We start from the raw sequence: 144,179 nt of genomic DNA, 5'->3' as shown, positions 1-144,179 counted from the left end.
CCCAGGCTGACCCAACACCCCAACAACAACAGGGACCTGGGGGCAGTGGTAGTGGGCACACCGTCCAGGGGACAGAGGCCCGGGGAAACAGGGCAACTGGGAGGGCTGCTGTGCGACAGGGGGGGGAGGAGAGGCCCAGGGAACCCACTCTACAAGAGGCCCTCACCACCATCATGGGAGCATACCATCACTCCCAGGAGACGATGGCGACGGTACTGGCCAGGTTCACCGAGATCCAGGCACAGCAGGAGGAACGCTACATGGGGTTCAGGAATGAACTCAGGGACATCGCTATCGCCATGGGGACCATAGTCCAGGCCCTCAACCGGATAGAAACCACATTGCGGGATCATGTGGCACCCCAAAGGGCCCCTGTCACTAGCCAGGACCAGGAAAAGCCTACCACCTCCGCCGGCGCTAGTGGACAGGAGGCCCCACCACAACGTCAGGCCACCAGAACCCCACCTCCTGCTGAAGAACAACCACCCCGCAAGCGGAACCTGAGATCTCACAGGAAGACAGAGTAGGATGCCAAGACCCCGCCAGCACAACATACCCCCTGATGTCATCCCACTGTCCCACATTGTCACCCTGTCCAATCTTAAACTGCCCCTGCTCCATCCTTCCACAGGCATATGGACAATGCACCTGTGAAACTGAGAACTGGACTCTGCCATGGACATTACTCCACCCCCACCCATCACCGTTTCAATATCATGTACCAAGATCTAGCACTAAAAATAAATCACTTATTGCACTGAAATCATTCAGGAGTCAGCCTGTATTATTTACAAATGTATTACACATTAATGTTCAATAATGGTCCTTCAATTCATGATGACAACATACCGACGTCAATGAGCATTAGTCCATGGGCTAACCAAGCAGAAGTCACACAGTGGGTCATACAGCACTGAAAAGGGAAGGGAAAATCCCAAATCAATTAAAAAGAACTGGGGGGAAATACACAAAGTAGAGATGCAGGAGGCTTTAAGTAAACGTTAAATGGCGTGGGTGATTCTTACCTATGTGCTACTGAAAATACTGTTGGATGACTGTGTCCCTGTTGTCTGTGTCGTCCCCGTCGTCTTCCTCCTCTTCACTCTCCACAGGCTCCACAGCTGCTACAACACCACCATCTGGACCATCCTCCTGCAGGAAAGGCACCTGGCGTCGCAAAGCCAGGTTGTGAAGCATGCAGCAGGCCACGATGATCTGGCACACCTTCTTTGGTGAGTACATCAGGGATCCACCTGTCATATGCAGGCACCTAAACCTGGCCTTCAGGAGGCCGAAGGTCCTTTCTATGATCCTCCTCGTTCGCCCATGGGCCTCATTGTACCGTTCCTCTGCCCTGGTCCGGGGATTCCTCACTGGGGTCAATAGCCAAGGCAGGTTGGGGTAACCAGAGTCACCTATTAGCCACACACGTTGTCTCTGTAGCTGTTCCATCACATAGGGGATGCTGCTATTACGCATAACATACGCGTCATGCACTGACCCTGGGAACTTGGCATTTACATGGGAGATATACTGGTCAGCCAAACAGACCACCTGAACATTCATCGAATGGTAACTTTTCCTGTTTCTGTACACCTGCTCATCGTCTTTTGGGGGTACTAAAGCCACATGGGTCCCATCAATGGCACCAATGATGTTGGGGATATGTCCAAGGGCATAGAAATCACCCTTCACAGTGGGCAAATCAACCTCCTCAGGGAAAACAATGTAGCTCTGCATGTATTTCAGAAGGGCAGACAACACTCTGGACAAAATCCTTGAAAACATAGGCTGAGACATTCCAGATGACATGGCCACTGTTGTCTGGAATGAGCCACTTGCCAAAAAATGGAGGACTGACAGAACCTGCACAAGAGGGGGAATTCCTGTGGGTTGGCGGATGGGGGACATCAGGGCTGGCTCCAGCTGGGCACACAGTTCATAGATAGTGGCACGGTCAAGTCTGTATCGTAGTATAATATGGCGTTCTTCCATTGTCGACAGGTCCACCAGCGGTCGGTACACGCGAGGATTCATCCTTCTCCTCGCAAGTCCCAGCGGACGGTGCCTAGGAAGGACAACATGGAGTATAGAGTCAAGCAACACACAGGTACGTTCACACACCTTGCACAGTAATTGAATCGAAATGCAGTGAAAGGCATGTATGAGTGGCAATGCAAGGCCTAGGCCTGTGTGACGCAGTAGAAATTATGCCATGTGGGCCCTTGAAATGGCGGCTGCCTGACCTGTGAAGTGGGACAATGGGATGTGAGGTCAATGTGCTGGCGTGGCGCACCGTGGCGGTAGGTGGTCGAAGACCGCTGTACGAAGGCGCATTGGTTAACATTGAAGCCTATGGGTTTCATGAGCCAATGACGATGTGCGCTGGCGGTCGCGGTACGCACCGCCGCGGTACGCACCGCCGCGGGCGTGACCGCCATTTTCTATCTGCTTAATCACTCGAGACCTGATCATCCACAGGAGAGGACCTATACTGCAAGTGCTGCTGTGACCTCGGTCTGGAAGTGACAATGGCTGCTGCGACTGGGGAAAGGGCCCCTGCCTTCACGTCTGAGGAGTTGGAGAAACTTGTGGATGGGGTCCTCCCCCAGTATGCGTTACTCTACGGTCCTCCAGACCAACAGGTAAGTACACTGGGTGCACATTGAATGGGCTATGCCTGTGTGGAGTGGGGTGGATGTAAGTTGGTGGGGCGGGGACGAATGAGGAGTGCAACGCACGACAGATGAGAGCATGTGCCATATGGCAAGGTTGGGGAGGGGGGGCCAATCACATCTAACATGCAGAAAATTGATGACATTTTCCTTCCCACCCTGTACATGTCAAATAGGTCAGCGCCCATCAGAAAGTGGACATTTGGCGTGCCATCGCCAAGGAAGTCCGGGCCCTGGGGGTCCACATCAGACGGGGCACCCACTGCCGCAAGAGGTGGGAGGACATCCGCCGCGGAACCAGGAAGACCGCCGAGTCACTGCTGGGGATGGTCTCCCAACCTAGGAGGGGTGCCAGTCGTACCCTGACCCCCCTGATGTCCCGGATCCTGGCGGTGGCCTACCCTGATTTGGATGGGCACTTGAGGACATCACAGCAGACACAAGGGGGTGAGTATCAGCACATTCTGCTATCTTTACGCACAGTGGAGGCGTCTGGGTGGGGGAGGAGGGCTGTGGGTGACAATAGGCCAGGGCGCTTTCTGTAGTGTAGTCCTCTCCTTTAGGCATGGCCCTGTGCTCCCGGCCCCCACCTCTGTAGGGTGACAAGTACAGCTATTGATGGTCCAGCATCACACATGTGCGCGTTTGTTGTCTCTAGACCTGTTGTCCTAGTCAGAAGTACTGAGTAGTGTACCCCGAATGCGCGGCTTAGTGCATGAGGCTCCTGTGTCTGTCCTCTCCGCCAACGGTGTTGACATTGCATGCACTCAACCTGGTCTTCGTTTTTCTCCCCCCACCCTTCTTCTTCATCTTCTTGTGCATGTGTGCATTAGCATCATCAGGCGGAGGAGAATTGGCATCGGAGCACGAGGGAGCTGCAACAGGAACAGACACCGAGGGCACCAGTGATCCGGAGGGCGAGGCGAGCACCACAAGGGGGACCGGTGGTGACACCAGCGACACCGACACGTCCTCGGATGGGAGCTCCCTAGCGGTGGCGGCAACATCCGGGCCCCCCGCCTCTACAGGTACAGCCGCCACCCAGCGCACCAGCCCCGCCCTCCCAGCAGCCCCTCAGCCTACGCTCCGTGCCCGCTCGCCCAGGAAGGCGGGCGTCTCCTTCGCCCCAGGCACCTCAGCCCCTGCCCCTGTCACCCCTGCTGCCCTCAGTGAGGAGGTCATTGACCTCCTTCAGACCATCATTGTTTGGCAGACTACCCTTTTGAATGCTATCCAGGGGGTAGAAAGGGAGGTGCATCAGAGCAATGCCTACCTGGAGGGCATTCATTCGGGTCAGGCTGCCCATCAACGATCGTTCAATGCTCTGGCCTCAGCACTGACGGCAGCCATTGTCCCTGTTTCCAGCCTCCCTCTTCTGACTGCCTCCACCCTGTCTCTGTCTCCTGTTCCTCAGCCTATCCCATCCACACCATCAGACCAGCCTGCACACACCTCAACACCCAAGGGCAGCTCATCCAGACACAAGCACCACAGAACCCACAAGCATTCACCCAAGCAACACCCAGATGCAGACATTCCAACAGTCACTACCACCTCTGCGTCCCCCTCCTCCTCGTCTCCCTCCTCCCTCCCTGTGACGTCTACACTCACACCTGCATGCACACCACCATCAGCCAGTGCTTCCATCACCAGCACACCCTCCAGTACAGTCCGCACACGTGCAGTCACCACCCCCACTACCATTTACACGTCCCCTGTGTCCTCTCCCACTGTGTCTGTCACCCCCTCTTCCAAGACACACAAACGCAGGCAGACACCCACCCAACAGCCATCCACCTCACGACAGCCTCCAGCACAAGCTCCTGCACCCAAAGACAGCACACCTGACTCTCCTACAACCACATCCTCTTCCTCCACTCCCATCACCTCTACTCCTACACTTTACCTTGGTCCTAAAAAAGTTTTCCTCGCTAATCTTAACCTCTTTCCCTCCCCTGACCCACCCCCTCCATCTGCAAAGAGTCCCAAGAGCACCTCAGCCACCACCAGCCCAGCTTCGAGTGTCACTGTGGTGCATGGGTTCTGGAGTCCACCCTTTGCCAGCAGTGACACTTCAATCAGCAGCAAGGGGACAGCCAGCCCCACCCCAGGCAAGAGGACCAGGAAACTAAAGGGCCGCCGTGAGAGGACTGACACGGCTGCCCCCAAGGAGCAAAGTTCACCCACTTCACCAACCACAACATCTAGGGGAGGCAAGGGCCCAAGAGCCCCATCTAAGGAGCGAAAGGGCAGCAGGGCGGAGAAGTCAGCCAGCAGGAGCGCGGAGCAGGAGGGCCCCACAAGCCCCATCCCGGGTGTTAGGGAGGACACCAAAGGGCCCAGGACTCCGTCACCGAAGGGTCCAGCAACAGCACGGTCGGAGGGCGACTGAGCAGGGAGTCCAGGCCAGGTCTGGCTCCCTTGACTTACTGGACGAGCACCGCTGAAGAGGGCCCCGCCATGCAGAAGAGCACCGCTGAAGAGGGCCCCGCCCTGCAGAAGAGCACCGCTGAACAGGGCCCTGCCGTGCAGAAGAGCACCGCTGAACAGGGCCCCGCCGTGCAGAAGAGCACCGCTGAAGAGGGCCCCGCCGTGCAGAAGAGCACCGCTGAAGAGGGCCCCGTCGTGCAGAAGAGCACCGCTGAAGAGGGCCCCGCCGTGCAGAAGAGCACCGCTGAAGAGGGCCCCGCCGTGCAGAAGAGCACCACTGAAGAGGGCCCCGCCGTGCAGAAGAGCACCGCTGAAGAGGGCCCCGCCGTGCATAAGAGCACCGCTGAAGAGGTACCCGCCGTGCAGAAGAGCACCGCTGAAGAGGGCCCCGCCGTGCATAAGAGCACCGCTGAAGAGGTACCCGCCGTGCAGAAGAGCACCGCTGAACAGGGCCCCGCCGTGCATAAGAGCACCGCTGAAGAGGGCCCCGCCGTGCAGAAGAGCACCGCTGAAGAGGGCCCCGCCGTGCATAAGAGCACCGCTGAAGAGGGCCCCGCCGTGCAGAAGAGCACCGCTGAAGAGTGCCCCGCCGTGCAGAAGAGCACCGCTGAACAGGGCCCCGCCGTGCAGAAGAGCACCGCTGAAGAGTGCCCCGCCGTGCAAAAGAGCACCGCTGAACAGGGCCCCGCCGTGCAGAAGAGCACCGCTGAAGAGGGCCCCGCCGTGCAAAAGAGCACCGCTGAACAGGGCCCCGCCGTGCAGAAGAGCACCGCTGAAGAGGGCCCCGCCCTGCAGAAGAGCACCGCTGAACAGGGCCCCGCCGTGCAGAAGAGCACCGCTGAACAGGGCCCCGCCGTGCAGAAGAGCACCGCTGAACAGGGCCCCGCCGTGCAGAAGAGCACCGCTGAAGAGGGCCCCGCCGTGCAGAAGAGCACCGCTGAAGAGGGCCCCGCCGTGCAGAAGAGCACCGCTGAAGAGGGCCCCGCCGTGCAGAAGAGCACCGCTGAAGAGGGCCCCGCCGTGCATAAGAGCACCGCTGAAGAGGGCCCCGCCGTGCATAAGAGCACCGCTGAAGAGGGCCCCGCCGTGCATAAGAGCACCGCTGAAGAGGTACCCGCCGTGCAGAAGAGCACCGCTGAACAGGGCCCCGCCGTGCAGAAGAGCACCGCTGAAGAGGGCCCCGCCGTGCAGAAGAGCACCGCTGAAGAGGGCCCCGCCGTGCAGAAGAGCACCGCTGAAGAGGGCCCCGCCGTGCAGAAGAGCCCCGCTGAAGAGTGCCACGCTGTGCAGAAGAGCACCGCTGAACAGGGCCCCGCCGTGCAGAAGAGCACCGCTGAAGAGGGCCCCGCCGTGCAAAAGAGCACCGCTGAACAGGGCCCCTCCGTGCAGAAGAGCACCGCTGAAGAGGGCCCCGCCGTGCAGAAGAGCACCGCTGAACAGGGCCCCGCCGTGCAGAAGAGCACCGCTGAGCTGGGCCCCGCCGTCTCAAGCACCGCTCCGCTGGGCCCCGCCGTCTCAAGCACCGCTCCGCTGGGCCCTTCCTGTCAAGCACCGCTCCGCTGGGCCCCGTCGTCTCAAGCACCGCTCCACTGGGCCCTTCCTGTCAAGCACTGCTCCGCTGGGCCCTGCCGTCTCAAGCACCGCTCCGCTGGGCCCCGCCGTCTCTAGCACCGCTCTGCTGGGCCCTTCCTGTCAAGCACCGCTCTGCTGGGCACCGCCGTCTCTAGCACCGCTCCGCTGGGCCCTTCCTGTCAAGCACCGCTCCGCTGGGCCCCGCCGTCTCAAGCACCGCTCCGCTGGGCCCTTCCTGTCAAGCACCGCTCCGCTGGGCCCCGCAGTCTCAAGCACCGCTCCGCTGGGCCCTTCCTGTCAAGCACCGCTCCGCTGGGCCCCGCCATCTCAAGCACCGCTCCACTGGGCCCCGCCGTCTCAAGCACCGCTCCGCTGGGCCCTTCCTGTCAAGCACCGCTCCGCTGGGCCCCGCCGTCTCAAGCACCGCTCCGCTGGGCCCTTCCTGTCAAGCACCGCTCCGCTGGGCCCTGCCGTCTCTAGCACCGCTCCGCTGGGCCCTTCCTGCATGCACTGTTAACGGTTCACTGTGCCCACCATGCCTCCTCCTTGACCAGTGGAGACTGTAATCCACCTGATGGACTGTGGCTTTGCACTCCCCAGGATGGAACAGTGGGCAACCCACCAACTGTAGAGACTTGAGAGACTGTGGCTTTGCACTCCCCAGGATGGAACAGTGGGCAACCCACCTACTGTAGAGACTTGAGAGACTGTGGCTTTGCACTCCCCAGGATGGAACAGTGGGCAACCCACCTACTGTAGAGACTTGAGAGACTGTGGCTTTGCACTCCCCAGGATGGCACAGTGGGCAACCCACCTACTGTAGAGACTTGAGAGACTGTGGCTTTGCACTCCCCAGGATGGAACAGTGGGCAACCCACCTACTGTAGAGACTTGAGAGACTGTGGCTTTGCACTCCCCAGGATGGCACAGTAGGCATGGTGGCCCCTTCGTGGATCTGGCGTCGTGGACTCATGTGGCTGTGGTGCCCCCCCCTTCCCTTCCCCCTGAGGTGCCTGTAGTTTTTTCATCAGATGCCCCTGCAGTGTTCTCTCCAAAGGACTCAGGTCTCCAGTGTGGGCTTTGCCCTTGTGTTGTTACACTTTGGCCCACGGACACTTCGATTTTGTTTTGATGTGCAGGACTAATTGCCTCGGTTATCCATTGCAATGTATATAGAATTATTTTGATATTGATTTTTTGGCTAATTGACCAATACTTTTCAGAGCCTATTTTGTACATAAATTTTTATTCACAATTTAATGATGTCTTTGCATTTTTCAGGGGGGTTTGGGTGGTGTCACTGTGACTTGTTGCTCTGCATTGGTGTGTACATATTTGGGGGGGTGGGGGTCGCATATGTGTGTGCCGTAACCTTTCCTCCTCCCCCCTCCCCTGTGTCGTAGGTGCGGTACTCACCGTTGTCGTCTGCGCCGGCGTTCGTACTCGTGGTAGATGAGCAGGTAGACGAGAGCAGGTAGGATGTTTAATTCGGGTTCCATGCTGTCCTCCTTCCTCGTGGAGTGCGTAGAGGTGAGCGTTTTCCCGTTCGTAGTCTGTTTCCGCCGTGTTTTTATCGGCGGGGCTCCCGCCCCGGAAAAGGTGGCGGATTGGTGAGTTATGATACTGTGGGCGGTACATTGTCTGCCGCCTGTCTGTTGGCGGTAACCGCCGCGCTGTTTGTCTGTACCGCCGTGGCGGTCGGAGTGTTAAAGTGGCGGTCTCTGTTGGCGGTTCCCGCCAGGGTCAGAATTCCATTTTTTGGACCGCCAGCCTGTTGGCGGGTTGGCCGCCGCTTTATCACCGACCGCCAGGGTTAGAATCACCCCCTGAGTATTGTCTTTATTTTTTTGTATAAGTACTGTGTAACTATAAATGGTATTGCATGAGCTTTGGATGTCTCCTAGTTCAGCCTAAGCTGCTCTGCTATAGCTACCTCTATCAGCCTAAGCTGCTAGAACACTACTACATTTCACTAATAAGGGATAACTGGACCTGGTATAAGGTGTAAGTATCCAAGGTACCCACTACAAACCAGGCCAGCCTCCTAAAGGATCCACTTGAAAATATTCCATAGTAGGCACAGGGTGTGGAAGCATGACAATGAGAAAGCAATGACTTGGCGGGTCATGGAGAGCGTGGAGTCCAGGATGATTCTCAGATTGCGTGAATGGTCAGTGGGGGTGGGGCATTTCCTAGGGTAGGTGGCCACCAGGAGTCGTCCCAGGCAGAGGGGGTGGAGACGATTATGTCCGAGTTGAGTTTGAGGCAGCTGGTTCCCATTGAGGCGGCGACTGCTCTCATTCCGCCGTGGAAATTTCTCTTGGCTGTTGATAGATCGTCGGTCAAGGAGAGGATCAGTTGGGTATTGTTGGCATAGGATACAATGTTTAGGCTGTGCTGTCTGACGATTTTGGCAAGCGGGGCCAAGTAGATGTTGAATAGGATCGGGCTTAATGAGGATCCCTTGGGGACTCCGCAGCATGTTTCTTTGGGTGCCGAGGTAAACTGCCACTCTCGGTTCTTACGGTGAGGAAGCACCTTTCATCACTTTAGAATGTTGGCAGTCAACACTCTAAAATACAAAATTTAGTTAGGAGACTTTACTTTGTCAAAACTCCTCCGTTATGTTGATGAAAAATGAATAGAGCGCTATTGTATGGTACACTATTAGAGGTAGAAAAATTTGTGAAGAAGTTCATTCACGTTTCTTTGGTCCTGAAGAGGAGTGTAGGAACATGAGGAGGTGGTATGTGCTGGTGTATAAGAACAGAACACAGGTATTAGTATTGATAACTTTACACAACAGATTGCGAAGTTCAACATAGTTTCTTCAGAGAAACCAAATTGAGTTTGTATTTGTTGTCAACGCACGCACTACAAAAGCCAAACTTGCAGTGTTGTTTTGTTCTCAAGAACTAAACAAGAGAACAGAGATAAGTGTCAAGAATTTGCTCAATATTTATTTGTGGAGGAAAACTTTGATTTGATGACACAGCAAATTATATGCAAGCATTGCTATGATAAGTTAGAGGATAATAAAATGCCTGCCAGAGCAATAAACAGCTGCGGATCCTCCACTAAAGCGGGGAAGCGTCGCCCCACTGATTTGAGCAGTGCAAAAAAAGGAAAAATAAAATGAAAATAATGAAATGTTATTATAATTTTATTTTTCATCTGGAACCAAGTTAGGGCGGTGTGGAGCGGGGCTAAGGGTGTGTTTTGCTTCACTAATGACCAAGCTGAAACACTCATGCACTGACAAAAATCTTTGGAATGCACTTCTTAGTCCAAAGAAGATATTTATTATTTCACTACGCAAGGTTCCTAAAAGGAGATTAGCATGCTGAAAGCACACTTTTAAAAATGGTCACGGCAATGAAATGAAAACATACACAAATGATTCTCCACTGCAAAGTACGCAGCAAAGATATGTATCTATATTATAATGCAAAGCTAATAATGAATTAAAAAAATATGCATCACCATGAGAAAATGGCATCACTGCTTCATCCCCCTCCTATTCAGCATCAGATCGCCAGATCCCAAAATTGATCGAAGAGCGCATGATCAATTATCCTCACGGGAAGGATGACGCTCTCCAGTGTCCTGGATATGCCTGAGATCTGCAAACTCACTCTGTCCCCAGTCTATCTGGTCTCGGCCTCTTATACTTCAAACAAACAAGAGAGGAAACTTTTAGAACCTCCCTCTCCCTGCAGAAGTTTATTTATTCAAAAATGCTGATTGCTTTAGGCCAGCTTTGAAAATAACATTTCCGGACTTGGCCACAGTCCGAAGGTGCCAACTGAAAACAAGACCGTCCCGTCTGAGAACATTCTTATCAGCCTAAGCCCTCGGTGGGAAAAGAACACATAAAATAAAACGTGTGCACATTGTACAATGTGGAAAACTACTTGCAGCTTTTAACGAGGCAGTGGCTAATGCTAAAATAAAGTCAATAGGCAAAATGGAGCTGGTGGTCACTAATGTGACGGTGTGCTGCTACGCTAAGTGTAACATGGAGTCAGTACTCACACATCATTACATTCCACCCTTTTGACCAATGGGTCATACCCTATAGTCCTAAAATCAACTTCTCTTTTTCTTTCTTTAAAAAAAACATTACAAGCAAATTAGGTATGCATTGTACACAGCAACATAATGAAATGAGCAATCACTGTAAAGCAATGGAAGTGGGATTAATTTATTGATATTGTAAACAGTTAAACCAGGCACACCTACAATAAAAAAGACTGAAGCTTATATATTCTGATTGGGATAATAACTGATTGAATAGTGTTTCTAGGATAACAAGTTGGTATAGAGTTAGATGGAAACATCATGAGTCCTAATCATGTAAAAGTACACGGTCAACCTCTATTGTTTGCTGGATTGTAAGTAAAAGTAAGGTTCCCATACGAGAATAGTCAGCCAATTGGCAACTTAAACATGCTTAATGTGACTGGCAGCAGTCATCAGGTGGTAACAAGCCATGTTGTTTGTTCCATTAGATTTGCAATCAAACAGGTTAATAGAACATCCATGGTACTCTGCATTATTCCCATACAGAACTTTGATCCGTGAAGCACAATTAGCGCCAAATGGATCCATAGGTATGCCCTTCAAAAGCAGCAGGGGTGCAGCGCAACGTAATTGATCAATCAGGTTCAGGTTGGGGTGCTGTCTCACCCAACAGCGCACGCCCGAAGGGAGACCACACGGCACACTCATGGTCAGAGGCAAGTCGTAGTATGATCTGCAAAAGAAACAAGTATGATCTTTCTTGAAAATAACATTTGTCAGCTGAAATGTGCTCCTCTTTTCCTTTCCTTGTTTTATGATCAGCAGAACATTATTAAGGCACTTGGCTATACTTTTCTGCAGGTTCTAGGGGGCCATTTGGGGATTCCACCCACACCTTAGCATTGGGGTTTTTGTCAGTTGAACCAAAACCTTCCTTTCCTTGCACTGTCAGAAGGGCTGGGGCAGTCCCCTTCCTCACCAATCTTCCAAAAACTGGACTTATGACAAGTTGGGCAATTTTGTAAGCATGTAGGTCAAGAACTGCAGATTCTGGTGTGGCTCTGTAAGGAGCTGAAGCTCCAGGTTTTATTTCCCAGTACACTATGGTGTTGGTGACCACATGTAGTTGTATCTGAGTTACCATTTATATCAGGGCAGTTTCAGCATTTTGGAATGGTCTGTTATTCAAAATCTGGAGGGCTTCAGTTAAATGCTCTCTCCAGTTTTTCAAAGTCCCATCAGATAATATTTTAGTCCAGAACCCCAGGGACACCCCTCTTCTTCTCTGCTTTAGCCACGTGCTCCAATCTACATAGTGTCCCTGGATAGTTACATGCAACACAATGTCTCCTTCCTGCACCGTCCACAAGTCTAAAGCTTGTTGAATTATTTATTTTGCCAAATCAAAAGCACACTGCTGCACTTCCCCCCATTCAAACTCATGTTTTTTTCTTGTCACTTGGTACTTAAGGGTTAAGAATTTACTCAGAGGAGGGTCATGCTGTTTCCAAAAATCAAACAATCCAATTAATCGCTGTGTCTCTTGCTTAGTGTGAGAAGTAGCAAACTCCAAAATCTTTTGTTTTACCTGTAGCAACATCTCTCTATTGCCTGGCCACATTTTACTCTGCAAACGTTCTGTGAATGTATTGTCAACATCCTTAACTTCTTGCTGAGTGTAATCTTTTAAAGAATGCATTTCACCTCCTGCCAAGAACTCTGGGCTACTCTTTATTTTTCATCTACTTATTGGGTGTGCATGAACTACGTTCTGCTCATGTAGCTCACACTGGCCCCCACCTTTTTTAACCTCCTCATTACTGGAATGTGAAAAACCAAATTTCCCTGTGACTGCTTGGTAGGGATCAGTCTTATCTTGTAATAACTTATTCTGACAAGACAGTATAGGTACAGTATTTTTTGTGTCAATCTGTGTCTTTAACTTCTGATTTTCATATTCTACCTATTTACATCTGTTTTGCTTTCACTAATGACTGAGCTGAAAACAATCATTGGAAGACACTTCTTAGTTTAAAGAAGACATTTATTATTACTTCACCGCGAGGTTCCTGAGAGAGATTAGTAGGTTGGAGGCACACGTTTAAAAGTAGTCACAGCAATGAAAGGAAAATATATCAAAGTGATTCTCAATTGCAATGTACAAAGCAAATATATGTGATTATATTATAGCATAACTTCAAAGAATAAAAGTCAAAATTAATCACCATAGTAGGACCCACCAAATGATTCATCTTTCTTATGCCAGCAAGAAGAACGACCCTTGTTCAACTGCGAGAAAGAGATTTTCCACCCCCACGGGACAGGCCAGGCAGCTGGCGCCCGTTCCTGACTGAAGTCTCGGAATTCCACACTACTGAACAGAGTCATATTTTTTATATCTTTGAATAATTACGAGAGAACTTTCTAGAAAGCTCTCCCCCTTAAAGGAGAATTATAAAAAAATGCTGGCTACTGTAGGTCAGAGATGGAAAAAAACAAGCGTCGAAGGTTGGCCAAGTCTTCAAGGCCCGTTCTTTCCCAAGGCTGACTAGAGAAAAACAGAAAATATGTGCTTCCTTATCATGCTAGGGTTCGGTGAGAGCAAAATACGATAAATACAGCTTGGTTTTCCATGTGGAAAAACACAGCTCATCTGCAATCTCAACTGCAATGTCTAACGCCATGATAAAGCCAATAGGCAGCTAAACTGAATGTCTAATGCCAAGTTAAAGCAAATAGGCAGCTAAACTGAATACAGAATGTAATGTCTAATGCCACGTTAAAGCCAATAGGCAGCCAACCTGAATACAAAATGTAATGTGCTACTGGTGAACATTGAGCAACTAATATGCACAGTGGAGAAACACAAAGTCAGTGATCAAACATAATTATTTTCACTACATCTCCACTCTCTGACCAATAACTTTTGTTTACTTTTCTCTTATTTCAAATAAAAAAAAGAAAAAAAGCATTATAAGCAAATCATGTTTGAATGATAAAAGCAATCACTGTAAAGCAATGGAAGTGGATTAACGTACTGATCTCATAACCTTTCAAATCAGATACACCTACAATGAAAAGACTGAAGCTTATATACTCTGATTGGGTTAATAACTGATTGAATAATGTCTCTAAAATAGAAAGATGATGTAGCATTAGATGGAAACATCATGAGTTCTAATCATGAAAAGGTACACAGTCCACCTGAAAGGTTTGCTGGGATGTAAGTGAAAGTTAAGTTACCACACGAAAACAGCCAGCCAAGTTGACATGTTTAATGTGACCGGCAGCAGTCACTAGATGACGAAAAACCATTTGATTTGACATATTTTTGCAATGTCTGTCAGTTCGGTAAAAGCACAACACTCTGTTCCCACTGTAAATTTTGAGAAGTTGATATTTTCTTTTCTAAGCACAATTGAATGCATTTTCCTATGTCATGAGAATTACAAGACATGTAGTAACACACGTCACCGGGAGTAATGTTGTAGGTGATTATATGAGTGAGATTATCCCAATTTTTATTGGTTGTTTCCTGGCAGTCCCTGCAATACTCATATGGACTGAAGTGGGTTTCAACATCATGTTCTTGCACATCTTTGTCACGATTAGTAGCATTGAAAATTTCAAATAAGATGTTTGTTGGATTGGTATGGCAATTAAACATGTTGACAAAACATCCACAGTGCTTTGCACGGCGCCCATGCAAAAATCAGATCTGTTGAGCACGGTCTGCGCCAAATGAATTCAAATGTTGTCATTCAGATACAGTAAAGGTGTTGCACGACGTGGTCGATCAATCAATTTGAGATTGGGGGTTTTGGGTCCCTCCCGACCCCACACGCACACACCCAAAAGGAGACCACATGGAACACTCGCGGCACAAACAAGCTGTAGTATGACCTGTAAAAGAAACAAGTATGATCATTCTCACAAATAACATTTATCAGCTGGAATATGTTCCCTTTTTTCCTGTCCTGGTCTCATGATCACCGGAACATTGTTGGGGCCCTTTGCTATAACTTCTGCAGGGTCTGGACGGCCATTTGGGGATTCAACTCACACCTTAGCACTGAGGTTTTGATCTGCTGCACCACAGCTTCCCTTTCCTTGCACTGCCAGAAGGGCTTTGGCAGACTCCTTCCTTACAAAACCTCCATTCACTGCATTTATGACAAATTGGGCAATTCTGTCTACAATCTGTATGAATAAATCAGATTCTCATCTAGTTATCAGAATAACTTTGATTTCTGCATCAGTCACTCCCCCTAAAACCTGAATACCTTTGAGGGCCAATCCGGATTTGGGAGCAATCAACCCAAAATGCTCTGGGGGAATTTGTACTCCAACACCTGTTTCACACAAAACTATGTCTCGGGCTTTAGTCTGTAAGCTTGTAAAGCATGTAAGTCAAGACCTGCAGCTTCGGGTGTGGCTCTCTAAGGGGTAATGCTCTGGGTTTTATTTCCCAGTATGAGATGGTATTGGTGGCTACATGTGGTTGTATTTGCAAAGCTGGAGTTAACATTCGCATCAAAGGTGTTTCAGCATTTGTTAATGGTCTATTGTTCAGAATCTGGAGGGCTTCATTTAAATGCTCTCTCCAATTTTTCAAAGTTCCAGCAGATAATGTTCGCAATTGAGTTTTCAGCAAACCATTCATTCTCTCAATTAGCCCTGAGGCCTGTGGATAATAAGGAATATGGTATATCCACTCAATATTGTGCTGAGAACAGTAATCTTGTACCAATTTGCCTTTGAAATGTGATCCATTGTCACTCTGGCTCTGAAGTGGTACTCCATAGTACAACATTAACAAATCCAGAGTTCTGATATTATTGTGCTGAGTAGCACGTTTGCAAGGGACAGCAATCAAGTATCCAGAACAAGTGTCAACTACAGTGCAGGCGTATTGACACCCGTGGCTAATCGGTAGTGGTCCAATGTAATACATTTTGCCATATCTGTCCTGGTAACTTTCCTCTCCCCAACTGACCTTTAACTGTTTGTGGGACAGATCTCTGTTGTGTGTGCTGACAAATAGGACATTGCAAAATTACAGTTTTTATCAAGTCTAGGGGAATGTGCATCCCTTTAATCTTTGCCCCCCTGTAAGTGGCTTTTTCTCTCAGGTGTCCACATTTCTAGTGTGACTCTTAGTTATCCAGACAAAGTCAGAATTCTGGTTTGACACTTCTGTCTCTGAGATTTTCTCTTTAACATCTGCAAGGGATTTGAACCAGTGTTCTAATGAGTCAATGGGACAATGAGCATCTATGACTATGCTCTGTTTTAACATTTCCCAAATTTCCTGCCACAACTCTTTGCTCCACATCTCCTTTGAATTAATGAACCAGTTATGTGCGAGCTATGTGGAAAGCCAAACAGCTTATCCATTGGCAGTGAACCAAAAATCAGTGTAAAAATGACACGTCTCAAGCAGCTCTTGCTTTAATGTCTGACACACATTTTACAACTCTTGGTTACCTTTTCCTTCTCCTGTGGCAGACAACAACTTTTCAGCAACTGGATTGTATAACACTGCTTTTCATTGTGTTTTAGTACTCCTGCATTTCAATGAATCATTAGTCAAACAAACATGCTTTCTATCCTCAGGGAACAAGAATTCAAATGGTGCACTCAATTCCACTGGTAAGTCTTTTACCTGTGGTACTCCCTGTACCCTCTCCTCATCCTGTAAAGGGGCTTGTGACACCTGTTCATGTAGGGCTGCAGTGCCTGTAGGTCCTACTTGAGCTCTGTTTTGTATGTACCAGATCCAAAGCATGATACTAGCCTCTTGTACCTGTCCTATACTGTGAGATTTAGGTGAACTCATCACCCACTGCATAATTGATATTTCAGGTTTCAGAATTACATTATCATTTAATGTCATTTGCTCAGTATTCACTAGAGCCCAGTAACAAGTCAAAAACTGTTTTTCAAAAGGAGTACAGCGCTCCACAAGGTCATGTAGGTTTCTGATCCATAGCCCCAGGGGCACCCTAGTCCTCCCCTGTTTCTGCCACATACTCAAGTTTACATCAGTGTTTCCCTCTTGCACTGCGCACAAATCTAAAGTCTGTTGAATTATTTAATTTGCCAAATCAAAAGCACGCAGCTGCTTCTCACTCCATTCAAACTCATGTTTTTTCTTAGTTACTTTGTACCAAAGTGTTAAGATTTTACTCAGATGAGGGCTATACTGTTTCCAAAAATCAAACAATCTCATGAAACTCTGTGTCTCTTGCTTAGTGCAAAGAGTAAGAAACTCTAAAATCTTTTGTTTTACCTGTGACAACCTCTGTCTGTTTTCTGGATTCCACTGAATTCCCAGAAACTGCACATTTTGTGACAGTACCTCTGCCTTGTCTGAATTCATTTTACACATCGTACTTTGCAAAAGTGGTCTGAGTATAACATCGTCAACTTCGTGCTCAGTGTAATCTTTTAAAGAATGCACTTTAACTCCTGCCAAAAACTGTGGGCTGCTCTGTGCACGGAGATCTGCGCTCTGCTCATGAGACTCACACGGGCCCCCACCTTTTTTAACCTCCTCATTACTGGAATGTGAAAAGCCAGATTCTCCTGCAACAACTTTGTAGATTTCAGTTTTATCTTGGAATAATTTGTTCTGGCTAATTTGCTCACAAAAATTCTTATTTTCATGTTCTAACTGCCTACATCTCTCATGCATTTTTCTGTAAGCAGACAAAAGTATCCAAACCCTTCTGTCAAGAAAAAAAGGGACATTATTTTCTTTCAAAAAGCACATTTTCTAAATATGAAAACACTTTTGTTTTATCCGAGCACTCATCCCAAAACTCAGAAAGTCCTGATAGGCCCAAATGGTGCCTATGTGTACTGTGACACAGTTAGGTGCCATGGCCTGCACCCCCCCTCCGAAATGGCATCCACCTGTCCTGTGGGGATGGACAGGTGGAAATGAGGTAATGCCTCTGACGTTGTGTGCCATTGCGGGAGGCAGTTGAGTACCGCCGTGCACCTCCTCATTGGTTGTCTATGGGCCCTATGGGTTACAGTGGCCAATGGTGATGTACGCCGGCGGGGACAGTACGCACCGCCGTGGTTGTGACCACCATTTTCTATCTGTTCTCTCACTTGCTACCTGACCTTCGACAGGAGAGGACCTACACTGCAAGTGCTGCTGTGACCTGTCTCTGGAACCAACCATGGCTTGAGTCACTGTGGAAAGGGCCCCTGCCTTCATCACTGTGGAGTTGGAGAGACTGTTGGATGGGGTCCTACCCCAGTACTGAATGCTGTATGGCCATCCAGATCAACAGGTGAGTACACTGGGTGCACGATGCACGCAGCATGAATGCATGGAGGGCAGTGTGTGAGGGGCTCGTGTAAGGGGTGGTGGAAGGGTGCTGGGCAGCATCCTGCATATATGGTGGGCAATGTCTGTGCGTAAGGGGATGTGAGGGATGTGGTGGGCCATGAGTGTAAGAGGTCGGACGGTATGGCTGATACCTTTTTCAATGTTTATTCCTCTGCAGGTCAGCACCCATCAGAAAAAGGGTATATGGTGTGCCATCGCCAAGGAGGTGCTGACCATGGGGGTCTACGGCATGTGCAGCAGCCACTGTCGCAAATGGTGGGAGGATCTGAAACGCTGAGTTCGGGAGACGGCGGAGGCCCAGTTGGAGATGGCCTCCCAACGAGGAAGGGTGTCCGTCGAACCCTGACTCCCCTGATGTTCCGCATACTGGTGGTGGCCTACCCAGAGCTGGATGGGCGCTTGAGGGCATCACAGCAGCCACAAAGGGGTAAGTACAGTTTCCCAATATACTACTTGCACGTGGTGGTGTGGTCTCCGGGTGGGGGATGTGGGCCTGTGGGTGCCCCTAGGCCAGGCAGGACATTGCATGGTAGGTCCCATATTGGGCAGGGTTCTGATGTGAAATTCCTCCAACCAAGCTAGTAGGCCTCCACTACTGGTCAGGGGTCTGTGGGTCTCAGGTATGCTGCTATTGGCCTTAGGTATGCCTGTCCTAGGGCTGGTGACTAGCATTGTGACTTGTAGTGCATTGCATAGTGCGTAGGCCTGTTCCCTGTGTGAGTGTGCTGTGTACACCAACGGTGGTGCTGGTGCAGCCATTGACCAATTGTATCCATTCCTTTTGTTTTGTCACCCTGTCCTTATGTGCATTAGCATCATCTGGCAGAGGAGAAGAGGCACCGGCGACGGAGGGAGCTTCATCCCACAGGGCCCAGGAGGCAGAATCAACCGACTGTGAGGGCACCAGTGGGACAGAGGGGAGCACCACGGCGGAGACTGGAGGGGACAGTTCTGACAGTGATACCTCCTCCGATGGAATGCCCACCCCAACTACAGGTATAGCCGCCACCACCTGTACCAGCACCACCCTCCAGCAGCCCCTCAGCGAGTTTCCTGTGCCCGCTCACCCAGGAGGGTGGGCTTCTCCTTCATCCCAGGCATCTCAGGCACTGCCCCAGTTAGCCCTGCTGCCCTGAGTGAGGAGGCTATTGACCTCCTGCGATCCATCTCTGTTGGGCAGTCAACCATAGTGAATGGCATCCAGGGGCTGGCAGGCCATTTGCAACAAACAAATGCCTTCCTGGAGGGCATTCACTCTGGCATGGCGGCCCAACCGAGATCAATTCAGGCTCTGGCCTCCTCCCTGATGGCAGGCATTGTCCCTGTTTCTAGCCTCCCACCTACATCTTCCTCTACCCAGTCCCATTTCCCTGACCCCCAACCTATCCCAAGCACACATTCAGACCAGCATGCACCCAAGACAACACACAGGAGTGGCTCAGGCAAGCACAAGCACCACACATCATCCCACAGGCACTCACACAAACACCATCCAGATTGAGACACACCAACATCCACTGCCTCCGCTGTGTCCCCCTTCTCCTCCTCATCGACCACCCTCCCAGTTCCGTCTCCATTCACACCTGCATACACTACATCCTCATCCACTACCCCCATCACACCTATCACAACACACACCTCACTGGCAGTCACCACCCCCACATCCATGCACACATCCCCTGTGTCCTCTCCCATTGTGTCTGTGCCCCCTTCTCCCAAAGTAGACAAACGCAAGCACTCAGACACCCAACAGCCATCTACCTCACAACAGCATCCAGCCCATGCACGTGCACCCAAACACAGCAGACTGTCACCTCCTACAACCACTCCCTCTTCCTCCACTCCCAGACCTTCACCCTCTTCCCGCCCCAGTGTCCCTAAGAAGCTTTTCCTCTCCGCCATGGACCTCTTCCCTATACCTCCCCCCAGTCCTTCATGTCGGGCCAGGGTAATCAGAACCCAGGCTAACACCTCAGCCGCCCAGTCCACGGCCACAGTAGTGTCGGCAGCTACTGCAGGTGGGAGAGGCTCCAGGGAACCAGCCATACCCACTGACAGTGTGCCAGCACCAGCTGCCAAAGGGAAGGACAAGGAGGCACCAACAGCTGTGAAGGGCAAGGACAAGGAGGCACCACCAGCAGTGAAGGGCAAGGGCAAGGAGGCACCACCAGCTTTGAAGGGCAAGGAGACAACACCAGCAGTGAAGGGCAAGGAGGCAACACCAGCTGTGAAGGGCAAGGGCAAGGAGGCACCACCAGCCGCCGAGGTGAAGGACAAAGAGGCACCACAAGCTGGGAAGGGCAAAGGACCTGCAGGCAGAAAGGTCAGGGGGCCTGGTGCAGGTACAGAATCTGAGCCCCCACCACCAACCATTGCGGTTCAGCTGTCCGAGGCTGCAGGGGAAGGGCTGGAGCCTCCCCCTACCACTGCCAGCACCGCCACCAGCATCACTGCCTGCAGCAGTGCCAGCAGCAGCAGCCACAGTGGGCAGGCGTCCAAGGCTGCAGGGGAAGGGCTGGAGCCTCCCCCCACCACTGCCAGCATGGCCACCAGCATCACTGCCTGCAGCAGTGCCAAAAGCAGCAGCCCCAGTGGGCAACCGTCCGTGGCAGCAGGGGGGGGGAGGGCTGGAGCCTCCACCCACCACTGCCAGCCCCACCACCAGCACTGCCACCAGCACCGCCACCAGCATCACTGCCCAGCAGCAGCAGTCCCAGTGGGCAGGTGTCTGAGGCTGCAGGGGAAGGGCTGGAGCCTCCTCCCACCACTGCCCGCCCTGACACCAGCAACGCCACCTACACCACCGCCACCAGCATCACTGCCTGCAGCAGTGCCAGCAGCAGCATCCCCAGTGGACAGCTGTCCGAGGCTGCAGGGGAAGGGCTTGAGCCTCTCCCCACCACGGGCATTCCCGACATCAGCACCACCACCAGCATCACTGCCTGCAGCAGTGCCAGCAGCAGCAGCCCCAGTGGGCAGCCGTCAGAGGCTGCAGGGGAAGGGCTGGAGCCTCCACCCACCACTGCCAGCACCGCCACCAGCAGCGCCACTAGCATCACTGCCTGCAGCAGTGCCACCAGCAGCAGCCAAAGTGGGCAGCTGTCCGAGGCTGCAGGGGAAGGGCTGGAGCCTCCCCCTACCACTACCAGCCCCGCCACCAGCACTGCCACCAGCACCACCACCAGTGTCACTGCCTGCAGCAGTGCCAGCAGCAGCAGCCCCAGTGGCCAGGCGTCCGAGGCTGCAGGGGAAGGGCTGGAGCCTACCTTCACCATAGGCATTCCTGACACTAGCACCGCCTCCAGCATCACTGCCTGCAGCAGTGCCAGCAGCAGCAGCCCCAGTGGGCAGACGTCTGAGACTGCGGGATGGGCAGGAGCCTACCCCACCACTGGCATCCCCGACACCAGCCCCGCCACTGCCACCACTGAACAGCCGTCACCGCCGGCGGGCAGTGTGTAGTCCTGCCTCCATGGACTGTAGTGCGTCCTGCCCCCTGCAAATCCTGTAGGTGTGACCCCCAGGTGAGAGACTGTGAACCCTGCACTCCCCATGTGCAGCATCACAGTGCACAAAGCCCACTCCAGAACCAGTGGAAGAAGGCATCCACTCACCCCATCCTCCACAGGATGAAGCACACTGGGCACAAAGCCCCCTCCAGAACCAGTGGAAGAATGCATCCACTCACCCCCTCCTTGCCAGGATGAAGCACACTGGGCACAAAGCCCCCTCCAGAACCAGTGGAAGAAGGCATCCACTCACCCCATCCTCCACAGGATGAAGCACACTGGGTACAAAGCCCCCTCCAGAACCAGTGGAAGAAGGCTTCCACTCACCCCACCCCCCACAGGATGAAGCACGCTGGGCACAAAGCTCCCTATAGAACCAGTGGGCAAACCACCCACTAGAGAGACTGTGGCCTTGCACTCCCCAGGACCAAGCAGTGGTCAGACCACCCACTTGAGAGACTGTGGCTTTGCACTCCCCAGGATCAAGCAGTGGGCAGATCACCCACTTGAGAGACTGAAGCTTTGCACTCCCCAGGACAGTGTGATGGGCATGTAGCCCCCTCCAGGACCAGTGCTGTTGTTCCATCTTCCAGCTGAGGCGCACCCCCATTCCCCGTCCCCCTGAGGTGCCTGTGTATTTTCAACCTGATGCCCCTGCAGTGTTCTCTCCATGTTGATGCAGGAGTCAAGTGTGTCCTTGGCCTATGTGATGTGGCCCTGTGGCCGACGGACATTGTGGACTGGTCAGTGTCAGTCCATTTGTATATATGTATATACTGTTTTGATTTTGAAGGACGTATTTCTAACATTTTTCCTTATTACACTCACTCTTAATCAATTCCTTTTCTCCTTGCATTATTCCTGAGGGCTATGGGGTGGATATGTAATGTTTGTGCATCTGTTTGTGTGTATGGTGTTGGGGGTGGGGGTGTTGCGTGTTGCGTGTATGTGTCACTCTTTTTTTCCTCCCCCCTCCCTTGTGTGCTAGGCGGCAGTACTCACCATGGTCATCTTCTCCGGCGTTGGTATTCATGATGAAGAAGGAGCTAGATGAGCATGGGGAACACCTGCCACTCGGTCTTCATGGCAGCGTAGTTCTTCCTTGAGTCTCCAGAGGTGAGTCGTTTCCCTTCTGTGCACTGTTTCGGCTGTGCTTTTGATGTCATGGGTACTGCCCCGGAAAAGGTGGCGGATAGGCCAGTTGTAATAGTGTGGGCGGTACATTGTCTTCCGCCTGGCTGTTGGTGGTTACTGACGTTTTGCTTGTTGCTACCGCCGTGGCAGTCGGTGTGTTAAAGTGGCTGTCTGTGTGAGCGGTTAATGCTGTCTTAATTCAATTTTTTTACCGCCGGCCTGTTGCTGGTGTTACCGCCGCTTTATCACCGCTTGCCAGGGTTGTAATGAAGGCCATCGTGATGACTATGAACTCTCTTTCTTTCATAGAAGAGTATGTTGCATATGCCATCCCAAAAAACAGTGATGAAAAAGGTCTGAAACAGCAAGTTCTGGGATTTCAAGTACATAGATGAGGGAAGTACTGTCTGCAACAATACAGTACTAAAGGAATATTTTACACAAAGTGTCATTTTGGATTTCCAAGACCTATAATTTCCAAAGGAAGAGGAAATCGTTTTTGTATTTGCTGTGAGACATACACACTCAAAATCACCAAAAAACACGTATAAGAAGAACAGAGGCCTCCAAATATATTAATGATTGTGAGCCTTTGATTCTCAAAATGTGCAATCCCAATATGGATATTCAGTTTGTAGCAGACAATTCTAGAGTTGTTGCTCATTATGTGACTTCCTACATAACAAAATCAGAGAAGAAGCAGATGAAGGAGAGATGGGAGGATATTCCTGAGGAATAATCTCTAACTAAAAAATTGTATAGCTTCAGATGAAAGATGTTTTCATGCAGAGAAATTGGTTCCTCTGAAAGCTATGACAGACTGATCTCAGTTAGTTTGTACTCAAAGTCAAGAGGAATTGTTTGGGTAAGTCTAAGCCTTGCAGGCTCGCAAAATAGAGTGTTGAAGTCTTTTTCAAAAATTCAGTATCCCGCAGGGTTTGACCTGAAAAGTACAGACATTGTCAAAATAAATATGTTGGACACTTGCTATCCAAGAAGGAATCCACATTTTGAAAACATGTGTCTTTATCACATACTTCAACACAACAGATACAGCACCAATGTAACAGAAAATGTAGATGAAGGAAGACATGCAGTAGTTGGTTGTGACATTTGTCTGGGTCGACATACAAAAAGCAATCTAACTAACCACAGAAAACTTATTTGCCAAACTCCTGATAAAAGAGAGTTTTTCTATTTGGTACTTTTAGTACCATTCAAGCCTTGGCGTTCGGAATCAGAAGTGCTCGGAGACTTTGACTGCTACAAAGATTCATTCAACACTGCAAATGACAGCATTCAGTGTTCAGTGTGTCCTAACTATTTGAAAATATTAAATAATGAGCTTGGACAGGAACAAACAATTGCTGTGGAAATAGCTAAGGAGAGTTCAGAAAGCAGCCAACCTTCAGGAGCTCTAAGGCAAGATCCACTTAGAAAAACAAAACAAGCAAGATAGGAAAGTGTTGATTTGGAACAGTTATTTGCACAACTAAATGATGAGTAAAAAGAAATATATATGGAGGTAAGAGAGTTGAGCTTGGATTCCTTCATGAGAAGAAACAGTGGACATGCACAACATTTAAGCCAAGGCTATTGTATGCCAGTCGTCAGGCTGGCACCACGAAGTTCTCACTGCTTTCCTATAGAGGACTACAGACTCTAATTTGCTGTGTGCAGTAACAGAATCCACTGGATTAGCTGCACACAACATTAAAGGAATTACTTTACATCGACTACTCATGCTGCCTGTGGAACATGACAACAAACTGGAGTACCAAAATGTATCCAATGAATTTTGTTCTGAAGTCTCAGGAGTACTGAAGAAATTGTATGTTTTAATAATTAATGAGGTGAACATGGTCTCAAACTCCATGTTTGCCTTTGTATTATTGAGAATGCAATATATTCTAAAGACTGACTATGATGTGCTATTTGGAGGTAAGCTCTTGATTGTGCTCAACGATCTACTACAACCTACCCCCGTTCAAGGACATCCTGTGTTCAAGACACTTCTCTGTGATGAAACATAGAATTTTTTGGGAAGTATTGAAAATTTACATATTTGGTTAAACTTCTAATTCAAAGGACTACTTACAAATATGCATCAAGCATCTGACGTTGAATACAGAAATATTTTCAAGGATATAAGAGGAGGTGTTCTCACAATAGAGGGGAAACATTGCTTGGAAAGTCAACTTGTTCAGAAACTGTTTCCTACAAACAAGACAGCAGCTAATGTTCAATTATTCAAGAAGGAAAATGCCTACACTTCAGGAGTGCTCCAGTTTTAATGAAAAATTACTAACAGTGGATAAAGAAGAAATATCACAATGTGCAGCAACAGACAAAATGGATCACCAAGGTGTGACAGTAGTCCTAAATGAAAACCTACAAGCAAACTTGGATTATTTGGAAAAATCTGTTTCCAGAACTGCAGGATTAGAGAAGGTTTTAAGTGTTTGTAAGAACTGCAGAGTAATTTTGTGGCAAAAGTTAAATGTTGAGGAAGGATTAGTTAATGTTGCAAGGGGTAAAGTGATTGATTTAATTTCCTTTCCTAATAACAGTGAGGTTGAATACCTAGCGATAAAATGTGATCATTTTCACAGCATAAATCAGATTGGCAGGTCTATTGCATGTTTTTTGCTTATGAAAAACTTGTATGTTCATCAGAAGCAGTTTCCAGTTTCTCTAGCAAATACTGTGACTATTCATAAATCTCTAGGTTCAAGTGTAGATGCAGCATGTATTAATGTTGTTAGTACTGTGTTTAAGGGAGGTATGTCATTTGTAGCATTATCATGAGTAAGAACATTATCCAATTTGTATCTTGTTGAGTTCGGTGAGTTTGATGACAGTAAAGTAAATGCCAGTCCAGGTTGTGTTAAATAGTACAACTGATTGAGAAGTGTTTATGCTCCTCATTTATGACAGTATCCGATTTATGAAAAACCTACCATCTGCCCAAAGTGAAAACTTTCAAAGGATTGTATTGATATTGTTGAGAAGGGAAATATAAGAAACATGTAAAGAATAAAAAAAACTGGCAAAGCCTGATATATTGTTGGTTACCAGTTGTCAAACCCCACTTCTGTTAACTGCTACACCAATGTAGTTATCAACACACTGTTTACATTACCTGGTGTTGTTAATGCAATTGAACAGAGAAAAGGAAAGAGGTTGTGCTTTGCACGGTTTGCTTTGTTGCAATATCTCTGCAGTGAAAGAAGTAAAACACATTGTGTGTCACACATTCAAGACATTGTAGATGTATGCACTGGGGCTGTACAGTTTCCCCAAAACACTCAAGAAGATACACAAAGATTTCTGTGGGAATGTGTGCTATTTTAGAAGAAGAGAAAGTTCCTATTGATGACTAATTTGGACTTAGTTACTCATGAAACCATGAGTGAGAGGATTGTTCTTTGACATCAAGTACAGAAATAGATTCAGAGTGATTTATTTACTTAACACTACTGGTTTACAAAACTGTCAATTTTGAGAGATTGCTTAAAGAAGCTAAACAAAAGCTAAACAAAACAATACCTGAAGAAATTCTCGATCAGATCTTATGTCAACTTTACATATGCACATTTACCCGTACCGAAAAGTAACTTTGGACAACGAGTTATAGTTTCTTAACATAAGAGGCAACATAAGTATAACTATAGCTGCTGAATTTCTATGGTGTTGCATGGGTAGAAAATCAACATAACTATAAGGTCCCTGTAAATTTTGTTTTTTTCCAGTGAAATTATATAATTATATATATATATATATATATATATATATATGTATATATATATATATATATATATATACACATCCCTATATATACACACACATACACACATACGTATTTGGGTCTAGAAACAACACCTATTTACTTGGAAAGTAAGGTACTTCCAATGTAAAGTACTGCACTGTAATGGTACTCCTGATGTAATCACCACAGTTAAATGACTTACAATGTAATCACCCGGTAAGTAACAATTCACATTCATTGAACGTGTGCTTTTTGTGATACTGGACTAGAATATCAACCAGAAAATTTCGGTTCCTCATCTAGGAAAAGCCATAACATAAAACGTAGGTTTTAATTGATCAGATATGTGCTAAAACACAGTAGTTCAAGTAACCCTCAAACAATGCACAGTGCTGAACATTACCCTCCTGTAACGCAGCAGGATAGCATCACTTTTTTTCAGGTCCAACTATTATTTTCATTTCATAGACAGGAAGTGCTTACGTTTTCTAAAGGCACGATGCAGCCACATCCTCCAGACAGCGGCGAGTTGGCAAATAGAAGAAATGTTATACCTAAATTGTATCGTCGAAGAATATGCCTACATCTGTTTGCTTTTTAGATGTTGTTGTAGGCGGTGCTGGGCACGGCAGCTCCCTCTGATGGACAGGAATATGCAACAGCATAGAATGCACGTATCCTGCACCACGCAAAAATCAATAATTAGGTTTCCCTAAAGACACGTGACTACAGATCAGCACTCACTCCAATGTTACCATGAATAAAACGTGTTTGGATGAGCGGCGAAAAACTGTGCAAATATGTTCTCTGCTAAAACTTGCAGAAATATGCATTTAGTGACAGGACCAGATGTCGAACGCTGAGAAGGGCAACAGTGAACACAATCTGGCACCACAGATAATAAATACCGGTAAAGCCAATAGGATTAGTATTGGCAAATGTGCAATGTTTTTTGTATTTATTTCATTTCCAAAACAATGAAATAAGCAAAAAATGCAAACTTAGATCAAACTTAAAAATGTAAAAGGAACAACGTAGCACAGGTACACCAGACCTGGAACTCATGTGCGCATGTGATCAGGTAATATGCTGCCACTCACAGTGCAAGAACCCCAATGGATGAAGAGGACTGAACTTTTGCTCCATGATTCATGGTATTGTGGGTGTAAGCAAAATCTGAATGTCACTTGAACAGAGCAATTGATGGATGGGGCTGACTGAAAGCACAGGTATGCATGTATGCATTTATATGTTTGTATTAGACCTATTGTAGAAAACCTAAGGCTGTAGCTGCAGGTGTTTCTAGGCAAGTCCAAAACAGAGCAGCTCGCCTATTTCAGGTTGAAAAACACAGCTTCTTAGCTGATGTGGGTACTCTGAATACGCACTTGAACAAGGGAGAAATAATAATTGAGAAAAGTAAGATCTATATCAATCTAAGTGACGCCTTTCATATGCTGAATATTATTGCTTGTTTAGACCATTTCTTGACAAAAGCAGATGGAGTAAAAGACATATCACAAATATTCACAATGACTTTATTAGGAGAATATAATACAGAGTTCATTGAAACTGACTTTTGATGACATTAACTTGATAGCAAATAAAATGCCCATTTGAAGGTCTCTCTGGTTTCCATGATCAGTAAAGTTGGCATTGTGGTTGAGACCCATAAACAGACATATCTGGGTGCTGAGGGCAGCACACATGTTGAAAAAGATGCCAAACCAACTAATATTAACGAAAAATTACAGAAAGAGTTAGACAACGGACACAGCGACGATCAGAAAGAAAAAGTGAACAGTTTCTTTTTAACTATGTACGTTTTAAAAAATATATATATGTAAATGTTGAATTTTTAACTCCATGGCTCAACAAATTTGACATGGCGTTGAACAAAAATGTTCCCTGCATCACAACAGTCACCCATTTAAGACCAACCAAGGTTGGCAGCGACCCGTCATCTTAACTATCCAGTGGATGCTCAGTGGGCCATGAGTAGAATAGTCTCATCCTTGTCCTGGTTGGTTAATGGGTAAAAATCACTATAGCTATTCTAGACTAATTATTTCATTGTTCTTGGCAATAGCACCAAAGAGGCAAAAGTGCAAAGTTTTTGGCTTGTCTAGGTCCAGTTCTGGGTCGGAGACACAGGAGAGCAGTCCAGGTGTAGTCCCTTGAAGTTGCTCCAGTGCCAAGAATGCATGCATCAATACTTAACCCCATGCTAAGGTCCTCCGCAAAGTTATTTTGCTCATTTCGTCAACAAAGGGTTGACTATTCATTTGCTCAAGGGTGCATTCAAAATATGAAACAAATGACCATGGGTATCAGAATCTAACAACACTACCACAAAATATAAGCCAGAGATTTTTTTCGGAAATATTCTCTTTTTCTCAAATGTAAATTATTATTTTTGTTGAATATTGGTTAACAAAGTTATTGTTTTAAGCAAAAATGTCAATATAAAGATTTTATTTAAAAAAAAACTCGTCCAGAAATGCAAAATTATTAAATCTCATATCACAACAAACCAACACATGGTTTATGTCACTTTTACGGAATAATATAAAGCTGCAGAAGTCTGCAGTCATCAAAGCTCGCACTGCCTAGTCAACAATTCTACAAATATGCCAGTTTTTCAGTATGGAGTTAGAACTGTGCGCAGGTTATGTTTTATTCAGGGACTATTTCTGCTACCAAACATATTGCAAAGCAAGTCTGACTCAGCAGGTGGATCAGTGATCCTGTCTAACTTAGTTCAAAAGTGCATCTGTCAACTCAGTAAATGAACAGTGCACTAGTGGGCACCAGGTCGATAAAAAGCGTGTTTCTACAAATCCCTTTTAAGCCAGGAATTCTGATGAATTATTTATCTGAAGATGATGCTGTGGAGCTGACAGAGGAACAGCAGGGATGTTCCCCGCCGCCCATGGTCCCAATGGCAGACATTCGTGATTTCTGGTTCATTGTTGAGAGGAAAAATAATAATTGGTACAACATAATTGTCCAAAAACCACTGATACAATGAAGTCGTAAAAGAAGGTGATGCATTTAATTATGCTTTGAGTATTTCTCTACGGTACACAGAGCACTGTATAAAGCAAAAAGCAACAGAGACAATGCAGGGAGAAGATGCAGACCTTGAAACATGGAAACCCGTACTATCATTGTGCCTAAAAAACATGAAGTGTAACTTTGTCGCTGTGATGCTACAAGCGCTGGTGGCACACGAGACGACGGGAGCCTCCCAGGGACGCTAAAGCATACAGTTCGCATGCCATGACAACCTTAGGGGTGGTATAGGCCCTAGACGCCAAATACAGGTGATCCATGTTCAACAAGAGAGACATCCGTGCTAGTACTGAATTCTGAACAGAGGAGGTACCACGAGGTAGTTCTAAGTGGTCTTTCTTTTTCATTGTAAAGCGGCCTGTGAGGTAGGGGAAGCGGGTGAAGTGAAGGATTGCCGATAGGATCCCAGCACTTGGCAGATGTGAAAATGAACATAAAGTGCCTACATACTGTACAATAGTACTATAAGATCCCCGCCAAGGAAGACTGTCGTGATACACGTGCCTATTTCTTTGGCCCAGCTCATCATTGTAATTGTCTGTGATAAAATGAAAAATAAAGATTCAAAAAAACAAAAATATCTGTCTGCCTTTGTTGAGAAGCGCTCTAATGCCGCTGGGCCAGTTTCGAACTCTAAAAAATGCATAAACCCTATAGAAGTCTAAATACAAAATATCTACATCACTAATCCAAAACTATGTAATTAAATACGGATTAGTAAAGAACGGGATAAAAATGGTGCATAAGACATATTCAACACAATAAACAATACAGAGGTAGAAGTGTGTGCCTACTCAAAAAGAGACTCCTATGTGCTGCAGAGAAAAACCAAGCTCCAAGCTCTGAATAAAAGGGCAAGAAACAGAAGGCATTGACATTGAACTGAAGTAAGAGCCTAAGATAACTTACATTTTCAAACCAAAAGACGGAAAAATGCAGCACCAGTTATAAAAAATATTGGCAAGATGGACACACCCAGATCAATTAAATCATAGAACAACCGGGGTAACATCCAGGGCTGGACTGGCCATGCTGACCAATGAAAACCTTTGGCAGAACGGACAATAATGGGCGCCATTTAGGTGTCATCGTGGGTAATTGGAGCTACCCTTTGCTTGCTTTTTGGTACCACAGTCCTCAAGGCCATGAAGGCAGAGACAGAAAGAGATGGTAAACAGGGCTCGATACGAGCTTTACTTACTTCCTATAGTTTCCACTCTGTGCCTTCGCTTAGCCTGGCAGAAACAAATAGGAAGATACTGAGGGTCAAGATAACGATAGGGAAGTAACCCTGTGATGTCATTGTGGTGTCGAAGGGCGGTGTGATGTCACCGAAACCCTAGAGTGCTTTGAGGCTGGATGACTACAGGAATGTTCACCCTATTCGCTCATGTGAGTGCCAAAGAGGTAGCAGCGAACGATTCGCTTGTGGGCATGTACATGATTTGCACTCCGGGAAAATAACGCTCCTCTGAACTGTGCCAGACCCTCAAGAATTGGAACTTTCCACGAGTTTCTTTTCAGAGCAGCCTGTAAAACTGGTGATTCTTAAATCAACATATTCAGAACATGTTGTTCTCAAATGAATATTTGTTACTGCTTGATAAATATTGCTCAATCAGAACACCTCAGCGGCATCTAGGGATTCCTATTCTGAGAATGGGATAGGTATTAACATTTTTGGTTGTAGCTTTCAGTCCATCTAGGCTAAAATCCCTTATTTACCCAGTAGGGATCCCAGCAGAGCTGGTGTTTGCTCAAGGTTGCATTCTGCAGTTGGATTTTCTTTACTCTGTGGTATTTGAACTGGTGTTTGCTCAAGGTTGCATTCTGCACTCCGATTGGCTATACTCTGGTATTTGCGGATCCTGCTGTTGCTCGGAGTAGTGATTCAGCCTTAGCAAACACTGCAATGTTATTTGAAACACATGCGATCAATGTTTTCTAGCTGGTCCTTCCTCTCCTCATCTGCTAAAAATATAAAATTGCTATTTGACAAGTGTACTGTAGTTCACTTCAAAGTGCTTCATACAGTCAAACTCTCTATACATGAGCATACGTAACCATGCTTGTATAGCACTGCTGACAAGCACAGGCTTTTGCTGGACTGGAATCAGTAGCAACCATGGAAAACTGTGTAAGATCAGCACTGTGGATGGAATTCTTGGCAATGGGTTGGTCTGACATCTGCAGCTGAAAACCCTTTCTTACAGTGTAGCAATCCACAAGGAAAGCAGCCTTCTCTTACCTTCCCTTTTAAGGTAGTTGAAGAAAGGCTGTCTGTTACTGAACATTCCTTAGACTCAATAGTTAGCCATCCCACCACTACTTTAGTTTCTTAATCAGGTAATTCTAATGTTGTTGCTCCTAATTACTCTCATGCCAGTAGTTCTTTGCTAAACTATCATGGGCCAGATGTACGATGTGATTTTGCGGTCGCAAACTGCAAAAATCGCCTTTTGCGACCATAAAATGGCCTTGCTGGATGTACCATCTCTATTTTTGTGAGTCGGTATCCTGTTACCGACTCGCAATTAGGAAGGGGAGTCCCAAGGGCGTCCCTTCCTAATTGTGACTGACAGGCCCATGTATGATTGTTTTGTGACTGTGAATGCAATCTCAAAAAAATCGCAGTTTCCTTCAATTTCAAATTGGTGGTAACCCAACTGCAAACTGGAAGAGGTCCCCATACGCCAAGGACTTCCTCCCCTTTTTCAATGTGGGCACCAACAGTTTTTTCAGAGCAGGCAGTGCTCCCACGTACCACTGACTGCTCTGAAAAAATGAAAAAGGTAACTTTTCATTTTTGTTTTTTAAATGCGGAAAACGGGGTCTCAATGAAAAAAAAATTGCGTTATTGACAAAGCAATCACAGGCATGGTGGTCTGCTGACCCCGGCAGACCACCATCCCTGTGATTGTTGCCATTCACAAATGGGTTGCAATTTGCAACCTGCCTTATGAATACGGACTAGGCAGGTCCCTTGCGACCCATTCGCGAATCGCTAACAGTGTGGTTGACACTGCTGTACATTTTGTTTTGCGCTTGCAATTTGCGATTCTAAAAAAATTGCAAATTGCGAGTCGCAAAACAAAATGGCCGTACATCTGGCCCCAGGTGCCTAACACTGGTGTTTTTTTGGTCTGCGTTGGCAACTATTACTGGCAAATGTTCCACCTTCCTCAAAATCCAGTCCGTTGACTGCTTCCAACGTTATCACTACTACTAGCCATGAAACAGGTTTGTTCCATGTAATATATCTATTTCTCCACCTGCAACTCTGAATCTCTGCCTCAAAGCTCGTCCTTAAACAACGATCCTATTTTGCCCCCTAATTCTAACCAGACCATCTCTCAACTTAACAATAAGGTAATGCACAAGTTGTCCTCAACAATCAGTTTAAACTATGCTGTCTTTGATAGGGTTTTGCTTGTGAGGAACATTTCCTATGTCTGTATATCATCTAAAAGCTATCAATGGGATTGTCTGGCTGTTAAATTTAAATACCTTGCTAACATAAGAGATGTTCTCCTTAAATTTAGCTTTTGTTACACTCTTAATGATTTAGTTAAGGTTTGCCCCCCTGGGCTTCTTTTATAAACCATCCTCGTCATCTAATGTGCCTGACTCTTGGGCTGTATGTAACAATGGTTATCAGCCTATCACTTCCTCATTATATTCCATAGTACTTACTCACAACCCATTTGAGGTTCTTGATTACTTAGATAACAGTGACTGACTTTCCAGCATATGCAATAAAAAACTGATCTGCTTCCAGTATGGATGGCTGCATCATCCCCATCACAAGTAATGTCCTCACACATGGTATTCTTCCTTGTTCTGATTCTTCTGTCTGGTCCACTGGCCTGTTGCATCTTCTTAGTTTTAACATACCTGGATTAGCCTCTAAATTGATTTTGGTATATTGATTTTCCTATGTGACAGACTTTGTTGGTCATTGCGAGTTGGGCAGTTCCATGACCGCCATGTTGGTCATGGCGGTTCTACCGCCAACAGGCTGGCGGAGAAGAACACCAAATTATGACCATGGCGGTCTACCCAACAGAATACAGCCAATTCACCACCGGCATCGCTAGTGTGGTCAGGCCGCCACAGACGGCGGGAAGGACCTTCAGATCGACTGAGACCATGTTTCCACCGGACAGATTATGAAGTTGCACACCGCCAAGGTTTCTGCCAAAGGTTGGTCACCATGGAAACACTGGCAGAAGTCAACAGTATAAATGGAGAGATTCACGTTCAGGAGGCCATACTCATTTGGAGCCACCATGGATCCTGGATTAGCCGTCTTCTCGCTGCTCCTGCTCGCCCGACTACGGAACGAGCGATGACGACGATGGAAGCAACCGTGAGTACACACACACTTACCTGTCACTGTTCCATAATGCCAAGGTCGCGACGCACACACAACATACACATATGGCACGGGTGGTGATGGCGACACATACACATACTCCAACACTGTCACGCACATTCACACACAGCCACATACACACACACACACACAGATGCAGTACACACACCATGGCCAACACACACAACCAAAACACACACCGAGCCACAGACACACCGCACCAGCACTGTCAAACACAACAACACACAACACTAGCAAGTACATACTTACACAACAACCGTAACACCTCATACGCACCGTCAACACTCCACAACGTACATCCCCACTTGATAATACATACAAACAACACAACGTAACAACACCATTGTACTAATACACACAATCACCCATCCATACAACGAGGCAAATGTCACACCACGCAAACACATCACACAGTGGTTCTGACATACCAATCACCACACACATGCACAAACACAGTACAACTACACAAGGGCACACCACACTCCAAATAACAAATGCTAACACTATCAATACACACAATATCAACATAAATTAATGTCCCAAACACATGCATGCCCAACACACCAAACCCAGCCATCACAGTGGGACAAATGCAAAGCACACACCCACACAAGCAGCCCAGACACAACTGGTAGCACAACCACCACACACACAAAACACACTCTCACACAAACAAAAGCAGGCAAGACTATAACAGGCATGGGGAATGAAAGGCAGGACACATATGTAATGTTGAGACCAAAACCTGGTCTGCCCAGATGTATGTATATAAATGTATAAACTATGCACAATGCAAAATAGCCCTTAGGCCAGTCCAAACAAGATAGTACACAGTGCACAGATTGCATATCAGACTGCCCCTACTCGACTCCTGACTGCTAAATTACCTCCACGGGTAGGGGCATGAAGGGGGCAGGTAGGCCCTCAAGGATTAGGGGGCTTGGGAGTTTTGGGCTTAGGTTTAGGAGGGAGGTCCTTGTGCTTGGACTTGGGAGGGGGGGCTTTGGGTGTGGCTTAGGGGAGGGCTGGTAACACTTTGGAGGGGTCGACTTCTTGGCAAGGGGAGGGGCATGGGTAGTAGCAGGGGGCAGGAGAGAACTTGGAGATGGTAGGGCAGGACTTGGGGAGGGAAACTGATCTATTGGGGGTTACACAGGGTGGGCGAGGAGTAGGTAAAAGGGACAACTGCAAGAGGAAAAAACTTCTTAGACACATGGGTACAGTCATGGCAAAAGGGTTTGGGAGTGGAGAGAGAGGGAGTATTTGTAGGAGGTGTCTTGGTGGATGCTTTAGGGGCATTTGTGAGTGAGGAATGTTTGTGTGTGCTGGGTGTCTGTTGGGTTGGTGAGTGTGGGCGTTTATGTGTCTTGGGAAGAGGGAGGGTGGAGAAGCTGGGAGTTGGATTGCTGGATGGGTGACTGTTGGGGTGGTGACTGCAGGTATGTGGATGTGCTGCATGTGAGTGTGTCTGTGGTTGTGGTATCTGCAATTTGATGGCTGGGGTGGATGTCTGTGGGTCTTCTATTGTGCTGACTCTGGGTAGGATAGGAGTTGTGGCTGTATCGGTGAATGTAGGTGTGGTGTCTGCAGGTGTGTCCTGTGTAGCATCTGTGAAGGTGGGGGTGGTTGGGGAGTCTGTGCAGGTAGTGGGTGTTGGTGTGTCTGCAGGTGGGTGTTGTTTGTGTGCATGCCAGTGGTGGATCTTGTGGTGCTTGCGTTTGTCTGCGGAACCCTAGGCTGTTGAGGTGGATGCATGATTGTCCGTCTGTCTGTGTGCTCTGGCTGGGACGGGAAGAGGGGAGTGGGATTGGGAAGAGAAAGATGGAGGGGGGGCTGGAAGACAAAGGGTGACTGGTTGCCGTCACCGTGGAGGCCAGAGGCTGAAAAGATCTCTGTAGGCCAGCGGTGCACCGTGAATACCCTCCAAGAAGACATTGCTCTGTTGGACTTGAGTTGCAAGTCCCTGGATGCCATTCACGATAGTCGACTGACCCACAGAGATGGATCTCAGGAGGTCAATATCCTTCTCACTGAGGGAAGCAGAGCTGACTGGGGCAAGAGCAGAGGTGCCTGCGGTGAAGGAGACGACTGGGTGGGGAGCTACAGGGAGGGTGGTGGTAATAAAGAGGGTGGTGGACTAAGATGGTGCTGGGGTAGTCCCAGATGGGTCCGCCACCACCACGGAGTGTCCACTGGAGGAGGATTCCAAAAATGATGATACGGAAGATCCATTCTCCCCCGTGGTACTCCCATCACCCTCCTGGCCACTGGGACACTCGTTGTCGCAGCACTCCAGGTCATGTGGCCAGCAGCATCCCCACTCGCCAGTGACCCATCTCCTTCACCTGCCGATGCTCATGTACACAAATAGAGAGAGAGGGAGGGAGAGACAGAGAGGGAGAGAAAGGGTTATCATATTCTTTACACACATGTAAACATGCACAACTGTAAGTAAGCATCTCCAGGCTAGGCTATCTCTGTTGGCATTACACATATCCTACATCATGTTACAACTATCCACCCCTTTATGTCATCTCTCACACTCACATCATATTCCAAGTTAGCGTGACTGGAATAATCCAATGGAACACCTGTAAAGCCATGTCAGCATGCTACACATGCCCTGGCAGAAGGAGGCATATCAAGCAGATTCCAGATCATATCTCTCTATACTCCTGTCACCTATTGGAAGAGCAGGTGACTGATCACCACACATCATGCATGTCCTCAAATAACACCTGGCCAGTCCATGTCAATTAGTAGTGTCCCTTGATAGTGTTGACTACCCTATTCACAGACCACTCAGCATCTGCCATACATGTCACATGACTGTCTGACCCCCTAAACATATATGGCAACATGGGTACCTGAACTGATGAAGCCAGAACAAATGGGAGTCCCATACAGGTGACAAATTATGTGTAGAATGCATGTCTGGGGTACAGGCATGGCATGCTATTCACACATTCAGAGAGGAATATCTACTGACACAAAACACAGATAGTGCATAAATACATGTGCAGCTACAATTGCCTACATCGCACACATGATATGGCAATCAGATTGGCAATCACTGTTTGCAGTGTCACAACAACTACACTTCAGGCAGCCACAATTGACATCAAAGGCCACCTACCATTCCACTTGATATGCGGTTACAGTTCAAGGACTTGACAACATGAGTAAACAAACATCACTAACACCATACCTGACATGTGATTACCTGTACCTAACTCCGGACTACACAATTTTCACACAGAAATGACATGTACACAAGGACCTACATGACTGCCAGTCCATACACAACAATTGCCATTACAGCAAATACCTGCTTGAGAATTAGTGGAACAACAAAACCATTACTTGATGATCACATAAATGATGGAATAACTAATCCTCACCAGACTGAACACACGAGCTAGGCCAAGGATATCAAAGATTGTCCCACTTCATATGTTGTGCCCCAAAGTAACCATTGAGACATGATGTAGGCAGCGTATAACCAAATGTGCTAAAGAACTGGTAGGGCATTGCCACACATGGCATTGACATAGCATATTGGAAAAGGCTAGCTCTGCCAAGGTACTTACCTCCTCTTGAACCAACCCATTGGGACTGAGATGAAATGCCCACATGTTAATCACATGGAAAAGCATGATGAATCTAAATACACAAATCAGACACCCAAAGTAGTATGTCCTTTCGTTACAACCTTCACATACCCCATAGAATGGAGATGAATGGACAATGGGGATACAACAACAAACACAGATATGTACTGTCCCACATAGGCCATATCTGTGTTGTAAATGAGATGGCAGCCTAACATGGAGACCATACCTCTACCAGTACTGTTAAAGCTCGGACCCTGTGCCAAAGAAGTGAGTCGCCCAGTTGATACAACAGGTGATCAGCACAGATGGGAGTGGTCAGACACCTTAGAATCACTTACTCTCATATGCAGAAGGATGGACCAGGTTTGAGTCCATGGATACAGTGAAACACCAGCTCACATCCATAGGAATGGCAGGATGAGGCAACACATGTGGAATTGACATTTGAGCATCCCCACATGCAATCAGAATTATGTCTTGATACAGGAGTCCAAAACTTACACATAGCTAACCATGATGCCAGAACCACATCTCAGACACTGGCAAGATGATACCAACTGATTCCCAAAGTCTACAAACATTTATCACCTACTACATTGTCACAGAAGCTACAGTGAGACAGCAACCACCATAAAACCTGAGCCAAGTACCAGGAAACAGTCAGTACCTACCCCTTTGTGGCTGCTGTGCTGCCCTCAAATGTCCATCTACCTCAGGCGAGGCCACCACCAAAATGCGGGCCATTAGGGGAGTCAGGGTCCAATGGGCACCCCTCCTGGCACCCCTTCTTCGTTGCAAGGACATCCCCAGTTGGGCCTCCGCTGTCTTCCGGGTCCAGCATCTTAGATCCTCCCACCACTTCCGACAATGGGTGCTCTGCCGGCTGTGGACCCCCAGGGTCAGCACTTGCTTGGTGATGGCATGCCAGATCCCCTTCTTCTGAAGGGCGTTAACCTGCATGGATGACACAGAAAAAAGGAGAAAGTCATGTACACATGCAGCATACAAACAAGAGTTGACACTACACTACTGTGTCAACAAGTAAGCACACATACCCATCCTCTCACCACACACGTCTGTACGGTATGCCACATGCATGCATCAACTCCAAATACAGTCACATGGCCGACTCACCTTCACACAACACACCAAGCACACATGTCTTGCCCATTAGACTCACCTGTTCCTCTGGTGCCCCATATAGCTGTCCATACAAGGGTAGGACCTCCTCCACCAGATTCTCCAGCTCTTCTTCTGTGAAGGCAGGGACCCTATCACCTCCAGGATGTGGCATGATGGCTCCCAGAGGCAGTACACAGCAGCTCACAAAGTGAAGGTCTTGCTAGCAACAGTGTCAGGAGTCAAGTGAGCAAGACTGCAGAAATTGGAGGTCACGGCCGCCACATACAGGATCATAGCCATTGGCCCCAGTCCACCATAGGCAGCAATGTTAACCTATGACAAGTTGCACGAGGGTTGCGGCCGCCTACTGCCATGACAACTTCCGCCGGTGGACTTAGGTCACTTCCTACTGTCCAGAAGAGTAGGTCAGGTGCCTGCCATTTTGGGCACATGTACTCAATGCATGTGCTTAAATGAGTGCGTCAGTCACCTAATCATCCAGATATCTGTGTCACCCAATATTGTGACTTCATGGTTGTGCTACATAATGGGCTAATCAATGAGAATATGATGTGTTGAGCCTGTATATATGTGGATAGTTATGTGTAGCTACTCTGAGGTACATAGGCGTCGGTTACCTATAAGTTGATTTAAGTACATATGTGTGATCAGAGCAGGACTGCACAGTCACCCACACATTTTCTCATACATATGTGTCACATGTCATATCTGACTTACATTTCAGCCAATGTGCTGCACTGACGATGTATGATGTGTATTTCTATGGTCTGTAATGGTTATGTCAGCACTGCTACGCATCCCCTACACATGTTAGGTGTTTGCTACTATTCCATGCTGACATGTGCCTACTGCATGACTTATTGTACATTCTCTCCTCTCAACATAGATATCCTGCAATGAGGTAAATGAGACAACCACTAGTGTACCATCCACTGGTAAACCTGGCAACCATGGTTCTATCGTCTAACTCGCCAGACCATCATGGATTTATGTAGACAGTTGGAGCCAGATCTAATGCCAGGCAGTTGCAATCCCTATTGCATACCTCCCATTGTTCAAGTATTGTCAGTGCTACACTTCCTGACCAAGGGTCATTCATGAAGACTGTCGGCTTAACAGCAGGGATGTTTCAGCCCATGTTCAGTCTGGTGCTGAGGGATATACCGTGTGCTTTCTAGAAACACCTGGACAGCTACATCAGGTTTCCCCAAAGAGCGGATATGGACTATGTGAAGGCTGACTTTTATCAAATGGGACAGATTCCTCATGTCATATGAGCCATCGATGGCACCAATGCATCCTTGGTCCCTCCCAGTGTCAAGGAACAGCTGTATAGAAACAGGGAGATCTACCACTCTGCCAACATGCAGGTGGTATGTCTGGCAGACCAGTACATCTTCCAAGTGACAGCCAAGTTTCCTGGATCAGCGCATGACTCCTACATGATGCGGAACAGCAATGTCCTACATATGATGGCACAACTACACATAGAGAGGGCCTGCCTGGTTAGTAAGTATGCATTGTACTGTGTTTGTAATGTAATGTGACCTGTCAGCACATTCTGCCCACTTGCTGAACTCTCAATTTGTGTTCACAGGTGACTCTGACTATCCAAACCTTCATTGGCTGTTGACACCTGTGAGGTACCCAGCCACCATGGGAACTCCATTTCAATGAGACCCACGGAAGGAGAAGGCTTGTAATAGAACAAATATTTGGCCTCCTCGAGGCAAGATTCAAGGTTTGCCAAATCAGTGTTGCCTGCTGCATGCTCCACAATCTAGCACCGAAGCGTTGGATACCATTGCTGGTTGATGACAGTGAGACAGCTGTACCTGTGGCTGCACATGGTGATATGGAAAGTGATGAAGAGCAAGAGGAAGAAGAAGCAGCTGACTGTAGGACTGAGCTCATTAATCAGTATTTCCAGTGACATACAGGTATGTGAGATGGGCCTTTTCATGTCTTGTCTGTGCACAGTCAGAAATAGATAGCTGACATTACACCTCCTGGCCTTTAGCATATGTGATGGAGTAATGATGGCCAATGCCTATGTGTATGTGTAAGTTGTGGAAGCAGGCAGTTAGAATGTAAGGTGTACAGTATTAGTTATTGACTTCTAACATATGTTGTAGCAACTGATTCCAACATTCACTGACCAGTATTGAGCTGGATTACCTGCTTTCTCCTATTCCCATCTTCTCCCAGCCACTGGATGTGGATTTCATCAGTGGGTCTGCTACCTAAAGCCTGAGATATACATTGTCAGTAGTCAGTGATGACTGAGTACAGTTCTGAGAGGTGTACATGACAGATATCCTGTTAAATGGATCTTGTGAAGGGCCTGAGCCTGGTGCTATATCGGTACAATCTGAGTGCCCATGATTAGGAGTTATACTATAATAGGCGCACAGTCGATTACCTGTATATGTGCTTACTGTGCCATCATGCCTTCCATCCTGATGGTACTCTCTGTCTTGCCCTAATTACAGATGGCTCATCGGACTAGACGATGGTGTTACTGTGAATTACAAACTCACTCTCAGACATCTGCCCATTGACATTACTGTTGTCATGTGTGTCCTGCTGAGGGAACCTCCATCTGATGGCCATTACACTGCCAATTCGAATGAGGGGGACATTACCAGAACACAGTTGGGTAGAAGGACAAATATTGTTGAATCATTAAGCACATATATACAGTAGCTGTGTCCATAAGTGATTTATTGTGCATTCTACTTCAGCTGGATGTCTGGATGGATGTCCACATTTGCTGGTGGGGAGGTTCTTCTGCCTCAGAGGGAAGGGTGTCTGAGGCTTGGGGTTCCCCTTGCAGGGCCTCCATTCCACTAGCTGGCACTGATGTAGAGGGGGCAGATGTCACATTGCTAGTGAAAGAGGCCTGATGGTGGGTTGCTAAACCATGCCGGGTGCTAGTCATGTCCCTCAGCACCCCTCTATAGAGGCCATGGTGGCACTGTGTGACTGGCACTGCTGCATGACCTCCTGGTGGTATTCCCTCTGCAGTCTTTGATTTTCTACCAACATGGTGATGATCTGGCGCACCCTGTCCTGGGAAGTTTGGTATGCTCAGAGGACTTGGGAGATGGTATCCTGGTCAGTGGAGTCCCTTGGGTGCCCCATCCTCTGGCCTACAGCATCCCTTCCACGCCCCCTGCCCCCAGATGTCTGTGCCCCTGGCATGGTGTGCCCCCTTCTAGTGTTAGCAGGACCATCATTGTCTGGGGTGTGAAGGTCCGACTCAGGTCCCTGTATGGGGCACACAATAGATTGAACAGTTCTTGGGAGACAGGTTTGGGGGCACTAGCTTAGCTATGATGTCAGAGCAAAAGGGTTGGGTGGATTCATGTGGCAGGGTGAGGCTGGGGGTCGTTGTCTGGCCAGCTGTCCGAGGAGATGAGGAGCTGAGGAGAGCTGGTAGTGTCTGCTATCCTCTCCATGGAGGCAATGGCAGGGTTACCTGTGGATGATGTGAGACACATATTACAATTAAGAACGTGTGTTTGTTTCTCTCTTTGTGAGATGCAGACAGTGGCTTACCATGCTTTCCTGCAATGACAATGACAGATAATACACAGCATAGCTTGGTAGTACATACGAGTCAGTGACTCCATGTTGGGTGCTGTCATCAGTGATTTGTACATATGGCACTGCTGATGGGTTCTGTTACTATCTGATACTTGACTTGACTATTCGACTCTGCTACCTGGTGAATGGTGAGGCTTGGCAGTTGTCACACAATATTGCTGCACATTGAACCATGATGTCCCATTGGAAACACAGTATGTGGGTATGAAAGGCTAATATTCCTGTCTCATGGATGTTGTGCATTTGCATGGAGTCTGGCATCTTACTTTCAAACCCATGGTCAGTCTATTACAGGCTTGGGGATGTGGATCAGTGTCCATTTGGAATAGTCACTGAGCTGTAGCTGTGTTTTGCCTTGCTTGCCATTGTGGTGTGCCATTGTAGTGCTGTCATTGCCATGTACTGGTCGTCAGTCGTACATTCTAGTTGGTGTAGGCAGTACAATAGTCATACATGCATGTAATGTGACGTGATGTGCACATTGCAGGTTTTCTCATTTAGGGATTGGTGCATTGTGGGAGCTGTAGTGATAGGATTAGACCGTGCTATCTATGCCCTTGCCAAGGGCTCTGTGGACAGTAGGGCTGTGTGTGGTGGTGGCATACGGGAGAGGGGCATTGGTTGATTGGCAGGTAGGTGTAGTGGGACATTCAGTGAACAAGGGGGTATTTGGGTGGCGAGGAAGCAAACAGGACACGACAACTGTGTGACATTGATGTTGTGGGTACTTACCAGACTCCAGTCCCTCGGGTATTCCAGTCAGGCCCTCGGGATGCAGTATATCCAAGACATTTTCCTCCCAAGATGCGAGCTGTGGGGGAGGAGGTGGGGTCCCACCCCAGTCTTCTGCACACCTATCTGGTATCTCGATGCCATGGAACACACCTCTTCATTGATGTCGTCACTTATGCATGGATGGCTGCCCACTGAGTTGACCCTGTCGACTATTCTGTGCCATAACTCCATTTTCCTGGCAATTGAGGTTTGCTGGACCTGTGCGCCAAACTGTTGTGGCTCTACCCTGACAACTTCATCCACCATGACCCTCAACTCATCATCACTGAATCGTGTCTGCTTTTGTGGGGACATGGTTGTGATTGTGTTGACAGTGTGGGGAGATGGTGTGTTTGAAAGGGTGCAGTGTTGGGTGATTGATGGGGTATGGGCGGTGCAGTGTGAGAGATGGATGGTTTTTGTTGAATGTTTGTACTCATTATGTGTGTATTGTGTTCGTTTAGCTGGTGTGTGATGCACGTGATGTGTGTGTGCCTATAGTGTAAGGGTGCTTTCTCTGTGTATCTGCCTGCTCTTGGGTTCTCAGTATTGCGGTTTTGTTGCAAAGGCTTGTGGGTTGTGTAGGGGTGTATTATATAGTGCAGTGTGTAGAGTGTTGGATGTGTGTCAGGTGTGGGGTATTCAAACTGTCCATTGTGATGTTGTGTTCTGTCCGTAGCGACTCGCACACCAATGTTTTATCGCCATGGAAGAATCGCTGTGGTTATTTGTGGGTCATAATCTGGTGGGCGGATTTGTGTCAGGCTGACGGTGCTGGTGGTGGAACCACCTCTTTTCCACCCTCCAGTGTTCTGGCGGTTTCAGAATTTTTACTGTTTTTTGGCATCTTCACTGTGTGGGTCGTAATACGGCAGTCGGATGACCAACAAAAGACACCCAAACTCTTAATCAGGCCCTTTGACTTTATGTTGCCACATCATATGTAGTATATGAGAGGTTTGTCTCACAGTGTCCTTTACACTTGCCATTCAGGTATTCAATATTTTTTTTGTTTCTTGGGAAAATGGTTTTCAGTTAAACTTGTTTAAGTTGTACAATGATTTATTTTCACTACACAACTTTAATAACTTTTCTATACATTTTAAATTTGGTGGACAACTTCCCTGTCTCTGCCAGTCATTTGAAATTACAGTGTTCCTGGACCAATTCAATTATCATCCTATATTCAAAAAGGGTAATAAAAGTGATCCAAAATGCTTTCCAATTAATTAAATCTGGGGGGTGATTTTGAAAACGAAATAGCTTGGTCTTCTGATAACACCATTCTTGCTGACATCATTTATGGTTTTATAAAGGGCGTGTAGAGTATTTAATCAACAGCAAGTATACTGTGTTAAAACTGGTTTCTTTCTATTAAGCCATTATGGATATGTTATTTCGATCGTCTTAATAGATCTAAGTTATGGCAGATTTTATTCTCTAAAGATCATGATGCATCACTTATCAACTTTCTTCACTACTTACTTTCCTGCTACTATTAGACTTGGAGATTGTGGTGAATGCTTCAAATTTTTAGGATTAAACAGGTGGGTTTAGCAGGGTTGTGTTTTGGCCCAATACTAATCATTTTGTATAGTAATAGTCTCAGTCCTTATTTTACCTCCAAGGGATGTGGTATGCCTCACATTGGTCATAAGGATAACCCAGCTCTTCTTTATACAGACAATGTTGTTTCACTTTTGCATATTACTAACGGTCTAAAAAACTTATAGATGCTTTAGACTCCTTAATGGATAAGCTAAAATTGCTAGTAATCTTTATAAAACTGATGTGATGATTTGTGGGCCAAAAACAACTAAGACCTGATTTGCATGGCCCTGAGCGGCTGCATTTCCTTACATTTCTTAATGGTAGGCATTCCGTAGGTGGAGCATGGGCATTCCCATGCATCCACCCATGGATTTCATGCAATTCCAGAGTTATTAAAGTTTGTAAAGCTGGAATTGCGTAAAATTAGTACTCCTACCTTGTTATTTCCTGCATTGCGCATAAAAAAAGGAAAATGATTCTGGACTCATTGCGGACCAACTGTCACACTGCAACCACGATGCCCCAAGGCTAGCTGGATCCCCGTCCCCATTTTAATGTTCGCCGATGATACTTTACTAATCTCAAGAACACCCATGGGCTTACAAAATGAATTGGATGCTTTTTATAACTTTTGTTTTAAAACAGGACTTGAAATAAATCCAACAAAATCGAAGTTCATGGCTTTTAACCCGCATAAACTGTTTAGGGGGAAAATGACGATAGCAGGCCAACCAGTGGAGAGAGTCAGCAAATTTGATTATTTGTGGATCAGGCTAAGTGATGACCAACATTGGTCGTCACAGATCGGGAAGAGTCTGACAGCACTTAGGCAGAGGGCAACAGTGATAGGGAGGAAAATTGGCAATACTTTGGCAGGGGAGATATCACCTGCCATTACTGTTTATAAAGCAGCGGCAGTTGCAGCTTCAACTTATGGTGCTGAGCTTTGGGGACACACTAACTCTAGGTGCCTGACCACGGTAGAAAACCGTTTTATACAAAAAAAATTGAGGCTGCCGATGAGCACCCCTCTCACCCCCCTTAGATTTGACCTAGCCCTAAACGAGATCCATAAAGAAATTGCATTAAGACCACTCATGTATTGGATTTGTCTTTGGTCATCGGAGAATTTGTCCACCCCCCACGTAGCAATAGATGAGCTTCTTGTAAGTGATAGTGCACTAAAGATCCCTTGGTTTAGACATATTCGAGATACGTGTAAATTTCTCAAGCTGGAGGAGGTGTGGAGTGCTCCTCATAATTTGACCAAGGAAGTAAAGGAGCGTGTAAAAAGGTGCTATTGGGAGAACATCTTGGCTCAAACTTGGTCTAAAAATCATGGCAGTCGGACCTTACAGTTCCTAGACCATAAATGTAGCCCCAAATTTGAGGCCTACATGGATAATGTAAATTCTCCCTATACTAAAACCTTATTCATTAAGTTCAGATTAGGGACCCTCCCGCTCAAGACATTTACAGCGCAATGGAGGATGGAGGACCGTAGCTTAATATACTGTCATCATTGTCAAAAGACAAAAGAGTCACTCGCGCACTTTATGTTTTTCTGTCCTAGATATTTGGTACCTAGGAAGAAGTGGATTGCTCCGTTATGTAGGTCAGTTGGGATAAGGGAATGGAATACAGTATTACGTCTTTTGATAACTGACACAAATTACAAAATAGTTTTTCCAGTTGCGAGGTACTTGCAAAGTGCATGGGTCATAAGAACCAGAGAATTGTTTAAATAGTGTGCTTTTAACACATTAGTCTTAGATTTGTTTTATTTAACATAGCAATTTTTAACTGGTTGGAGTTAAGACAAAATGGCCTAATATTTGATATTTTTATTCTGGATCCTAAGATTTTAAGAAAAATTATTGCTTGCTCAGTTTCTTACAACTTTGTGATTCTATAACTTATCTAGGGCTCTTAAAGTAAATTGTGGTATGCTTTGCCCAAATTCCTCTTTCTTATACTCAACAACTGATACAAATGACAAAATAGTTCCCCCAGTTGCGAGATACTTGCAGAATATATGGGCTATAAGAACTAGAGAATTGCTATAATCGTGTGTTTTTTAACATATTGGTCTCAGATTATATTTATCCAACATAACAAGTTTTAATTGATTGGAGTCAAGACATAATGATCTAATATTTTATATCTAATATTTTGGGTTTTTAAGATTTTAATAATAATGCATGTTTTGCACTGTTTTCTTTTTACAACTATGCGATTTTATAACTTATTTAGGGATCTTAAAGCAAATTGTGTTACCTCTTTGCTATTTTCTCTTTCTTATTTGCACAATTATGTTATGGTGTTCTACTGTTCACTTTTATGGCTTTTAGCCGAAATAAAGTTACTGATAAAGATTCTGGACTCAGGTCGATTCAGGCGATTCAGGTGATTTAGGTAGTTAACCCTTCCAAGAACAAATAAAATCCTATCCATAAAGCAGGCACCCTTGTACCATAGTCCTAAGGTGCCTGCATTGGCCCCAGGCACCCTCAAGTTCTCTTGCGCAGAGAGATAAAGAGCACCATGGCTTAGTACATATGGTCCATTTCAGCTCTCTCACAGTCACTCAACGCAGCGCAGCAACTTTCCTTGCTACACTGCGTTGCATGGATTCCTAATAAATCTGCTGGTGTGAAAAGTATAATCACTGAGAGAGTTTATCACCTCTCTTATTTGGCGGTTATGTTTGATTCCACTAGTACATGATCTCCTCCCAGTAACCTCAGAAACATGAAATGTGCAGAGTTTGTAGGAGCGATTTTTAATTTTGCCTCTACACTGGGACAGAAACCTTGTGATCAGATGTTAGTGATGTAGCTGAAATGTTATTGGTACTTTAACATCACAATAATCATCTATTTGTAACAGAGTTTACACTGTATTTTTTGAAGCTTTAACAAGTGAACTGTAAAGTGGTGCGCAGAAAGCCTATATTACAGTACATTCAATGTAGAATAGTGATCTAAAGTGATGTTGTGTAGCTTTAAAACTTCAAGTGTAATCAATTAATTTGATTCCATGTGTTTCCTCATGATGTTAATTAATAGTTTTTACTAAAACGATAAAGAATTTCTAGGATGAAATGTTTTAAATCTTACATGTTAATATAAAAAATGTTAGTTTCCCATTATAGTCGTTGAGATGTATTGACAAAGTTATTTTGTTTTAAATCTATTATAACATGAACACTGATTAGAGTTATTAATGATGACTTTATCATTTTAAATGTTATATGTGCATTGCTCAACATAAACTTCACTTCAGTTAGTCTATGTGAGGCTTGCAAGGCTCTGTTTCCTAAATGGAGAAAACTTTTAGTCATTCTTGCCAATGTGTCATTTCTTTTAGACTTCGTTCCCATAGAATATTAGCTTGAAAATAGATGTCTTATAGTTTTATGCATAGTGAGCCTAAGAAAGTAACCTTGAATCCAGTACATTGAGGAACTGTGGACATGGACACTATACAATTTGTTTCAAATCGTGCAGGAGAGGAAGATGGATGCCTTTCCCATGTTGGTAATGGGAATTTTTCCTAATGTTTCAAATGACTGTCGTGTGATGGATTCTGATTGGACAGTTCACTCTTCTGATTAATGTGGTGTGATGTACTGACAAATCATTGTGCATTTTAGACTTTAATAACTCGTTCCCCAACTGGATTAGCAGGAGATTCCCTTGGGCTTTGAGAGCACAGACCTCTTGCCCCACATCTTCCCTAATGCTCAGATGAGAAGGTTTCTATTTTTCTTTTGACCCATGAGAAGACTCTTCGCCAAGCTTCTGACATGTTGGCACCTTCCCTTTTTACTTATTTTTTGCTGGCTCTCGTTAGCTTTATCCTGCCCCAAAGGTCATTTTTCCAAATTATTTTTGTCCTTTATTTCCTTTTTATTTTTGTCCCCAATGTTTTGAACCCCAGCACAATTGTCTATATTAAAATGAGTCTTAGGGCCTGATTTAGATCTTGGTGGTTGCAACACCAAAGCGCATCGGTGGCGGACCCGAGAAGACCATCAAGTGCACGGTGTTCCGCCCACCGTATTTAAAAGTTAAAACTCTGCAAGGGGTGGACTGGCGATGGTTCGCTAACGGAGGGAGGACATTGCAGGACCTAATCAACAGCAGACAATGGCAGTGGCTGTGAAATAGAGGTAAGTTACACACACTCACTCTACCTTTTCTATATGTGTACCCCTGCACTACACACAACATAACACCCCACATAAACACCATTATCCATTGCCATTCCACCGCAACACAACACATACTTGCCACAAACACACATTGCCATACATCCAGGCCACAACGTACACACACTAGTGACGCTGCACTCACACATGGCACAACCACAACAACAAACACAACTACATACTCATTCACACAAACACACTCACAGACAAGCACAACTACACACATTACGAAACAAACAACCATACACTACTCACCTGAATGTTGCATGCAGCCTCACAGCACACAACATACACAACACCATCACAGCCATATGCAGGCGGCACACATACTGACACAACCACAGCACCCACTCTAGCTCTATCCACCTCACCCAGCCAATCACATTGCATACAAACATACATGCACTGACTCACACACACAACTCACAGCACAACATGACAGGTAAGGTCCCCTAGCAATGTGTACACATGGACACAGTTGACAGGTGTAAATGTACCAACATTGTGGTGTCAGCATTTATTTGTCAATGAATTCTGGCACCATAATGACAGATGTGTATGTGTGCAATACGTGTTGTGTATCAGTGTGTGCCCACTGACCCACTTGTGTCCCCGACATCTTCATGTCACAGTAACTTTAAAAAATTACTGTGATATGTTTAGGCCTGCAGTGGTCTCGATCTCGTGTGCACTGCCCACCCAACGTACCCTGGTAATGTGGTGTCCCTACCTCCGAATCTGGCGACGAGGGGGTCATGTTTCTCCGTGGGTCAGTGGCAGCAGGGGCAGCAGGCGTTGTCTAGTCATGTCCAGTCAAAAACTAGGGTGGAATGGGGAGAAAGGTGAGTTTTAACCCCTTTCCCCTTCCAAATAGCAAACTCAGACATGGAGGTCAGATCGCCAATTTTTTCTAGGCGGTAAGGCACACCCAAATCTGCATAGCAGGAAGGGTGACTGGAGTCCCAACGGCATCCCCTTTTGCCTCTCCCGCCATCGACACGGGCAGTATTTCTTCACGGAGATGGTGGTTCAAATGCGGGCTTTCGTCTCTGGGACCACGAACATCTAAATATGGAAGGCAGATCATCACGGCGGCGGAAGGGTTTACAGTCGAAACATCCACTATGGGACCATTACCATCAAGTTCTAAATCAGGCCCTTAGTCTGTAATAAAACCCTTTAACTTTATTCCCGACTTGGGTTTTCCTTCTGTGGTCATATTGGTCATACTGTAAATTTAAATGTTTGATTTGGTTGTGTATGTTGAATTTGACTCCCAACCCCCCCCTTCTCTAAGGTGGTAAGGCCCATTGATCTCATTAAGAGCACACCTGAGATGCTCCAACAAATCTGGTAGCAGATCAGTGGTTCCTCCCGAGAGGAAAGTCAAAGATTAGGCAAAGTGTTAGGAAACTCTAGTCCTTGTACGATTATGAGATTGTCCAAACCCAGTCCAAATTCTGATCAGTTGGTTAGTTCAGAAGATTAAAGGAGTTCTAGTGTTGTTTCTTTGCAGCGGATGTGAGAGTATTGATAGGGTTTGTGCTTGCGTTACTCTAACTAAAAATTGCAGTTAAGTGTGATGTTGTGAAGTGTTTTCAAGTGTAAAGGAGGGTGAGCTGCTGCGAGGAGTGACACTGACGTCACACTGTGTCACTCTGGTATTGGTTGGTTGGTGTGAAGCCGCACTGGTATTGGTGTCCGTCATAGAGTGTTGTGCTGCTAATGGTTGTTAACATTGAAAAGAGGATTGTGGGAACAGAGTTACTTCCTCATTTGAACGAAAAGTTTCTTGTGAATTATTGGAATTTGTTTGACAATAAAGTTCTTTAAAGTATTGAAAAGTCTGATGAAAGGCAATGTAGTTGTCCTGGTTAGAGAGGGAATAGAGATTTCACCCAAAGGTACTCCTTGTCATGATGTGTTGTCTGAAGAAGGGCTTCATGCATGTTTGTGGCTTGAACAATGGCATAAGCTTACTGAGAAAGAAGGTTCATTATCATTTTCCCGCTATGGAATGTTCAATCTGAGAATTATTGAGAATTTGATGCTAATGTTATATGAGATAAGACCGCGTCCGAGACCTACACTATTTGAAGCGCTTAGTACTCGGGAACATATAGCTCATCACAAACAGAAAGAGAAGTATGAGGGAAGAATGAAGAAAGCAGTAAGAACAGTTGCAGAGGCAAGATGAAATAATCAGCAAAAAGCTTGGAGAGCAGACATAATAGAGGGAACTAGATTGCTTCCTGCTATAACAAAAGAGGAAGGGGAAAGCCAGTATGAGCAAACCGTACTGGCTGCGCTGAACATTTCTCTTAAATGCTGTACTACTTTGACCCCAATGAATCTACTTCCTGTTAGTGAGAAAAATGTAAATGATAATACTGATGAAACTGAGCATTACTGCCTAGTTGTCACTGAACTATGCACCTAGCCAAGGCCAGATATTCAAGATGTTCCACTTCCTGAGTATGATTATGTGATGTTTGTTGATGGCTCCTGTTTAAGAGGCAATGATGGTACCCTGAGAGCTGCATATACAGTCTGTGCAGCCTCAGGCAAAGTCAAAGCCTCCTGGCTTCAAGGAGTCTTTTCTGCCTATGAAGTTGAATTAGTTGCTCTTATAAGAGCATACTGTGTTTCTGAACAGTGCAAGGTGACACTTTTCACTGACAGTCAATATGGCTTTGGTGTCATTCATGATTTTGGACAGTTATGGTCCCAGAGAGGGTTTATGACCCCTTCTGGATCACCAAATAGGAATGAAGAAAAGGTTTTTAATCTTTTGAATGCATTACAGTTGCCTTCCCAAATTGCGCTTGCGAAGTGTTCTGCATGCGCAAAGCCACTGATTATGTTACTCTTAGAAACAATTATGATGATGAGGTGGTGAGACACTGTCCATTGAATTGTACTGACTTCAGTGGTGAATACACCAATGAAGGAAATGATGAGACGAGTCACAATCTTCTGTGCAGTGCTACAGACACATGGGAAAAAGTTAAAAGATTTCAGGAAAAAGTTTCAGAAGGAGAATAGCAGAGTTGGATTAGAGCAGGTTGTGTCAAAAGAGATGAAGATGAAGTTTAGGTTTCAAATGATGGAAGAGTTGTGATGCCTAATAGGTTGTTGACACCTATGGCTAGGCATTCCCATGGTCGAGCTCATGTTGGTCTTGATGCCATAGTCTGGATGTTTAGGCAAACTTGGCGTAACCCCATATTTACATTGATGGCAGAAGCCCTATGTCACAGGTGTGTCGCATGTCAACATTTGAATGTAGGCGCCGTAGTTGTAGGTAAATGTACAGCAGATATACTGAGTCACATAGATAGGTCAGGAGGACCTTTCAACAGAATACAGCTCCATTTTATTGAGCTTCCCGTTGCAATTGACTCAGACACATCTTGATTATTGTATGCATTTTCTCTTGTTGGGTTCAGGCTTACCCAACCAGGAGAAATGGCAGTCTCACAGTAACAAAGCTGTTTATTAGGGAGTTAGTTCCCAGGCTTGGATTCACGACCTCTCTAGAGTCAGAGCGAGGGATCCACTTTAATAGTGAATTCCTGAAATTACTGTGTGCAGCATTACAAGAGGAGCAAAGGCTCCATTGCAGTTACAGGCCAGAAGCTTCTGTATTAGTGGTGCAATGTAATAGAACCTTGAAGTCCCAGCTGCCAAATGTTTGTGCTTCCACCTCATTGAAGTGGCCTGATGCATTGCCTCTTGTTTTGATGAGTTTATGCAGCACTCCAGACAGAAAAACAGGATTATCTCTGCATAAGATTATCATTCGCCATGCCATGAGACTACCAGTTTCACCTGCAAATGTGCTAGTGAACATTACAAATGACAGTATTCGCCTATAGCAAAGGACTGGCTGAAGTGGTTTGTTCTGTGTCTCATTAGGTTGGAAAAGCTAAAGTCCAGCCAGAACAGGATTTGTGTCATGGGTTGTGTTCAGGTGACTATGTTATGGTGTAAAAAACATGTCCGGAAGTCCTGCTTAGAACCCCGTTGGAAGGAACCACCCCAAGTCATGCTGGTGACTGCGACAGATGTGAAGTATCCTGGACTCACTAACTGGAGCCATGCAGCACACTTGCAAAGTTCCAGGTCCTCTTGATGATATACCACCTGGCCCTTTTGGACCAGTTACAGTGAAATGAAGGAAGCAGGTTAGTCAATCTGTTGGGGATGTGCAAGTAACTGAAACAGCACATTTACAGTGTGATAGGGTCCAAGTGAGTAAACAGCAGCAGTTGGTACAGAAGGGTAGAGACAGAAACAGTTGTCTCTGCAAAGCTGAGATGCTGACAAAGGGCCTAGTGCTGTAGCAAAAGGTGTTGTTCCTGGAGACCATTGACCAAGTAAGGAAAGTGTTAGTAGTACAAGTGCCCCCAGCTATTCCAGAAGAAGCTGAAGAGTCTGATCACAGTGAGAGTGATATCGACAGACCAATAGCTCGAAGATCAAAGAGAAAAAGAGTTCCTTGTCAAAAGTACATAGCACTGAATGTACATATTTTGCTGTAAATAACTGGGAGAAGGAATTTGCAGCATTTTGTTTTAAGAATACGCATCCAGTTAAGCATTTTTGAATTTTGTTCAGAGCTGAACTTTGAAATTTCATTGCCACTTGGCAGACTGAGAATTGATTATTAGTAAATTTGAAATACGCATTTGTAAGAAACATTTGAGCATTTACAAGAGGCGTTTGATGGACCTTGTAGTAAACAAAAGAAGATTTTTGAAGTTAACCTTTGTACTTTGCTGAAGAAACATTTGCTTGCTTTTTGCATTGCTCACAACGAAAAGACTTAAAAAGAACTAAAATAGCCAGTTGCTATTTTTGTTGCTGCCATTTGCATTTTTACCTTTTTTGCATTTGTATTTTTGATTTTTGGTCTGACATTAGAGAACTCATGGAGTCCACTAGAAACAAGAGTAGTAAACTTAGATACATATGCATATGAGTTTTAATTGTGAGAGTTTAATTATTACATTGCTTATTGCATTAAGCTTACCTACACTGTCTAGAAGAGGATACATTAGATCATCTAGTGCCCCAAGTTCCACAAAGCCCGCAGTTTATAGATTGCATACATTTGATGAGAAAATATTACATGCAAATGGTTCTAGAGGAGATATTTCCTCAAATGTTTATTATTAACTGCTATATGAATATGTTCATACCATGAATGTTAAGAATTGTCATGTATACACACAGTTGTCTTCATCCGTTACTGAGGAAATCATATATCATAGTATCCCCTTGACTTTTGGAATTTCTTGTAGCTTGTTGCTGACTCTTTTGTATCAGCAAGAGTATTTCCAATATCATTATTCAAACTATGATCTAGTTTTCTCCATTGTCAAAATCATGAAACATTTGAGCAGCAGTACCAAAGCTTACATTGACATTTGGTACAGTTTATGCCCATAGAAATACTTTAACTTGTATTCTTACCTCAGTAGAAAATGAGTTTTTAGAACAAATTGGAGACATAAGCGAAATGAAAGCAAAGGCAGAAGTAGGAGTAGTAGTCTGTGGTTGGGGAAAAAAAGAAGAAGCCCATTCAGCAGCAGGGAGTCAAGCTGCCCTAACTTTAGATTGGCAACATGTAGGGAAATTATATGTATATAGACCCAGATTGAAAGCTGACACAAAGTTTGTAGGGACAAGTGGGTGCACACATGTGGTTTTGTTTAAGAGTGCTTGGACTTTTATGTTGAATGGAGTTTATTTTATGTGTTGAAAGAATGCTTATTTTAAGATTCCCAAAATTATGGTGTGATACATGTTGTTTAGGAGTAGTTTTTCCAAAGATCTATCACTGGAACAATGTAATGACTCCGTGTGGAATGAGAAGTCAAACACAGGAGTTAAGAGAGGTTCCAGTGCTTCAGAGTTTGTAGGCTATGTTTTTGGTGCATGGATTCCATCTGTTGGAGTGATCCTAAATGATCTGCAGATAAGAACGTTATAAACCATTGTAGATGAGTTGTATACAGATACAGCAGGTGCCTTCTTGTTAGTTGACACACAAATGGTTTCTGTAAGATCAATGGTTTTCTAAAATCGTCTTGCTTTTAGACATCCTTCTTGCAAAAGAGGGTGGAGTTTGTAAGATGCTGAAATAATGTTGCACTTTCACACCGGACAATAGTAAGGAGCTGAGAAAGTATGTTAAGAACATGACTGACCTGAAAGAGGATTTGAATGAGTTAGCGGCAACAGGTATATGGGAAGCTACAGTGAGTGGCTTTTCAGAAGTTGAAAAGTGGTTTAGAAACATGGGTAGTGGAAATTGGTGGCAGTATTTTGAGACCCTTGCTGATAATAGCCAAGTGCAGCGCCACTTTTCTTGCAGCCCTTAGTGCCCCCTAATTCCACCATTTGTGCATCGTATTTAATATACTGCGCACCATGGCAGTAGTTAGGGAACTAGCATGAGAGTTTTCTACGCTAGTTTGGTGCTTTGCAATATTAGCATCAACGATTCTGATACTAATCCTGCAAAGCACCCAGAGGCCCATTGAAAACAATAGAAGCCTTCTTTTAACGCCTGCTCTGAGTAGTCGTTAAAAGTGAGGGGAAAAATGACGCAAAGAAATCGCCTAGATTTCTTTGCATACTTTTTTCGGCCTCTCGATTGGGGGAATGCAACCTTTGCAGGTACAATGTAGTGCAAAGGGTTACAAAGTTGCACAATGTTTAGGTAGTGCATGCTTTACACTACTTTGTAAATATGGCACAGCAATTTCTGCCTCGTTGATCCAAATTAGCGCAAACAAATTTTTCTTTTGACCTATGAGAAGACTTTTGGCCGAAGGTTCTGACATGCTGACACCTTCCCCTTTTTCGTATTTTTGCCAACTTTCATTAGCTTTATCCTGACCCAAATGTTGTTTTCCTAAATTATTTTTGTCCTTGCTTTTCTTTTTGCTTTTTGTCCACAATGTTTTATAGCCCAGTACTAGGAGAAATTGGACTTTGTACCTTTAAGGGATCCCAAATTGTATTAGAGAAATAATTGGATAATTGAGATTCATTGAAAAAACTTAAAAGAACTGGTCAACGTTAATTCTCAGAACACCAGGTTCTGGTACTTATGTTTTGTATCGCCTTAATAGGATTCTTAGTTTGTTGGATGCTAGTCAAGCTTTGTTTGTTCCCTAGACTTGGACTTCCAGTGGTAATCCTGTACCTTTATAGCTTTGTCTTAAGAATTGTCTAAATTAACCTGAGTCTAAGTCTATAATAAAACCTTTTAGCTTAATTCCCGACTTGGGTTTTCCTTATGTGGCCACATTGGTCATTCTGTAAATTTAAATGTTTGATTTCATTGTGTATGTTGACTTCGACTCAACCTCTTCTCTAGGGTGAAAAGACCCTGTCAAAACAAAATTTGTCTGAAAGTGAAATAACAGTCAATACACAATCATGGTGATGAAGAGAAGTAAACATTTAGGGCCAGATGTAGGAAATGTTTAGCGACTCGCAAACAGCAAAAATTGCCGTTTGCGAGTCGCTAAAAGCGTTTCCCAATGCAGAAATGCATATTGTGAGTCAGTACCGACTCGCAATATGCATTTCTGAATCGCAAATAGGAAGGGGTGTTCCCTTCCTATTTGCGATTCTGAGTGGTATGCAATACCATTTGCGACCGCATATGCGGTCGCAAATGATGTCGCAGTTACCATCCACTTCAAGTGGATGGTAACCCACTCGCAAATTGGAAGGGGTCCCCATGGGACCCCTTCCAGTTTGTGAATGGACCCAAAAATATTTTTTCAGGGTAGGTAGTGGTCCAAGGGACCACTACCTGCCCTGAAAAAAACCGAAACTAAAGGTTTCGTTTTTTTTTTAAGTGCAGCTCGTTTTCCTTTAAGGAAAACGGGCTACACTTAAAAAAAAAAATGCTTTATTGAAAGCAGTCACGAACATGGAGGTCTGCTGATGACAGCAGGCCTCCATGTTTGCGAGTGCCTATACTCGCTATGGGGCCGCAATTTGCGACCCACCTCATGAATATTTATGAGGTGGGTCATTGCGACCCCATAGCGAGTCGCAGTCGGTGTCTGAGACACCATACTGCATACCAATTTGCGACTTGCAAATTGCGAGTCGCAGGGACTCGCAATTTGCAAGTCGCAAATTGGTTCTTTGCTACATCTGGCCCTTATTTGCTTACGCCCAAGGGGGAAGACGCACACAGTGGCGCACTGTAGGGTACTTAAAGCTTATCAAGTTGGGAGGAACCTTTTATAGGTTTCAATACTCATTGGTTTGCATTACAAGCACTATTTCATCATTTACCAGCAGCTGCCATGCCTATAATTGACAGAAAAATAATTACATTTTAAAGAAAAACATGCTTATCAGTAGCGTAAATTAGGACAGTGACATTTTATCTCAATTTCAAGGCCCCTGTTTGGGGCAAATTGCATTTCATATGTAAGAACCTAGCCTCCCTAAAGGTCACATTCCAGTTACATGGTGTAAAAAGCTATAATTTTGGAACACATGTCACTTTTATCTTAACTAAAAAATACTATTCTCACAAGTGAGTGGTCTGGCAAGATGTTAATTGCAAATTAGCCAATTATTTTCTCTGGTTTCTCAGAGTTCAGGGTTACAAAGCATACACAGATTTGAGATAAGACAGCCTAGTGTGCCTACACTCTTGCACCTGCATTTTATAATTAATTCAGCAAGACTAAAGCTCTGCATCTTATCTTAAGTGGCCATTTTTACAGGAATGCAAGCATGCCTTTAAAAACTATTCTAAAAGCACAATTCAAAATGGAGAATCTATTGCTAATGTTTGAACAATAACTCAAATCTATAGGTCTATATTTTTTCTTCTTTCACAACCCATTGACCCTGTTAAGAGCGCACCTGAGATGTTCCAATATTAGTGATTTACAAAATGAAGTCTATTCCCAGTCTGTTCCATTGAGCTGGTATTTGGAGTTACTCTTCCAGTGCTAAATTACAACAAAAAGAAAATTGCTTCTGCTGCAGGTTATTGAGCCTTCCTCCTAACACTTCCCACATTTTTTGCCATAATGGGTTTGGTCTGCCGTGGGTTGAGGGCCCGTGTCTCCTAGCTCAAGCTGAAGTAGGCACAGTGTCGACTTTTTAATAACTGCAATTATTTCTATTGTAAAACGTAATTACCTGATCGTATTGACTCAGTTGCTTAAGTATATATAAAGATACCTGTTATTTTTATAAATTGGTGTGGATGTCCTTTTTGAGTTGTGCGTGTCATTTATTGACTGTGTGCCTATAGCAAATGTCTAATACTCCTCTCTGATAAGCATCGACCACACTACCCCCTAAGAGGGCATCTTGGGATAGCTAGAGCAAGCCCCTGTCCACTTATAAGGTAACCCCTGAACTTTTTGAAGGGTATATCCCATTTGGTCTACCATATAAACAGCCAGCTTTCTACACTGATGAGTGCTAACCTTTTCTCATACATTATTTTCAGTGATCAGTCTTTGACTCTGGCTTTCAGCAGCTGTCAGTATTTCCATCTTCTCCAAGAAAAATACACAACCGCAGCATGCCATCAGGAACCATCTGTTTTGACAGAGAAAAAAAACACTTCAGATCGGTAGTGACCATCTGAACACGTCTGTTCCTGAACTCGGATCATGATGCATGGAGGCGCACAGGTGGGATGACGCTGCTCTCGGGGTCATGCGTCACACAGGCCTGAAAGAGGCTGAACCTTTCCCACACAATGAGCCAGATTTAGCACAAACAAATGAACAGGGGCGGCTCCTCTGCTAAGGGGGAGGAGCATTGCCCCCCCGCCAGCAGCAGGACCTGCAAATCCTTAAAAAATAAAACAATAATAAACTATGGGGCATATTCACTTTAATTTAGCCCATTAGCACCCCCCTACCACCACCATATGTGCGCTGTATCTAAGATACAGCGCACCATGGCATAGGGTAGGGTAGCAATAGCATAATTTTTATTGATGCTACTGATGGACTCTGCTGGAGTAGCGACAAAATATTGGCGCTACTCCTGCAGAGGTCATAGGGGCCCATTATAAATAATGGAAGTCCCCTTTTAATGCCTTTTCTGAGCAAGCGTTAAAAGTGCTGTAAAGAATGATGCAAGGACATCTGTTAGATAACGGGGGAACGCCCCCTTTGCATACATTATGCCTGGCACAGGTATACACAATGGTTATAAAGTGGCGCAATGCGTACTTTGCGCCACTTTGTAAATATGGCGCAAAGATTTTTGCCTCGTTGGGCCACATTAGCGTCACAAAATAAATGATGCTAATGTGGCACAAGGTGGCACTAGGGGCTTTTAAATATGCCCCTATGTTTAGTATTGCTTTATTTTGAAAGGGGCGGGGTAATGGGGGTGATGAGCATGGACGGGGTGCACAGAGCACTCCCCTCAGTGCACATGTATGTTTGGCAGGCCGCCTTGGGCCGGCCAAACACACATGCGCACAAGGGCTCTCTCCAACCTGTCACTGTGTTCTTTCACAGCTGCAGCTCCTTTAAAGTTGTAACCAGGAAGCACGCAGCTAGCGTTTTAACCGCAGAAGTGATCAAAAGGTTCAGCTTCTATTCCAACGGGGCTCCAGGTAGAATAGCACTGGTGGGGTCAATAACACAATTTGTAACCACCACCAAATTTTTCACCAGCAATATCAGTGCTTAAATTGAGCTGGTGATCGTCGGTGGAGACCACAGGCACTCATTTTTGGGGGGACTGGCACTTATTTTTCTAATTAGACATTTACAGAGAGCAAGAGAGGAAAACCCTACAAAGGGGAATGTGTCATATCACTCAGATGAGTGGAGGGCCAAGTAGACTCTTGGAGGTTAGACAAGCTGTGCACCTCTTAGGACGAGGCAAACATTTACTGCACAGCTGAGGATGTCTTTTATGAGGATTCGAAGGATCCAAGGGACCCCCACTCAGACAGATGACTCACATACAGGTGCAGTCACACACTGCACCCACCTACAGGGAGGGGGTTCGCTGCCAAAGGACGTGAAAAACTGAGCACCAGTTTCATAATTCAGCTGCATCCTTTATTACAGCCCCCTAGTGCAGGATCTAACAAAGGGGTTCGTACTTCTGTTTTTTGTAATCTATTGTGTGATTTTGATGGGTCACCTGGTGAGAGACCGTGCACCAATTACCTGTGGTGCGATGAGAGTGGTTACTTTTTTATGAATTCTACTTGCTGTTTCTCATATTAAAGTGTGCGCATAAAAGTCCCAGCAAGCAAAGTGTGGTTGGCTCAGAAGCCAGGACTGGTTGAGGGAGTCACCCAAGACATAGGTCTCTTTGACAATTGCCATTTAATTATTACCTCGAGGAAGAAGGGTGGTCCGTTGCCTAGTATAAAATATTGGTGTTGGTGAACAGTATTGTTTTCAGTAATCTACAGAGGTAAGTGGCAAGTTGTTGGTGTGGAATGGTTTATGTAGCCTTGTCTGATTGTTGTTTCAGGGTATTTTGTGATGGGTTGGGTATTCTAATGACAATGCTTAGACAAATAGGAAGACTAGGAGCAGTGCTGTGTGTGTGATGTAGTTATATGATACAATATATTGGATTGGCTCTAAGAGCGAAATTTGTGTCAGTACGGAAGGTGGAACTGGGGCTCCAAGAAAGACAATATTGAAAAGTAGTAAAGCAATGTTACACTGAAATATTCTAAATGATGGATTTTTTAAAGAGTTTGTCCTATTTAGTAGTCAATGAAAAAGTACATTCATACCAATTCATCATTTGATTTACTTTATGGTAATTGCCATTGCAATTACTGTGACCCTTGAAAAAGATACATTTACTTTGGAGGAAAACAAATAGAATTAAAAAAAATCACACTTTGCTTGCAGGAAAGGGGTCCACTTGTGAAATGTAGGTATAATAGGCGCTCCCTCCATGTAGCCGGTTAGTTTACGTTTCAGCCTAGTCTCGCTTTGTCGAGAAATATTTAAGAACGTTTTTAGCAATTGCTATTTTTCTTACTGATTGCATGTCCCAGTTATCAAATTCAGTTTATGAACGTACTGCAGCATCGAGTTCTCAAGTCTGTTTTATAATTCCTTTAAACTGTAATGGAAATCTTTATGTGAGGCCTATTCCTTGAAATACATTGTAAGAGAGGAGAGACTAGTTGCACTAGAGGTCACTTTTGCTTCCAAAATTCATTTTGCTAAAATGAACTAGAGTAATGCCTATACTTCTGCAATGGATATGCAGAAAAATATATATTTAAACAATTTAATTGTATCACAACGGCATTTTTTATAGGATCACTTGCTACCTAGGGTGCATGTGAAGATCTTTAGCGTCGATTCACCTAAATGCCAGTGGTAACAGAAGTGACATTACATACCTTTTGACCTTCATGACATCACTGCATGTGACATCATATGACCATTGACTGTGATTTTTTCCAGGAAGGCATGTCACGTGATCCTAACCACAACAATTGACATCACTAAAATTTCATAATAACTGCTGGATTAACATAATAACATAAGAAAATAGCTGTTTAAGATACAACCTATATTATGGCGCAGACAAGGGCCCTCATTATCACTTCAGCGGTCAAAACAGTTGACCGCCGAAGTCACGCCTGCCAGGAGAATGCCAGTGATGGAGGTCTTGAGACTGCCATGTTATGACTGGTGGCAGCTCTCCGCCATGAATTGGGCAGAGAGCCACCAGCAGCCATACTGGTGATTGGCAGTCTAGTGGAGGTTGCTCCACTAGCACCGCCACGTCATCACAACACCGCCCGCCGTATTACAAGTTTGTAATCGACGTGGCGGTGTTGTGGTGATGGGCGGTGCCGGGGGAGCAGGCCCCATGGACCCCGTTCCCTCCCAGACGATCACCATGAGCGGGTAAGGTGATCGTCTGACAGGGGAAACAGCCTTAACAACGAGGCTCGAGTCACGTTGTGCTTTTACAACACGGCCTGAACCATGAATGCGTCTTTACAACACATTCCTTTACCACTCAAGTCATTACAACGACTTGCCTTAGGGAAAGTAGTGTTGTTGGACTGATGCTGGACTTTAAGTCCAACACTTTCCCTACTGTGGCGCTGACTGGAGTTGGAATAGTAAACTATACTATTCCAAAGTCCAGCGCTTTCCCCAAGGCAAATTGTTGTAATGACTTGCGTGGTAAAAGAATGCGTTGCAGAGACGCATTCGTGGTTTGGCCCGCGTTCTTAAGGCTTGTGTGCTAAAGACCTGTGTTGTTCCGACACACAACCATCTGACAGGGGAGGGGGAGTGGCGAGGGGGGTGTTGAGTGTTATTGGCGTGAATGCGGGTGTGAGTGTGTGTGAATGGAGGGGAGAGTGTGTGTGTGCGCGTGTGTGTGCATGTATCTGTGTGAATGCGTGTCAGCGCATGTATGTGTGTGGATGAGTGAGTGTGTGTGTGGTATGTGCATGCATTGATGGGGGTGTGGGGTATGTACGGGGTTCGGGAGAGGGTGGTGTCTATGGGGTTTGGGGGTGGGAGGGTGCCGTGGCTGTTTCCCGGGGGTGGGAGAGTCGCATACTGGCAACAGGAATGTTAATTCCTGTTGCCAGTATCCTTTCTGCCAGGGATATCCTCATAATACCATCTGCGGTATAAGGTGGACCACCGGGCCAAAGGTGGGTACACCTTCGGCCCGGTGGTCCCACCACCTGGCGGTACAGGCAGTGAACTGTCTGCTTTGTAGCCAATTCACCACCGTGGTCATAATTTGGCGGTCCTGCTCTACCACGCTGTCGGCGGTGTTACAGCCACCGCCGGTGTGGTGGTGCCGGGCCACCAAACTCATAATGACCACCAAGATCTTTGAAAGTTCTCGGGCACAACATTTGCCCTGAATTATACGGAGAAAATGAAATGAGTAAGTAATATCTCTACTAGAGGGTTTCTCCCACCTAGAAAAATTTGAAAAGATTGGGGTAAAATAGTGCATTATAAAGAGAAATTTGAATAAGTGCCAAAAAGCTGAAAGGGCACTCATCAAATATTCAAATCTTTTCATGGTGTGCCAACCCAGTGAAATTTGATGTTCCCCAGGCATTGACGCCATTTTTTCTGAATGTGCAATGGGTGCCCCACATGTAAACAATTACCTCCATGGTGCTAGGGCTAGCATTTTGTCATGGGTGCCTGTATGTGCCATAGATGCCCCTGATATCACCAATAACAGAAAACAGAAATAATAGAATAACAGAAAATATGCCACTGACAGCACTGTGCCATTTATTGTGTCCGTATACAATAGGTGACCCTTATGTCAAAAGTTATCACAGTTTAGCAAGGCCAGAATTTTGTCATGGCTGCCACCCTCCCATATCTCAAGTTGTCCATTTTTATGGCAATAATTAACTCCAATTTGCTAGTACCAGCATTTTGCCACTCACATCCATATGCCTAGAATTCCCTAAAGTATGCGTGTATTTTCCATGGTGTACAGGCCAAGAATTACCTTCAGTATGCTAGTATCAGTATTTTACTACGGATGCCCATTATACCAAGAATTATCCCCAGTGTGCAAGTGCCAGTGTTTTGTCACAGGTAACTGTCATGCCAAGAGCTGCCTCACATGTACAACTGCCAGTATTTTGCCCTGGCAATAATTATTTTAAGTATGCCAGGGCTAACAAAAAAACTCACAAAGATAACATCACATTCTCATTCACACGCCTATTCATTCACAAGCACTCTCTTTCTTGCAGAATGATTAATTCTCACTTAACTCAAACACACCCTCTTATTCTTCAAAACATTCATGCTTATTCATTCTCACTCACACTCACATAGTCTCACTCACATCCTGTCGCTGACTCTCACTCACCTTCACTCACACTCATATGGTTACATCTACAGAGACACATGCTCACACATACACACTCATTCTCACATAAACACACTCTCTTCCACAACCATGCACACAACATACATTTAAAAGCATTTTTCTAACCTCAGCTGCCACCAAAGGATCCTTTCAAACTATGTGCTCCATTTTTATTTATGCAAGGCTGAGGCTGTCTGTTTAAAAACTGATTGAATTGGATCATGTTCAGAAAAGCTGAGAATAGAAAAGAATAGAATGTTTATTTAAAAAGGTGATGATTCCTCTGATTGCCCGGAGTAGTGAAAGTGACATCATACACCTCTTGGCCTCGATGACATTTGAGAGTTGGCCACTTTGCCATTACTAGGACCTCAATAGCATCATCTGTGCTACTTAGAAAGGACAGGGAAGCCCTGGCCACTTTAAGTTCCAGGAACTGCTTCGATGGATCCCTTCCCCCACTGTGGTTGGAGGTAGTATGTAGACAAGAGTAGCAGCACGGTTACCAAAGGGCAAAGCAAGTGTAGCAGCTACCTCCTCTGACTACCCCTACTTGAGGTCCATGTTTATTTCCTCAGTAATTTTCATCCGTTGCTACCAACATACTTAGTATGCATTCAATACTTACTGAAGTATTTGTATATTATATTTAACTGTCTTCTCTTTTACTTTTCCTAAATGATTGTCTTCTTTGTGGTGCTCACATAACAAGAGTTAATGAAGTGCCAGCCAGCACCAAGCAGCTATTTTAGCAATAATGTTCATGAGGATTGTTCTCGAGCCGATTCATTCACTTTGCATATGCATGCACGTTTTTGGATGCAAATGATGTAAAGACACATTTCTTTATCACGCCTTTTTCACGAGTCACTTGCATATTTATTTGCTCAATGTGTATACAAGTTTATGTTAATGGTAATTGCTAGCAGAGCCCAAACAAGCATTTGCACAGTCCACAAGACAGTCCATGTCTTAATGGAAGTGCCAGGCTTCTGGTGGGTGGCTTTGTGTGTGTTGCCATCTAGAAAGAAAATCCCACAAGGAAGCGGCATCTTTGGCTACAACAGTGTGGAGATTGCACTAGGAGAGTTAAGTGGTACTCTGAGAGAAAAGTGTTATGAAAAGTAGACAAAAGATGAGGTTTGCATTGTAAATGGTGATCTTAAAAGGCATATATGGTAAAATAATGCAATATGATACTTTTGAGAAAGGGTCAGTATTATATTTCTATGTTTTATTTTTAAACGCATCTCTCCTATGTCAACAAAATCATTATGGCCCTGAGTCACAAAGGTAAACTTATATTTTTGCGTAGGTGTACTTTTTTTAGTATTCGCAGACTATGAGTTAAAAGGGAGTATACAACTGAGAAGACTCCGCAGTCAGGGCAGAGAATTCCGCATATAAAAAGATAGGCCATGTCTATCTTTTTATGTGCAGAGTTCTCCGCCCTGACTGTGGATCTCCGCTGTCCAAACAAATATTATGAACTTGTAATTGGTGATTACCAAAAAAAAGGTCTAAATTTACCCTCGGGATTCAGGTCTTCTTTCTCATCGCCTATTCCCCTTTCCCGTTCCACACCCCCTTTTCTGTCCTGCGTTTATAGTCTGCAGAATGTTCTCTCTCCAATGTTCCATGGGAGGTTGGTGCTAATTCCCTAGAGGTTGGTTAAGTTGGTTATGAATAGACTAGTGAGCCCTTCCTTCGACTCTGTTCTGCTTCATTTTAACTTTGACGACAACCTATCCAAAGAAGGGTAAAGCATAAAAACACATGAAAGCCAATGGCTGACTGGGCCTGACACAAAGCCCACACTTTAGAACTGGTAACATGAAGCCTTCCAGACAGATAAAGGCTTCGTGTAGGTAAACCTAAAAAAGACAGATTACTAAAGGAATCGGACACATAAAGGTGTTGACCTTGTGCACAATTGTCTTCAAACATCCAGTTGGACCTGATATGTAACTGTGCCCTAATCATAGGCGGTCATTTGATAACTCCGAAGTGCTTTAGCCTCTTTGGGGCAGCCAAAGCTGCAGTGCTAACAAATGTGCACGTAACTCACCTCATCAGCACTGCTGCTGCAAAGACGCTGAACGCCAATTGTGTAACTCGAGTTTTTCCCACTTATTTGCCACCACATTTTAGCCAGTGGTAACACCAAATGCCAAATGTTAAAAATACACTTAGCGTACGTGCACTACAAGTGCCCAAGCCCTGTACATACGTTAGCCCCACTGTCCACACAGATATGTAATGATACACCTGAGACCCAGCGCAAAAGTTATTTTTCCGGGAGTATTCGTTCATTTGCAATTTACACCAGGATTTAAATGACTCGTTCGGGGGTACTTCAATCAACTTTAATGTAAGTTATTTTAGAAAATGTCATTTTTAAACACCCGGAACATGAATTGGCGGTGTTACAGGCTTGTCTACAAAAAAGGCTGCAGGCACATAAATAATAGCATAAAAGCATCTTAGTATAATGATATTCTGTTGAAAAACTAGGAACAAGTGCATCATTTTTTTGACAGCATTGTCTACTTTCTCAGATATTAGTAGGTTGTGAAAGCCTTGCGAATCTTTGAGGCTGCAGACCCAATTTTGGCAATTAACAAATACAATGAAGTCATAACAAAAATAATTACAAAAGAGGATATAACAAAATCCAGTTTTCTCAGACGGGCCTTTGGCTTCACAACAAAACATTCGATGTACAAATATGCTAAGTATTTGTGGAGGGCAGGTTCGCTGAGAAGTCTTGGTGATGAATGCTTGAATTAATTGAATCTACCAAAATGTTATTTATTTGGAATAAAACAACCTTATTCTGGGGACATTTTCCTAACTTATTACATATTTGTCTCTCCTCATGAGAAAGGTGTGTGTTGCAGGTCTTAAAAAGCTTTTCCACCTTTTGTCTCGGGCACACGTGTTAACAACTGAGATGAAGATATTAAAGGGAGCACACAGTGAAACGTAAAACGTTTTTCCTGCACACCAATATTACTTCACCAATAACAATCGACATTAAGAGACTCATTGCGATCGTTAAGAGTGTGGCATTCTTACGCCCGCCACACTCACGATGGTGGTCTAGACCGCCGCCTATGCAGTGGTCCGACTGCCACATAACAACCATGGCAGTCCGACTGTCAGGGAACCACCAGCTCTGCCAGGATCTTGGATCATGGCAGTGGTGGAGATTCTAACCCGCTACAGCAGCACTGCCCTGGGGATTGCAAACTCGTTCTCCGCCAACCTTTTCATGGCAGTAACACTGCCATGAAAAGGCTGGCGGAGAACAGGTTCAAGGGGCCACAGGGGGGCCCCTGCACTGCCCATGCACTTGACATGGGCAGTGCAGGCCCCCCCGCCCGTCACCCTCGCAAAGTTTACTGTCTGCTTTGCGGGCACAGAACATTGCGAGGGTGCTGGTGCACCCTGCTGGCTACAGCATTGCCACCTGCTTGATTATGAGCTGGAGACAATGCTGTAGCCTGTTTCCCACTAGGCCAGCGGGTGGAAACTTTGGTTTCTGCCTGCCGACCTAGCAAGAAACCCTTAAAAACTCCATCGGGAAGTCACTGTGTAAGCGGCAGCCACCCTGTCGGGTGTTTGGCGGATGGAGTTTTCCGTCCATTAAACTCCAAATGACCCCCTAAGTGTCCTGGAACGTCTCTTTGCTTGATGATGTCTGGTTGAGTTTTAAAACCTACTGTGACATCATTCACCAGGGGGACCCTTTAATGGTCGACTTGAATATAGCCTGGCTGGACAGAGAAGTTGCTGTCAGACAATTATGTGACTAGCATCAGGAAGAGGGCTTTGGCTCCGCTCACATTTTGGGAACCAGGAGAAAATGTTTTCATTGGGCAGAAGTTGTGTGCTGTCCTCCACACAGCAGTGATCATTTTGTTTATTTATCCAGCTGTCTGAGCTTGAACTTTCAGGGTTACACTCCCCTATACATGACTTACATACACACATGCTACTGTGATGCTATTAAAGTGTCTTAGATAACAAGATAATTCATTAGTGTTTTTCTCTGGCAGCAACCCAGATGGGAGGCGGGAGTCATTGACGTACATGGAGTTTTATTATTGGGGAAACAGTTGTTTTTTTTAGTTATGAGCTCTCACATGCCTTGCACCTATCTCACCCTGAAGATCCTTCCACAGAGAATGTATAACAGGGGTCTCCAACTTGGCAATTGCTAGCTACCGGTAGTTTGCCGACCCTCCCCCCAAATTAGCTTGCGCCCAGCATCTAATATTTTTCGCTTCATTCTGAGCACTGGCATCTATTTATTATCCCTTTGTTCTCTTTTTAGTCCTGTTAAGAGCGCTTGCCCACCCCCGCCCTAACTAGCTGCTCAGACGGGCGAAGAACATGACATTCTTCTTGAACTCCGGCAAAAGCAGGAACTGCGCTCTCCTGCCTTTTCCAGGCTGGCACCACACTAGATCCTGCACAAAGTGTGCGTGGAGCAGCAGGACAGAAAGCCTGATAGCTGTGGTGCAGGGGGCTCAAGCACTGTTGATCTACCTACCCTACCAGGAACTGCACCACCTGGCTTTTGATCCTGCGTGGAGTGGAGCGGAGTAGCAGATCTGTAAGCGAGCCCCTACTCCAGTAGCTGCACAGTCAGCGAAAGCGGATAAGTGCATGTAAAGGCCCATTGATTTGAAAATGCGTGCTCGCACGTGAAATGCCCCCCTCCCCTCCCCAAAAAAAAGAAAACGGTATGAAACCTGCCTAATTTGAGTGATTCTACAAAAGCTAACCGGCATATTAATAATAGCAAGACTAAACATGGGCCTCTTCATTTAAAAAAAGCGCGCAACTGAAAAACTTACTATTGATCTTAATGATCATATTTCAGTAAATGTGCTCTTTTATGTTCAATAACGCTGCCGCCTATTTCAGCAAAGGCCTAGTTGCAAGTGCAGCGGAGTATTGAATTCAAAGACCTATTTTTGTATTTCAAGAAACAAGCCCACGGGAAAAAAGCACTATGAATGCAAGTCAAAACGCACTTGCGGATAGCTATCCCCCTTCCTTTCCACTAGCTGAAATACAATTGCTGAGTGCTCAGGTGACTCTTCTTTTTTGGAATTTATTAGGCATAAATCAGATAATAAATAAAGTCATGCATTTCATTTTCCCTTCCCTGGTTACCAAGTGCTTCAGTCAGACGACAGAGCCCCAGCCGCTGACGTGCCAGCCCCAGCGACCAGCAGTCTTTGGGCCCCTGCGAGTGAAGATAATGCGTTCTCAGAGTTGGCATTTAACCTGCTTTCTCTGTCAGCAAAGAGATTAATGAAAAGATGATCAGCCCATACACAGAGAGGTAGGCATAGAGAAGGCAGGAACTGGGTGCTGTCACTAAACAGATAGAAAATTAATTAGCGAGCTTACAGAAGAAGACGGTCATAGCATGTGTGCCCAGGCGCGCAGCCACTGTTTGTAATTTTGAAATGCGTCATCCGATGACGCAGATTTGAACAACTGGAAAAAGAGCAGGGCACTGTTCCTGGCTGTCGCGGCAGGTGCTCTACCCCATGAACTACCTTAGTAAGACTGAAAGATGTGACCTGCCGGGCACCCTACAGAAATCCTGAAACAGTCCTTTATTCACCTGAGCTGACTTCTCGAGACTGACACCTTTGTCCTGCAGGTTGCCCCACAGAGCTCTATTGCATGTGAATTCACCCCATAAACTGTATCACAGAGACTGTAAACTGTGACCTGCAGTGCTTCCCAACAGGTGCTTTAATCCCCCGATCTATCCTACTTACATTGTAACCAATGAGAAATAGGTTAACACGGGTTCGCGGAGGAGGTGCATTTACTTCTGATGTATATTATAGAACAGGCAAATGTAAGCTGCAGGTAGGCAGATGCCCTGCATTAACCTATTCAATAATTGTACTGGGGCAAGAACTGGTAACATGCGGGTAACATCTGGAGCTCTGCAGCAAGTGCACTTACCTCCTGAGCTTTCGTACTGGGTTTGAACCCGCATCTTTCAGGTTGCATGCCGATCTCTGCAGCAGGCAGGATAACTTACACACATGTCTGCAGCAGGTACATTAATCCTCTGAGTTTGCTGCTGTGGGACCATAACATGACCAGCAACACGCAGCTCTCATTAAAAAAGATACCAGTCTGCATTTCTTCGCTTGACAGAAGCTGAGAGGGATACTTAGCTAAGTAACCAGATGACCATCTAATAGTTTTTGAAACCTCTCTCATTCATCGTCAGACACCGTTTAAGAATCTCTGAACCAGGTGCCAAAATCAAGGGTGGGGAAGTGTGAACATTACTCAGTTATTTTTTATTTTTTAATGTAAAGCTAGAGGGACAAAAACAATGTTTATAAAGGAACACACACGGGGGCTGAGAGTATTCAAGGGGCATGCAAGTGTTTTAACTGGCTGTTGGCTACTATTGTCAATTTTAAAACTTTTATTTGCAAACCAGCATTTCTGCTTTGTGAACGTTTATATGGGGTTACCCGATTTTCCACATGCTGCTTAAAAGGAATACAATGTAAAGTAGAGCAACCCTTTTTTGTCCTACCTTCTAAAGAAGTGGGTAGGCAGATCTGGGGCAGATGTACAAATCTGAGCTCCTCTAAAAACAGGTAGTATGTAAATGTTCAAACTGAAAAGAATGTGGTGTGATAATCAATACTGTTTTGTTTAGTGGATAGCTGTCTGTTATGAAGTTCAGATAAAAACAAGGCACAGAAAAATACACTGTTACACCTGGAATGTTTTGGCCTGTTTCCCCTGTCTTTTTGCCTTCTGACCTCCTGTTTTACTGTATGCTGGACTTTGTTTTTGTTGGGTTATTGTCACTACTGCAGATCAGGGCTAAAGTGTAAGTGCTCCCTATGTAAATTGTATTGATGACTGGTTTATCCATGATTGGCATATTTGATTTACTAGTAAGTCTCTAGTAAAGAGCACTATGTGTGCCCATGGCCTGTAAATCAAATGCTAATAGTGGGCCTGTAGCACTGACTGTGCCACCCACATGAGTAGCCCTGTAAACATGTCTCAGACCTGCCACTGCAGTGCCTGTGTTTACAGTTTTAAACTGCCATTTAGACCTCGCATGTGTACCCACTTGTCAGACCCAAACCTTTCCTTTTACTACATGTAAGTCACCCCTAAGGTAGGCCCTACGTAGCTCCATGAGCAGGGTGCAGTGTATTTAAAAGGTAGGACATGTGGTAGTGTGTTTTACATGTCCTGATCATGAAATAATACCAAATGTAGTTTTCACTAGTGCAAGGCCTATTTCTCCCATAGGTTAACATGGGGGTTGCATTTAAATTACTCTTAAGTGTAATTTCCCATTGAGAGCAGGTGGAGATTTGTCGTTTGGCGTCTCAGAGCTTACAATTTAAAAATACATCTTTTAGTGAAGTTTGTTTTTAAATTGTAGGTTTGAAAATGCTGCTTTTAGAAAGTGTAAAGCACACAATGTTCATGGAGGAATCATTTGCATCCAAATATTTCAGCGATATTAAATACTATTAATGTTGGAATGAACCATAGATCAAATTCCATAAATGAATACATCTTTAAACAGAGTGTAATTAGTTTCTGGACAAATGGAGATTTTTTATATATTCACTAAAAAATATATTTTTCAATATAGCAAAGCAACAAATATTTTTTTTTAGTGTTTTTAAACAAATGCACTTGTGACCCCTCTAGTACACAATCCCATGAAGCAATTCTTCACATGAGCTGCTGGAGTCCATTAAGAGTAATTTCGGATTGTTTGAAAGAATGCAGATAGGACTCAAACGTTTTGTGGTTGGAGAGTCAGGAGGGCTGGCGCTCTCCTTCTGTCCCTTGGATGTAAAGGGATTGTGAACTAGAGGGGTCATCAGTGCATTTATTTAGAAACACTAAAAATTCTCTTTGTTGCTTTGCTATATTGATGAATATATTATAAGTGAATATATAAAACTTCTTCATTTTTCCAGAAACAAATTACACACTGTTTGAAGATTTATTCATTTATGAAATTTGATCTATGGTTAATTACAACATTATTAGTATTTAATATTGCTGAAATATGTGGATGCAAATGATTTCTCCATGAACATTGTGTGCTTTACAGTTTAGATTACCCAGTTCTGTAGGGAATATTGGGTTACCCTTTTTATGTGTAACTTTTAGTAAGTGGGAATATTCTTGCGTAACCTTTCTGTGCTTGCCTGTGGAATCCACATTTGTGTAGCTGACAGCTGGGGCCTCTTGCAAACATTCTAACAGTCACAAAGTGGGAGCTTAGGTGTGCATTTCATATCCTGATTGGTCTTTCGGGGCTAAGAGTGGTGGGAAGAGCTGACACCTGCACCTAAAGAGGGCTGGACCTGCCTGTACAAAGAAGTCTCCCCCTCCTGGAGAGTATCTGGGGCAGAGCATGACAGAACTGGATCTTGTGAGGAGGAAGCATTTGCCTTTGAAGTTTGCCTACTTCAAAGGCCTGAATTTTGGACGCCAAACACCAGACTTTTAGAACACTTCTGGATCAAGTGGAACCTCGGCCAAGGAGAATTGCTGTAGAGCTGTGAGGAGGATTACTGCCCCTTTGCTGTTTGTGCTTTGCTGGGTTGGCTTACAGTTGCTGCTTCTGTTTTGGAGAGGACAAAGACTGGACTTTGCTGTGTCTCCTGCTTGTGAAGTTTCTTCAAGGGCTTGAAGTAGAGCTTGCCTCCTGTTTGAAGTCTCAGGGGTTTCAGATTCATATGCCAACAGCACCGGGAACTGTGTGTTTTGTGCTGCAACAGAAGAAAAATCACCATGACAACGTTAATGATGCCACTGCCTGCATGTGACCTGATGACGCAGCACGGAGCCGTACCCTGCTTCCCACCGCACCTCTGGTTTCACCGACGACGCCACCTGACATGTCACCGAACCGCTGCTTGCATTATAACTTGTGGGCCCGCACTCCACATTGCATTGCTCACACAGCTACCTTGGTATCCCCATCGATGACGCTCTACACTGACACTGATTGTGCTGCTTGCACCATGGTCTGACGACACCGCTCATGAGGTACACGAAGCACCGTCCCTCCCCACACTGCAGCCCTGGTCCACCGATGCCAGCGCCATTGACTCAAACATTGTCAACAGATGCCCCTTCCTGCACTGCGACCCATGGGCACCGCACGGAGTCCGCCCCGTGGCGTATCCCCGCCGTGGGCCTCCTGACGACAGCGCTTCAGCAAGGATGACGCCGTTGCATGCATAGCGACTGGGAGACACCGCAAGTCGCACCCCCCATATTTCACACCACAACCCTGGTCTATCTGACGCCACAGGTCACCGTCACCGAGCTGCTGCCTGCACCATGACCTGTGGGCACTGCACATCACATCATCCCACTTTGCACCGCAGCACCGACGCCGTCGACACCAGTGCTCCTGACTTCATCATCATCCCGGAGTTCAATCTGCAATGCTTGTGACTTTAAGGGCCCAACAACCCATGCACGACCTTCACAACCGACGCCTGCCTACTCCGCACTCCGTATCTCATTGCGAGGATCACAGTGCCCTACATTTCCAAGGTTGTGTTTGCGGGTCTTCCCAACACGGTAACTGGCTCGCGACACCGCGGTCAGCCTGAACTGTTGGATTTGTGGTTTATGATGCCGTGATAGCCCAAGACAGAGTTATCAGCTTCAAGGAACTGTATTTTTAAGTTAATTATTGCAAAATTCATATCTTTCTTATTGTATTTTGGATTTTTCTCATTTTTGTCTTGTTTTACACAGATAAATATTGACTATTTTTCTAAAACTGGTGTGGTGTCCTTTTGTTGTTTCTTCACTACATTACTGTGTGTTATGTCAAATGCTTTAGACATTGCTTCTGAGATACACCTGAATACTTGTGGCAAGCTACCAAGGGGACAGCAGGGGTTATCCTAGGTGTGTGACTTCCTTATCCTGACTAGAAAGAAGTGTCCCTACTTGGACAGGGTGCAAGCCACTGCCAACTACAGACTTCAATTTCTAACCTACACCATCCCTCACCAGAGCAAGATTCAAGTTGTTAATTACTAGGAACATTTGTCATGTAATAAGGCAGTGTTTCAGACTCTTTTTTAATAAATTCCATCTATCTGGGCTAGCTGCAAGTTTGCAAACTAGAGCCAGCAACTTTCTTTCCATGATTAATTTGTCATTACATGAAGTTCCTGGTTTAGGATTGTGCCTGGGGACAACTTTTACCCTTTGTTTTAAAAACAGAGATGTTTGTAGAAATGCTCATTACGTGATATTGTGGGCATGAGCATGCATTGTCATTTAAAAATAAAATAATAGAAATAGTGAAACTAGGTTTGCCACCTTTCCAAGTGCCGGCCATTTGTTCTTGTTTTAATAGTCTGCAAAGGCCCGGGCAAGAAAGAAAATCAAATGTATTCATTTGTAACATAGCTTTTCTCCCTTTGTTAATTTGATAATGAAGAGTCGGGGCATTTTGTTGCAGCATTTTTAAAGAACTTACAGTGAGAAAGTAGCCTCTTTCTAGCATGGTTACCCTCATTTTTGTCCTGTTTGTGGGTGTTTGTCATTGTGTTTTTACTGTCTCACTGGGATCCTGCTAGCCAGGGCCCCAGTGCTCATAGTTAAAGCCCTATTTATCAGTGTGTTTTGCCTGTCTCAGTGGGATCTTGCTAGCCAGGACACCAATGCTCATAGTTTGTGGCCTATGTGTGTGTTGTCAGTATGCTTAACTGTATCACTGAAGTTCTGCTAACCAGAACTCCAGTGCTTATGCTCTCTCTACTTACCAAATTTGTCACTATAATTTAGTGACTCCATATTCCAATTCTGATTGGCACACTGGACCCCCTTTATAAGTCCCTAGTATATGGTACCTAGGTACGCAAGGCACTGGGGTTCCAGGAGATCCTTATGAGCTGCAGCATTTCTTTTGCCACCCATAAGGAACTCAGACAAACCTTTCTTCAGGACTGCCACTGCAGTCTGAGTGAAATAGTGCACACACTATTTCACTGCCATTTTAACTGCACTTAAGTAACTTATAAGTCACCTATATGTCTAACCTTCATTTACTGAAGGCTAGGTGCAAATTCCCCGGACTTCATGAGTGCGGGGATACCGTTATACGTGTGCACTACATATATGTCAATACATATATGTAGCTTCACAATTGGTTACTCTGAATATGGCCATGTAAGGTGTCTAAGATCATGGAATTGTCCCACATTCGAAAGCTGGTATTGGGGGGCAATCCCATGCAGCCTAGGGGCTCCACCATGGACCCCCAGTGCTGCCAAACCAGCTCTGTGAGGTTTCCACTGCAGCCCCAGCTGCTGACACCTCACAGACAGGTTTCTGCCCTCCTGGGGACTGAGCAGCTCAATCCCAAGAAGGCAGAACAATGTATTTCCTTTGGGAGGATGGTGTTACACCCACTCCTTTTGGAAATAGGTGTTATAGGCTTGGGAGGGGTAGCCTCCCAGAGCCTCTGTAAATGCTTTGAAGGGCAAAGATGGTGCCCTCCTTGCATAAGCCAGTCTACACCGGTTCGGGGACCCCCAGTCCCTGCTCCGGTGTGAAACTGGACAAAGGAAAGGGGAGTGACCACTCCCCTGTCCATCACCACCCCAGGGGTGGCGCACAGAGCTCCTCCAAAGTGTCCCTGGCTTTAGCCATCTTGAATTCCAAGGTGTGGGGACCCTCTGGAGATCTCTGAGTGCCTAGTGCCAGCAGGTGAAGTCAGAGACCCCTCCTGATCGATGCATACCTGGGTAGGTAGCCAATCCCCCTCTCAGGGCTATTTAGGGTCTCTCTTCTGAGTGTTTCCTGAGATTCAGCTGGCAAGACTCCTCCAGGAATCCTCTGCATCCTCTGCTTCAGCAGACTGCTCCAGGAACCGCTGTAACTGTCACAAAGTATCCAGGACGACTCCTGTGACCTGCAACTTCAGCTCCAGCCAGCATTTGCAACACTTTCTAAGGTGTGTATGCTCTGAGAACTGCCGGTCTTCACCCTGCACCACAAGAACCAAAGGAATCTCTCGTGGAGTGATGGAGTCACTTCCCTGCTTCTGCAGGCACCCTTCTGCGGCAACCACTCTGGGACTCCTCTTCTGACGACGAGCGTGCTCCCTGGAAACAGGTGGTGGACCAAAGTGGCCCATACTGTCCAAAGGTCCAGCTGTCCAAATATGGTGGAGGTAGGAGCTTGCCTCCCCATGCTGCGACAGTACCCCTGTGCACCATGTCTTCTCCAGCTCCTTGGGCTTCTGTGCACTTCTTCCAAGAATCCTTCATGCACAGGGTAGCCCAGGTACCCTGCACTCCATCCTGTGATGCAAGCTCCCTGAGTTGCTATCCAGCAGCCTGGCACCTTCCAGTGTAGTGCTGCAATGACCACACTTTGCATAACAGATTGTTAGTTGGCCTCTTAGTGCATACATTGCCACAGTAGTGTTTGCCACTGAAAGTAAATACTTTGTGTGTTTATGTGCTCCTTGTAAAAGAGCAGAATGCTGTCACTCACAGTGGTTAGCCAATGAGTGATGTGAGATGACCCATGACTCATGCTGTACTGGGTGAAAGAGCAATATGAATGACACAATAACAGGCCAATGGATGAAGAGGCTGGCAGAAGGCCCCATAAGTAAGTATTTACACATACAATTTTAAAACATAGAGTGGCAATGGCGTAGATAAGAGGCCCTACACCTAAGGTATAGCAACGTAAGCTGTGGCTTAAGGATGTCATTCTTTAGGGCGAAGTCTCGCTATTGACAGCAATGTCTGCCTGACTTGGAGGCTCAGCTGAGCCTGGAGGCCTTGGGGGTCCCAGTGCTGACACCCGGCAATCTCTTGCTGCCGTGGTGAGGGTGGGGGCCCTTGACACACCAGCAGATCCAATGAATCTTGCTGCACCTTTTTCTTGTGCAGACAGCCTGTAGCAAGCGACCAAGGCTCAACGTTGACTCTTGCAGCCCAGCAAATCGCATCCATCTCAGGGGAACAGAACTATGTAACAGGTTCACAGAGTGGGCTGGGCACCCCGAACGGCCGGCTGCACAGAGTCTGGGGTGACCCATGCATATCACTCCCTACACTACACTAATGGTGTGAGACTTGAGGGGCCAACAGCACCACCTGCCCTTGCATACCGAATGATAGGGCATGTCCTTGACTTTCTTTCTCAGCCTACTTGCCCCTACCCCAGCAGATTCCCCAGCATTCTTCTGCCTTTATTGGATGGGTTCCTCTCTCTGTCCCGCTCTCCACATGATTACTTTTGCCCCAGAGGGCTTTCGGCAAGAGAGCCACCACAGCACAAACCGGGCCTGTGTGATTGGCTGGGATACAGAATGTGCCTGACTAGACGCCTGTTCCCTGCAAGGCATAGAGCACGATGGCCCCCTCAACATTGGTAGGCAAGCACTGGGACCCAGCCTACAGTATCACCAAAAGGGAGAGGCACAGACAACTCACACCCTGTCAACGACAAGTAGTCGATGGACTGAGCCCTCGTACTATGAAGGGCGTTCAGCTGCTTTCATCTTTCCACTTCCTCCTACACCCCATAGCCATTTCCTCCTGTGCCCCATAGCCATTTCAACCCCCCAAAGGACGGTAAAGAACACTGAAAGGCCTACTTTCGACCATAAGTGTGGCACCTGCAGTCCCCAATGTGAGGGTAGTAGTGCCTACTGGCCTGTCCCCATCTCGTTTTGCTGTCACCTGCCTGCCTGTCTGGAGGGGGTGGCACCCTGCCATAGGGACTGCCACGAATGCACACCAGCTCTCCCACTGATCCTCTGAACTGCCTGCAATGGCCTTCGTGAAGCCTACCAGACAGCAACTTTTCACAGAGGTCTTCTCCCGGGCCAAAGCACTGCCTGCTTCTCCTACAGGCTCTTTGGAACGCACAATGAACCTGATTCTCCTGGAAATCACAGCAGTGTCGCACAGATTGGAGGTCATGGACGCGAAGATGACGGACTTCACGGTGGAGACTTAGTCCACAGGGGCTGACTTTGCCAGCTTCCACGACAAAGTGGAGGGCTAGATCTCCATCTGTCAGTACAGGAAGCAAGAATTGATAACATTCAAGACAGAGACCTTGAACTCTGGGGCTTATGTGACAAGATCACTGACCTCGAGGACATGAGCTGCAGGGAATGCACCCACTTCTTTTGAATTCCGGAAAAGGTGGAGGGGGCCCATGTCCACATTTTTTTTTCGAGACTTGCTCACCAACCTCCTGGGGTTTACTTGTTGGCCCCCGCTGGAAATGCAGAGTGCCCACAGAATCACGTAGTGACGTCTCCTGCACTAACAGGAACAAGGCTGATCACAGCTTGCTTTCTCCCCACGAACAGGCATGACAGATACTTGCAGTGCCACTGTCCGATGGGCCCTATAAGGACACATGATCCAAATTTTTTCCGACTTCCTGAGGGAGACAAATGAAAAGCAGAGGGTCTTTCTTTCCCTTAGGCCCCAGCTGTGCAAATGGGACATAAAGTATGGCTTCTTTGAATCAGCGCACATGTGGGTCATGATGGATGGCAAATCCAACGACGATCTGGAGGAACTGCAATCTTTCCTAGATGAACTGCAAGACCAGAACATGGACATGGCATTAGTTCCCCCCACCCTACCCCAGTCCTGGTCATGCCGCTGCCAGTGACCAAGGGCTTGCAGCCTTGTGGAAGCAGACACCAGGACAGGTCGCACCAACTGCAGAGTGGCAAGGAGAAGGCAATCAAGGTTGTGGTGGAGCTGACGCAGGGCAGGGGATTTAACAAATCCCACTGACAGCTGTAAGCTGGCCTACCCAGTGACTGATATACCCAGTGACTGCTTCTTCATCCTTGTCTCCTTGTATCCTTGTAACAGACAGATGAGTAAATCCTGTCTGTTCACTGTTTAGAGATTGTCTGCTGTTTTACTGTTCCCTTTCCTTATCTTCCCCTGCAGCCTGGCTGGCTGGTCTCCCTGCAGCTGCTTTCAAGTGGGTGCAGTTAGCTGGAGCCCGAGCCACAACAATCTGGGGTGGGAATGTTTAACTCACTCCCTTCCATCCTACTACCCAGTCACAACCCAGATATTCGGAGCTCAACACCTTGAGGCCAAGGCCCTCACCTACCCATCCCTTCACTCCACCGTCTAGGTTGGGTCAGTGTCACATGCCACTTACCACTGGACCCCTCCCTCCTTCTCCCCAGTCCTCCCAGTGGGCCTATTAGCCATTCCACTGCATCTATCCCATCTGTACACCCATCAGCTGCAGAGACACCTATGATCAGAGCACTTTGACCAGATTCTAGACATTTCTACCCCCTCTCCTCTCCCTCACCAGTTCATGGACTGCAGGAGAGTGTATTCCTCCTGCCTAGCATGCCTTGCACCCCTTATATTCTCCCACAATATTCGGAGGGCCCCCACTCCCACGTCTGCTATCATGCATGCGGTTAGTATCATTCTGAGGACTCTAGCTGGTTGCCTTTTTTGCCCTGTTCACAGGCCTCCCAAGGCTCAGCAGACCCACAGGTCTGGACCTGCGGAATACAGTAATTGTGTGTTTGGTTCTGCGCCTTTTGCATACGTTGGCTGTTTTTTTTGTTCTTCTTCTTGACTAGTTTCCCTCATCCATCCTCGGCTCCATATCGTCCTCATACCCGTCATCTTCTTCCCCCTTTTCGTCCTTCCACTCCAGATCCACGAATATGAGATTTGGTGTGGTTCCGTACATTATCTCCTACTTCCCCAGGCCTACATATACCCCTAAACTGGTGCCCTCCTTCTGTCCCCTCTCCTTCTCCCATTTTCATGGCACTCTATCACTCTTTGGCTGTACCCTGCATCTCTCTCTCATCCACTTTAGCAGTGGACTGAAAGGTGCACATAGTGAGTTGGAATAATCCTCCTTGCTCCTAACGCCTTGGCCCTCGATTTGAGATAGCACTTCAATATGTCACTGCAGGGAGCACCTAATGTCATTTCTTGGAACGTGAATGGCCTTAAACACTATATCAAATGCAAAACGGTGCTTGCATGTTTTAACTCTTAACATGTAAAATTGCCTTATTCCAGGAAACTCACCTTACAAGCGTGGAGGGTGAGAAGCTTCAACAGGATTGGGTAGACAAGGTGATCCATGGTTGCAGCCCACACCACAGGATACAGGTTAACAGGCCGAAGATGCCTCTGAAGTGTGGTGTGGCTATACTGATACCCAAGACACTCCGCACACAGTGTTAAAGATGTGGATCAACCAAGAGGGTCGGTACCTGTTTGTTAAATGGTGAATCTGTGACTTAGTGCTCAGTCTGTGTGCAATTTATGCACCCACAGGGTCAAAATGTCAGTTTCTCTTACGGCTTAACCACGTATTGACAGCGATCAATGCCACTCATCTGCTATTAGGAAGCCACTGGAATCAGGCATGGGATGCGATATTGGACTGCACCAGCCCAGTCGATGCATTTAACAATGCGGATCTGGCCCACCTGAGTGACCTCCTAGTGGACCGCACCCTTCGTGATGTATGGCAACTCCTTCCTCCTGCAGACATAGAGTAGGCATATATTTTACCAGTCCATAGCGCCCAATAAAGGCTGAATTTCTTTCTTGACGCCCAGCCCATGCTCCCCATTTTGAGTGGTGCTACCACCATACATGAAGGTGTGCTCTCGGACTACTCCCCAATCCATTTGTTGGTTGACCTGTGTCTCATAACACTGATTTGCAAGACCTGGTGCCTAAACCTCTCACACTTTCACCAGTACACAGGCCGGCCTTAAATCCCATGTCCACTCCTACCTTGAGCATAAGATAGGGTCAGTGGCCTCAACTCAAACCCAGTGGATGGCAGCTAAGGTAACCATCAAGGACCAGCTGATGAAAGACTCAACTGTGATGAATAAACAAAGGGTGGAACAGCAGCGAATGCTGGAGGGAGACATAGGTGCCCTCACGCGACCTATCCCTCCTTTGTCACCGAACTCAGCCTTGAGAAAGTGCGCAGAGATACCAATATGCTCTTTACCTCTAAAGCAGAATGCATGCTACAAAAATGTATGTACTGCCACTATGAGCATGAAGAGAAGGCAGGCAAGCTGCTAGCAGTGCAGCTTTGACTGAGGGAACCGGGGAGGGCCATCCCCACCATTAAAACCAACTCCAGCTGCATTGTCAGCCGCCAGCAGGAAATTGTGAACAAATTCACAACCTACTTCTGGGACCTCTACACCTCCGACGTGGTTATGAACCTGACGTGGATAATCCACTTACCTGAGAAGAGTAGGGAGTTACTCCAGGGAGAGATTACTATGAAGGAGATAGCGCAGACCATGTCTAACCTCTCATATCATACAGCCCATTGGGAGGACGGCTTCCCGGCTGAGTTTTATAAGTGAACCAGGGTTACATTGGTGGATTCCCTCTATGATGCCTTCAGGGAAGCTGGCTGGATGGGTTCCCTTGACCGCCAGGTCCTACAGGGCCCTTATCATAGTCTTTCCCAAGTCTGGGAAGGACCCCCTCCTTTGTTGCAGCTACCGGCCCATCTCCGTCCTAAATGGAAACATCAAGATCCTGCCTCTCGCTCCGGTGCTCACTTACCTCACTATCTAGGGGCAGTTCAAGGATGTGATGTCAGGACTGTATAATCTCCTGATCAACCATTTCTACTCCCAGCCACAGGCAGTGCAACTGCTAGTGAAATGGAAGGATCGACTTCAAGTGGAATATGAGGAGGAGGACTGGACTGAGAGCCTGAACAACCCTGGCCAAGATGCGCTGGGGGCCAAGATGAAATTCTGCCTTTTTGAAATATTGAAGGAGTGGCACTGGAATCCGAACAGACATGGGCTGCTACCGCACTCCTCTTGCTGGTAGTGTGGACATGTACACTGTGATATTGTTCACACTCTGCACGATTGCCCTGGCATTCATGCCCTCTGAGATTAAGTGGGGTCTACATTGCGGGGGATGATAGATGTTTCCACTCTGATGACACACCATCTGAATCTGCTTCACGACATGACGGATTCTCCTCAACTCTTCACCATGAATGCAGAATGCTCAGCACAGCCAAGCTCTACAATCTACATCAGTAGCACTCCCCACATGCTCCTACACACTAGAAATGGCTAATTGAAATGTATGAAACAGTCTCCTTTGAGAAATTCATTTACAACACTCAAGATAAGGTTGGAGCTTTTCTTCTTATGTGGTCACCCTTCCTGAAGGGTGGTCAATAACATGCTTTACATGCTGGTAGTGGCCTCCATCTAATGTATCTTCCCTCTCCAAAATCCATGCAGTAAGAGACGCTAGCTTTGCAGCATCTTAGTTCTGTTCTGCCACCAGGGAAGTTAATATCTGGATGTGTCCTCTTGATGGATGTTCCCCCTCCTCACCCTGTGTAGTAGATCCTCCTTTCTCTACCTCTCCCTCTCGCTCCTTTCCCCTGTGATCCTTTCCTTTCCTCTGGTGCAGTTTTACCCCCAGCCCTCTGTTTCCACCCCCATCTCACTGTGTAGTTGGAAGCACACATTCCCCCTCATACCTTTTTTGTGGGTCTCAGATTATGCACCATGATTACCAGATGTTTGGTCAAGCATATATGTTCTATAATATGTACTTATGACTGTGACTATCCTATGGAGCAGATGTGTCATTGCTATATGTTGCTATCTATATTATTGTATTGTATTATTGTATTGTATTATTGGCTTTGTTCCTCTCTTTCACATCTAATCAATAAACAATTGCAACAAAAAAGGAAGTGATTCTTGGTAATGAAAGGGCTGAGACCTATGCTACTTTTCCACTTCCGCAGGCAAGACCAATGGATATTAATGGCTTTTCAAAGATTACATGCTCAGTGTCACAGATACGGCTGGGCACTCCCAAGATTCTTGATGGTTTTTAATTCCCTATGAATCTATTACTGTATGAATTTTACTGCTTACCCACTGCTTCTTTCCCTGTGTGTCCTGGCCTCCTGCTGATGACCAGTGTTGTAGCTTGATCAGTAAAACTAAGGGGGAGTGAGCTTCAGATTTTTCAACAATAATGTGGGCATATCATGGTAATCATTATGTGAGAAGCAGAGCATGAGAGGGGGCTTAACAGCCTGTCAGATGAGAAAGAAGGGTGGATTTTGAGGGGTAGTTAAAACAGTATTTTGTAAAGTAATTATGTTTTAAAACTTTCAAAATAGAAGCAAGAGTGCATGTGTGTATTTTTGTCTGAGGAAGTATTTTTAAATTACAGGTGAAATCTGACAAAGCTTACCCATATCAACTAAAAGCTCTTGTACGCCCCATGGGGGATTGAACATCAGGAGGAGCTTTCCTTAAATACAGGCATTAGTAAAACATATTTGTGTATAACAGTATATATCTACTGGGTGTAGTGTTTTTTTATAATTGACTGCTAATTTGCTAAACCTCGACAGGCATCAAAGTATGAGAGTATGTTTATCAGTTAAATAAATGTGGAAATATAAAATTTTACGACTGTTTATTTTCAAAACACAAAATAAATTTGGATAAATGGAAATAAGATGTCTAAAAAATCTAAATATGGATATATACAGATGGAAAATGTTAAAAAAAATGAAAACCATAAAACCGGGAGCCCTAATCATAATTACACGTCTCCCAAAATAACTTTATAAACATTCTCTCCATGTATCTGAAGTCGGGTCCATGAGTCTTCTGTTTTCCTTCAGCCACCTTTTAGGAATAATTGAAATGCATTAATGCCTACCATTTTTCAACACCACATGCCAGCCATGTACATTTTCCACCTCCATCGGACTTGAAAATTTGTTTACCGCTTCACCTTTCCACCCTAACTCGATCTTTATCCAGTCACCTGGTTTTAATTATACATGAATAGGTTTCTCTTCTTTTCTTCCAGTAGTAACCTTGCAAGTGATTTCATCACCAGCTCTCTACCCCTAATCACCACAAATCGTGTTACACCTGTTATACTATTCTGTGTGGTGCAGTATGGCCAATTCATCTCTTCCACAGCTTCTCTTACATTCCTCCACCCACTGACAATTGTTTGTATCATACCCTTAATCAATCAGTTTTTTCACTCCAATATGCCATTGCCCTTAGGGTTGTACAGAGATGTTCTCACATGTTTCACTCAATGAGCCTTCGGAAAAACCTTTATAATAAGTAAAGTTAATTGTGTCTTATTGCTGTTAACCAAAAATGTTGGGCAACTTCCTCCAAAAGATTTTTTTTAACTTGCGGTGGTGTAATCTGTGCTAATGTTCCACAGATTCCACTGCATACCATTCTGCCTTCTTCAAGTAGTCATTTGGCTCAACAAAATCCTAAAAAGCTTCTGCCAGACTCCATCTGACCCACCACACCTTCCCATTGGCACCCCTTCCACTTTCAATCAGAATTCCCTTTTCAGCCACAAAATATACTTTTCCACCCATTTATTGACATTGTTAACCAAACCTGGTGTGATAATTTGGGCTGTTGGTTGACTGCGGTGTGAGCCTTGGTCAAGCAACAGTCACAATACCTGTCAGGGTGAACCGCAAAAAGTCACTACATCAACCTGTGCTTTACCCTGGTTAGTCTGGCACAAAAAAAAGTCAGGTTTAACTTAAAGGCAATGTATAAAGTAGTAATACGGCATACAAACAGTAATAAAGTGAAAACATTCCACAAGAAACATCCCACACCAATTTAGAAAAATAAAGTACATTTTTATAACACTAAAATGACTAAAATCTAATCAGTAGGACCAGAGTTATGAATCTTTAAATTTTTTAGTAACAACTAGTGGCTAAAAGAGCAAAGTGCCAACGGGGTAAATCTAGTCACACAAGTCTGGGTCAAGAACAAAAAGTATGTGAGACCACGATGGAGCGAGGTTTAGATACAAGAAGTGGATTGGGCCCATTCAGGTTTTACCTTCAGACTTTGAAGAGTTTTTAACAAAGATGTTCTGAGAAGGTAAAGTTCATAGGGGCTAAGCTGCAGGTGCTGTCTGAGGAGGGAGCCTCTGGACGACGTTGTGGTGAAGATTGCTGTATTTGAACTTAGTGACTTTTTTGAAAGTTGAAAATCTCCAGTGGGGCGAGGCAAGAGGCTGTGTATGCAGACAGTTCTAAGAGGTTGGATACCCCGCTGGCTAAGATCTGCTGAACAGGATTTGCTGCTGCAGAAAAAATGTAGCAGGAGCAGCCACAAAGTCAGGCCGGCCATTGATGTACCCTGGGTAGATTGACAAGCAGGGCGGTCCTGGTCTTCCCTTTCCTGTTAAAGCAGTTTTTAGCCAAAATGTTTCCCAAGTTTTGGAGTTTGGCTATCTGGGCACCTTTATCACCACAACTAAGGATCCAGAACTGGTGGCAAAGTACGTGGGAGTTCAGGACTCACTCGAGTGGGGTCCAGGTGTGGATTCAAGACGGTGGAAGCCTTTTATGTCCTTGTGGCTCTGAACAGGAGGCCAGCAATTAGCCCTGGAGTCACTCTGTTAGTCCTGGGTTAAGGTGAAGAAGCAGGACTCAAACAGCAGGGTTGGCCTCTGAAGGTTCAAGGCAGGCTCCAGGCTGCAAAGTAGTCTTTCGAGGGTCAGCAAAGCAATCTAATGGAGTGCATAGCAGTCCACAGCAGCAGACAGCCCTCTGAGAGTCCTTCCACAGGTCTAGAAAGTTAACCAAAGAATGGCTCTGATGGCCTTATTTTTATAACTACTGCTTCCTTTGAAGTTGTGAGATCTTCCAGAGGTTTCTCTTTGAAATGCTTGGAATTTCCTGACTCCCCTGCCCTGGCTCCAAGCAGAGTCTAGAGATGATGTGGAGGTGACAAGCCATTTGTATGAAGGCAGAGCAAAAGCTATTCAGCTGCAAGTGGGACTGTGCCCAGCTCCACCCCCACATCCTGCCAGTAGATGGCCCATTCAGGCTTACCTAATTTCTCTATTGTGTGACTGACTGAGAGGAATTCACAACGTCTAACTGCCAGTTACACCCGTCATGTGACTAAGGGGAGTCTGTAGAAACCAAATGGATAAGGGCAGAAAAATGCCAACTTTCTAAAAGTGGCAATTTAAAAACTGGAATTTAAAATCCAACTTTACCATTAAAGAAAATTTTCCATTACAATTTCATAGATACCAAACATGAAATGCTTACTTGGTTCCAATCAACAGTTAGCACTTATTGAATCTAATAAGGCAACCCAATGTTTTCCTACGGGACAGGCAAGCCTCACAGTAGTGAACAACAAATTTAGAAATTGTTCACTACCAGAAATTTAAAACTTAAAAGTACATGTCCTAACTTTTAATTACAATGCACCACATTCTATGGGCTACCCATGGCCTTCCTTAGGAGTGACATATACAGTAAACAGGGAATTTAAGGCTTGGCAAGGCGGTTATATTGCTGAGTCAAATTGGCTGTTTAATTCTGCATTCAGACTGCAGTGGCAGACCTGGGCCAGGTGTTCAGGAACTACTTAGGTAGGTGGCACAATAAGTGCACAATTTGTGCTGCATGCCCACTAGTAGTATTTCATTTACAAGCTCTGAAGGTATTATATACCAATCTGCAGCGTATCAGTAAATTAAATATTCCAATCAGGTTTAGACCAATTTAACCATGTTTAGGGGAGTGAGAGCAAGCACTTTAGTGCAGGTTACCAAGGTAACGTGCACAGGGACCTAAAGCCAACAAAAACAAATTTCAACAGAAATGGAAATAAGTATGCTAAAAGTTTAGAGGAAGTCCACCCACAGGCCGACATGTCTAACATGTGTCCCCCCAAGTAAGTGGGAAGAGCTCAACACTGAGGCGGAAGAATCTGGATAGACCCTCTGCATTGGAGTGGTGTGACCCAGAATGGTGTTCCACCATAAAGTCCATTCTCTGTCGGAGGAGAACAGCCCCAACTATTTTGAATTCTCACGCCTCATTTTCATGAGCCACCTGAAGGGCCTGTGGTCTGCCCGAACCCAGAAGAGACAAGCCTGGGTTCAGATCAACTTCTTGGGCTGCTTCTTGGAAGTCAACACACTGAAGAGGGCAACAATGGTACCATACCCCTTGACAAACCTCCTGTAACATCCAAAGAGGCCCAGGAAGGCCCTGACCTCAGTCTGACTTTTGGGGGCTTCCAAGCCAGAAAAGTCTCTGTTTGGCATAGAAGGGCTGCACCTTACCTCCCCTCCGCAAGGTGTTCAAAGGACACCACAGACCGCTGTCATATCTGCCACTTACTGGCCTTGATAGTTAGGTCTGCTGGTTGCAAGACCTGAAGAGCTTCCTGCAGGTGAAAGAGGTGAAAACAGAGAGGAAAACTGTCCCAACAACTGGTGACAGTCCCTCTGCTGTTCTGGGGTCAGGTTAGGGAAGAGGTTGACATCCTCCACTGACCCATCTTAACCTTTGGATGATAGAAAGTCAGGGAGAGATTCATTCTTCTCCCCCCCATCATCTGTAATCAGCAGCATGGTGACCTCAGACCTCTCAGAGTTTGAGATGGTCGATATGGAGGTCCCCTAAAGGGTTCCTAGGGGTCTTGTTTCCAACAGGTAGGTGGCCTTCCCCTTCCTCTCAACTAACTCATAGAGCTCTGTCGATAGGTCTTGGAGGGCCGTGGGCTCCACTGCATTGAAGCTTACTTTACACAGAGAAATGTCAGTCTCACAGTAGCGAAACTACTGCTTAGGGAACTGATACCACATTTAGGTATCTCTTTAGAATCAGACAGGGGAAGTCACTTCAACAATGAAGTAATTAAATTACTGTGTGCAGCCTTAAACATTGAGCAGCAGTTGCATTGTAGTTACTGCTCTGAAGCATCAGGAATAGTGGAACAGATGAATGGTACCTTGGTATCAAGAATGGCAAAAATGTGTGCGTCCACGAATCTGAAATGGCCTGATGCACTACCATTAGTTCTGATGACAATGAGAAACACATCCGATCGGAAGACAGGATTGACACCGCACAAAATCCTCATAGGCAGAGCAATGAGGTTGCCAGCGGTTCCTGCAAATGCGCTTGTGAACATAACAGATGATAACGTGTTGGACTACTGCAAAGGTCTGGCTTATGTGGTTCGCTCTTTCTCTCAGCAGGTGGGAGCCACCACACTTCCACCGATCCAAGATCAAGGGCACACCCTTTGGGCAGGTGACTGTGTGGTGGTCCGGAAACATGTGAGGAAGACGTGTTTGGAGCCTCAGTGGAAAGGCCCTTTCCAGGTGGTTCTGACCACTACCACAACTGTGAAGTGTGCTGGAGTTCCGATCTGGATACACCGAAGCCACACGAGAAAAGTGGCATATCCTTTGGACGATGAAGAGGAGTTCTTGAGAGTACCAACAACGACCAGACAAACCTTTGAGCTGGAAAGGGAAGAAAGAGGAACTGAGACCGCATCTGAGCACATTGAGGACAGCATTAAGGACGGTTCAGTGACTCCTGTAGGAGACAAAGGAGAAGACCTCCAGGAGGGTGATAGTGAGCCAATCTCAATTGAGGCAGCAGGAGAGTCTAATCAGAGGAGGCTTTTCCAAAAGTAGATGAATTTGAGAGACAAACAGAGCAAACGCCAGACCCCGAGGGGGAAGAAGATGAGGCGGATCAAAGCCAATGTGGTCTGACTCCTCCTGAACCAGTTGCAGGTCCGTCAAGAGAAAATCCTGCAGAGCAAGAAGAAGTTTCAAGTTCAACACTGAAAAGAGCATTGACCAAGGGTCCACTGAAAGGAGATAAGTGGCCGGAATCACAACCAAAGAGAAAGGAAGAAGTTGTTGTGAGTACAATAGAGGACGAAATAGATACAACAAGAAGAGAAGATCTGACTGACGAATTGAATGGAGATCAAAAGTTGAAAAGAAAGAGAATTGCAAGTTGAAGGTACGCAGGTCCTGAATGGGCATATGCAACTACAAGTGAATGACAAAGAGGATTTTTGCTGTTTTGTTTTGATCGAGACATTCCAGGTCACTATTTTGGCACTTGAAAGAAGCTAACGAACTGAACTGATTAGATAAATTTGAGAAAAGTGCAAAGAGGAAGGGACTGTTGAAAGTAACCGGGAAAAGACTTTGATAACCTGATTTGCCAAGATAACCTGATTTGACAAGCTGCTAAACCGATTTTTGACAAACTTACAGATTTTTTAGAAAAGGATCTTGGAAGTAAGACGGAAAGCTGTAAATAACTGCTGAAAGAAGATCGAAGATTTTTGTTTTTGATTTTTGCTTCATAGTTTCTAAATTTCCTCTTCTACTTTCTGATCCTTTGCAGATCATGAGTAACATTAGTCAGCAGGTGCAGTAAATACATGAGGGTTGGTTTGGTGATTGTGTGTGTGATATTGTGTGTGATATTGATTGTGGGTATGACTGTTCTTAACAAGAGTAAAGCCAATCATACTTCAGCCTTAGAGACAACTACTGCATTGACAGCAATAAAGAAGTTTAGGTTAGATGATAAGTATCTGAACATAGATAATGCTCAAGGGAAACTTTCTTCTAAAGTGTTCTATCGCTTATTGAGTGAGTATGTTGAGAGATGGATGCAAAGAATTGTTTTGTGTGTACGCACATTTCTTCATCAATCGAAGAAGGAGTTACCTATCATAGTTTGCCTCTTACTCATGGGATAAGCTGATATCTGTTACTAACAATATTCAATAACCAGGAGTACTTCCAATATTTCTACTCCAATCATGATGTAGTGTTTTCGTTTGTCTCCATAATTAGGTGTCTAAGTAAAGTAGTTAAGGATAATGACATAGGCCCTTATTAGGACACTGGCGGTAAATCCCACTAACTTACCGCCGTGGTGGCGGATATTCGTTCACCATATTATGACACACACACCAATCCGACAGAATACAGCCACATACACAAATCCACCAGACCAAAGGTCAGTGATAAACTGGCGGTCTCAAAACCCACACCGTTACGCCAACAGAACAACGCCCATCACATTATGGCCCATGAATCACCACAGCGCACATTTAACGGCAGTAAACCATTGCCGATACATACCGCCATACTCACAATGGACACCCACAGACAAAACAACACCACATTGGACAATTCAAACAACACACAACTGACACCCATACACACACCACACCCATATCACTATAAAACACACACCCCCAGTACCCACAACCCTTTACGAATACAAATCATTGAAACAAGACTGACACCAAGACCACTGCAACAACTAGACCCACATACCACTCACACCCATACACTCCTCATGCACTCCACATCACACACCCCAACATATTACCCAACACACCCTCACCAACACACATCACATAACACCCATGGCACCACAAAGGTACCCCCGTTTGACTGAGGAGGAGTTAAGGGTCATGGTGGAGGAAATCGTCAGGGTAGAGCCAGAACTATTTGGAGCACAGGTGCAGCAGATATCGATAGCAAGGAAGATGGAGCTATGGCAGAGAACCTTGGATAGGGTCAGTGCCGTGGGACAGCACCCCAGAACAAGGGATGACATCAGGAAGAGGTAGAACAACCTACGGGGGAAGGTACGTTCCATAGCAGAAAGACACCAACTCGCTATACTGAGGACTGGCAGTGGACCTCCACCTCCTCCCCCACAGCTCACAGCATGAGAGTAGCAAGTCTTGACAATACTGCATCCTGAGGGCCTGGCCAGAGTTGGAGGAGGACTGGACTCTGATAAGTCAACTTTCAACAATTATCACCCCCAATACCTGCATGCCATCACACACCCTCACCCTCACTCCCATCACTCGACTCCATCCCACACACTCCACCATCACATCACACTAATCTCAACGCCAAGCCCTGCATGCTGTACCAATGCATGGACACCCCTCAAAGACCTCCATGGACACTCATCACTAAAGCATGCACAGCACAGGGAAACTAACAATCCCACCATATACCAACATACACAAGTAAAAGCTGGCAGGGCAACAACAAACATAGAGGGGAAGCCAGCGATGTACAAATGCCATACACATGAAGCATAATACATAATTTACATCCCCACAGGTACCCCAGCCAATGTCACTGGAGAGGTGCCAGCACTAACCAGTCCACCAACAGAAGAGGCCCACAGTGAAGACAGTAACTCTGGTCTTAAGGATCTAGACGATCTACCTGGCCCGTCAGGGACAAAAGGACAGAGGGAGGCAGTGTCACACCAGCGGGCCCCTGCCACTAGCCAGTAATCTGAACAGCCCTGCACTTCCGCTGCTACAAGTGGTCAGGAGGCCCTGCAACACCCCTACCCCTGCAGAAGGTGAGCCACCCAGCAAATGTTCCCTGAGAACCAGACAGAAGCCAGAGACACTCGCCAAGACCACCGCCAGGAAATTAGACTCTCCTGATTGTCCCCCTTGTGTCCCACTCAGTCACCTTGTCCACTTTGAACTGCCATTGCTCCCCTTCCTATGTCCCCTTGGACAATGCACCTGTGCTGCAAACAGGCTGAAACAATACCCTTGACTTTCCTCCATCATCACCCCATCTCATTGCACTTTCCCCTCTATATATTAGTACTACAATAAACACCTTTGGATAAAAATTGACTTCGAGTATTTCATATATTTGAAATATGTATTGATTGAAACAGCCACAACCATTGCAAATTAACTGTACATAGAATGAGCATAGAATTAATGACCTGTAGCTGGCTGTTGTGATCACACTAGGATAATTTGTCAAATCACCAACATCTGCAAAATTAATATCCAGAGGTAACAGTAAGTGGGCAAAGAAGTGGGAAATGCCAGCATGTCAATGCCACACAGAATACAACCAAAGTCATAGAAATGTAAAGTTGCACTGTCTCACCTGTGTGTCATTGGAAGTACTGACGTAACACAGATGATCTGTTGTCCTCAGGGTCCACTGCTGCCACAGGGGCATCTCCAGTCTCCTCCTCCTGCAGAAAAGGCACATGTTGTCTGAGAGCCAGGTTGTGCAACATGCAACATGCCACTACTATCTGGCAGACCTTCTTGGGTGAGTAGCACAGGGATCCACCTGTTAGATGGAGGCACCGGAACCTGGCCTTCAGGAGGCCAAAGGTCCATTCAGTGATAATTCTGGTTTGCCCCTGTGCCTCATTATAACATTCTTCTGCCCTTTTCCTGGCATTCCTCATAGGGGTTAGCAGCCATGATAGGTTTGGGTAACCAGAGTCACCTGCAAATATTGAGGGACAACATTTAGCCACACACTATCCTAAATGACCAACACCATAGGCATACACCAACATATACTGGGTGGGAACCAGGGCTCACCTATTAGCCACACCCTCTGCCTCTGTAGTTGGGACATCACATTTGGGATGCTGCTATTCCTCAGGACAAAGGCATCATGCACCAACCCAAAACACTTAGCATTGAAGTAGGAGATGTACTGGTCCACCAAGCACACCATCTGCACATTCATGGAGTGGAAATTCAAACGATTCCTGAACACCTCTTCATTCTGGCGGGGGGACAAGTGCTATATGTGTTCCGTCATGCACCAATTATATTGGGGATATGTCCCATTGTGTAGAATCCAGCCTTCACAGTTGCCAAATTCTTAACCTGGGGGAATGCAATGTAGCTGCACATGTGTTTTATCAAGGCAGACAACACTCTTGTTAGCACATTTGAGAACAGTGGCTGTGACATTCCTGCTGCCAAGCCCACTGTCACTTGGAAAGAACCAGTTGCCAGGAAATGGAGAACTGATAGCGCTTGCACAAGAGGGGTGATGAATAGCAGATATCAGGTCAGGCTCCAATTGGGCAAACAGATCTGTGATTGTGGCCCTATCCATTCTACAGGTGAGTATTATGTGCCTGTCCTCCAGTGTAGTCAAGTCCACCACGGGTCTGTACATGGGGGTATGTCTCCACCTCCTATTCATCCACAGCAGTAGGTATCTAAGGGACACAAGAGTGAGGAGGCTGTCACAAACTGAACAATGGAGCCACAACAGCAGTCCGCAATGTGCAAACATGTTATGGGACAGTGTAATTTGAGCCTGTATACCCAGTAATGCAGCATTAATCCTATGGCCTGTTCCCCCCCCTGAAATGGCGTCCGCCTGTCCTGTGTGGAGGGACAGGTGGATGGAAGGTAATGCCGCTGACGTTGTGCGCCGTGGCGGTAGGCGGTCGTGAACCGCTGTGTAATTCCTCATTGGTTATAATTGGTCCCAATGGGGTACAGTGGCCAATGGTGATCTATGCCGGCAGTGACAGTATGCACCACTGAGGACGTAACCGCCATTTTCCATCTGATTCCTCACTTTTTTCCTGGCCTTCCATAGGAGAGGACCTACACTGCATGTGCAGCTGTGACCTTTGTCTGGAATTTACCATGGCCCGTGTGACTGGGGAAAGGGCCCCAGCCTTCACTGCGGAGGAGTTGGAGCCACTGGTGGATGGGTCCTAACCCAGTACGGACTGCTGTATGAACCTCCAGACCAAGAGGTGAGTATACTGTGGGCATGATTCATGTAGCATGAATGCATGGAGTTGTGTGTGTGAATACCTTGTTTAAGGGGGTGGGTGGATGTCCAATTTGCAGTGTACACTTTGTGTGGTGGGCTATGTGTGTGCCAATGATGATGGAAACGGGTGTGGTGAGCCATTTGTGTTACTGGATGGACTGTTTGTCTAACGGTGTTCTCCTGTCTGTATTGCCTCTGCAGGTCAGCACCCATCAAAAGAAGGAAATCTGGTGTGCCAATGACAAGGAGGTGTGGACCCTGGGGGTCTTTGGCAGGCGGAGCACCCACTGTCGGAAATGATGGGAGAACCTGAGACGCTGGGCACAGAAGATGTGGATGGCCTCCAAACAAGGAAGGGGTGCCCATCGGATCCTGACCCCCCTGATGGCCCGCATACTGGCGGTGGCCTACCCTGAGCTAGATGAGCGCTTGAGGGCATCACAGCAGCTTCAAGGGGGTGAGTACAGTGGCTATCATTGAAACGCATGGCTGGAGGGGTGGTGTCTGGGTGGTGGTTGTGTGTCAGTGGGTGCTCGTAGGCCAGGCCAGACATAGCAGCGTAGGTCCTCTGGTGGCCAAGGGTTTGATTGTGAAATACTGCTTATCTAGCTTGTTAGTATTCACTATTAGTCAGGGCTGCGTAGGTCCCATGTGTGCTACAGTTGGTGGTGTGTACCCCTCCTCATTCCTTTTTGAGTAGCCTTTTCACTGGTAGTGCCATGCATAGTGCGTAGGCCTGTTCCCTATGTGTGAGGGTGCTATGTACGCCAACAGTGGTGTTGGTGCAGTCATTGAACCAGTGTATTCTTTGTCTCTCTCTCCCTTTTCTTTTTCTGTCATCCTGTCCTTGTGTGCACTAGCATCATCTGGCGGAGGAGCAGCAGCACCGGCGACAGAGGGAGCTGCATCCCACAGGACCCTGGAGGCAGACTCCACTGACGCTGAGGGCACCAGTGGGACAGAGGGCGAGGGGAGCACCACGGCGGAGACTGGAGGGGACAATACAGACTCTGATACCTCCTCCGATGGGAGCTCTGTGGTGGTGGCGGACACCTGTGTGACCACCCCAGCTGCAGGTACAGCCGCCACCCCGTACCAGCACTTCCCTCCCAGTAGCCCCTCAGCAAGTTGCCCATGCCCGCTCACCCAGGAGGGAGGGCATCTCCTTCACCCCAGGCACCTGAGGCCCTGACCCGGTGAGCCCTGCTGCCCTGAGTGAGGAGGCTATTGACCTCCTGAGATCCATCTCTGTAAGGCAAACAACCATTGTAAATGACATCCAGGGGTTGGCAGCCCAGAAGCAGCAATCTAATGCATTCCGGAAGGGCATTCACAGTGGATTGGTGGCCCAACAGAGATCGATTCAGGGTCAGGCCTCCTCTCTGATGGCAACCATTGTCCCTGTTTCAACTGTCCCCCATCCAACTTCCACTTCCCAGCCCCATTCTCCTCAACCCCTGCCCATCCCAACCACACAGCCAGACGAGCATGCACACAAGACAACACCCAAGAGTGTCACAGGCAAACACAAGCACCACATTTCATTCCACAGGCACTCACACAAACAACATTCATTTGCAGACACAACAACATCCACTATTTCCACTGCCTCCCCCTCCTCCTCCGCCTCCCACCCAGTTACGTCCACACTCACACCTGCAAACACTACATCATCCACTACCAGCATCATCACCACACCATGCAGAACACACACCTCACTGCAGACACCTACACAACATCCATGCACATGTCCCCTGTGTCCTCTTCCACCATGTCTGTCCCCCCTCCTAAAGTACACAAGCGCAAGTACTCAGACACCCAACAGCCATCCACCTCACAACAGCATACAGCCCATGCACCTGCACCCAAATCCAGCAGACAAACACCTCCAACAGCCACTCCCTCATCCTCCACTCCCATTACTCCTCCCTCTTCCCACCCCAACGTCCCTAATAAACTTTTCCTTTCCCAGATTGACCTCTTCCCTACCCCTCCACCCCCCGTCCTGCACGTATGGGCAGGGTAGCAAGGACTCAGCCAAGCACCTCAGCCAAACATTCCATGGGCCCAGTGGTAGCACCACCTACTCATGGTGAAAAGGATTCCATGTCAACAATACTGAAGGGGAAGGAGCCTGCAGCAGCTGCAAAGAAGGGGAAGGAGCCTGCACCAGCTACAAAAAAGAGGAAGAAGCCTCCACCAGCGGCAAAAAAGGGGAAGGAGCCTGTACCATCTGCAAAAAAGGGGAAGGAGCCTGCACCAACTGCAAAAAAGGGGAACGAGCCTGCACCAGCTGCAGAGAAGGGGAAGCAGCCTGCACCAGCAGGCAGAGGGGGGAAGAGCCCATTCACCAGTGCCAGGAAGGGTAAGGGACCCCCAACCCAAGAGCAGGTGGAGAGGAGGCAATCTATGCCAGCAGAAGCTGGCAGCCGTACACTGCCAACAACAGCAGCTGTCACAGAGCCCCCACCGCCAGCAGTGGTTGTGCAGCCATCAGAGAGTGCAGGGGCTGAGCAGGATCCTCCCACAACCACCACCACAGTGCAGCCATTGATGGGTGCTGGGGCTGAGCATGAGCCTCCCACAACCACCACCACAGTGCAGCAATCGGAGGGTGCAGGGGCTGAGTAGGAGTCTCCCACAACCACCACCACAGTGCAGCCATTGGAGGGCGCAGGGGCTGAGCAGAAGCCTCCCACAACCACCACCACAGTGCAGCCATCGGAGGGCGCGGGGGCTGAGCAGGAGCCTCCCACAACCACCACAGTGCAGCCACCGGTGGGTGCAAGCGCTGAGCAGGAGCCTCCCACAACCACCACCACAGTGCAGCCATCGGAGAGTGCACGGGCTGAGCAGGAGCCTCCCACAACCACCACCACAGTGCAGCCGTCACCGCTGGTGGACACCATATAGTCCAGGGCTGCTGTGTGGCCTGCCCCCTCCAGATCCAGTGGGTAAGTCACCCTCTTGAGAGACTGTGGCCTTCCGCTCCCCAGGACCAAGCACAGGGCATGTTGTCCCCTCCAGAACCAGTGGGCAAGTCACCCACCTGAGAGTCTATGGTCTATCACTACCTAGGACAGAGCAATGGGCATGTTGCCCCCTTCAGAACCAGGGGCAAGTCACCCACTCGAGAGACTGTGGCCTTCAGCTCCCCAGGACCAAGCACAGGGCATGTTGCCCCCTCCAGAACCAGTGGGCAAGTCACCCAGCTGAGAGACCTTGGCCTTTCACTCCCCAGGACAGAGAAATGGGCCTGTTGCCCCCTCCAGCACCAGTGGGCAAGTCACCCACTCAGACTGTGGCCTTCTGCTCCCCAGGACCAAGCACAGGGCATGTTGAGCCCTCCAGAATTAGTGGGCAAGTCACAAACCTGAGAGACTGTGACCGTGCACTCCCCAGGGACAAGCACAGGGCATTTTTTTTGCCCCCTCCAGAACCAGGGGCAAGTCACCCACTCAAGAGACTGTGACCTTCTGCTCCCCAGGACCAAGCACAGGACATGTTGCCCGCTCCAAAACCAGTGGGCTTGTTTCTGCAACCGACTGAGGTGCCCGCCCCTCCCCCTGAGGTGCCTGCCTATTTGCCAATTGATGCCCCCACAGTGTTCTCTCCGGATTGGGGCAGGATTTGAGTGGGGCCTTGGAATTTGCCCTGTGGCCATGTGGGTCCTCTGAACTATGGACTGGGCAGTGTCCCTTTTTTATACACGTGTACAGATCTGTTTAATGTGTAAATTGGATTGTTGAATTTATTGTTGGACTGATTACAAACATTTTCGTAAATTCATGTTGCCCTGGCACTATTCTTCAGATTTCCGTGGTCAATTTGTTTTTGTCATGCATATGGTTGTGTGTATGGTGTGTGTGTGTGTGTGTGTGTCACTCTCTTTTTACTCCCACCCTCCCTTGTGTGCTAGGCGTCTGTACTCACCGTTGTCGTCTTCGCCAGCGATGATGTTCCAGGTGGAGCATAACGTAGAAGATTATCGGGAAAACATGCAGTTCGAGCTCCATGGCGGCGTGGTTCTTCACTGTGTCTCCAATGGTGAGTCCTTTGACTTTTGTGCTCTGTTTCCACCAGACTTTTGATAGCGTTGGTACTGCCCTGGAAAAGGTAGCAGTTTTCTGTGTCCAAATATGGTGGGCGGAACTTTGTCTTCCGCCTAGCTGTAGGTGGCTACCTCTGTGTTGACTGTTGTTTTCACCCTGGTGGTCGGTGTGGTACTTTGGCTGTCTATCACAGATATCACCGCAACTTTATCACCTACCGCCAGGGTCATAATATGGGTCATAGTATTAGTGAGGGGTTTCTTCAAGCCCACATTAACTTTTGGCACAGCTTCTGCTCACAGGAAAAATCTGACATGCTTGCTTACAACTTTAAAAAAGAGCTTCTTACATCACACAGATGAAAGGAGAAAGGCATTGAAGGAGAAGTTAGAAAAGGGTTTAGAGAAAAGAACTTTCATAAATTTTATGCTTATAGTGCAATAATAAAACAAGGGAAATTAGCTTTAGACACCCAACATGTAGTGAAGCTTTGTATATATAGGCTTAGATCTAGTACTAACACTTTCTTTGTGGAAACGAGTAAATGTAGACATGTGTTTTTGTTTCAGAGTAAATGGACCTTTATGGTGAATGGAAAGGACCCAGCGATTCCTGGTATATATTACATCTATGGACTTAATGCTTAATACCGTCTTCCAAGAGGATGGTATGGCACATGCTACTTGGGGATAGTTTTCCCAAAGATTTTCCGGCTGGATGATTTAAATGGACTACCGCAATTAACTGAGTTACATCATAGTAGAGAGAGGAGAGAGGCTCCTTCTGCTATAGTGGAAGATATATTTGGAGCAATGATTCCTTCAGTAGGAGTTGTTCTGAGTTCGATAAAGATTAGAAAGTTGTCTACTATTACGGATAACACGCTGATAAATTTTTCAAGAGCCATGATCCTGATAGATACAGAGTTAGCTGCGGAAAGAGCTATGACTCTTCAGAACCGCCTTGCCTTATACATTCTTTTAGGAAAGGATGGCGGAGTTTGCAAAATGCTTAATTCGAAGCACTGCAGTTAGTTTATTCCTGATGATAGTAAAGACATTAGAAGCTTACATACTAACCTGACTAATGGAAGTACTGATTTGAAAGGGTTGGAAGAACCAGGTGTTTGGGAGAAAGTTAGCAAAGGATCAGCTTGAGTGGGAAATTGGCTCAGCAGCATTGGAAAAGGGATATTATTGAAAATAATACAAGGGATATTGATTATTGTGATTTGCCTAATTGGAGCGTGGGGAATATATAAATTGTGTAGGATGATTAAAATGAAGAAAATGAAAAATGATCAGAGGAGGGAAGAAATTAAAAGGGAAAATTCGAAAAAGGAACAGAGATTTCAAAAGATAGGGATGACAGAATTTTAGCTGAAGCAAATATTTGTGTGGTGATTTAGTGTGATGACATATCTAGTCATCAGAGGAGGAATTGTTAACACTGAGCTATTAATGAATTTAATAATGAATATTCATGTATTTTGCGTGTTGGATTTGCGTAGAAAATGTATTAACATGATGGAGGGAAGATGGTGCTTGCGTAGTGCCGGCTATGTGCCCCACCCCTGACGCCATACGCCCTGACGTCCGGCGCAGCAGACATGCCCACACAGAGAAGAACAGAGTAAGGAGGGGTGCGGACCGCAATCAGCGGTCTGAGAAGCAAGAAGGCATTACAGCTCTAGGAGGCTCAATGATATTGGGCAAGCCTTCTGGAGCCCATTCAAAAAGGAACAAAGGTGGCTGATTCTGAGCAGTAAAGAAGATGCGATATGGGGGGGTGCAGGAGCAGCTCCACAGACAGCAGCTTTGTCATTGTGGTCTTATTGGCCAAATGGATTTTGAGAACAGGTGAATGCTAGTGCAGGGTGAGGCCAGGAGGCTTGTTGGGCTACAACAAACTGGACATGACACCCAAAAATATGCGGTCTTCAGGGGTGAAAGCAAAGAAAGGTGACAATACAAGTAGCAGCAGCCACACAGTGACTGGAGGAGCACGCCAGAGGCGCAAGGGGAATGACTTAAGCAGCAGTAGCCCTGCAGGTAGGCAGTTCCTAACAGGATTGAGTAAATTAAACATTAAGACTAATGGCGGTAGCTTGAAGGAAGTAACTGGCATCAGCAGCGGCGGTGGGTCACAGATTGGGGCACAGGCAGCTTGCATGTAGGTTGAAATGGAAGCTGCAATCAGCAATTACTGACTTTCTATCTAGAGGCCCCCAAAACAACAAAAGCACAGGGCCACTGCTCCTGCACAGAGGCTGCAATATAAGCGTAATGGATGATCCAGAGAATACAGATGTAACTAATTTGGCACTGGAACCTGCTCAAGCTGGAGCAAAATCGGCAACTGGCCCCTTTCAAATAGTGAAGGCACAAAATGAGGCAGAGAATCCAACAGCTGAACATATAGGACCAATAGATTGGGCTGGATCAGATGGACTTGCCTCCAGCACAGAAAGAACACAATTGGGGCATAAAAGGGACAAACAGAGGTTTCAAGAATCTGCAGACAATCTGACAGAATCCAAAGGAATTAGGATTAGAAGGAACAGGAATATAGCTATAAAGGAAGCCCTAATCATGCAGGAACAAGATGTAGAAACAGGGCAGACTGAGGGGAACAGAAGAAACACAGACTGGTCTAAGGAAGGTGGAGACAAGTTTTACTCACCTACTGAAGACTTGGAAGCCAATAACACAAACTGACGAAGTAGATAACTTTTCATCTGATTTGGAGACCAGCCTGCCATCAGCCACTGGCCCCACAGTAAAACAGGTGCGTCAGCAGCGTAAGCACATAAAGGGACAACCAGGATTGACAGCTGGAGTGACACCAGCAGGGCACAGTGCTGCAACTCTTGAAGGGGACTACTCAGGAATCAGTCTGTGTACCTCAGAGGAGGGCCCCGAGACTCTTATGCCACTTAAAGATAACGGAGAAGGAACTAGAGAGGGTGGATCCAAGGGCAACTCAGAAGAAACAATGCTGCAATTGATATATGGCACGATAAAGGAACTACAAACTGAAACTCACTCATAAAGCCACGTGGCCAGGTTGGCAACCAAACAACTTCAGGTCATGGTGCGAAAAGTAGCTAAGTCTTGTGGGGAAATTGAAGAAAAGCTCAATGCAAAGGAGAAGACAGCCTCCACAATAGAGGCAGATAGCGAGGTACTGAAAGATCCAACGGGTACACAAGGAGAGCAATTAACGTATATAATGTGGAAGACTATGAGAACTGACAGCGGAGGAATAATCTGTGTTTTCTTGGCATTAAAGAAGGGGCTGAGGGCAGCGAAATCAGAAACTTTATGATAGATTTACTCCAAAAGGCCTTTCCAGAGCTCACAAAGCGGCACTGGGAGATGGAGGTGCAAAGGGTTCACAGCTTTCCCCCTGTTAGACAATCTAGAAAGCACAGTACTGAAACTAATCACCCAAGGGCTATTCAGTTTTTTTTTGGTAATTTCCTGCTAAGGATAGTGGTTCTTGAAAAAGCGTGCCCAAATGCTCCAAAAACAGTGGACAACATAACTTTCTTCAGACAACCAGACTACTGTCATGTCACTGTAAAACGCAGATGGGGATTAAGACAGCTGATTAAGTCCTACCAGGATGGTGGTGGGGAGGCCTTCTTGCTAGCTCCGGCACGCTTGAAAACTATAATTAAGGAACGGACCAAAGTATTTACCTCAGAGATTCAGACAAAATTGCATTTAAATGATGATAGCCTGCAGAATACGCAGAACTCTTAGGACTCCATGCAATCGTCAAACATAGATTAGATTATAGCATGAGCATGTATGTTTTAAGTATGGTAGTTTGGGGGAAGGGGCTTGTGGACGACTTCTTGAGGGCCATCACCCAGGCCAGAGGGGGTCTGATTGCCTCTAATGATGGGGGCTAGGGTGGAGGTAGGATAGGGGAGAGGGATGAGGGGAAGGGTGGAGATAGGGAGGGATTGGGAGGGTTGGCTTGTGGGGGTTAGTGGGGGTGCAGTTATAAAAGGATGCCTGAGATACAAGTAGCACTAGCAGTACAGAGGATGACGAAAATAGAATGTTGGACATAATAACAAATGGATGGGGAAGACAAGAAGGCTGCTGAAAAGGATTTAAAGTCTAGCTGCAAGAGAAATAGAGTGCTCATGTATGAATGCTGTTGCTTCTGGGAATTTCCTGTGTAACTTCAAATATATAAATCGCTAAACTTCAGATAGCATCTATAAATATATGTGGTTTAAATAGGCCCCAAAAGAGAGGGAAAATAGCAGAGGATTTAAAAACGCTAAAACCGGATATATATTGCATACAAGAAACACATATTGAGTATTGTAACAAATCTATATCAGATAACCTTGGGCTGAAGGTAGTGGTATGTACCGAACAAAATGTAAAGATGAAAGGGGTGGCTAGTCTAACTAGTGGCATGCGGTGTGAGTTTGCCCGGCGCAGGGCAGATCAATATAGAAGATGGGCTGTGGTAGAGTGCCAACTGAGTAAAGGGAGCTTTACCTTATGTTCTTTACATGGCCCAGTGTTAGACGACCTGGCACTGCTAGATTTTCTCTCAATTGAATTAGCTGAATGGCCGGCCCCCCCATATTGTATGCAGTGACTTGAACTTTAATGGCTTTTGGGATGGGCTAAAAAATATCATAGAGATCAATAGTTAAAGCTACTCCGGGCGTTAACCCAGAGTATTTCATGCCCTCAGCAGCTTACAAAGGGAAGTAGAAGTGGTGGATGTGTGGCCAAAACTGAGGGGATCAGATCCGGGGTACACATATTATTCTGCTCAACATAGGAAATTGGCCGGTTGGACTATTGTTTTGTCTCTCCTAAATTATTAGAAGGGTCAGGTGTGGAACTATATCCACAGTTTATGCCAGATCACAATGCTTTTATTTTAGAAATTAAAGGGCAGGCCATTTAAAGTAGAAGGAAGGGCTGGACTTTTGAGAGAGGACTCCTGAAAAACCCTGGATATTTGCATCATATGAATGTATGGCTGAGTGAATTTCTTGAAATAAACAGAGGGACCACCCCAGCAGAAATTGTATGGGGTATTATAAAGGCAGAGATTAGGGGGAAACGCTAAGCTTCCACCTAAGATGACAGAAACATGCTTCAGAACAGATTCAAAAAGCATATACTAAGCTTCGGGAGGTAGAAAACCAACTTTCGTAGGCTATTGAATGTGGCTGGGGTGTTAATGAAGCTTTATAGCAGATTATGATTGTTAAAACTGCAATCAATAGGAGGTCGGCAGAAAGATAAGCTGAAAACTATCTAGGAAGACGTAAGGAATACTATGAGTATAGCAACAAAATTGGGCGCCTATTAGTGGCACATGCTCAACAAAAAGCAGCCACATGTATACTTGGAGAAATTAAAGATATGCAGGGCAAGATAGTTTCTGACCCAGAGCAAATCAGAGAAGCCTTTTGTAGGTACTGTGCAGAATTATATAAAGCAGCCCAGGCAGAGAAGACTCAAGCATTGAATAGTTTTTAAGCACTTTAGAGGCTGGAAGCATCACCGAACATGAACAGAAGAGATTAGGAGATGAGATTACATTGGAGGAATTAGAGGAGGCAATCTGCGGATTACCTATTGGGAAAGCTGTAAGGACTGATGCAATTCCGTTGGAACTATATAAGCGCTTTAAAGCCCTTTTAATGCCGATAATGTTAGAATTATTTACACAAGTACAACAAGGGGGCAAATCTCCATCCTGGGAATCTGCCAATATAATAGTATTTCTGAAGAAGGATAAAAATATGCTAAATCTTAGTTCGTAGAGGCCCATTACATTAATTAATAACAATGTTAAGATTTATTCTAAAATCTTTGCAGCTCGTTTATCTACTGTTATCCACAACCTAGTCACACAGAATCAGCACAGGTTTGTTCCCGGGAGGGATACTACAGACCATATTAGAAGAGCTATTAAACTATTTGACGCAACCAGCGTTGATAAAAAAAAAAAACATGGCAATAAACCTCCTGGATGCAGAAAAGGCATTCAACAGAGTTAATTGGTATTATTTGTGGGGAATATTGGGGGTATATGGACTGGGAAGTAGCTCCATTTCTGCAATTAAAACTATATATAGATATCCAAATGCCCAGATACAAAGTCTGAGAGGCCAATTGAAGGTTATACAAATCAAATGAGGCACTAGACAAGGGTGTCCATCCTTCCCTCTGCTGTTTGCACTTTATATAGACCCATTGCTACCACAACTAGAAAAGAACACAGCTATTATGCCAGTAAGTCGCCATGGCTGCGATGCTAAAATTCTAGCTTATGCGGATGACGTTACAGTCGTAACAGCCGAGCCAGATGGGGCTCTACTGGAAATTGAGAAGGTAGCATATAACTTTGGAAAGGTATCCGGGTATCTTTTGAACAAAGACAAACCCCAGGTAGTGGTGAACGAGCATGTCAAGACGAACAACACTCGAGGGGTGGATCATGCTGTATACTTAGGGACTGATATTAGTTCTGATGTGGAACAGATAGTGCAGTCTAACTTGACGCCGATAAAAAAAAAGGCTAAATACAATTTCAGTAGATGGAATAATTTGCATATGTCTATAATGGGGTGATGCAATATGGTCAAAATGTTGTTCCTTCCCAAGGTGCTTTATTTATTCTGGGCAATTCCGCTGGAGTTTAGAAAATCAAGATTCAAAACAATGGATCAATTAATGATGAGGTTCATCTGGTCGTATGGGAAGGTCAGAAGAGCTAGTAAATACTTGACTCTATCAAGGGAGAAGGGGGGATGGTCTTTACCAAATCTAAAACTGTATCAGCTGGCAGCTGCACTTCAATTTATGCGCCCATTGATGATAAGTAGAGGACTATGAGAGGGGCTAGATATATTCCAGATATTTATGAATTATTAATCGGTCCTATGGTTAGTTGCGGACTGCTGACATTAACAGAGGCCAGTTATTATAAGAAAGTGCGGTTTAAGGTGTTAGATGACGATTTTAAATGTTGGAACCCCTGGCTGAAGAAAATGGGATTAGGCCAATTTAATCTATATACCTTGATACAAAATAATCCATCTCTCCCGGAGATTTTTAGAGATAGACATATGGCAAAATGGAATACACAGGGAGTTCAAAAGCTAGGAGATTTTCTTGAAAGATCTGGGATGAGAACATTTGAGGATTCGAGGGAGAAATACTGCCTGGGGCAAACTAAATTTTTTAAACATCTTCAAGTGAGAGATTTTTTACATAGGAAAACTGGTGGGCCGGCGGGGTTTGCAAAATGCCCTCTGATGGAGATGCTGACAACTGGTGCACGGACGACTATTATCTCACTGTACGCTACACTGAACGCAGAACAGCCAGAGGATTTAGAGAAGCATTGCAAGAAGTAGGAAGCCCTTTTAAATATTAGAGATGTCGTATTTTACTAATCCCTTAAACTCCGCTGTAGCATTCTGATGTCAGCAGCACTCCAGACACAACATTATAAAACCCCAGATAAAATAGCTAAGTGCGGTAGGATAGAGGGGACGCACTGTCCGAGATGTCAGCTCTTTGGCACAGACCTTATTCATATGTTCGCTTCATGTATGGAATTAGATTCGCAAAAGAGAGATATTAGTTAGTTTTTAAAAGAGATGGTAAAACAGGATGTGGAATTAAATCCAGAGATCATTGTTTTAGGTGTCTCTGAAACAAAAGGAATGGCAGGACCAAAGATTCCTAATTTTTTTTTTGTCTCTGTCGGTTATGTATAGCCTCCGCATGGCTGGAAGCACAGCCTCCAGTATTTCAGGACTGGTTGGGACGCCTCCTCGCTATACATCAGCTTGAATGCTCTCTATATCAATGGAAGGGGAGGGACCCGAGACAGAAGGGGGAGGAAATATGGGGGTCATTCGGCGATTGGGTTAGAACTAAGCAGAACTTCGCAGTTGATAGTATGGAATAAGACAGTGGTAGAGAGCATCAGAATATGATTTAGAGGAATATATATATATCGTACTTCACGTGTTTCGTTCTGCTTCTGTATGATCAGTATGTTACCATCCCCACTTTCTCGCTCGGATATTGGTTGATGTTTTAGGCGTGCAGCATTTTTTTCTTTTTTATTGGTGCACTGCTAGATTATTGTATAGGAGATATTTTCTTCCCCTGCTGATGTAATTGATGTAACTGATGGAATTCATGTAATGATCTATGTCTCAGGCATCCAAATAAAAAAAATTACAAAATAAAAAAAAAAGAAAATGTATTAACGTTGAGAAAAATAATGCATGCATTTGAAGGCGCGCCTACCAGAGTGGCCGTCAATATTCACGAAGTGTTCTCATTAATGGCTTATTAATATGAAATGTTGAGCTTATGTTTGATTAATGTAGTAATATGTCATATTGAAGGGTGTGCATTATGTATTAGCTTTATTAATTGTAGGCCTTAATTTAGCGAGGTCTTGGCCTAGTTGCATGGCCTCATGTCAAGCTGCATTTCTTAGGCGTTTCATAAAATGGATGCTTAGATAATAAAACTGTGATTTTCCACTGTACTGACTATGTGCTCATAGCTGAAGTTAGTTCTCATGACAAACTGTTTGCCAAAAAATTATCTTGCTAGTGAAACAATGTTTAATGTAGTATGTATAAGACTGACCTTCCCAAGAGAAGACAGTGGAGCCACTGACTGGAGTATAAGCTGCAACAATATTGTACCTGACGAGCCGAATGACGAGAGCGGGAGAAGAGGAGCCAATCGTCGACATGTGAACCATGAACTAGTAGAATTGTAGATTTGACGTTTTAGTTTCATTGGACCAAGTGTGAATATGTGATCCCCTGATAATTAGGATGTGAGAAGTAGTTTTAGGAAATCTAACTTAGCCAGACTGCATCAAGAGGAGAGAGGCCATTAGCTATTTTCTTCCTAACAGTCCTGAGAGTCAATTCTGTGATATTCTTCTTAACTGTCTTGAGAGTTTAGCTATATTCTTCGAACTGCTTAGAGAGACTTTGCTTTTTCTGAACTTTGATGCTGAATCCTGATGTGTTGCTAACCGAACTGATGTCCTATTGACGAAGACCGTCACAGCTTGCTGAACCATATTGAGGACAGGTATATAATGAAGTTATTGATTGTTATGTTTATTTGCTTTTTTTTCTAGGTACCAACCCTTATTTTGGTACAGCCATAGTTAGATGTTTTTCTAAATTTGTGTTGACTAAATTGTTTTGCATGAAGTCCAAACATGCTATTTCAAACACCCACCCACAATACCCACAACCCCTTACAACGAAAAGAAATATTACCAACTGAGAGGAAGACAAGCCAGGAGCACCCACTGAATCTGAGCCACATAACACCATCACCCATACACCATACACGCACCTCACATCACACACCCCAACACATCACCCCACACACCCTCACACATACCAATCACATTACACCCATGGCACCACAAAGACACCCCAAGTTCTCTGAGGAGGAGCTAAGGGTCATGGTGGAGGAAATCATCCGGGTAGAGCCACAGCTATTCGGATCATAGGTGCAGAAGACATCCATTGCTAGGAAGATGGAGCTATGGCCAAGAGTCGTGGACAGGGTCAACGCCGTGGGACTGCACCCCAGAACAAGGGATGACATCAGGAAGAGGTGGAACGACCTACGGGGGAAGGTGCGTTCCATGGTTGCAAGACACCAGGTAGCTGTACAGAGGACTGGTGGTGGACCCCCACCTCCTCCCCCACAACTAACAACATGAGAGGAGCAAGGGCCAGATGTATCAAAGGGTTTTCCCCATTCTGTGTCTATGGGAAAATGCGTTGGTACATATGGCCCCAAGTCTTGGCAATTGTGCACCCTGAGGGCCTCGCAGGAGTAGCAGGAGGACTGGACTCTGGGAAGTCAAATCTTTGCTACTTCCCCCCTACCTGCATGCCATCACAAACTCCTACCCCTACCCTCACCCCCATCACTCCACCACCTCACATATACCCCACCATCAGAACATACCCATCCCAATACCAAGCCCTGCATGCAAAACCAATGCATGGACCCCCATCACAGGCCTGCATGGATACCCATAACCACAGCATGCACATTAGTGACAATCACTTAGCCAAACCAAGCACAACTCACACAAGCCAAAGCTGCCTTGCTAATAACAACCATGGAGGGAAACATATCCATGTACAAGATGGCACCCGCAGATACAATAACACAGCATTTACATCCCCACAGGACCCCCACTCAACGTCACCAGAGAGGAGGTGCCAGCCACATCCAGTGAGGCCCCCACAGAAGAGGCCCACAGTGATGACAGCAGCTCGGTACGGCTGGATCACGATGACCAACCTGGCCCATAAGGGACCTCTGGACAGTCGGTGACCCTGTCACAGTCCCAAACCACCACAGAGCCTCCCCCTCAGGAATCACCAGCACAGCACCCACCCAGGGGGGCCATACCTCTGTCCCAAGGACATGTCAATCAGCAGTGTGTCCACCACTACACGGACCCCAGGCAACCCCACAAACACAGGACGATCAGGGACCTGGGGTCAGTGGCTTTGGGCACACGGTTCAGGGGACAGAAACACAGGGCAACAGGGAAGCTGGGAGGACTGCTGTGCAACAGGGGGAGGACAGGCCCAGGGAACCCACTCTCCATGAGGTACTTGCAGGGATCCTGGGAGCAAACCACCATTCCCAGGAGACCATGGGCCAGATACTGTACAAGTTGCAGGAGACCCAGCAGCTGCAGGAGGGACAGTACCTGGGGATCAGGGAGGCCTTGAAAGACATCCACACCACCCTGGCTACCATTTCAGGGATGCTGGCAGACATGGCCAACAGCATGAGGGAGGCAGTGACACACCAACGGGCCCCTTACACTAGCCACACCGAAGAACAGCTCTCCACCTCCGCCGGCGCTAGTGGACAGGAGGCCCTGCCACAGGACCAACAGGCCACCAGCACCCCACCTCCTGGAGAAGGAGAACCAACCCGCAAACGGTCCCTGCGATCCAGGCAAAAGCCAGAGAACATTGCCAAGACCCCTGCCAGGGAATAAGACTCTCCTGATTGTCACCCTTCTGTCCCACTCTGTCACCCTGTCCACCTTGAACTGCCATTGCTCCCCTTCCTATGCCCCCTTGGACAAGGCACCTGTGATACAAATAGATTGGACTCTACCCTGGACTTTCCCCCATCAGCAACCCAGCCCATTGCAATGCTCCTTCCACTTATTTGCACCAAAATAAACACCCTTTGAGCAAATTCAAGTATGAAGTCTGTGGATTATATGACACATGTATTAGTTTCACAAACTGTAAACTATTCTAATCTACTGTAATATTAACATAGGTAAAACCTGTAGGGGCAGTAGTAAACACACCAGGAGCCAGAGTGGGGCACAGAGATCTGAAAATAGAGATTCCAAAGGGTACAATAAATGGCCATAGACATAGGGAAACCAGGCTGCCATGTTCAATGTCAAACACAAAACTGCAAGGAAAGGTGAAGTTACAGTGTCTTACCTGTGTGTTACTGGAAGTACTGTTGAATGAGTGTACTTCTGGTGTCCACATCTTCTTCCTCTGCCTCCTCTTCGTCACTGGCCACAAGCTCCACCGCTGACATACGACCATCTCCAGGCTCATCCTCCTGCAGAAAAGGTACCTAGAATCTCAAGGCCAGGTTGTGCAACATGCAACGATGATCTGGCACACCTTCTTGGGTGAGTAGTACAGGGATCCACCTGTCAGATGGAGGCACCGGAATCTGGCCTACAGGAGGCCAAAGGTTCTCTCATATATCCTCCTTGTTTGCCCATGTGCCTCATTGTAACGTTCCTCTACCCTTGTCCTGGCATTCCTCGCTGGGGTCAGTAGCCATGAGAGGTTGGGGTAACCAGAGTCACCTGTAAATATCAAGGGATACCTGTTAGCCACACACTCACCCTTAGGGCCAAACCCACACCCATATACCTACATCAACTGGGTGTGGACCATGGGCTCACCTATTAGCCGCACCCGTGCCTCTGGAGTTGAGACAGGATACTTGGCATTGACATGGGAGATATACTGGTCTGCCAAACACACCATCTGCACATTCAGAGAGTGAAAGCTTTTTCTATTCCTGAACACTTGTTCATTTCTCCGGGGGGGGACAAATGCTATAGGTGTACTATCAATGGCACCAATGATTTTGGGATATGTCCCAGGGCATAAACGTCAGCCTTCACTGTGGCCAAATCCTCCACCTGGGAGAATACGATGTAGCTGCACATGTGTTTCAGCAGGGCAGACAACACTCTGGTCAGCACGTTGGAGAACATTGGCTGAGACATCCCTAATGCCATGGCCACTGTCACTTGGAAGGAACCACTTGCCAGGAAATTGAGCACTGACATGACCTGCACTAGAGTGGGGATACCTGTGGGGTGGCGGATAGCTGAAATCATGTCTGGCTCCACTTGGTCACACAGTTCCTGGATTGTGGCCCTATCAAGTTTGTAGGTCAGGATAATGTGCCTGTCCTCCATAGTCACCAGGTCCACCAGGGGTCTGTACACAGGGGGATGTCTCCATCTCCTATTCATCGTCAGCGGTTGAACTCTAGGGTGAAAAAAGGTGAGCAGAGGGTCATATTCACACAGATGTGAAAATAAAAATGCATTTCTTCCCTTACAGAAACAGAATGTGAATTCAAGAGTCAGTTGATGTGCCAATGTCTGCTGTGACGCAGTTAGGTGCCATGGCCGGTGTCCCCCTGAAATGGCAGCTGCCTGACCTGTGAGGAGAGACAAGTGGAAATGAGGTAATTCCGCTGATGTGAACCGTTGCGGTCAGCGGTCGACGACCGCCACGCAACTTCGCATTGGTTATCATTGAGCCCTATGGGTTCCAGGAGCCAATGGCGATGTACGCCGGCGGTGACGGTACGCACTGCCGCGGACGTGACCGTCATTTTCTATCTGTTCACTCACTTGCTACCTGACCTTCAACAGGAGAGGACCTACCCTGCAAGTGCTGCTGTGTCCTGTGCCTGGAAGTGACAATGGCTCGAGTGTCTGGGGAAAGGGCACCCGCCTTCACTTCAGAGGAGTTGGAGAGACTGGTGGATGGGGTCCTACCCCAGTGCACTTTACTCTAAGGTTCTCCAGACAAACAGGTGAGTACACTGTGACCTTGATGCGTGGGCCATGAATGTATGGATTGCTGTGTGTGTAAGCCTTGTGTAGGTGGGGGCTGAGGGGTCCTGGACAGAGTGGTGCATGTCTGGTGTTCAATGTCTGTGCGTAAGGGATGGGAGGAATATTGTGAGCCATTTGTGTAACAGTCTGGACAGTATGACTAATCCCTTTTTCTACGCATGTTTTCCTACAGGTCAGCACCCATCAGAAAAAGGGTATGTGGCGTGCCATCGCCAAGGAGGTGCAGACCCTGGGGATCTTTGACAGGCGGAGCACCCACTGCCACAAACGGGGGAGGACCTCCGCCGCTGGGCAAGGAAGACGGCGGAGGCCCAGCTGGGGTTGGCCTCCCAACAAGGGGTGCCTGTCGTACCCTGAACCCCCTGATGTTTTGCATCCTGGCGGTGGCCTATCCGGAGTTGGATGGGCTCTTGAAGGCATCACAGCAGCCACAAGGGGGTGAGTACAGATTCAGAATCATGACTTTGCACATGTTAAGGTTTTACCTGAGTGGGGGATGTGGGCTGGGGGTGCCCCTAGGCCATCGCGAACATGGCAGGGTAGGTCCCTTGTTGGGCAGGCTCTGAAGCACTCCAACCCCAATAGTGTTAGTGGGCATCTACTACTGGGCAGGGTCCTGTGGGTTTCAGGTGTGCAGCTAATGGCGTTAGGCAATGTACCCCTTGGCCTGGTGACTAGCTTTGTAACTGGTAGTGCATGGCCTAGTGCATAGGGCTGATCCCTGTGCGTTGTGTAAGCCAACGATAGTGTTGTTGCTCGCATTGACCAAGTGTATCCTCTGTCTCCCCTCTCCTTCTTGTTTTGTCACTCTGTCCTTGTGTGAATTAGCATCATCTGGCGGAGGAGCAGAGGCACCGGCGACAGATGACGCAGCATCCCACATGGGCCTGGAGGCCGAATCCACTGACAGTGAGGGCACCAGTGGGACGGAGGGCGAGGGGAGCACCACGACGGAGGGGACACTACTGACAGTGACTCCTTCTCTGATGGAAGCTCCCTGGCAGTGGCGGACACCTCTGTGCCCACCCCAACAACAGGTACAGCCGCACCCCCATATCAGCACTGCCCTCCCAGCAGCCCCTCAGCATGTTTCCCGTGCCCGCTCACCCAGGAAGGTGGGCATCTCCTTCGCCCCAGTCAGCCCTGCTGCCCTCAGTGAGGAGGCTATTGACCTCCTGAGATCCCTCACTGTTGGGCAGTTAACCTTACTGAATGCCATTCGGGGTGTCACAGGGCATTTGCAACAAGCAGATGCATACCAGGGGGGCATTCACTCTGGCGTGACGGCCCAACAGAGAGCATTCCATGCTCTGGCCTCTGCACTGATGGCAGCCGTTGTCCCTGTCTCCAGCCTCCCCCCTCCAACTTCCTCTACCCAGTCCCAATCCCCTCAACCCCAACCTATCCCAAGCACACCTTCAGACCAGCAATCACCCAAATAAACACACAGAAGTGGCTCAGGCAAACACAAGCACCACACTTCATCTCACAGGTGTAGGAGGCTGGACTGGCTTGTAGTGAGTACCAAGGGGTACTTACACCTTGCACCAGCCCCAGGTATCCCTTATTAGTGTATAGGGTGTCTAGCAGCTTAGGCTGATAGATAATGGTAGTTTAGCAGAGCAGCTTAGGCTGAACTAGGAGACGAGTGAAGCTCCTACAGTACCACTAGTGTCACTTGCACAATATCATAAGAAAACACAATACACAGATATACTAAAAATAAAGGTACTTTATTTTTATGACAATATGCCAAAGTATCTCAGTGAGTACACTCAGTATGAGGATAGCAAATATACACAAGATATATGTACACAATACCAAAAATATGCAGTATAGTCTTAGAAAACAGTGCAAACAATGTATAGTTACAATAGGATGCAATGGGGACACATAGGGATAGGGGCAACACAAACCATATACTTCAAAAGTGGAATGCGAACCACGAATGGACCCCAAACCTATGTGACCTTGTAGAGGGTCGCTGGGACTGTAAGAAAACAGTGAGGGTTAGAAAAATAGCCCACCCCAAGACCCTGAAAAGTGAGTGCAAAGTGCACTAAAGTTCCCCAAAGGACATAGAAGTCGTGATAGGGGAATTCTGCAGGAAAGACACAAACCAGCAATGCAACAACGATGGATTCCCAGTCGAGGGTACCTGTGGAACAAGGGGACCAAGTCCAAAAGTCACAAGCAAGTCGGAGATGGGCAGATGCCCAGGAAATGCCAGCTGTGGGTGCAAAGAAGCTGCTACTGGACAGTAGAAGCTGAGGATTCTGCAGGAAAGACAAGGGCTAGAGACTTCCCCTTTGGAGGATATTTCCCCCACGCCGTGGAGAGTCGTGCAGAAGTGTTTTCCTGAAGAAAGACTGCCAACAAGCCTTGCTAGCTGCAAATCGTGCAGTTAGGGTTTTTGGATGCTGCTGTAGCCCAGGAGGGACCAGGATGTCGCCAATTGCGTCTGGGGACAGAGGGGGCATCGAGCAAGACAAGGAGCCCTCTCAGAAGCAGGCAGCACCCGCAGAAGTGCTGGAACAGGCACTACAAAGAGGAGTGAAACGGTGCTCACCCGAAGTTGCACAAAGGAGTCCGACGCCGCCGGAGGACAACTTAGGAGGTCGTGCAATGCAGGTTAGAGTGCCGTGGACCAAGGCTTGGCTGTGCACAAAGGATTTCCGCCGGAAGTGCACAGAGGCCGGAGTAGCTGCAAAAGACGCAGTTCCCAGCAATGCAGTCTAGCGTGGGGAGGCAAGGACTTACCTCCACCAAACTTGGACTGAAGAGTCACTGGACTGTGGGAGTCACTTGGATAGAGTTGCTGGATTCAAGGGACCTCGCTCGTTGTACTGAGAGGAGACCCAGGGGACCGGTGATGCAGTTCTTTGGTGCCTGCGGTAGCAGGGGGAAGATTCCGTCGACCCACGGGAGATTTCTTTGGAGCTTCTAGTGCAGAGAGGAGGCAGACTACCCCCACAGCATGCACCACCAGGAAAATAGTCGAGAAGGCGGCAGGATCAGCGTTACAGAGTTGCAGTAGTCGTCTTTGCTACTTTGTTGCAGTTTTGCAGGCTTCCAGCGCAGTCAGCAGTCGATTCCTTGGCAGAAGGTGAGGAGAGAGATGCAGAGGAACTCTGATGAGCTCTTGCATTCGTTATCTAAGGAATTCCCCAAAGCAGAGACCCTAAATAGCCAGAAAAGAGGGTTTGGCTACTTAGGAGAGAGGATAGGCTAGCAACACCTGAAGGAGCCTATCAGAAGGAGTCTCTGACGTCACCTGCTGGCCCTGGCCACTCAGAGCAGTCCAGTGTGCCAGCAGCACCTCTGTTTCCAAGATGGCAGAGGTCTGGAGCACACTGGAGGAGCTCTGGGCACCTCCCAGGGGAGGTGCAGGTCAGGGGAGTGGTCACTCCCCTTTCCTTTGTCCAGTTTCGCGCCAGAGCAGGGCTGAGGGGTCCCTGAACCGGTGTAGACTGGTTTATGCAGAAATGGGCACCATCTGTGCCCATGAAAGCATTTCCAGAGGCTGGGGGAGGCTACTCCTCCCCTGCCTTAACACCTTTTTTCCAAAGGGAGAGGGTGAAACACCCTCTCTCTGAGGAAGTCCTTTGTTCTGCCATCCTGGGCCAAGCCTGGCTGGACCCCAGGAGGGCATAAACCTGTCTGAGGGGTTGGCACCAGCAGCAGCTGCAGTGAAACCCCGGTAAAAGGCAGTTTGGCAGTACCAGGGTCTGAGCTACAGACCCGTGGGATCATGGGATTGTGCCAACTATGCCAGGATGGCATAGAGGGGGCAATTCCATGATCATAGACATGTTACATGGCCATATTCGGAGTTACCATTGTGAAGCTACACATAGGTAGTGACCTATGTGTAGTGCACGCGTGTAATGGTGTCCCCGCACTCACAAAGTCTGGGGAATTTGCCCTGAACAATGTGGGGGCACCTTGGCTAGTGCCAGGGTGCCCACACACTAAGTAACTTTGCACCTAACCTTTACCAGGTAAAGGTTAGACATATAGGTGACTTATAAGTTACTTAAGTGCAGTGGTAAATGGCTGTGAAATAACGTGGACGTTATTTCACTCAGGCTGCAGTGGCAGGCCTGTGTAAGAATTGTCAGAGCTCCCTATGGGTGGCAAAAGAAATGCTGCAGCCCATAGGGATCTCCTGGAACCCCAATACCCTGGGTACCTCAGTACCATATACTAGGGAATTATAAGGGTGTTCCAGTATGCCAATGTGAATTGGTGAAATTGGTCACTAGCCTGTTAGTGACAATTTGGAAAGAAATGAGAGAGCATAACCACTGACGTTCTGGATAGCAGAGCCTCAGTGAGACAGTTAGTCATAACACAGGTAACACATTCAGGCACACTTATGAGCACTGGGGCCCTGACTGGCAGGGTCCCAGTGACACATACAACTAAAACAACATATATACAGTGAAAAATGGGGGTAACATGCCAGGCAAGATGGTACCTTCCTACACAACCCCCCCCCCTCCCAAACGAAGGACAATAAGACTAGTCATTACCTGATGGGTCTTCATTGTCTAAGTGGAAATATCTGGAGAGTCCATCTGCATTGGAGTGGGTACTCCCAGGTCTATGTTCCACTGTATAGTCCATTCCCTGTAGGGATATGGACCACCTCAACAATTTAGGATTTTCACCTTTCATTTGTTTTAGCCAAAGTAGAGGTTTGTGGTCTGTCTGAACAATGAAGTGAGGGTCAACAGGTATGGCCTCAACTTCTTCAGTGCCCAGACCACAGCAAAGGCCTCCCTCTCTATGGCAGACCAACGCTTTTCTCTAGGGGTCAACCTCCTACTAATAAAAGCAACAGGTTGATCCTGGACCTCAGAATTAATTTGTGATAGGACTGCCCCTACTCCTAATTCAGATGCATCAGTTTGGACATAGAATTTTTTAGAGTAACAAGGGCTTTTCAGGACAGGTGCAGAGCACATGGCCTGCTTCAGCTCCTCAAAAGCTTTCTGACAGTTTGCTGTCCATAATACCTCCTTAGGCATTTTCTTTGAAGTGAGGTAATTAAGAGGGGCTGCAATGGAGCCATAGTTCTTTATGAACCTCCTATAGTACCCAGTGAGGCCTAAAAAGGCTCTCACCTGAGTCTGAGTAGTAGGGGGAATCCAATCAATAATTGTTTGGATTTTCCCCTGAAGTGGTGCAATCTGTTCCCCACCAACCAGGTGTCCCAGATAAACCACCTTCCCCTACCCTATCTGGCTCTTTGAAGCCTTGATAGTGAGGCCTGCCTTTTGGAGGGCCTCTAAAACTTTCCATAGGTGGACCAGGTGATCATCCCAGCTGGAGCTAAAGACAGCTATATCGTCCAAATATGCTGCACTAAAAGCTTCCAGCCCTTGCAGGACTGTGTTCACCAACCTTTTTCAATCCAAAAGGCATTACTGTGAATTGGTAATGTCCTCCAATGGTTGAAAATGCAGTTTTAGCTTTAGCATCTTCTGATAATTTGATCTGCCAATACCCTGCAGTCAAATCAAAAGTGCTTAGATACTTGGCAGATGCCAGTGTATCTATGAGCTCATCTGCCCTGGGTATAGGGTGAGCGTCAGTTTTGGTTACCTGGTTGAGCCCTCTGTAGTCTACACAAAACCACATTTCCTTCTTTCCATCTTTGGAATGAGGTTTTGGTACAAGTACCACAGGAGAAGCCCATGGACTTTCAGAGTGCTCAACCACTCCCAGTTCTAACATTTTCTGCACCTCTTGCTTTATGCAGTCTCTGACATGGTCAGGCTGCCTATAGATCTTACTTTTGACTGGCAAGCTGTCTCCAGTATCTATAGTGTGCTCACACCAAGAAGTGGTACCTGGCACAGTAGAGAAGAGTTCAGAAAACTGACCCAGGAGATTTATGCAGTGGTCTTTCTGCTCAGCAGTAAGACAATCAGCAAAAACTACACCTTCCACTAGAGCATCTTGTTCTGTGGAAGAGAAGAGATCAGGGAGAGGATCACTGTCTTCTTCCTGTCCCTCATCAGTTGCCATGAGCAGGGTGAGATCAGCCCTGTCATAGTAGGGTTTCAGGCGGTTGACATGAAGCACCCTAAGGGGACTCCTGGAAGTGCCTAAGTCAACTAAGTAGGTGACTTCACCCTTTTTCTCAACTATTGTGTGGGGTCCACTCCATTTATCCTGGAGTGCTCTTGGGGCCATAGGCTCCAAGACCCACACTTTCTGCCCTGGTTGGTACTGAACCAAAACAGCCTTCTGATCATGCTATTGCTTCTGGAGCTCTTGGCTGGCCTGAAGGTTTTTACTGGCCTTTTTCATGTACTCATCCATCCTTGATCTGAGGCCAAGTACATAGTCCAATATGTCTTGCTTTGGAGCTTTTAAAGGTTGTTCCCAACCCTCCTTAACAAGTGTTAGGGGACCTCTCACAGGGTGTCCAAAAAGAAGTTCAAAGGGGCTGAAGCCCACTCCTTTCTGGGGTACCTCCCTGTAAGCAAAAAGGAGGCATGGTAAAAGGATATCCCATCTCCTGCGGAGTTTTTCAGGGAATCCCATAATCATGCCTTTGAGAGTTTTGTTAAATCTCTCTACCAGTCCATTTGTTTGAGGATGATAGGGTGTGGTGAACTTGTATGTCACACCACACTCCTTCCACATGGCCTTTAAGTAAGCAGACATGAAATTGCTTCCCCTGTCTGATACCACCTCTTTTGGGAAGCCCAACCTGGAAAAGATTCCTAGGAGGGCCTTTGCCACTGCAGGAGCTGTAGTGGTCCTTAGAGGAATTGCTTCAGGATATCTGGTGGCATGGTCCACTACCACCAAGATAAACCTATTGCCTGAAGCAGTAGGAGGGTCAAGGGGGCCAACTATGTCAACCCCTACCCTTTTAAAGGGAACCCCAACCACAGTCAGTGGAATAAGGGGTGCCTTTTGAGTGCCACCTGTCTTGCCACTGGCTTGACAGGTTTCACAGGACTTGCAAAAATCTTTTGTGTCCTCAGACATTCTAGGCCAATGAAACAAGGGAACAAGCCTGTTCCAAGTTTTCATTTGCCCCAAATGTCCAGCAAGGGGAATGTCGTGAGCAAGAGTTAGGAGGAACTTTCTGTACTCCTGAGGAATCACCAATCTCCTGGCAGCTCCAGGTTTTGGGTCCCTTGCTTCAGTGTACAAGAGGTTGTCCTCCCAGTAAACTCTATGAGAGTCACTGACATCCCCATTTGCTTGTTTGACAGCTTGCTGTCTTAGACCCTCTAGTGTGGGACAGGTCTGCTGTGCCACACTCAGCTCCTCCCTGGCAGGCCCCCCTTCAACCAGAAGCTCAGCAGTGTCTGCTTCCAGCTCCTCTGGTGTAGGTTCTGCACAGGGTGGAAATTCTTCTTCCTCGGAAGTAGAATCCACTATAGAGGGAGGGATAGTAGGTAGTGCTTTACTTCTACTAGCCCTAGCTTTAGGGAGCACTTGGTCCATTGTTCCAGGATCCAAGTCACCCTGTCCTTTTTGCTTTTTGGCCTGAGCCCTGGTCAAAGCAAAAATATGCCCTGGAATGCCCAGCATTGCTGCATGAGCCTCCAACTCCACTTCTGCCCAAGCTGATGTCTCTAAATCATTCCCTAATAGACAGTCTACAGGTAAATCTGAGGCAACCACAACTTTCTTTGGGCCAGTAACCCCCCCCCCCCCCAGTTGAGATTCACAACAGCCATGGGGTGGCTAAGGGTGTTGTTATGAGCATCGGTTACTTGGTACTGGTGACCAAGTAGGTGTTGTTCAGGGTGGACCAGTTTCTCTATTACCATTGTAACACTGGCACCAGTGTCCCTGTAGGCCTGAACCTCAACACCATTTATTAGGGGTAGTTGCTTGTACTTATCCATGTTAAGGGGACAAGCAACCAAGGTGGCTAAATCAATAGCCCCCTCAGAGACTAACACAGCCTCTGTGGTCTCCCTAATCAGACCAACCCCAACTAAGTTACCAAAAGTGAGCCCAGCTACTCCCTTAGATTGGCTATTAGTATGTTTGCTCCCACCACCACTGCTATTAGTAGGGACACTAGGTGTAGCAGTAGGGGTTGTAGTGGTAGGAGGCTTGGTGCTTTTCTTTGGACAACTAGGATCTGTTGTCTAATGGCCTTTTATTTTACATAAATAGCACCATGGTTTCTTTTCTTTGTTTTGAATTGAAGAGGATTTGGGCCCTCCACCCCCACCAGAGTGTTTTTGTGGGCCTGATGAAGACTCATTTTTAGATTTGTCCCCACCCTTGTCAGAAGACTTACCATCCTTCTTCTTAATGCCATCTTTGTCACCCCCTGTATGAACGTTTCTGTTCACCCTTGTTCTGACCCATTTGTCTGCCTTCTTTCCCAATTCTTGGGGAGTGGTCAGATCAGAGTCCACCAAGTACTGGTGCAACAAATCAGACACACAATTATTAAGAATATGCTCTCTCAGGATCAAGTTATACAGGCTTTCATATTCAGTAACTTTACTGCCATGTAACCACCCCTCCAAGGCCTTCACTGAATGGTCAATGAAATCAACCCAGTCTTGTGAAGACTCCTTTTTGGTCTCTCTGAACTTCATCCTGTACTGTTCAGTGGTTAAGCCATAACCATCCAGGAGTGCATTCTTAAGAACTGTAAAATTATTGGCATCACTTTCTTTCACAGTAAGGAGCCTATCCCTACCCTTACCACTAAATGATAGCCATAGGATAGCAGCCCACTGCCTTTGAGGGACATCCTGTACAACACAGGCCCTCTCAAGTGCAGCAAACCACTTGTTAATGTCATCCCCCTCCTTATAAGGGGGAACTATCTTGTGCAGATTCCTGGAATCATGCTCTTTTGCAGGATGACTATGGGGAATACTGCTGCTGCCACCATGGGTTTCTAAACCCAATTTCTGTCTTTCTTTCTCCACTTCTAAAGACTGTCTATCCAAATCCAGCTGTTGCTTTTTGAGCTTCAGTCTGGTTTGTTCCACTCTCAATCTATTGAGCTCCCTTTCTAACAATCTGTCATCAGGGTGGGTGGGAGGGACATTCCTTGATACAGAAGTATGGTGAGAATGAAAAGAAGGAGACCCATCCCTTACAGAAGGCATCCTAACAGCTTGGTTAACAGAAACATCACTTCTACTATGGTGAGAAGGAATACTCTTGCTATGATGTGAGACAACACTATCAGTATGGTGTGACTCTACATCAGTACCAACTATGCTAGGCTGTCTAGTAATGGGCAGGCTAGGAAGTTTCTTTCCTGAATCTTTTTCTAGGGGAGTCCCTGGATCAGATTGGGAACCATTAGCTACTTTTTCAACAGATGTGGCACCTCTGGCCTTATCCTGTTCTATAAGCATGTTAACCAACAGTTCTCTGGGGGGATTCTTCCCTACACTTAAACCTCTCTCTATGCAGAGACTCCTTGCTCCTTTCCAGCTAAGGTGATCATAAGCAAGTTTGGACAGATCAACAGTTTGGCCTGTGCCAGACATTTTAGACAGTGTTTAAGTGACAGAAAAAGAGAGAAAAAGTTTTTCAGAACTTTTAGAAAGACAGAAAAAAAACTTTTAAAACTTTTAAGAACTTTTAGAAAGTTTAGAGGTACTTTTCAGCACTTAGAAAAGAGTGAAAAGAGGAAATGCAAAACTTTTTGGTTAGATGTACATACACTGAACTTGTTTTGTATATTTTTCTCTTATGAAAAGTACAATGACAAAAGTGGTAAGTAGTTGCAAAGTACTTATCCCACCGCTGCACAACCAATGTAGGAGGCTGGACTGGCTTGTAGTGAGTACCAAGGGGTACTTACACCTTCCACCAGGCCCAGGTATCCCTTATTAGTGTATAGGGTGTCTAGCAGCTTAGGCTGATAGATAATGGTAGCTTAGCAGAGCAGCTTAGGTTGAACTAGGAGACGAGTGAAGCTCCTACAGTACCACTAGTGTCACTTGCACAATATCATAAGAAAACACAATACACAGATATACTAAAAATAAAGGTACTTTATTTTTATGACAATATGCCAAAGTATCTCAGTGAGTACCCTCAGTATGAGGATAGCAAATATACACAAGATATATGTACACAATACCAAAGATATGCAGTATAGTCTTAGAAAACAGTGCAAACAATGTATAGTTACAATAGGATGCAATGGGGACACATAGGGATAGGGGCAACACAAACCATATACTTCAAAAGTGGAATGCGAACCACGAATGGACCCCAAACCTATGTGACCTTGTAGAGGGTCGCTGGGACTGTAAGAAAACAGTGAGGGTTAGAAAAATAGCCCACCCCAAGACCCTGAAAAGTGAGTGCAAAGTGCACTAAAGTTCCCCAAAGGACATAGAAGTCGTGATAGGGGAATTCTGCAGGAAAGACACAAACCAGCAATGCAACAACGATGGATTTCCAGTCGAGGGTACCTGTGGAACAAGGGGACCAAGTCCAAAAGTCACAAGCAAGTCGGAGATGGGCAGATGCCCAGGAAATGCCAGCTGTGGGTGCAAAGAAGCTGCTACTGGACAGTAGAAGCTGAGGATTCTGCAAGAACGACAAGGGCTAGAGACTTTCCCTTTAGAGGATTGATCCCCCATGCCGTGGAGAGTTGTCCAGAATTGTTTTCCTGAAGAAAGACCGCCAACAAGCCTTGCTAGCTGCAAATCGTTTGGTTAGGGTTTTTGGATGCTGCTGTGGCCCAGGAGGGACCAGGATGTCGCCAATTGCGTCTGGGGACAGAGGGGGCATCGAGCAAGACAAGGAGCCCTCTCAGAAGCAGGCAGCACCCGCAGAAGTGCTAAAACAGGCACTACAAAGAGGAGTGAAACAGTGCTCACCTGAAGTTGCACAAAGGAGTCCCACGCCGCCGGAGGACAACTTAGGAGGTCGTGCAATGCAGGTTAGAGTGCCATGGACCCAGGCTTGGTTGTGCACAAAGGATTTCCGCCGGAAGTGCACAGAGGCCGGAGTAGCTGCAAAAGACGCGGTTCCCAGCAATGCAGTCTGGTGTGGGGAGGCAAGGACTTACCTCCACCAAACTTGGACTGAAGAGTCACTGGACTGTGGGAGTCACTTGGACAGAGTTGCTGGATTCAAGGGACCTAGCTCGTTGTGCTGAGAGGAGACCCAGGGGACCGGTGATGCAGTTCTTTTGTGCCTACGGTAGCAGGGGGAAGATTCCGTCGACCCACGGGAGATTTCTTCTGAGCTTCTAGTGCAGAGAGGAGGCAGACTACCCCCACAGCATGCACCACCAGGAAAACAGTCGAAAAGGCGGCAGGATAAGCGTTACAGAGTTGCAGTAGTCGTCTTTGCTACTTTGTTGCAGTTTTGCAGGCTTCCAGCGCGGTCAGCAGTCGATTCCTTGGCAGAAGGTGAAGAGAGAGATGCAGAGGAACTCTGATGAGCTCTTGCATTCGTTATCTAAGGAATTCCCCAAAGCAGAGACCCTAAATAGCCAGAAAAGAGGGTTTGGCTACTTAGGAGAGAGGATAGGCTAGCAACACCTGAAGGAGCCTATCAGAAGGAGTCTCTGACGTCACCTGCTGGCCCTGGCCACTCAGAGCAGTCCAGTGTGCCAGCAGCACCTCTGTTTCCAAGATGGTAGAGGTCTGGAGCACACTGGAGGAGCTCTGGGCACCTCCCAAGGGAGGTGCAGGTCAGGGGAGTGGTCACTCCCCTTTCCTTTGTCCAGTTTTGCGCCAGAACAGGGCTGAGGGGTCCCTGAACCGGTGTAGACTGGCTTATGCAGAAATGGGCACCATCTGTGCCCATGAAAGCATTTCCAGAGGCTGGGGGAGGCTACTCCTCCCCTGCCTTAACACCTTTTTCCAAAGGGAGAGGGTGTAACACCCTCTCTCTGAGGAAGTCCTTTGTTCTGCCATCCTGGGCCAAGCCTGGCTGGACCCCAGGAGGGCAGAAACCTGTCTGAGGGGTTGGCAGCAGCAGCAGCAGCTGCAGTGAAACCCCTGAAAAGGCAGTTTGGCAGGACCAGGGTCTATGCTACAGACCCGTGGGATCATGGGATTGTGCCAACTATGCCAGGATGGCATAGAGGGGGCAATTCCATGAACATAGACATGTTACATGGCCATATTCGGAGTTACCATTGTGAAGCTACACATAGATAGTGACCTATGTGTAGTGCACGTGTGTAATGGTGTCCCCGCACTCAGAAAGTCTGGGGAATTTGCCCTGAACAATGTGGGGGCACCTTGGCTAGTGCCAGGGTGCACACACACTAAGTAACTTTGCACCTAAACTTTACCAGGTAAAGGTTAGACATATAGGTGACTTATAAGTTACTTAAGTGCAGTGGTAAATGGCTGTGAAATAACGTGGACGTTATTTCACTCAGGCTGCAGGGGCAGGCCTGTGTAAGAATTGTCAGAGCTCCCTATGGGTGGCAAAAGAAATGCTGCAGCCCATAGGGATCTCCTGGAACCCCAATACCCTGGGTACCTCAGTACCATATACTAGGGAATTATAAGGGTATCCAGTATGCCAATGTGAATTGGTGAACTTGGTCACTAGCCTGTTAGTGACAATTTGGAAAGAAATGAGAGAGCATAACCACTGAGGTTCTGGATAGCAGAGCCTCAGTGAGACAGTTAGTCATAACACAGGTAACACATTCAGGCACACTTATGAGCACTGGGGCCCTGGCTGGCAGGGTCCCAGTGACACATACAACTAAAACAACATATATACAGTGAAAAATGGGGGTGACATGCCAGGCAAGATGGTACTTTCCTACAACAGGCACTCAAACAAGCACCATCCCCATGCAGACACACCAACATCCACTGCCTCCACTGTGTCCCCCTCCTCCTCCTCGTCCACCCCACTCCCAGTAGCATCTCCACTCACGCCTGCATGAACTACATCCTCATCCACTACCTCCATCACTAGCACGCCTATCACTACACGCCCCTCACTGGCAGTCACCACCCCCACATCCATGCACATGTCCCCTGTGTCTTCTCCCACTGTGTCTGTGACCCCTCCTTCCAAAGTACCCAAACACAAGCACACATCCACCCAACAGCCATCCACCTCACAACAGCATCCAGCTCATGCACCTGCACCCAAACACAGCAGACTGACACCCTTTACAACCACTCCCTCTTCCTCCACTCCCAAATCTTCACCCTTTTCCCGCCCCAGTGTCCCTAAGAAGCTTTTGCTCACCAACATTGACCTCTTCCCTACCCCTCCCCCACCATCCTTCACTTCGGGCTAGGGTGGCCCGAACCCAGCCCAGCACCTCAGCCACCCAGTCCACGGCCGTTGTGGTCTCTGCAGCTGTGAGAGGCTCCAAGGAGGCACCCGTCAGCCCAGCCAGTGTGCCACCTACACCTGCCAAGGCCAAGAAGGGTCCACCACCTAGCAAGGGCAAAAAAGGGACAACATCCAGCAAGGGGAAGGAGGCATGACCAGCCAGCAAGGCAAAGTCAAAGACTCCAGCTGGCAGAAGCAAGGAGGCACCACCATCTGCTAAGGGCAGGAAGGGGCACAGAACACCAGCCATGGCACTTCAGCCGTCCGAGGCTGCAGGTGAAGGCCTGGAGGCTACCACCACCACTGCCAGTATCGCCACCTGCACAGAGGCCAGCACCCCCACCTTCACCGCGGCCAGCACTGCCACCTGCACCGCCACAAGCAGCACCAGTGCCAGCAGCAGCAGCCCCAGTGGGCAGCTGTCCGAGGCTGCAGGTGAAGGCCTGGAGGCTATCACCACAACCGCAGTATCAGCGCCTGCACCGCGGCCAGCACCTCCACCTGCCCCGCCGCAAGCAGCACCACTACGAACAGCAGCAACCCCAGTGGGCAGCTGTCTGAGGCTGCAGGTGAAGGTCTGGTGGCTACCACCACCACTGCCAGCACCACCACCTGCAGCACAACTGTGGTTCACTGAGCAGCCATCACCCCAGGAGAACAGTGTGTAGTGGTGACTACATGGGCTGCAGTGCACCCTGGCCCCTGCAAAAGCTGACGTTGTGACACCCGGGTGAGAGACTGTGAGCTTGCACTCCAAAACATCTGCATCACAGGGCGCAATGCCCCCTCCAGAACCAGTGGAAAAAGGCATCTACTCATCCCATCCTTGCCAGGTTAAAGCACACTGGGTACAATGCCCCCTCCAGAGCCAATAGAAGAAGGCATCCACTCACACCATCCTTGCCAGGATGAAGCACACTGGGCACAAGGCCCCCTCCAGAACCAGTGGAAGAAGGCATCCACTCAGCCCCTCCTTGCCAGGATGAAGCACACTGGGCACAATGACCCCTCCAGAACCAGTGGAAGAAGGCATCCACTCAGCTCTTCCTTGCCAGGATGAAGCACACTGGGCACAATGCCCCCTCCAGAACCAGTGGAAGAAGCCAGAAACTCAGCCCCTCCTTGCCAGGATGAAGCTCACCTGAAGTTGCACAAAGGAGTCCCACGCCGCCGGAGGACAACTTAGGAGGTCGTGCAATGCAGGTTAGAGTGCCATGGACCCAGGCTTGGTTGTGCACAAAGGATTTCCGCCGGAAGTGCACAGAGGCCGGAGTAGCTGCAAAAGACGCGGTTCCCAGCAATGCAGTCTGGTGTGGGGAGGCAAGGACTTACCTCCACCAAACTTGGACTGAAGAGTCACTGGACTGTGGGAGTCACTTGGACAGAGTTGCTGGATTCAAGGGACCTAGCTCGTTGTGCTGAGAGGAGACCCAGGGGACCGGTGATGCAGTTCTTTTGTGCCTACGGTAGCAGGGGGAAGATTCCGTCGACCCACGGGAGATTTCTTCTGAGCTTCTAGTGCAGAGAGGAGGCAGACTACCCCCACAGCATGCACCACCAGGAAAACAGTCGAAAAGGCGGCAGGATAAGCGTTACAGAGTTGCAGTAGTCGTCTTTGCTACTTTGTTGCAGTTTTGCAGGCTTCCAGCGCGGTCAGCAGTCGATTCCTTGGCAGAAGGTGAAGAGAGAGATGCAGAGGAACTCTGATGAGCTCTTGCATTCGTTATCTAAGGAATTCCCCAAAGCAGAGACCCTAAATAGCCAGAAAAGAGGGTTTGGCTACTTAGGAGAGAGGATAGGCTAGCAACACCTGAAGGAGCCTATCAGAAGGAGTCTCTGACGTCACCTGCTGGCCCTGGCCACTCAGAGCAGTCCAGTGTGCCAGCAGCACCTCTGTTTCCAAGATGGTAGAGGTCTGGAGCACACTGGAGGAGCTCTGGGCACCTCCCAAGGGAGGTGCAGGTCAGGGGAGTGGTCACTCCCCTTTCCTTTGTCCAGTTTTGCGCCAGAACAGGGCTGAGGGGTCCCTGAACCGGTGTAGACTGGCTTATGCAGAAATGGGCACCATCTGTGCCCATGAAAGCATTTCCAGAGGCTGGGGGAGGCTACTCCTCCCCTGCCTTAACACCTTTTTCCAAAGGGAGAGGGTGTAACACCCTCTCTCTGAGGAAGTCCTTTGTTCTGCCATCCTGGGCCAAGCCTGGCTGGACCCCAGGAGGGCAGAAACCTGTCTGAGGGGTTGGCAGCAGCAGCAGCAGCTGCAGTGAAACCCCTGAAAAGGCAGTTTGGCAGTACCAGGGTCTATGCTACAGACCCGTGGGATCATGGGATTGTGCCAACTATGCCAGGATGGCATAGAGGGGGCAATTCCATGAACATAGACATGTTACATGGCCATATTCGGAGTTACCATTGTGAAGCTACACATAGATAGTGACCTATGTGTAGTGCACGTGTGTAATGGTGTCCCCGCACTCAGAAAGTCTGGGGAATTTGCCCTGAACAATGTGGGGGCACCTTGGCTAGTGCCAGGGTGCACACACACTAAGTAACTTTGCACCTAAACTTTACCAGGTAAAGGTTAGACATATAGGTGACTTATAAGTTACTTAAGTGCAGTGGTAAATGGCTGTGAAATAACGTGGACGTTATTTCACTCAGGCTGCAGGGGCAGGCCTGTGTAAGAATTGTCAGAGCTCCCTATGGGTGGCAAAAGAAATGCTGCAGCCCATAGGGATCTCCTGGAACCCCAATACCCTGGGTACCTCAGTACCATATACTAGGGAATTATAAGGGTATCCAGTATGCCAATGTGAATTGGTGAACTTGGTCACTAGCCTGTTAGTGACAATTTGGAAAGAAATGAGAGAGCATAACCACTGAGGTTCTGGATAGCAGAGCCTCAGTGAGACAGTTAGTCATAACACAGGTAACACATTCAGGCACACTTATGAGCACTGGGGCCCTGGCTGGCAGGGTCCCAGTGACACATACAACTAAAACAACATATATACAGTGAAAAATGGGGGTGACATGCCAGGCAAGATGGTACTTTCCTACAACAGGCACTCAAACAAGCACCATCCCCATGCAGACACACCAACATCCACTGCCTCCACTGTGTCCCCCTCCTCCTCCTCGTCCACCCCACTCCCAGTAGCATCTCCACTCACGCCTGCATGAACTACATCCTCATCCACTACCTCCATCACTAGCACGCCTATCACTACACGCCCCTCACTGGCAGTCACCACCCCCACATCCATGCACATGTCCCCTGTGTCTTCTCCCACTGTGTCTGTGACCCCTCCTTCCAAAGTACCCAAACACAAGCACACATCCACCCAACAGCCATCCACCTCACAACAGCATCCAGCTCATGCACCTGCACCCAAACACAGCAGACTGACACCCTTTACAACCACTCCCTCTTCCTCCACTCCCAAATCTTCACCCTTTTCCCGCCCCAGTGTCCCTAAGAAGCTTTTGCTCACCAACATTGACCTCTTCCCTACCCCTCCCCCACCATCCTTCACTTCGGGCTAGGGTGGCCCGAACCCAGCCCAGCACCTCAGCCACCCAGTCCACGGCCGTTGTGGTCTCTGCAGCTGTGAGAGGCTCCAAGGAGGCACCCGTCAGCCCAGCCAGTGTGCCACCTACACCTGCCAAGGCCAAGAAGGGTCCACCACCTAGCAAGGGCAAAAAAGGGACAACATCCAGCAAGGGGAAGGAGGCATGACCAGCCAGCAAGGCAAAGTCAAAGACTCCAGCTGGCAGAAGCAAGGAGGCACCACCATCTGCTAAGGGCAGGAAGGGGCACAGAACACCAGCCATGGCACTTCAGCCGTCCGAGGCTGCAGGTGAAGGCCTGGAGGCTACCACCACCACTGCCAGTATCGCCACCTGCACAGAGGCCAGCACCCCCACCTTCACCGCGGCCAGCACTGCCACCTGCACCGCCACAAGCAGCACCAGTGCCAGCAGCAGCAGCCCCAGTGGGCAGCTGTCCGAGGCTGCAGGTGAAGGCCTGGAGGCTATCACCACAACCGCAGTATCAGCGCCTGCACCGCGGCCAGCACCTCCACCTGCCCCGCCGCAAGCAGCACCACTACGAACAGCAGCAACCCCAGTGGGCAGCTGTCTGAGGCTGCAGGTGAAGGTCTGGTGGCTACCACCACCACTGCCAGCACCACCACCTGCAGCACAACTGTGGTTCACTGAGCAGCCATCACCCCAGGAGAACAGTGTGTAGTGGTGACTACATGGGCTGCAGTGCACCCTGGCCCCTGCAAAAGCTGACGTTGTGACACCCGGGTGAGAGACTGTGAGCTTGCACTCCAAAACATCTGCATCACAGGGCGCAATGCCCCCTCCAGAACCAGTGGAAAAAGGCATCTACTCATCCCATCCTTGCCAGGTTAAAGCACACTGGGTACAATGCCCCCTCCAGAGCCAATAGAAGAAGGCATCCACTCACACCATCCTTGCCAGGATGAAGCACACTGGGCACAAGGCCCCCTCCAGAACCAGTGGAAGAAGGCATCCACTCAGCCCCTCCTTGCCAGGATGAAGCACACTGGGCACAATGACCCCTCCAGAACCAGTGGAAGAAGGCATCCACTCAGCTCTTCCTTGCCAGGATGAAGCACACTGGGCACAATGCCCCCTCCAGAACCAGTGGAAGAAGCCAGAAACTCAGCCCCTCCTTGCCAGGATGAAGCACACTGAGCACAAGGCCACCTCCAGAACCAGTGGAAGAAGGCATCCACTTGAGAGACTGTGGCTTTGCACTCCCCAGGACCAAGCAGTGGGCAATCCACCCATTTGAGAGACTGTGGCTTTGCACTCCCAGGACCAAGTAGTGGGCAAAACACCCACTTGAGAGACTGTGGCTTTGAACTCCCCAGGAGCAAGCAGTGAGCAATCCACCCACTTGAGAGACTGTGGCTTTGCACTCCCCAGGAGCAAGCAGTGGGCAACCCACCCACTTGAGATACTGTGGCCTTGCACTCTCCAGGACCAAGCAGTGGGCAAACCACCAACTTGGAGACTGTGGCCTTGCACTCCCCAGGGCCAAGCAATGGACATGAAGCCCCCTTCAGGAGCAGTGCTGTTGTACCATCTTCTGGCTGAGGTGCCCCCCCATTCCCTGCCCCCCTGAAGTGCCTGTGTGTTTTCTACCTGATGCCCCTGCAGTGTTCTCTCCGTACTGAGGCAGGAGTCAAGTGTGGGCTTGACCTCTGTGATTTGGCCCAGTGGGCAACATACAGTTTTTGAGTGGGCATTGTCCCGCTTTTTGTAAATATTGTATATATTGTACATACTGTTTTTTCTTTATGAATATATTTCTAAGTATTACTAATAGTACACTCATTTGACTCCAATCCTTTTGTCCTAGCGTTATCCCAGAGGGTTACGGGGTGTATATGTAATGTTGTTGCATATGTTTGTGTGTATAGTGTTGTGAGTGAGGGTGGGGGTGTTGCATTTTGCGTGTGTGTGTGTCACTCTCTTTTTCCTCCCCCCTCCCTTTTGCGCTAGGTGCAGTACTCACTGTGGTCGTCCTCATCGGCGTTCATGCTCCTGGTTTATGAGAAGATACACCAGCATGGGGCACACCTGCAGCTCGGGCTCCATGGCGTCCTGGTTCTTCCTTGCGTGTCGAGAGGTGAGCGTTTCCCTTCAGAGTACTGTTTCCGCCGTGCTGTTGATGGCGTTGGTACCGCCTCGGAAAAGCTGGTGGATGGGCGGGTGATAATGGAGTGGGCGGTACATTGTCTTCTGCCTGGCTGTTGGTGGTTACCGCCGCGGTGTTTGTTGCTACCGCCGTGGTGTTCGGAGTGTTAAAGTGGCTGTATGTGTTGGCGGTTTCCGTCGTGGTCATGATTCCATTTTTTTTACCGCTGGCCTGTTGACGGTGTTACCACCGCTTTAACACCATCCATCAGGGTTGTAATGAGGGCCTAAGTTACGTGACGTTGGCATTGTTAATATAGGGAAATAAATATTCTAACTTTTGAAAGAAGGTGTGGTTATTTATGACTGCAAGATCATAGTATGTAGAAATTACTGACTCCTATTGATTATTAATGATATTGATTGTTGTCATTGATCTGTATTGGTACAGGGTTATATGGTGGGAAAAACTTGAAGTGCAGTCAAAAGGTCCATCCGCCTATTTGCGTCTCCCTTGTCAGTTTACTTAGTAAGATCTGATGCACTAACACTAGCACTGATCCTCCTGCCCATAATCCTGCTTTCACTTCCTCTCCTCGCATTAGTCCTCCTTGGTCTGCTGCATCTGGCCCTAATCCTCCCCGTCCCTCTTGATAGTGCTCTCAGACTCACCTAGCCAGCCTCGTCTTGCTGGACAAAAGCATCCTGTTCCTCCTATCTGTGGTCCTTAATTTTTTTTCTGAGGCAAAGCTTTCAAGGACTCAAAAGAGAGCCAAGACGAGACAGCATTGAGCCAACTTAAAGTACCAACTAGTATGCCAAAAATAAAATTACAATTGCCAAGACACACTGGGCAGGTGACTAAAATGCCAGTGTGGCTGAGGGGGGCATTCAAAACAAGGGAACACTACTCATCTATGCTTGAAATCCAATGTGTATCGTAAATAGTGTGACAAAAGTGTGGCCATTAAATGTACAGACACTTCCTTGGTGAATCACCTAGAAGCTTTTCTCTTACCTTTCTGATGCTTCCAATTTCCCTGTTCCATGCAAATCCCAAAGCACTATGCCCATTCCGGAAACTGTCTTATGTGAGTGTCTGGTCTTCCGTGGCCTGCACCACCTGTCTCTCTGCATTTGCTTTTTGCTGCTACTAGCCAACTGCTGCTTTGCTGCCAGATCTAAAAGGCTAAGCAAGCACAATCCCCCTTAAAACAAAGCACAAAACAAGCACAAAGCCCTTCATATGATTCCTAAAATAAGTCCCACCCTTAAAAATCATCCAAAAGGATTATCATGAACATTTTAAAAAACAGTGTATTCTTGTGAGTGAATAAAACATCTAAATAATGTATTAAAAACATATGCAGTATTATTTTCAGCCGTAACTGTCATATGCAGACAAATACTGCCAGACGTTAGAATAAATCATCTGTGTGTCCTAACCTGAAGCTCCTGAAGCCTTTTGTCTGTGTTCAGCCAAATAAACATCTGCTTCACACTAATTATGGGGTCGCTGGTAGAGGAGTTCATAAGCTCTGCTATTTCACCTACAGCCAGACACATAGGCCCTCATTACGACCCTGGTGGACGGTGCAAAAATGGCGGTAAGACCACAAACAGGCCGGCGGTATTACCGCCCCATTATGACATCATGCCAATGTCCCGCACCGGTCTGCCGGTGGTATCAGGACCCCACATACCGCCATGGATTTCGTGGGGTTTTCAACCTCAACGAAATCCATGGCGGTATGCACTATCAGTCCCCCCCTCCCCCTCCCCTGAGTCCACCCCCCAACACTCACAACCCCCCTACCACCTCCCAAAGGTAGTAGGACCCCCTCCCTACCCCGCCTGAGCCCCATAGACCCCTCAAACATACCCCCTACACCCCAATTCACGCACCCTCATACACATACACATACACACCCACATACATGCACACATTCACACATACATACACGTAACATTTCCCCTACACACATTACACCCCCCTCTACACACTCACACGCACATCCCCATGCACGCACACACCACACAACACCCCCTCCCCTAGCAGACGATCACCTTACCTGTTTCGGAGTCTTCTTCCGGGAGGGAACGGGATCTATGGGGGCTGCTCCACCACCAGCACCCCATCACCAGAACACCACCAAGCCGAATACTGAGTCGTAATTCGGTGGGCGGTGTTCTAATGACGTGGCGGTGACGGTGGAGCAGCCTCTACTACACCACCGACCGCCAGTATGGCTGCTGGCGGCTCTCCGTCCAAAAAAAGGGCAGAGGGTCGCCAGGAGCCATAAAATGGTTGGCAGAAGACCCCCAACACTGGTGGTCTTTGGTCCGGCGGAACCTCGGTGAGGTTGAAATGAGGGCCATAGTGAAGTCTTAGATATTTAACGGGTTGCTGGGTAAAATTCTCCCACAGTTAATCCATCCAGACCAGTGTGGGTTTATGCCCAGCCTTTTCCTGTTAGTGGACCAGACTGCTCTCCTCTTCCTCGATTTAGAAAAAGGCCTTCAATCCATCAGCTGGGCATTCCTTGAGGAGGTGGATTTGGGTCATAAATTTTGATTGTATCTTTGAGTATTGTACTGCCATCCTCGGCCCAGGTCTGCATCAAAAGCAATTTCTCTGCCCCCTTTGGAATAGTCCACAGCACCAGCCAAGGGTGCTCTTTATCCCATCTCCTCTTTGCCGTGACCATAGAACATCTGGAGGCCTGGATACGCTGTGACACACAGATAGGGGGGTTTGATGGGGGGTAGCAATGGAGGGCCACATCCCTCTAAATGTGGATGATGTCCTTCTCTATACGTCACATCCTTCCCTTGCCATTACATGGTTGCTTCAGATACTGACCCTCTATGAAGCGGCATCAGGACTGTCTATTAACTGGTCCCAGTAGGACCTAGTCCCCCTATTGGGAGATGAGCAAGCACTGTTCTGTTTGCCTCCTCTCACAACCCGGGTGCAAATAGTGTGTTTGTCAAAAACTCTATCACAGTGCTGCCTAGGATTAGCAGTGTCTCAGGCAATTCAAGAAAGTCAGACCTGTGTCCCAAGACCTTTGCATGGAGCTGTAGTCCATAGAACCTCTGAATGACAGACCCTGCTCCTTTTCAGTGCAATTTTGCCATCCTAAATTATTTTAAACTGGACAAGGGCAGCCGGAAGAACTTTCCTGGTTTCAGGACAGTTAAAGTCTTGGTGACTTGCAGAATGCATCTATAAAATGTGCGTTCTAATCCTGCCACAGAGCACTGAGAACTTGAATACTGTTAGGGGTCTACTCCAAGACTTAAAAATAATAAAGTTTAAATATCATAACTGGCACCTCGGTAGCCGGTTCCCACTCTGACTCAGAAGACTCGCAATCAGATCAAGGTCTCTATTGATCAGAGGAACAGTCCTGGAAACCCTCATCTACCAAGGCCCAGAGACGTTTTGAGGCATGGGAAAAGTGGACTCTGGCCCAGGATCCCCAGCCTTTCAGGGGGGTCCTGCTAGAGCCAGCTGTTCTGCGGAGAGTTATGAGCCTGATGACTTTAAACAATTCTTAAACAGATTGTTGTAAATAGCGTGTTCCTTTAATTTATCTTTATTGTGAGTAATGTGTGAGAGCCTATTACATGCATTTTGCAGACAGATGTGTTTAGGTTTCATACATCATTGAAAAAAAGTTTAATTTAGATCAAAACATGACCTCACATATGATAAATGGGAGGGTGTCTGAGGGAGGCTGGCCTGGTTTGTAGTGGGTACCTAAGGTACTTACACCTTATAACAGGTCCACTTATCCCTTATTAGTGAAATGTAGGCAGCGTCTAGCAGTTTAAACTGTCTAGAGGTAGCTGTAGCAGAGCAGCTTAGGCTGAACTAGGAGACATGCAAAGCTCCTGCAATACCACTATAGTTACACAGTACTTATACACAATAAAGGACAATACTCAGTGTTACCAAACATAAAGGTACTTTCTTTTAGTTACATAAGGCCAGAAGTATCTTAGGGACAATACTCCTTCTGGAGGTAAGTATTATACACAATATATACACCAATAACCAAAATCAGGTAAGTAAATAGTCACAGAATAGTGCAACCAGTAGAAAATACGATACATTGCAATGGGCCTAAGGGCGACACAAACCATATACTAAAATAGTAGAATGTGAATCACGAATTCCCCCCTAGGCAAGTGTAGTGTGTAGATGGGCACTGGGAGTGTAGGAAAACACCAAAGGTAAGTAAAGTACCCCACCCCGAGCCCAGGAAAACAGGAGTAAAGTACAGCAAGTTTCCTCAGGACACACTACAAGTCGTGATAAGAGATTTTGCAAGAACCAAGCAAGACTGCAAGCAACAAACGATGGATTCCTGAACCTGAAGGCCTGTGGAGAGAGGAGACCAAGTCCAGAAGTCGTAGAAGAGTCCACGAAAGACAGGAGCCCCTGCCAACCTAGAAGATGGTGCAAAAGTGGATTCTCTGGTAAGAAGAACAGTACAGAAGACACCAAAGAAGATGGCTGCGGGTTCCTGCTTGGTGCAGGTGATGTCCCACGTCGAGTTGTTGGATGCAGGCTGTTTGTGTCGCTGGATTCATCCAACAAGCTTTGGTTCAAGCAAGTACATGGTTTGCGTCAAAAAGGAGCTGCCTGGACCCAGAATGGACCTCGGGGTCTCAACTTAGACTGAGGAGACAGAGGGGGCTCTCAGCACTTCATAGAGCCCTCAGAAGACCAGGCAGCACCAATGGGAGTCCCAGAACATGGGGACAAAGAAGATGCAAAGTGCGGTCATCGCAGCACTACACAGGAAGATCCCACGCTGCCGGAGAACAACTCAGAGAGCTGTGCGTCGCAGGATTGAGTGCTGGGGACCTGGGCTACATTGTATATGAAGGATTCTTGGAAGAAGTGCACAGAAGCACAAGGAGCTGGAGAAGACACGATGCACAGGGGTACTGTTGCAGCATGGGGAGGCAAGCTCTTACCTCCAGCAAATTTGGACAGCTGGACCTTTGGACAGTCTGGGTCACTTCGGTCCACCACCTGTGTTCCAGGGAGCACGCTCATCATCAGGAGAGAAGTCCCAGAGTACCAGTGGTCATCGCAGAAGGGTGCCTGCAGAAGCAGGGAAGTGACTCCGTCACTCCACAGGAGATTCCTTTGGTTCTTCTGGTGCAGGATGAAGACAGGCAGTCCACAGATTGTGCACACCTTGGAAACAGTTCCAAATGCTGCCTGGAGCTGAAGTTGCAGGTCACAGGAGTCACCCTGGATACTTTGTTGCAGTTACAACAGTTCCTGGAGCAGTCTGCGATTGATCCGATGGTCAGAAGCTGAAGCAGAGGATAAAAAGGATTGGTGGAGGAGTCTTGCAAGTTGAATCTGAGGAAACACCCAGAGGAGAGACCCTAAATAGCCCTAAAAAGAGGATTGGCTACCTACCCAGGTATGCACCTATCAGGAGGTGTCTCTGACGTCACCTCCTGGCCCTAGCCATTCAGAAGCCTCCAGAAGGCCCCCACGCCTTGGAATCCAAGATGGCTAATGCCGGGGACACTCTGGAGGAGCTCTGGGCACCATCCCTGGGGTGGTGATGGAGAGGGGAGTAGTCACTCCCCTTTCCTTTGTTGAGTTTCGCACCAGAACAGGGACTGGGGGTCCCTGAACCGGTGTAGACTGGCTTATGCGAGGAGGGCAGCATCTGTGCCCTTCAAAGCATTTCCAGAGGCTCTGGGAGGCTACCTCTCCCAAGCCTGTAACACCTATTTCCAAAGGGAGAGGGTGTAATACCCTCCTCCCAAAGGCAAGGCATTGTTCTGCCTTCCTCGGATTGAGCTGCTCAGTCCCCAGGAGGGCGGAAACCTGTCTGTGAGGTGGCAGCAGCTGGGGCTGCAGTGGAAACCTCAGAGAGCTGGTTTGGCAGTACTGGGGGTCCATGGTGGAGCCCCCAGTGTGCATGGGATTGGCTCCCTGATACCAGATTAGGAATGGGGGACAATTCCATGATCTTAGACACCTCACATTGCCATATTCGGAGTTACCATTGTTAAGCTACGTATATGTATTGACATATATGTAGTGCACATGTGTTATGGTATCTCTGCACTCACGAAGTCTGGGGAATTGGCTCTGGACAACATGGGGGCACCTTTGCTAGTGCAAGGGTGCCCTCATACACAGTAACTTGGCACCTAGCCTTCAGTTAATAAAGGTTAGACATGTAGGTGACTTATAAGTTACTTAAGTGCAGTGAAAATGGCTGTGAAATAGTGTGTGCACTATTTCACTCAGACTGCAGTGGCAGTCCTGAAGAAAGGTTTGCCTGAGCTCCTTATGGGTGGCAAAAGAAATGCTGCAGCCCATCAGGATCTCCTGGAACCCCAATGCCCTGGGCACCTAGGTACCATACACTAGGAACTTATAAGGGGGGTCTACTGTGCCAATTAGAATTGGAATACGGAGTCACAAAACTATAGTGACAAATTTGGTAAGTAGAGAGAGCATAAGCAGTGGAGTTCTGGTTAGCAGAACTTCAGTGACACAGTTAAGCATACTGACAACACACACATAGGCCACTAACTATGAGCACTGGGGTCCTGGCTAGCAGGATCCCAATGAGACAGGCAAAACACACTGATAAACACTCACAAACAAGCCAAAAATGGGGGTAAACATGCTAGAAAGAGGCTACTTTCTCACAGTGTCACAGAGATTATTTGCAGTAATATTAGTGAGCTGCTGCTGTGTTACAATATTGCAAACACACAGCACAATCCCTGAGTATTAGATTTAAATACATTTAGAATTTGGACGAGTGTGCCTGTGCACTGTCAGTGACCTGGCCAAAGAGGGCATGAAAGCGCTGAAACTGGATCATAAATTCAAAGCTGTTCCAAACAGGGGCTCCCAAAATATATTTGGCCCAGGGCCACCATAATCCAAGCCCCTGAACCAGAAACACCCCCTCCGGCATGACGTATGCTGCCTAAAGTATCCTGTGACCTTGATGTTCATGATCCCTGTCAGCACAATTGTACCTGTCATATAATGTGGACAAATACGTACCGAAGTGGGGAGTATTCCTTTAGACTTACACCTCAGTTTGCATTAGTTTGTTTTGAGTTTTGATCTTATTGGTTTCCAGTTTTTAAGTTCTTGCTATTTGCCATACCACAATGCTCACCATTGTACCTTCAGCACCCACATTTTGGACTCACAAAATATAAAGTTTCTGTTAGCGGAGCCAAGTGTGCGACATACTGACTGCGCAAAATTTTTCTTTCCATCCTGATATGAGTTCCCTCACTTTAATGACATGGAATGTCAAAAGAGTCAACAGCTGTATTAAGGGAGTGGTGGTACTCCATTTTGCCAAACGTCATAGCACTGCTATTCTGCTGTTGAAAAAAACTCATCTGCTGGGCACCAAATGCCCCTCCCTGTCTCGCTACAGATACAATAGATTCTACTGCGCTTGATACATGTGGGAATGCAAAGGGGTGCAGTGCTACTCCACAAGGCCATCCCCTGTCTATTTCCAGAGTGAGTCTGTACCCTATTGGATGGTATGTTGTGGTTGAGGGTACCCTGGCATCTACATCGCTTTTTGTTGGTGTGCATGTCCCACCCAAATTGATTTTCCATACTATTGATGACATGCAGACAGAGGTCATTTACCTCTCCCATGGGCTCACCTTTATTAGGGGGGACTTCAATTTTAATCTGCTTCCCACCCTTGACTTCATGGGCCTTGGAACCTTTTGTGGTAGAACAGGCAGAGGCCAGCACAGATGGACAAAGAGCATGGGACTCTGCAATGCCTAGAGGGAATGGAACCCTCAAGTACAAAGATACACCCACCTTTCCACAGCACTCAATGCATTATCCTGCATTAATCTGATATTACTTCCTACCACTGACATCTCATATCCAATGGGCTCTCATGCACACCTTGTGGCATCTCTGATTATGGCCCAATGACCCTAAACTTTGGCTGCCATAGAGAGAGACCCCAATGTGGTGACCTAATTCCTACAAACTGCAGCAGTGTGATTTCATTGGCTTTCTTGCCCATCAAATAGGTAGATACTACACATTGAATCAGGGCACAGCAGACTCCCTGGGTGCTGCTGTTAGCAGTGGGTAAGGCCACGAATAACAGAATTGCACAGTCTCATCTAAGGGGGAAGGAATGGGCCAATCGCCAAGAAATGGCTGATGTGAAACTTAACATCCTAACATGAGAGAGAATCAGCGACGCTCACTTGTCCGATGCTGACCGTCACCATCTGGCATAAAAGAGAGGGTCACTGCGACAAATGGCTCTCAACAAGGCCTGCCAATGCTGGCTGGCATTGAGGAAAAGGGTTTATGATTTGGGAAATATATTGGGCAAGCTCCTCTATAGGCTGGCCAATAGGGGCACTATGGCATAGTATGAAATACTCCACGTGGACAGCCCCAGTGAGAGGCTTTATTCCTACATGTAACTGACATCTCAATGCCAAGAGTCAGTGGAATCGACAGGGCTGACCTGTAGCTCGCCGTTGCGATGGAGGAAATCATAGTGGCACTTTTGGATATGATTCAAGGAAAACCCCAGGCCCAGACGGTTTCCCTGTGGAATACTACCAATACTTCCAGGCCCACTTCCTCACCTCCTTCAGCTATACCAAGGTGCAATTGATAAATCACATTTCCTTACTAAACTTGATTTGGATACCAAAGTGGTGCTGCTGAAACTGAGCCAACCACAAGACAAAAAGGCATATCTTATCACTCAATATCCCTCATCAACTCTGAAATAAAACTCTACACCAAGATATTGGCCAACTGCCTAATCAAACTTCTCCCAAAGTTGATCCATCCAGACCAGTGAGGGGTTATGCCCAACAGGAGCAGCAGGCATTGTCTCTGACAGCTATACATAGCCCTGACCCGCCTATTCCTGCTTGGAGGCCACACAATTCTCCTACTCCTTGATTTAAAAAAGGCCTTCAGTCTGTCAACTGGGGATTCCTTGAGGAGGTGATGGTAAAGATGGGTTTGGGTCATGAATTTCAATTGTACGTTCAAGTATTGAACTCCTGTCCTGGGGCCCAGGGTCACATCAATGGCACATTCTCTGCCCCTTTCCCAATAGGCCAAGGCACTAGCCAAGGCTGCCTTTTATCCCCTCTCCTGTTTGCCATGGCCATAGGATTCCTGGCGGCGTGTAAACACTGTGACATGCAGATATGGAGATTTGACTGGAGGTAGCAACGAAGGATCCCATCCCCCTAAATGTGGATGATGTCCTTCTCTTCATCTCAAATCCTTCCCTTTCCATTCCATGATTGCTTAATGAAACTTACCTTCTAGGGAGAGGCATCGGAGCTGTCTATTAACTGCACTGCCAGTTCTAGTCCCCCAGATGGGAGGTGAGCAAGCAATGTTCTGGTTGCCTCCTCTCACAACCCCGGAGACCCAGCTTCTGAGTTTTAGGAATTCAAACCTACCCTGGAGCCTCAACCTGAAGCTCCCCAAGGGCCTGTCTAACAACAGATATGAATAGGTGGGTGCGACTCTCTCTCAGCGTCCTTTGATATGTAGCCTTGTTGAAAATGAGTGTGCTATAGTGCATGCTGTACACCTTACAAATCTAACCAATGCTGATACTGCATGTCTGGTTCTGTATCCTAATATCCAAAATACCAACCATCCTCTGGTTTAATCGTCCCTCCCATATTGCATTTGATAAATGTGCCCAATCACCCTTTGATGGACATATGGGCATGGTGGCAGTCCAATGATTAGTGGGCGGCCCACCTGATGGTGGTCAACAAATTGCTAAACCATGGATAGGATGACCCAGTGTTCCACCTAGAGGTAGCAACCAAGGGTCTTGGTGAAATCAGAGGTGTACTTTATGGGAGCCCCAACCTCTTACACCTTCATGAGCAAACCCGAGTGGTTCTCCTAACTTGGCATCCAGCGCTGAGATGGACTGGCTGGGATAAATGGATCACGCTGGAGAAAACCCTGTGAAAGGAACAATAGCTGCATCACTCGCCATTCTTAGCTGAGTTTAGATATTGGGATAAAAAAAGTTTTTCCATGATGAGAGACCTGTCGCAGGGATCCCATATTAAATCATTCCAATTCCTTGAGGTGAAATACACACTCAATAATACCAGTCTCTTTAACTATCTACAACTGCACCATGCCCTTGAGGAACATCATAACTCTCTTGGTGCAGTTCCAGAACACAGCCCCCTAGAATATCGAATCCTCAGTGGTCTCGTAGAGGAGAAGAGCACCTCACAGATTTACAAAACCCTCATACTTAACTCACCAGACCTGTTTACACTGCTGTGGTCACATCGGGAAGAATGGTTTAGCCCCCTGGACAACTCCAATGGGAGGGATATGAGCACCTCCGCAAGGGTATTGGTCGTCCCCTCAAGGCTCAAACTCATCCAACTTATTTTCCTATGCACGAGTAGGAGAAAATCTTTGCCGCCCTCTCTGAAGTGCTGGGGAGGCCGGTGATTTGATCACGTGAGATAGCCCTCCTCGGAGTCCTGGACGGGGGTGAGTGATACAGAGGGGGACAAAACCTTGGTGGGGAATGGAACCGCGCTGGCCAAGAGAGACATTGTGAAACTGTGGAACTCTGCCTCTTCTCCTCCCTTGGTCCTCTGGGAACAGGTGAGTGACTGGGGCACCCTGCAAGAAGAGATGCTCTTAATATCACATGGATGCACAAAGAAACATGGGAAGCTATGTGGGAAATGGTTCCAATATCGAGGACTGCCTTAGACCAAAGTTACTGTGATGACTACCATATAATGTCTTTGTATGTGCTTTATTACCTTCTGTACAGAGCTATGCATTATTGTGGCAATTGGTCCAAAATAATAAAATTAATTAAGGTGCAGTCTCCAGGGTACAGAAGAGAGGGTACTTGATCATGTAGAGTGAGTATGATGGTCCTTGTACCTTCAAATGCTAGGCCTGTCCCTATGTAAATCAACGTGGATTCCTTCTAGCTTGAAGTGAAGAGGAAATCTAAGATTTTTCTAAAGACAGTGAGTAGTGTATAATATTCAAGTCTCCCATTTTTTATATGTTAGAATCTGCAATGGCGAGATAATGAAACGTAGACTGTCAGTGGATACATAGAATGAGCAGCTACACCAGAGACCTACTCTCGCTTTGCTAACAAACTTATCCCAAGAGGAAAGCAATTTAGGAATCCAGGTGAAATCCAACCGCGTCCAGTGAACAAAACAGGGGAATTTACAGAAGGAGGAACTTGGAGAAGGTATGTGAAGCCACATTGTTAGCTGGGCACAGCTATGACGATCGTGGAATACAGTGATCGTGGAATACAGTAAGCGCATTTTAGAATCGTAATGTATCACAGAAAGATAGATCAAATAGATTGATAGTCATAGACAAACAGATCAATGAATTTCGAGATAGATAGATAGATAGATAGATAGATAGATAGATAGATAGATAGATAGGTAGATAGATACTGTCAAATCATTTAATCATTCAATCATTTAATCAAGTGCCCAGCCTTGTACACAGGTTTGCTTAAAGTTGTGTGGTATGTGTCTGTGTGGGTGTACAGTAGAATGTGACTTAGAATGTGGACTGATGAACGAGAGCATGGCTGTCTGTGTTTTTGGCATGTGAGCAGTGGCTGTGGTTTGAGTTCAGGGGAGAGTTGGATAGAGGACAACCTTTCTGCAGGGTTGTTCTTAGGTAAGCTGTTCACATTTGGAACTTGAGACATTCAAACATTTTTACCTGGAATGTATTCTGTATCTTTCCTGATAATTCAACAAACAACTGGCAAGTAGTGGGCGTGGAGCAGCGCAGTGGGTACCAAGGAAAGCAAGAACTTTATGTCCATCTGCGGTGTCTCTCCCGGGTGCTGATATCGTGGTTGGGTGAATGCTAGGCAAATAAGGACAGTGCTGGTTACACCACCGTGTGCTTCATGGTGGTATATGAGTCGGACAGAAGCAGCAGAGAAGTATTTCCTAGGCGGAGCGACGGGGTCGTTAAACAGATACAACAAAATAATTATAGTTCTTGTTATCACACCATTAATGAACCTCTTGATTTTAATGGGAGAAAATTAAAATTCAAAAGGTGCAAAAATATGTTCCAGGGAAAATAATGAATCTAGAACTCACATATTCTTTCAAGGTTGCGAACTAAAGCATTGGTGGAAAGTCCTAACAAAATGCACAGCTGCCAGGGAGGGTTCCACTGTAGAAATCCTGCTCTTGTAGTGACCCTGTTAGCCTTAACCCATAATTAGCATCATCTCACTCGAAAGTCAAGCCAATGTACCTGTAATACTAGTGCACTAACCTGATCCTATGTTATCTCCAAGGTCCAGTTCTTTAAACTCACATCCTTCCATTGTCTACCCCACTGTTCTGCGTGCTTGACAACCCTTGAGTGATGTGTACTTATGGAAAAACCCTTGCCTGGTGGACTCTGCCTGTCTGCACTGCCATGAAAACTGCACAGAAATATGGTGAAATTATTTCAAACAGATCTTAGAAAAAGGGGGGGCTGCCCCTCAAAGACAATTGCACTTATTAAAAAATAGTTTGGGGTGGTTGGTTTAAGAGCATGTATATATGTGCTTCATTTGATAAGGTGGAGGGTTAACTCTTTATCTAATATATATTAAACAAGTACAGGAAAAGGTGGAAGGAAAATAAACACGTTTTTGAACATTATACATTTAATTATACAGTAGGAGTAAGACAGAGTGGGGAACGGTTGATCATTATCTTTGATTTTGATGAAGCTAACGTCTAAGAAAGGTTGAGAGAGACTCTGGGCATGGTCTGAAGCTGCAAGGGATTATTAGTGGGAACACAGGAATTCGATTGTCTGGAAAATATGTGCAGGAAGTGAGCAAAGAAATGGGTGGTAATAGAAATGCTGTACAAATGAAAGAATGAGAAACAAAGTGGAAAATCAACAGGAAATTTGGGAGCATGCCACTTTTTAGACTGCCACACCAGAAGGAATCTTAGTATAAGATTGGATTCAAGGTCCAATACCCCTCTATAATTTGTGGTTTAAGATGGATGAGTGATCACATCTGAATTTACAAAGAGTTGGTAAACACGTTTTGTGGTGTAGTTCAAACAGAATTGGGGAAATCTAAATAATTCAAATAGACTGGTTCGTGCATCCTGTAAGGAAACAGGCTAGGTATGTGCCATTTACATAAAGAGTTAAAGTAAAGACAATTTTGAAAGATCCATTGAACCTATTGAGATTTTGGATCGGTTATATCAAATAGTCATTTTGTTGAAGTGTTAAGAAGAATTAAGGCTCTGCATTCACTTTGGTGTCTCAACGATGCAGGTTGGGTGGGTAGTTATTTTACTTCGAACTTACAGGCGTTATTAACATCCATATATGAAATAATATCTTGTCAACAATAAACTTAGCCAGTGTTAGTGATTCAAGACATGTATTTGCTTTCATCAGTACAGAGGGTGCATTTCAATACAAGACAAAGACTTTTGGGTTAGCAAGTTTCCGAAGATTGATGTCTACAATTTGGAATGGGTCTCAGGGTAAAAGACTTTTTCCAGATTACATTTTCACGTTTGGAAAGAACATGGAACAACATACTATGAATTTATAGAAACTGTTTTTAGCATTTCAATGGGAGAGTTTAACATTCAATAGAAGATCATGCAAATTCGGACAAAAAAATGGGCACAAGATATCCAAAAATTGGCATTTCAGCCCAAAGCACACTACATGAAAGCGATTATCGTGGCACATACAGACACCGTTAAATAGCAACTGTTGTGATTCATAGGGCTGACATTCTTTTACTCTAGCTTTATTGAAAATTGTTTAAATAAGCTAAATCTGTATGATGAATGACAAGGAATAAATGTTATTTCATGTGGGCTTTGAGCAGAACAAATGTTTTGAGAACATTAAATGTGAAATAGTTGGGTCATCATGTTTGAAATTATTTGTACCAGGAAGTGGATGTTTTGTGAGATTTATCCAGTTAAAGTTTGAGAGCAGTGCTCATGCAAATGAATGGTTCAGAAGCATTGGTGGATGGGTTGGTTTCCCTTGTGTTCAGTTGTTCAGTTTTCTAAACATCTTACTGTTGCAAGTCAATGCTACTATAGCTCTACCTCATAGAATATAATTCAGGGTCTCCCAGAGAGTAGCCATTGTTATATCAATTTGCTTTATGACCAGCCAAAGCATATTCTATAATAGAAAGAGAACTTTTAGCATGCACATGGGCTGTGGAACATTTGAGATTATATCTTTAGGTACCTTTGGAGGACTAGGTGTGTAATATGTCACGGCCATAACCCTTTGGTCAATATTTTGACTCTGAGAGGTGGCATTTTACTGACACCTAGGTTCGTAATATTCGCATCAAGCTTACAGACATACCATTATAAGATACCAGGAAAGTTCAATGGGTTGGCCAATAGGTTGTAAAGGCAACCTTCTGATTTGAAGTGTGGCACACATGTGGAGGAATAAGGTGAAGTAGCTGAACAATTTGGATGAGATATTTTGTAAAT

Source organism: Pleurodeles waltl, chromosome 3_1, assembly GCF_031143425.1.
Source record: "Pleurodeles waltl isolate 20211129_DDA chromosome 3_1, aPleWal1.hap1.20221129, whole genome shotgun sequence".
In the NCBI taxonomy this organism is placed as follows: Eukaryota; Metazoa; Chordata; class Amphibia; order Caudata; family Salamandridae; genus Pleurodeles; species Pleurodeles waltl.
The sequence above is the reverse complement of the archived record's forward strand: the minus strand, read 5'-3'. Positions refer to the sequence as shown.